General features: G+C 42.1%; 1 protein-coding gene across 6 annotated transcripts; it reads left to right on the top strand.

The window, feature by feature from the left end:
• Positions 1-5,060: 5,060 nt before the first annotated feature.
• On the top strand, positions 5,061-112,107 carry ZNRF3 (zinc and ring finger 3). 6 transcript variants are annotated; one of them, XM_030025997.2, is made up of 10 exons: positions 5,427-5,478; positions 41,020-41,138; positions 67,741-67,866; positions 97,356-97,430; positions 100,884-101,015; positions 101,963-102,073; positions 103,304-103,471; positions 105,493-105,595; positions 106,391-108,136; positions 109,223-112,107. In XM_030025997.2, the coding sequence occupies exons 3-10, from the start codon at positions 67,741-67,743 to the stop codon at positions 109,264-109,266; spliced, it is 2,505 nt and encodes an 834-aa protein (XP_029881857.1). In that variant the 5' UTR covers positions 5,427-5,478; positions 41,020-41,138; the 3' UTR covers positions 109,267-112,107. The 6 variants fall into 6 exon arrangements, with proteins under 6 accessions (XP_029881854.1, XP_029881855.1, XP_029881857.1 ...); XM_030025994.2 differs by lacking the exon at positions 41,020-41,138 and having other exon boundaries at positions 5,061-5,478; XM_030025998.2 differs by lacking the exons at positions 5,427-5,478; positions 41,020-41,138 and adding an exon at positions 41,755-41,776.
• The last annotated feature ends 2,756 nt before the right edge of the window (positions 112,108-114,863 follow it).

Raw genomic sequence — 114,863 nt, 5'->3', positions numbered from 1 at the left:
GTGTAACAGCTGAACTCCACCAACCTCTGCCCCCCACCTACTGAGGGACACTATTCTGTACCAAACATTTACATGCACACACATTTACTTTATGTCCTTTCCTAGCAGTAACCCCTTAAAATGCAAATATAGTTACAAAAGCTTCATGTTAATTAAATGGGATACAATTACAATGGATTTTTTAATTAAAAAAAAATGTAATATCAACAACAGACTGTTCTTTGGACAGTAGAACTGAAAAAGCTCAGTTTCTCAGGTGTTTTCCTAGTGCTCCAGATGTCCCTATGTCCTTTTTGGATACTGCTGCAGTATCCAGAGTCCAGAGCCTCTGATTTTCACAAAATTTGCAAGAATGTACTCTCTTAAGATCGCTGTTCTGCCCTTAAGCTTGGTTAAAATTAGCTAATAGGTTCAGAAGAGTGACAAGGCTGACAGGCAGATAGCATATGTTTCATTTCATTATGAAATGAGGCTAAAAGAGGCTCTAGAGAGGATTCTCCAGTGTGCTGTATTTGCGGTTGACTGCACAGATGTGACAGAAAGCAGCTTTCAGACATCTTCAGCCAAATGTATTTTCAAGTGTATTTACAGGGACGACAGGACCAGGGCAACTGGGTTCCTGCCTCATTTAGTGGTGAGAATGGCTGATGGACATGTTGCAAGTGGCTAGTCAATGTTGTTTTCTTCTTGCCTGATGTGCAGAGCTATACTTCCTGCGCAGTATTCCAGCTCTGCTCTCAGCACAAAATAATTAATTTTGTTTTGGGCTTTTTCTATAACATTCATCACAGTACTTCACTAACATTGTTTTCTCTTGAGAGCAGCATGGGGAGGAGGGTTCTGTAATACCGATTTCTTTGCAAGGGAAATGAGATGTAGCAAGTTTTGTCTGAAAAGCATCCTCTAGTGTGGATTGCCCTCTTCTGAGATAGATAGAATCGTAGAATCATTCAGGTTGGAAAAGACCTTTAAGATCATCGAGTCCAACCATTAACCAGCACTGCCAAGTCCACCACTAAGCCATGTCCCTAAATGCCACATCTACGTCTTTTAAATACCTCCAGGGATGGTGACTCCACCACTTCCCTGGGCAGCCTGTTCCAATGCTTCACAACCCTTTCACTGAAAAATTTTTTCCTAAGATCCAATCTAAACCTGCTCTGGTGCAACTTGAGGCCATTTCCTCTTGTCCTATCACTTGTTACTTGGGAGAAGAGACGGAGTGCCTAGGGCATGCTTTCTCAGATCATTTGGCATTATACATCATTTCATTATGTTCAAATCACAGCTCTTACTGTCCTCAGTTGCAGTTAGAAATGCTTGAGACTTCTGTTTCAGACCCTGGGCCTCAGTTTGTTATGCAGGGAAAAAAAAAGAAAACATATCTGAAGTATTATGGCATAACTGAATTGTGAACTGTATGCTCCCAGCTAGGAAGGAAGCCAATTAGAAATACTTGATTGCTTTAATGATAGACAGTCCATTCTCTTCCTGCAACCTCCTGCTTGGATTTCTGCCCAAGCAGAGGGAACTTGGTGACCTGGGACCTAGTGCCTTGTGTCACTCGACTGTGAGGCTACTGCAAAGGCAATTTTGCTGTAGTCCAATGATATGGATAGTTTAGTGGGGTGGATCAGATCTTCAGCAACTTTCATTTTAGGGGTAGGCTGCTGTCCACTGGTTACACAGAGCCCCATTCCCATATGTTTCTCTAGTTAGTTTCCAGACCTATTCTGCCTGCCATTTCTGCATTCCTAACTCTCAGCCTAACCTGGAGAGGCCCTACTTCTAGGCCACTTCCTAGGGAATATCCAAAAAGTACTGGTGATTCCATTTAATTAACAATAGAGGCAGGGATCTTATCTATAGCATTTTTTCACTATACTTCATTGATTTTTACCTACAGTGGAATTCTCCTGTGAAGCAAGACCCTGTGGGAAAAACATACTCACGTAACAAGAATTTCACAGTACTTGTGGACAGGGGACAAGATTACTTTTGAATTGTCTTATCTGGATAATCCCTACTTTCTTGATATTTAAATTTCAAATCTAATAATATCTCAAGGTATGATGTTTATGTAATTTTTAAAGATTAACTAGAAAAAAAGAGGAAAAATTAAATATGTAGTCTTCATGGATGCCTCGTGAGGGGCATTTAAGTTTGATGCAATGAATCTTAGACAGTTGCCTAACATCTGAGCCCCTACACTGCTGAAGTAAATTGACATCCACTTTGTTGATGAGCAGGGAAGGACACAGCATTTTTGACTTTTCAGTTTCACAGCTAAGAATCAGGAATCTCAGGTTCTTCCCAGTTTTTGTAGGACTAAAACTGTGTGTTCCATATACACTGAGCTCTTGTCATGGTCTCTTAGAACTCCTAGATTTCCAATTCCTATATCCACTCCTAAAGCTACTCTTCCCAATGCCGTTTTAGCTTGCAGATACAGTTTAAAAATAACCTTCTCCACTCCATCCCTGCTCACCCTGCCCCCGCCCCAGGCTGCCTTTAGCCCTGGTCTCTTCCCTGATCCAGTTTGCCACACAGCTCCACAGAAGTTACCTTGGCATGATTATGGAGAAATCATAGAAATGAAACAAGTGGCAAAGGAAAAGCTGTTTAACATAAATACTTCTCCCAAAAGAGGCAAACTTCTGCCAAATATGGTGAGTCATACTCAGCAAAAAAACTCATCAGTTGGCACATCCAGTGGTATGGCTGTCCTCGGGCTCCGACTGTGCCTGAGACAGAGGTGGACAAATACCACAATGCTGGGCAGTTCCTCCAAGCTGTGCAACGGTGTCCTACTGGAAGACATTCTGTAAGGGGGACCATTCATTCATTGCCTTTCAAGTGACAACCTGCGCACACTTCACTGTCCTCTAACACTGAAATTCCAACTCTTCTTACTGCTGCTAACCTGATGACATACCCAATGGGTGTAGGGCAGTTGGGAGGCCTTGAACTTACAACAACTTATGACATAAGCTGTTTACCTTTACTAATACAACATCAAAAAAACTTGATTACAGTGGCTTAAGGACCTTTGCAAGAAGAAAAATACTCAGTGAAAAAAGACATCCTGAATCAGACATGCAGGCATAAAAACCTGCCAATGACTGGAAATGACTTGCTGTTGTCTCTTCTGGAAGGGATGAGAAGACAGCAGGTTAAAAAGTCTGGATATCATTTGCCTAAACCACTGAAGTTAGTGAAGAAAGAGAATTAGCTGAATGTCAAGAGACTTTCTCATGACCCATGCACAGTCCAGGTTAACAGCAACCCCTGCATACATCTCTGCTTTTGCTGTGGACTGTGAAATGATTTAGCTGACTCAGCAGGGACAAAACCTCCTAGAGTTCTCAACATTTAACCTGTTCCTATGTTGATTATGAGGTAGGAAACCCTGTGTTGTCTAAGCATCAGCCATTTGCCTCACAGGCGAAAGAAAATCTAGAGGTAGTTTGCACTAAGGGATTAAAATGCTTCTATTTAGTACACTAGATGCTACGCATTTCTGAAATCCTACTGAAACATACCTATAATCTAAAATTTGCACGTGTTGACCACATCTAAGTTTGCATAGTGCATTCTCTGTTGTTACCAGGCTAGAGCACCACAGCAATGCCCCTTCCAGCTCTTTCTATGCATGCCATAGTTTTGCAGCCTTTGATCTGTTGTACTCAAGTCTCAGGTTTGAGGGGGTATTTTGTGTCTTGCAGTAGGAGCCCAGAGTGTACGTTCCTGTGATCCCTTCTTGACACTTCTTTGCTGAAGAAATCTTCAATGATTTGTTAAGCTAATGTTGCTCCCTGTGTCACGCTAAGGATGCCACTATCTTGTCTTCAGTGGTAACAAAGTATGTTCAGGGAAAGAGCTGGCAATTTGTAGACGGTGGCGTTATTCCTTCTGCCAGCGGGTTAGGGACTCACCCCAGAGCTGGAGTTTGCTTCCAAACATTGTGCTTCATAACCAACAAGGGACCTCGCATCTGTTTGTCTCATTCCCCTTGTAACTGATTTATACTTTTAGGCCCCGTAACATCTTGTGTTAATGAGTTCCACAACTCGGTTGCATATACTTTTAAAGGAAAACCGCATCATTGGTTGCCATCCAGTTCTTGTAGTGCGAGACTGAAATAAAAATCATTACCCACACACCTTTTCCATGTCATTCATGGAGGTTTCATAGACTTGGATTAACAGACAAGCCAAAGCGCCCAGGTTACCTAGTCTCCTCTAACAGTGGGTTGTGAGTACCGAGTTCAAGGGGCCAGATCAGCCATTCCTGCCCCACACACAGGTGAGGAGCCTGTTGGACGCTGGCAGTCTGCTGGAAGCGGCAAGCGTTAGGAGAGAGCGCCCTACAGATGCCACAGCAGAGCAGCGTATCTCCAGAGAGGATCAGTGACTTTGGTACCTTCGGTTACCGAGGCACTGGTCCTGCCCGCTCGGGGCACGTCCCGCCGGGGTCGGGTACCGCCGGCGGGGCTGCAGCCGTCACGCCCGGAGCTTCGTGCCTAACGCACTCGGGCATTCCCCGGCGCCGACGAGGGGCGGCCGGCGGCTGCGAGCCGCGGGAGCGCCGGGAGGAGGGAGCGCCGGGAGGCGGCCACGGCCGGCCCTCTCCAGGCCCCCCCGCCCCCGCCGCCGCCGCCGCCGCTCCGAGCCGGCTGCCAGGCCGCAGGCCGGGCAGGCCGAGAGCCCCCGGCCTGCCGGCGGGAACGGCCCCGGCGGCCGCGGGCCCGGGCGTGCTGCGCAGGCCGCCGGGGCCGCCTCTCGCGTTCCGGGCAGGCCCGGCCGCGTGGGAGGCCGGCTCCCGGCGGGGCCTTCCCGAGCGCCGCGCGGGTCTCGCTCGCTCGCCCGCCCGCCCGCTCTCGGGGCTCCGGCCGCGCTCGGTCCCCGCGCACCAGCCGCCGCGCCGCTGGGCTCAGCTGGGCCCGGCGCGGGCTGCGGGCCGTGTGTGTGCCGAGGGAGGGACGGAGCGGGTCAGAGCCGCGCGGAGGGCGGGGATAACCCCGTGGTGGCCGTCACGTGGAGCAGATGAAAGGGAAGCGGCTTGGCAGGGCGGAGAGGAGCCGGGGCGAGGGACGGCGAGCGCGGGGCAGGCAGTGGCGAGGAGCGGGGCGCAGCGCGGCGGGAGGACTGCTGCCATGGGGCGCTGACCCGCCCGGGAGCCCGGCCCCGGAGCTGGAGCCGCTCGGGAGCGATGCGCGGCGGCGGGGCGCCGCTCCCCCCCCGCCGCGCGATGAGGGGCTGCGGGGCCGGCGCGGGGCCGGCCGTGCCGCCGCCGCTGCTGCTCGGGCTGCTGCTGGCCGCGGCGCCGGGCGCGGCGCTGGGCAAGGAGACGGCGTTCGTGGAGGTGGTGCTCTTCGAGTCCAGCCCCAGCGGCGACTACACCACCTACACCACCGGGCTGCAGGGCCGCTTCTCCCGCGCGGGGGCCACGCTGAGCGCCGAAGGCGAGATCGTGCAGGTGAGCGCCGGCCGGGGGGCGCCGCCTGCCCCAAGATGGCTCCGCGGGCCCGGCCGCCCGTCACCTGGCGGCACAAAGCCTGCGCCGGGCCGGGCCGGGCCCGCCGCCCCACGTGCGCCGCGCGGCCTGGGGGCGCCGCGGCCGCGGTGACAGATGCGCGCCCGCGCACAAAGGCCGGGGGGCGCCCCGCGCCGGCGGCGCGGCCGCCGAGCCCCGGCCTCACCTTGCCGGGCCGGGGCTCGGCGGCCGGCGCCGGCTCGGAGCCCCGTTTGACAGCCGGGCGCGCGGCGCGGCCGCCCTCGCGGCGGGAGCGGGCGGAGCCGCCTATCCGCGCGCGGCGAGGCCCCGGCGGGCTCGGCTCCGCACGTGCCCGCGCCCTCGCACCTCCGTCGGGCGCGGCGCGGTGCCTGCGCGGCGGGGGCGGGGACTCTGCCCGCCGGGCGCTCCGCGGGGCTGCGCGGGGGCGGACTCCCGTCCCGGCGCTGGTGCGGGCGCTGCCAGGTGCGCCTGGGGGCTCCCCGCGACAGCCGTCCGCGCGGCGCGCTCCCGCGGGGGGGCCCAGGGTAGGAATCCCACGGAAGTAACGCGCTGCGAGACGCGCTTGGGCTGCCGCCGCCGCGCGTTCTCGCTCTCCGTCCGTGCCGCCTCCTGGCCGTGGGGTTTTGCGTGGACCGGTCGCCGCGTTCCGCGTACCTGTTACTCCTGCTCTCGGAGCTGGTTTTAAGGGATTCTTTCAGAACATGAAATTTCTTGCAGAGCTGCGCTCGACTTTCTTACCAGGGAATTAATTTTTGTATTTATCTGAACGCAGCTATTCTTTACTCTGTTTGAAACTCTTGAAGTACTTATCTAATTCCTTTGTAGTCCCTTGCAATTGTTGACGTTATTTTTTTTCCCCTTTGGCTAAGTAAAGAAAAATTACTTAAATGGTGTTTTAGTAAGTTTGACTGTGAAGCAATTGCTGATAGCAATTCTTGTATCTCATTAACAGCTGTGGAATTTGTTTGCTTGAGTTCGCTATGTGTACACATACATACACACGTAAATACATATATGAAAGTTTAAAAAATCTGACCAGTGGCAAGTAAGCTCTAAAAATGGCTGGTAAAGCTCTACAAGCACAAATACGTTACTATCAAAATAACCTTTTTTTTTTCCTTCTTTTAAAGTAAAGAATACTGCTTTTGACTGCTTGTTATTTGAAAACAGTTTCAGCTGGAAGGGTTTCTTACAAAAGTTCTCTTGCAGGCAGAAAAGTTATGAGGACAAGCTGCTGATATAAGGGGTTTTATTTATTCTTTCAGAGAAAAGAGGGATGGACCAATTTGTTTATATTTATGAGATTTTTTAAAAAGGTGGTGCTAGTAGGACACAGACACTGACGTTTTCTAGCTTTTTGGTGCATTATCAAACAATACGTGTAAGACAACACTGTGTCTTTGGGGATAGGAGGAGACTCTAAAGTTTCTTTTTGTGTCAGGTGTTAAGAACAGAGTAGAAGCCATTTGCTGAGGTCATACTTTCCTTGAGATTGTAAGTGAAAGTGGAGAAAAAACTTACTGTTTTGTTAAGACTCAGATTTGTGTAACTTGAAACAAATGTATTAACTGGACTTTAGTAGGCCTTATTATGTATAACATCAGCTGTCTGCTTCCTCTTGACACCTGAAAAGGCAGCCCGCCCGAATAGGAATAGGAAGACTACAGTGAAAGCCAAATTATATGGCAAACCTTTTACAGTCATTTATCACTCAAACACTGTTTGGCTTATTCATCATCTACTAGATAACATCACATACATGATGAACAGGCTATTTTTTTTTTCCTGAGCCACTGTGTGTGCTATTTTTTTTTTCAGAGAAGAGAATATGGCAGACATTGTTCCAGAGCAGCTAGACTGCATGCTGTCAGTCATATTTTCACTCCTGAGATTTTAGATTATACATGGCATCTCTTGTCAGTGTCATGCTTCCTTCATTTGCTCCTGAAAGTGAGTTTTTCAGAGCCAAAATTTATAAAGATTTTCACAGCATTGGCTTGCCTCCCTTTTTCAGCTAGGCTGTATATTTGTGGAACTATATGAGTCTGCTGTTCTGGATCATCATTTAAAGGTCACTGTGAGATTTAGGAAAGAATCATGAAGCTAATGCCACTAAGAACCTATTCAACCGTAGCTGGTAGTACATCAGTCAGTGAAGCAAGCTCTTCTTGGCCCCAACCACTTTGTCAGTGTGTACATCTCTTTCAAGATTAAGATGCATTTTTCTTTAAAATGAAATATTAGAAATTCTTGAAAATCAGGAACACATTAAAGAATGGATCAAAGGAATTGTGGTTTTGGGACTACACAAAGACTTACTTTTGTTTATGTTAATAGCATCAATTACTCATTGGTCTTGAAAGTCTGAACAAAAAAAAAAAAACAAACCTTAAGAAACAATGCAGTTTCAGCTTTTGATAGGTCATACATTCACTCCTAAACTGGTTGTTGGTCAGATTCCTATCCAGCAGTGGTACGCTATTATATTGTTTCTCATGTTATTGTGAACAAGTCTTATTAGGGTCAAGTGTCTACCAGAATAACTCTTCAGAGAGATGAAATGTTCGTATGTCTTCTTTCATGTGGCCACAGTTTGTATTCAGGAAACTCATCCTTAGGTTGCTGTGTCAGCTGGTCCTTAAACTGCTTGAAGGTCTAACCGTCTCGGTGGTATCTGGCTTACTGGAATATTATGTGTTTCTTGGGACAATATCCTGGCCATTAGTATGGTTGAGATTGGAAATTGAAAATGTCTGATTAGAGAGTGACTGTGAAAACAAGACTGTTGAAACCTCTAAAATGATATTTTGCTTTAAAACAAATTAAGACTGGTGAACTCCTTATGGTTGAAACTTCTTGTAGCATTCAGACCAAAAGCTGAGATGTAGTACTGTGTCAAACTAGATTCTACATGGCCACAGACTTACACTGCTAATAAGCATCACTGATTTGATTTGACTAGCAGTGACTTTTTTGCTCAGAGTGGGATTATGTATCTTAATTCTGCTTGCAATTGGCAAGTTTCTGGTCCAGTTGCTTATTCTGCTTCATAGCTAAGATGTGGAGCATCAAATGCTGTGTTAATTATGAAGTGGTGGTGAGGTGCTGGGAAAAGAGGATCAAATTTAATGTTTGTTTTATATTGCATTAAAACCTCTGACGTGAAAAACTCTAAATGATACACAGTCATCATTGTTGATTCTCACTCTTAGTCTTTCCTATTTGCTACTCCTGCATTAGATACACTGCTAAATACAGTAATATAGGTGGATTACCAAGACACACAATTTTGAAGAGAAGCAGCATGGAGGAGAAATTTAGGAATATTCTGGCAGGTTTTTCTTGTGCGATAAAAGGTTGGGTTTGGGTTGGTTTGTTGCTGCTTGTAAACCTCAGCAGGGGAATAATTAAATTTATATAGCCTTGAACTGGGGTGATGTGTAGATTACATAATAATTCCAGTTGCATGTATTTTTTGTGCTCAAAAGGTTTGGGGAGAACAAGCATAACTCAGTGCTTTCAGCTCCAGGAACAAAACAGAAGTGGGACACTTCCCAACTTGCACGGCAGTTCCTTGTTGCAGTGCTATTGCCCATCTTCTTTCTGTTGCAGAAGATGGAGAGGCTTAGAACTGGAGTGCAAGACCGTGTGCCTGTGTGTTCCTTCTTTCTGTCTCCCTCCCGCCCCTTATTTACTTGAATAGCTTTGAACCTTTCCTCTGTTTTCTCAAAATGCAAAAGTTGCTAAAGACTGTAAACTTCTGTCAGGTAGGCTTCGCACTCTGAAGGATTGGCAGAGCTTTTAATGATGACTTGAAATAACTGTGCAGGTATATAGATGTCTGGCAATGATCAGAGGAGGCTGAGTCAAGGAAATATTTGTGTCCTTTGAGAATGGAAAACAAAAATGTGTATTTTCTTTTTTTATTGTTGTTTTTTAAACAGGCAGGTTAAGTTTCTTCTTGCTTGAGTTGAGTGCCTGAAGGCCATTCAAATTGAGGAAGTGGAATTATTTGTGGCTTTGAGTCACTGTCTTGTTGGATGTTTTCTTTGCTCATTATCCTCTTAGAATATGAAGACAACTGTGATTGGGTTTGTGTTAGTTTCCATACCTTAACCGTAAAGCTGTGACTTACAGTAATGATCCTGAGGACATCAGGGATAGTAAATTTCTCTGGTAAAACCAAGTTCCTAGTTCTAGTTTTTGGGGCTTCAGGTTTGCTTCATCATCATGTCCTTGGAGTGAAGTATCTTGGAGTTGAGCTGTCATTGGAATGTGGCACTTTCATTCTGACGGAAAACAAAGAGCTGACACCCTGTGGATGCTGAGAATGGGATGAGAAGACGGGCTGTTCACCATTTACTATGTTTCTCTGTTTTGGTACAAGGATAGGAGACCTGGAATGTATCTGTTGTGTTGTGTATGAGAAGTGGGGTGAGGTTATAGGTTTTGTCCTCTCTGATCTTCAGTCTTTAATGGTATGAACAGATGCTCACAATTGGCAAATGTTGTGAGGCAAGTAAGAATAGTCATCTCTGAGATGTCCATCTTCAGCTGTTGAATCTAAGCACAGTCCTGCTTGAGCTTCTCATCTGAACTTGTGTCAGACAGAACCTTGAGTCCCATCACCATTCTGAAGGCCCACTGAAAGTTAAGGAGTTTGTGTTAAATAGATAACAAGGCTTAGTCATGAATGGAAGAGAATTAATTGCTGCTGTCTTTAAAAAAAAAGAAATCTGACTTTCACAGTGCTTATTTCCAGTTTAAATTAAAAAAAAAATTATTTATTTTAATAACAGCAAGTCACTGACGGCTCCTTTTTGGTTTTAACAGCATCAGGTGTGTGTCTGTAGTTATGTAGTCAGAGCAGTGAGTAATTTCTGTACTTGTTCCTTTGCTGCTTTGTGGATCAGAAACCTCATCTAATCTAAGTTTTGTGTTCTGGTTATCATTGTATTAAGACTTGACTGTCCGGCTGGTAGGAACAAGAATCTTCTGTACTACAGCCTCGATATATGCATGGAATAGCAAAATATTTTACAAGTTTTGGTTGTGCATTTTCCAATATCTCATTCTTTAAAGCCTATGTGCAGGTTTTGAAGCCTGAACTGAAGGTTTCAGTTTGTTTTGTGAGTTGACAGGGCTCGTCAATCCTCTCTGTTACGGGAGAGAGTTGATAGCTTAAAAAAAGATGAAAAACGCAAGTTTAGTCCTGTGGACAGCAGGCTACTCTTCTGTAGTTTCTGTGGTGTGCTATGCCTCATCTGAGCTTGTTTGGTGCTTATTCTTCAGTAGTTTCTGACAGAAGAATGAAGGTTGCCCATGCCCAGAGTTGCCTGGCTTCTTTCAGGGATGGGGTCCCCGACTCTGCTGTGGCCAGTTGACTTTTTTGTGCTGTGAAAGGAAGGTGTTTTTCATGGGAGTGCAACAGGTGACTACAGATCTGGGTCCTGTGCAGGAGAAGGCCAAGATGATAAAGGAAGCGTAATTTACTTTTAAAATAAGAGATGGTTGAGGTAAAGACTTGCTCAGTTATTGTACCTGGACAGCCTTTGTAGAGCGTGTAAGCCACAAGCAGCTTGCTTGCTGCAGAGGCATTGTCTTGGGTTTGATCTCAGATTAGATTAATCTAGCTGTTTCCCAGTTTCCATCCCTCCCTCTGTTCCTCCCCTCCTTTTTTTTAAGTTTCAGTCATGCTTTAGTCCATCACGTACTGTGGTGTGGGGTAGTACATGGGGAGGGTTGAAGACAGGCCATCAAAGTGTTTTGCATAGGTCGTTCTTGTACTGTTCTGTCTTGACACTGGGCACTGTCTTCACACTGTGAACTCCAGCCCAGTCACATCATTGCTGCTTTAGTTCACGAGAAGTTGCCTGTTCTCATTGGCTTCTGAATGCAGTATTGTAAATAAGGATCCTTATTTTTTATTAATTCTTCAGTATTGCAATATCCAAGAATCTCTTAGAATGGTGGTGAAAGGACGTGGTAACTCCTTCTGTGACAGCTACTGGCTGTTGTGTGATGTCTACTTGCAGCTGTAGTGCTCTGCTTTGAGAATCCTGCACTTGTGCCATCCTGTTAAGGTGCACTGCAACGCTGTAAGAGAACTGAAGAGCATGGGATCAAAGATTGTGGTGAGAAGGGGCACTTGGCTGCTTAAACCTTCTGTGAGAGCATCCATCTCTTTCCTTCGGTTGGACAGTTTCATGTCTTCTTTCATATCTTCTGGAAAAAGAAATGCCTTATGAAAACAGTTAATATAAACCCAAAATTATGATGGAATTTTAAGGACTGGTAAATCATATTTACCTAGTTAAAAACTTTGGACTTTGAAGCTTTAGACTACTACAATACATTATAATGTATTAATGGAGAGTTAAGGGCACCCGTGCAAACTAAATGAGTCTAAGGCAATAATAAATAAATGTTTCTAGGCATTACTACTACAGGGGAGGGGGCTGTTCAAAAGATAAGGTACCAAATTCAGTGATGAGTTTCTGTTTTTGGAGGAAGCTCCAATGCCTGTGGTATTTGCACAGAGTTGCAGCAATACCAGAATCCATCTACCAGACCCTCATCAGCACACAAGACTGAGACAGTCCCTTGAGGAGAAGGTGGGAGGCACAGTGTAAGAAAATGAGGTAAAAGATATCTCAGTATGGAGAAGAAGGTACAATGGAAAGAGCAAAAAAATGCTAATGTGACCTATTTAGAGGAATAAGAATAAAGTAGGTTAAGAAGGTAAATAGAAGCAGAAAGCTTACAGCACTGGGTCTTGTACTCAGGGCAACCAGTGCAATTTCTGTTCACTTCCAAATAAAGGTGGGGAATTGAGTGGGGAAAAAATAGTTTGTGGGAGTTCAGGTAACTTTTCTGCATAGTCCGTAAGTTTCGTTAAACCTCTGCACAGACATTTAAGATCTGTACTGTTGAAAATCCTCGTTGGCAGGGTGCTGACCACTTCCTTTTCCATGTACTCCTATTGCTTGTACTGGAGGTGGAACTAGGAAAAAATGCCGGAGAGGAGTGGCCCTCGAAAATTGTTAAACATGGAGCCATTTGGAGAACTTTTTTTCATTTATATATATATTTATGTTGAGACTGGATCTATATGACTATAATGGTTTAGATATAATAACAGCCTGCTTCATAGTGTTACCAGGGCTTGTGGCCAGCTGTGCCCCACGGATAGAATTGGCACTTGCTCTCCCAGAGCACTCCACTGGTGGATGTGATTATGGGACAGGGTAACTTTGTTTTAATTGCTTTGCCTAGTGAAGGACTTTTGAAATGACTCCAGGTGAAGCATGTAGAGGTCATGATTTGGTGTGGCATAACTTGGTGAGAAAGAAATGCAGGTAGCTTTGCTGCAAGCAGATCTTATAGGAAACTCTCGAGTAGTTGTATAAAACCATTGATTAGCATACATAGTAATTTTCTTCCAGTTTATACCATCTTGTGGTGGAGCGTGTATTTAAAAATGCTCCCTTTTTTTTATTACAGTCTTTTAGTCCTTGTTTTGGAATTTCAAAGTGAGGCCGTTCTGGACCAAAATAACTTTCATAAACATAGTTTTTCAAAGTGTGAATGCTTTTAAGAGGCCAGCATCTTACTGGTTAAGGAAAGGTAAGATCTGGAGGCAGTAATCTGCCGTATGTTCTACCCAGTTATGTAAGTGGTACATGTATTTGCATTAATACACTTAGTACATCAGAAGCGCTCAATTTACGAAGTGTTAAATATTAACTTGTACATACTATCTCTTCTTTTGGGCATCTGCGCTTCAGTATTCAAATGTGGTCAGAACAGAGCTTGTGGTGCCTCCATATGAAAACAGAATGAATGCAAGTTGAATGCTTGGCCTTATTTCTCATGTTTCCTGGCTTGAAGGGAGAGCCTTTCACATTAAAGGAGATTGGCAAAGGAAAAAGAGATTGTTTTTAAACAAAGACATGTTTTGAAATTGTTACAACAGCAACAGAAGATTCATGTAAAAAAAAATAATTTTTTTTCCCGCATTTTTCTTGACTGCTTGACAGTTGAACCAGAGGTGACCAGGGGAATGTGATCTTGTGGATACGCAGTAGAGACTGCCAAAAACTGCAGTTTACTGCACTTATCCCATTGGTGGAGCTGTGCTTATGTTAGGATTGAGTAGCAGTGCTCAGGAAAATAGGGTTCTGGTGGCTTAGGGTGTCCTCTTCACAGTGATGAATTACTTTCAATCTTTTTTTTTTAATTTCCTTTTCATGCTGCTTTAAATGACTTTTGTTGTTGTACTTGGCTTTAAGATGAAAAACCAGTTTACAAAGGTTGATTAGGTGTGTGTTATGTGCCAGACACAAGTACACCTTTAAATATGTAGCTTAATATATGCAGACTCTCTAGGCTTCCCAGACCCATGTTACTCTGTGCATTAATGTAAGGATTTTAGTTGTTTTCTAAAGCTGCTGGCCAGCTTAAGCTTTCTGTTGGTTTTCTTGAGCTTAAGCTGTTTTATTATTTTGCATCATTTTCAGTAGTAAAGCAAACTGAAGAATCAGTGAGGAGGTGACTGGCCTGACAAAGAGCTAAGGAGCATATTTTAGAGTCTGCAGTCATGGTTTGAGTACAACTGTTTAATTAGCTGTACAGGCATGCATGTTGCAAGTACGTGCCTCCTACTGTGAATTTATTGCATGTGCTTGGTAAGCAACTTTCAAATGCTTCTGATTGTAGTGTTGGAAAAATTGCTTTTAATTCAGGAAAGACCCTAGTTTGTGCCAAGATCTGTTTTCTTACTTTGAGGCTTTTGATGCTTGCCTGCTTTAAAAAAAAAAAAAAACCACCAACAATAAAAAGTGTATTAAGTGTGGGTGGGAAAAATCCTTCCCCTCTATTTCTCTCTTTATCCATTCTGCCCACCCCTCCCAGTCCCCCACTCCCCGCCCCAAGCAGAAGAGACTCTGACCAAACCTTCCATTGAGTTCACCTTTGGAACTGAAAGTTTCCAGCCTTAAACAGTCTACTTTGATGACAGATTAAGAAAAGTGGATTTGGAGGACTGACTTGGAATTGTAGAAGTTATTCTGTTTGGTTTTATACACTGATGGGTCAGTTCTGAAACTCTGTAGTTCGTGGAGAAGAACCTCTTTTAAAACCTGTGATTGATTGATTGATTGATTTTCCCTGCAGAGACTGCCCTTGAAGATTTATGGACTTCCTGTCTGGGCCTGGCTAAATGGTGGCATTCGCAACTGAGCCTTGATAGGTTTTACCTTAATAACAACAATAATAATATCTGTATGTCATAGACAAAACATTGATATTACATATATAGCATGGCAGTTGTGCACACTAGTGCTGTCTCTTCTTGCTGCACTGAAGTTTTACCTGTCCTTGCTGGCTTTGGAGATGAGGATAGAAGTTAGGATATGCAGTGTAGCAGTTGCTGCTCTTTTCTTACACTGATTGGGACTTCTCGTAAGGCAGTCTCCGAAGGGTGTGTATACTATAACAGGAAAATGTATTGGTTCCCACTGCAGTGTTGTATTTTACAAGGGTCCAGCATACTTTCTCGTACCTGTTTTGCATTTATTTAGAAGCCCTTTAGAGCAGATACTGTCTTGCATGCTGTGAGGATACAGGGGAGATGAACACTTTATGGTCTGGATGCCAAGCTGGCAGATGTCCTGAATGATGTGTAGCAAGGCTGGGAGCAAGAAATAAACGCATGAAACAGAGCCAGGAGATGCTACTGAGTTCAGTATTTAATAGGAGCCAAGGGCTGGAGACCTCTCTTTGCTCAGAGGCAAGGTATCCCCGATCTGCTAGCTGGCAGTGTTTTGCCTGTTTAAAAGATTCTATCTTTTGCATCCCAAAACTGTGTCTTGAGGAAAAGACGTTGCAGAGCAGTTAATGCAAAAGAACTCCCAAGGTGTGATCTTATTTGGGTTTTTCACTATTTACTTGAGAAAGCTGTGCTGCCAGAGTTCATCCTCCCCCACCACTTTCAGTAATAATCTTTGTAGGTTTTGATACTGGGAATTTATGGAGATTTTTCGGTAGTGAAATACCAGGGTTGTAGTTGCAGATAGGGATAAATTTCTCAACCATGCATATTTTGTTTATATTCAGTTGCCACCAGGAGCTGAATCTCCTCAAATAACAGAAGTCAAACAAAGTGATCTGGTCTCCTTTTGTCTACCCCTCTTGTTATCTTCAGGCAACTGTGGGAAGATGAAGGAGATTTGAAATCTCTCGGGACAGCTTTATTATTAAACATAGATCCCTGATGTGGAATATGGAATAGTCAGCCAAAATGTATGCACATGTGTGTATGTGTGATGTATGCAATATGATTAAATGAAAGTTACACCAAGATGAAACCAATAAAATCTTCACTGTTTCTGGACTGTGTAAGTGTTTGTTTCGGGGGCTTGGATAGGAAGCCTGGAGACATCCCAGCTGTGGAAGTAGTATGGGAAGAAACTACCGTCCTTGTCAGTAAAAGGGCTGAAGTGTCCTGAAAGAGTTAAGCTCTAATTAGCTCACTCGTAAGGTATTTAATACCCTTATTAAACTCAACTGCTGGTTTGCTTTTTTTTCTTTCTTATGGTGAATAAAATTTCTTGAAGAGCTGTGCCTTTGCCTCTCAGATCAGAGGCTCACATGTTGAAGCTGGCAGTGCTAGAGGCTAGTTCCTATCTGTGTGACAGCATTTTTAATTTAACAGGACCGGCTTTGATGTTCTCGAATATTTATAGGCAGCTTCAGATCACTCCGGTATGTATGCTTTTTAACTGCAGCAGAAGTTCCTCCTCACACAACAAAATTTCTTTCCCTCTGTTTACTCTTGGGTCCCTTTTGGATTTGCAGTCATCAGAGTGGTTTTATGTTACAAAAATACTGCTTAAATACTTACTTGCGGGAGGAACCACTTGATTTCCTTTCTAGTTTCTGCAGCGTGGGGGTAGTCTGGTTACTGCATCTTACCTCCTTGTTTGAGCCTCACTACAGACATTTACGTTGTAGAAGAGTCAGATGCAGTGAAATAGAATTTGAGCAACTGCCGTTACCGTGAAGCCTTCTCCCGCTGTCTCAGGGAGCTCAGGTGTGCCTCCAGTGGATCAGACCAGAGGTCCGCTTGGGTCGGAGCTGTCATGGGGCCCCCCCCCTCAGGAAGACACAGAAGTGTCTCTCAGACACCCTAGAGAAAGAGCAGGTTATAGTCATGGTTTGTAGTTTAAAGAAGAACTGAAAACTTGAGGTTAGGCTCTTAGTGGGAGCTGATCAGAAATTACGGAAAAAAGTTTTAGCTGGAATTTGCCAGTGTATTAAAATGAATTGTTCCAGTTGGATGGTTTGACTTGCATGAAACTCTGACCAAACTCGGGCAGGAATCTTAAAAAAGATACCTGATGGGTCAGCTATCAGCTAATTTTTTAACCTCCTCTCAGCTTTCATTGCCTCAGCAGCTCACCAGACACAGCATCTCTGACTCCTGCAGCCCAGGAGGTGGGCTGTCTCGGAGCTGGCACTGTGTGTCCTTTCAAAAACAAAGATGGGGGGGTTGCCACTTTAAATTCACTGGTTTTGGTGTCTTAGAAAGGTGTCGTTGTGGTTTGAATCTTTGCCTCGATTGTGCCACAGGAGGAAGTGTGTATGTCGTATGAAAGTGTTTCCTCAGACTAGCTTTTGCCATAGACATCCCTTTTCCTCCTTTCTCTGCCATGTTTCTCTTCTGCGTTATCCTCTCAGCCCTCTGTTGTGGATCTCGCATGGGCTGCCTTATCACTGATGTTCCATCCCAGAGAAACTTTGTCATGGCCAAGTGGGACAGCAAAGCTATGGGGTTTTTTTCCTAGAACTTTTCCATGTGGATGCCGATAGTTCAGGCAGATTTCTGTGTCCTGCGCTGCTGTGCTTAGTTTTTGTCGTGAAGTTCTGTACGCTTCACGTTACATGATGATCTCCTAACTAGAATTCTCTTCTTGTAGGCTTATTTGGAACTCCGTTATCAAAGTAGCAGATTTTTTGTGTAATAATTTGAGTGGTTTCACTTTGTAAAAAATTCCGTCTTTCAGTGATGGTAATTTGTTTTAATGCATGGCCTACAGTGGAAAAGGTTTGTGGGTTTAGACATTCCTGCTGTAGACGCACTTCTTTGTTGGTACAGCCTTTTCTAGTTCAGCAAGTGAAATCAATTATGTCACTGCCTACATAGCCAAATAGTGCCAGGAAGCAACCACAGGAGGAAAGTGCTTGATTGTGTGTTTGATGTAAATAGTTTGCTCAAAGAGTAAGACTTCTTTTGCTATGGAAGTTCAGCAGGGAAATAAGAGGCCTGTAACTTACTAATGTAGCAGTGAGACTTTCTAAAATATGCCAGTAAAGAGAACTTTACTGACTTAAAAAAAGTAGGGAAAGATCTTGATACTGCTTCTTCCAGGTGAAAAAAAAAAGTCTGCCTGTGGCATCTAAACATCACCCTTTCACAGTTAATTTTAAGGGAAGACCTATTTAGAACATGAAGGAGCTGTGTGGTATCTTCAGGAATTTGGTGTTCGTAGGCATTCTGCTTAATGCTGATGTGAAGTCGTCTGAACTATGTGGCTCCTGGAGTGCAATTTCAGTGTTTGCATCTAGGGATGGGTGGATGTGATTGTGACTTCATTTTTCTTTAGTTGCCTCCTCCAAATCATTGTTAACAAAGGTACTTTTCCTTCTCCCTGCATACCCTGCAACATCCTTGTGAGAAAGGAAAATTTATGAAGTATGGAAATACTTAATGCTTCTGTCTCTGGGAAGGACTTATCCAACAATCACAGTTTAGTTTTTGTTTGGTTTTGGTAGAGCTGTAGTAGAAACCTAGTCCTAGTGATCTAAGGTGGTGCTTTAATAAATTTCCCTCTGTCCCAGCTGTGATGTGGTACTATTGCTCGTCCAAAAGAGTTACAGAAACCGAAAGAAACGAAATACAAGCAGTGTGTGGTACAGGAGTGAGATTTTTTTAACGAGCTCTTCAATTTTTTCAGGGGTGGCGAGGGGGAAATTCCCCCAAGTGTTTGGGTTTTTTTCAGGCTTTACCGTTCATGTAGAATTCACATCTTACTTTGCGTTTAGGTTCAGTAACTTCTGGAAACATTATGGGATGTTTGCACAACCTAGATGGAAAGTATATCAGCAAAACTGCTTATTAAGATTAAAGAACCAGCTCTAAACTTGTCACTTAGGAGTGAGCAGTAAGTAGTACCAAGGTTGTGGCTCAAACAAGAAGGTCATCACAATCTGAAGTTTAACATTCAAATATCTTGGTCAACAGAAAGTGTGTTGTAATTTGAAAACTGGTATACTTCTTCAAGGCTGTGAGTACAGCTTCCGTTGAAATAAGGTCCTCCAGAATTTTTGAAGTATGCCCCTTCCCATTCCAAATTACCCAGTATTGAAAACTTCAGTTAAAAGCATAATAGACAGAAAGGAGGGAGTCATTTTGCTCCTTATCACTGCTTAGCATGGAAGTTAATAACAGTCGGTATCCAATACTAAGATGAAACTGCAAGTCAAATAAAAAAACCCCAACAAAACTTCCTGATTTTTTGGCTTTGCATAGCAAGGTTTTTAATTTCTATAATATCTTTACAGTTGCTGGTTTCTAAGATCAGTTTTACAGGCCTGGTGGCTGCTGTTGACATGTCCCTGCACTTAACAGCTGCTTCTACTTTGCAGGCTTTCCCGTGGATAAACTGTTGCATTATGACCACTTAAATGAAAGAGTGTGAGCTACTGTGTGCTGAGTTGCCATCCATGAACTGGGAAGTTAGCATGTCACATGTTCACTCTTCCCGTTCCCCAGCTGCAAAGAAAAATGTCATCTTGAAGCCACCGCATTTTTTTTTTTCCCTAGTATTTACTTGGTTACTTGAGCTCACATCTCTGGAAAGGGCTTTGGGATTGTAAAATGTCGTTTTGTGGCAGTAACTCTGATTGCACTGACACCTCTCTTGCAAACGACTGAGCCCTTCTCATAGAGGTTGCTTTCTCTGTGTGTGGTCAGGTGTCACAGCAGCATCATTGTTAATGCTCTGTAACTGAGACAGATGTCTCCTCATCCTTTTTAAGGTGCGTGCTGGTCCCTCCTTGCTGCTGAGGAATCTTGCCTGGAGTCATCAAAACCAAATTGCTGAATGGACCCAAATACTCTTTAGGGCTTCTGGTAGGTGATAGCTCACAATACAAAGGAGGGGAGAAGGAATGGGTTTCTGTGTGTAGAAAATCTTGTTTTTCCTTGCTCCTTTCCTGCCCTTTTTGAAAGTCGTTTGAAATAGTATCAAGAGTTCAAGGGTTGGATGGTCTTAAATGAATTCATGCACTAACAGGATGTTCTGTAGAGGAGTGTTGTGATTGTGCCCATATTGTCTCAAAGTGCAGCTTTCACGGTCCAGAGTTGTGCTGGGGAAGAATAATTTTTGTGCTAGTAGCAGACACTTTGGTCCTGTCAGCATCCATATTTAGTTACTGGCACAAATAAGAACTTTGTGTTCTTGCCCTTTAATTGTTCTTACAGCTTCCAAATCTGTTTCTCTAGTGAGTATGTTTTTCAGTGACATTTAATGGTCTGAAGTCATTGATAAACACATATGCAAGGAGTAGCTGGAGCCACTGTGGTTGAACCTACAGCTTTGTAGTCTTCCTCCTCTCAGGTTACTTACGTGGTTGTACCCTTTAAGTGAACTAAACAGCATGCGCTGTGCTTGGCGAATGTTGTTCTGCCTTATGTTTAGAGAAAGAATGGACTTTGCAAAATTCTTCTACTTTGGAAGGGGTTGCTTCCATCTGATGAAGGCTATGGAGCATCTTCTATGATTAGAGAAAAGTTAGTTTGGAAAGCATAATGTTTACATATGTAAAGGATGTTTTTTGAGATTTTTTGTTTTGCTGGGCTTTAAACTTACTAAACTTTAAACTGTTTTAAAGTATGATTGTATGGGCCTTTTGACTTAGGGGATAGAACTGTGTGTTTTCTGATGCAATGCATTTGGTCAGCTCTGCTTAGACTATTCTCTTCATATTTAGTGTGATTTTATTTTCACGTAATTATCTCCTTCCATCTTTTCCCCTGCTGTGTCATTGTCATGCATAGGTCAAAAGGCTATCAAACACTTGCTGCCTTGGTGTTTTCTAACTTGCTACCTTAGATTAGAGGCTTAAAACTTTTTTTTTAATTTAAAATTTACAGATTCCCTAACACTTTTTCCACTGAGGGTATGGGCTCCAGTGTGTCAATCTTAAGCTTAGTGACAAGAGGCCTCCTTTTATTAATTAATTTTTATGTATCCTTTTTAAGTAATCCACAAGCAGCAGGTTCATGCCTTCCCTTGAGGATGTTCTGTGCCACCTGTGTGAGGGGGGACAACACTGATACCTATTTCTGGGTCTGGCTAGGATTTTAGAAATGCTTATGCCAACACTGACGTGTGCTGTTGTGGCCCTGGGAGGACCCAAAACTAGAACATTTTGAGATGTTGTGGGTCTGGACTGATGGTGTAGATCCTAGTATTCTCAAACAATTTTAAGTAGGCTCTGCAAACGCGATTTCCATCTCTCATTGTGCTTTTGTGTTAGGAGGAAGTAGCAGACAGTAGCATACATCTAATTCAGTCCTATTGCAAAGATAATTTTTGCAAATCAAATACAAATTATTTTCAATCCTTAACTTGCAGCTGATTTCTTTGAATTGGAATTGGTGAAGCTGGGAAAGTATTTGCTCCCTGTGTAAGCAACACAACATACTGTTGCTGATAAGGATATTGCTAGCAAATAACCTCCTAGATAAAGGTCTTTGTCAGACTAGGTAGCACTGCCTAGGAAGCTGAATTATATTTTTTAGCAGTTGTACTGTCCAGGTACTGCTGAATCTTGAAATCTTGTCTTTATAAACGTATTCCAGACAAAATGGACATTGCAGTCTTCAAAACAGAATACACAAATGGGTGCAGTCTGTTCTGGAGATTAATGCCAAACATATTCTTAAGGCAGCAGGATTCTGACCTAGGTTAGGACTAGTTCAGTTAGGAAAGGCTGAGAAGAGTAGTAGGAGTCCTGAATATCTATCAAGGGAAGGTTGTGGGGCAAGGAACTTAACTTTTATTATAGCATTCTTGCCAGAAAGAAAATAATAAAAGATGCTCAGAAGAAGAGAGAGGAGTTGAACAAGCCTTAGAAGAGAGCCATTCTAAAGCAGTTGCTGGGTGTATAACAAACTGGAAAAACTGAACAGCTGGAGAATACCCTTTAGCATTTTTTCTGCCTTCAGAGGCGTGGTAGTTATGGCTACCCTGCTTTATGGAATGGTTCACAAACTGTATGATAGAGGAATTTAATCTTTGTATCAGTACAATAATGTGGCATATCCATGCCCAAATGTAGTGCTCTGTTTCTTGGTGCAGAATAGCATTTCTTAGTCTGAAAGAGAATCTGCAAGTGAATTCACAGGTTTTTGCTGTTCATGTTATATGGAATTCACACCACAAACTGTGCCTCTGGGAGGAGGAGTTGGTTTTATTTACCTTTTCAAACTGCGACTGCTGCTAGAAGAATGCAGTGATTTCTTTTTTAAAAGAAGAGCTCTTTAGAAATAAAGTAACTTATATTTCCATTAAAAATACAGTTATTTTTCAGAACAATTGCAGGCATTTTCATTGCTTCTCCTTAAGCTTCTGACTTCTTAAGAATACAGAATACCTTGATAAGCGTATAGTCATTTTGAAAGCAATTAAGAATGTGCCATTTGACTGGGATTTTGTGAGTACCTGTGTTTTGGGGTTTTTTTGGTTTTGGTTTGGTTTTTTTACTGTCCATTTAGAAACCTGTCAGTGAAATGTCCTTGCAGATGCTGAGGGATGACTTAGCTGTGAACGAGGTGAATTATTGGAAGGATGAACAAAACAGGTTAGAACAAAACGTATGCTCTGCTTTGCTACAGGTGAGCATATGCTGCCTATCTGAAGTGCTAGAAAGGATAGCTTTTAAATCATACATGTTTTAGGAAAATATTTATAATATGTCTTCTGATGTTGGCCTGTTCTGTCTCTTGTTAGCTGGTAGGGAATTGCATCTCTGATGTTAGGACTCTACGATCATATTTCTATTACTGAGGCAGGTAGTGGGTCAATAAACTTCATTCATGCTGTTTAAAACTTGGCGGCTAATCCTAGCAAAGCAGCAGTGCTCCCCTGCTGTCCTCCAGAGATCCAGATTGCTTTTCCAAGCCCACGTTCCTGCTCTCTGGGGTGGAAGGGGCGTCACTGCTGAGGGAGGAGGAGGGGGGAGCAGCTTTCCGAAGAGGGGCTCATTGCTGGTTTTAGGCTGGGTTGTGTTGTTTCTGGGGCTGGCAGCATGGTTACAAGAGCTCTAATGGATAAGGAGTGAGTGGTGTTAAATGTGGATGGGTGGACAAGGGATAAAAAAGTCTAGGCTTGACCTCTGATTTCTTTCCTGGTGTCTTTTTCTTGCCTTTGATTTCTCACTTTCTGATTCCTTCTCATTCCTGTGTGAATTCTCAGTGCATTACTGTGGACACATGCTACTGTCTTTGAACTCTGGGGTGAAACTGATTTGCAAGGTAGAAAATTAATTAAAAGTTCATGATCCTAACATTTCGACCCCGCACTTCTATAATGCAGATTGCTATTCTGCCTTTGCACTAGTCTCAGTTAGTTGAATAACTAACTAATCGAAGATATTAAGAGCCAAGACTGCCCTTATAAGGAATGTGGTAAAGGGGAGAGGGAGGATAAGCAACGGTGTGCAGGATGAGCTCTGCCATAGCATGACTCCTAGAGTTTTTCATCCTGTGTCTGATTTGGACATTGATGAAGAACTAGGAACAGATAACAAAAGCTCTTCAGCCATGTAAGTTGAGGAGTGGAAATTGGCACCACTGTGCAGTGAAAACGGGCTGAGAGAAGGATGAGGATTGTTTCTTGCTGTCCAGAAAGGATGGTGATACTGAATGTGGAACAATGGAGAATGGCTGAGGAACAAAGAAGGAGGTATGAGTTTCTGTATCTGAGGTGAAAGTATTAAGACCAAAGTTTTCTCTTCACTTACATGTTGGAAAGGGACACAAGACTGACTCTGACATGGCAACTGCTGGGTGTCAGTAGACCACTGGGTATGAGGAAGAGTGTTACCTTAGCTGAAGATGTGGGGTAAGTACAAGAATTGTGCCCTGAGTTACCTTCTTTCAGCCACGGTTCTTGTTACATGCGTGATGTAGATATACTGGAAAGGATGGGCCTTAAGGTGATAACGTGATGTAATGGGTCCTTGGGCTGTGTTCTGTGAACTATATGTGCATGATTAGCAGCTTGAAGGGAATCGGGGAAAAATACAGAATACTGGGAAACTGAAGGATGATGAAAACCTATCTTAACTTTTCCCCTTTTCAAGGCGTTGTTAGACTGTGTCTAAGTGACAGCACGCTTGGTATGACAGCAGTATGCAGAACTAAATCCTGTCATATGAGTGAAGAACATAACTTCCTAAATAAAGCTTTCTGCTCATATGTACGTGGTGCGTGATTTGTTTAGATTGTGGGAGTACTCTAACCTTAGGCTTCTTGTGATTGTGAGGTGGTGTGAAAATAAAGCTTATATTAATAAATCAAAACAAAGCCCTTCCAAATGATTTGTCTTAACATTTGCACTGGTGTGGAAAGCTGGAGAAGATGAAAACCTGGAGTTTTCAAGCAATCTGCTTCTCAAAATACACTTTAAAATGGACTATACGAAGGAGAAAGTCCATGTCAGAGGTCGGTCTTGAACAGGTCTGTGGTGGAGGTCTTTGCCCTAATTTAAAGAGGACTCTATGGTTTCAGTATCTGTCATGCAGTAATGATTATGGATTAGTAGGTGCTATGGTATGTAGGGGAATGCTCTGAAGGAATGGTCCAGTGCCCAGCTTTCCAGGCGGTGAATAAGTACCAGGTCTTTTGTCTTCCCTTGGAGCCGTAGCACTGAAATAGTACATCAAATTTTTGTAGATCTGAGATAAGATGAATTTCTGATCTAAGATGACAGGTTTTATATGCTTCACATGTGAGAGAGTAAGCAGGCAGCATAAATGTCTTATTTCTTCAGTGTTGACAATCTTCCGTATACATGTGGATATTTTTATATAGAAGGTTCTGTTTACTTGAAAGAATCAAAGCTGTAAATCACTTAAATTCTTGATACAAAGATGTATTAGAGCAGGCAATAGTCTAGAGCAAGGAAGAGTATCAAGGAGTCAGGTACCTTATACTCTTCATTTAAATTTGTGGTTCTGTAGAACAATATTTGCAAGTGTTTCCCTTGAACAGTGGAGTAGAAGACAGGAAAAAATGATAATAACCTCTAACTAATTCAGAGTTAATCTTCATGTAGTTGAATTTCTCTTCCCCTTTGTTTTTGAGGGTAGAGAAGGAAGCTTTGGTTTGTTTTGAAATGTGATGCTTTTAATCCTATGTAGCTGGGGGTATCTGATGAAAGCTAGTTGCCTTTGTTATATCTAGGCACAGATGTGCAGTGAAAGAGAATTAAGAAGAGAGAGAATTTCTTATATGTGATGCTCGTTAAGTGGCATTTTAGTACAGCATCTTATCTCTGGTCCTTTGACATGGACCAGGTCCCAAAGGACATTGAAGGGAAATGCCCGGGTGGTGTAGAATCTTGGCATTCTCAGCCCAGCCTTGCGGGGCCTGTTAGAATAATCACTGGTGCCTAAGTCATGGTTATCCTTCATAATGATTTTATAGGTTGGACTATTTCTGTCATGTTTTGATATTTCATGATGAAGTTACTTCCAGATGGGTTGCAGGCAGAGAAACTAGGGTTAGTATTTCTCATATCAAGAGACCTTACCTTTCTTGATTAAAGCTAATTAGTAGTGCTTTGGAAATCAGTTCTGTGCCCTTCATGAAGTCAAAATTAGGGATTTGACAGAGAGAATTTGACAGAAAGAATTAAAGTTCAAATAAAGCAGATCCGAAAATTAGCTACTCGGGCATGCATGTCTCAAAGTTACAGCAGGATTTATGGTTTTTGCTCTAGTATTGCACAAAGGAGGAGTCTTTACGCATAAATAGCTGCATCAGTGTGCTAGTCTGTTAGGTTAATATACTACTTTTGTAGTCCGTATCATAGAATCCTGTGCTGAAATTCTGTCGTCAACTTTAATTTTATTGCAAATTTTGTAATATGAAGGGTTTGCCTGCTCCCTTTCCCCAGCCTATTTGCCCAAACCAAGTTTCTGAAATTGTAGTATGAGATTTTAAGCTGCTCCTTGGATTGAAGGCATTTGTAGAATGAAATTGACAAAGCCAGAGCTTCATTTTCCCCACAATTAAATATTAAAACAATCTTTTAACTTTCAAAATATGACTTAATGGCTCTTTTGGGCCTGACTCATCCCCTTGCTTCAGTCATCCATGCAAAACTGTTATTCTGTGTTACTTTTTTTTTTTTCCCCACCCATAATAATTATTCTGTTCATAAAGACAGTAAGTGTAAGCTTAATACTGCTTCCAGGTAATCACAGAATCATAGAATGGTTTGGGTTGAAAGGGACCTTAAAGATCATCTAGTTGCAACCCCCCTGCTACGGGCCGGGACACCTTCCACTAGACCAGGTTGCTCAAAGCCCCATCCAACCTGGCCTTGAACACTTCCAGGGATGGGGCATCCACAACTTCTCTGGGCAACCTGTTCCAGTGAAGAACTTCTTCCTTACAGCTAATCTAAATCCACCCTCTTTCAGTTTAAAGCCATTACAGCCCTTGTCCTATCACTACATGTCCTTGTAAAAAGTCCCTCTCCAGCTTTCCTGTAGGCCCCCTTTAAGTACTGGAAGGCTGCTCTAAGGTCTCCCCAGAGCCTTCTCTTCTCCAGGCTGAACAACCCCAACTCTCTCAGCCTGTCTTCATAGGAGAGGTGCTCCAGTCCCCTGAGCATCTTTGTGGCCCTCTTCTGGACCAGCTTGCTCAGGTCCACGCCCTTCTTATGCTGGGGGCCCCAGAGCTGGATGCAGTACTGCAGGTGGGGTCTCACGAGAGAGGAGGAGAATCGCCTCCCTTGACACGCTTCTCTTGATGCAGCCCATGATGCGGTTGGCTTTCTGGTGATTGCCTGTTATCAAATAGTTTGGATTCTGTCCTGTCTGCCAATTCAGCACTGGTAAGGCTTGGAGCATGAGAGTCCATCTTCAGCACCATGTTGGACATTCAGCCACAGGCGTTACTGCGTGACATCCAAATTCCCTGTGACTTACTTTCTCCTGTATCTCTCAGTCCTAGCACCAAAGTTTTGCAAACAGCCACAACTGTGTTTTCACGTTACAGCTCAAGTGAGTTCTCTCTGGTTTATCGGTACAGGAAACCTGCTGTAGTGATTTGCCCAAAGCTGTTCCAGTAGTCTTTGGAAGAAAGAAGTAAAATTTTAGGGTCTCCTAACTGTCGAGTTTGTGCTGGCTCTTCAGACTCTGCCAGTGAGTGAGTGGTGCAGCTGTTGCAAATTTTAGCCAGTAGTTGTGAAGTAATCCAGCACCTGGAACACTGAATGTTTTGAGTTGAGATTCAAAAACCTGAATAATGTAGAAGTGGCTGTTATCTCTGTAAGTTCTGGTGTGAGTTGCTTACCCACATTTTGTACAGAAGATCGATGAAGGAGCTTTTTAGACACACATGTGATTCAGGTATATTAGGGATACTTTAGCCAATTTCAGGTTTGCATAGAATTGACACAATTGTTCCAACTTGCAGTCAAGTAAGAAGGAGTTGTTATAGGCATACACCTCTAAATTTGTAACCCTTATTTCTTTGTCTATCCATCTTGTGTACTGAGATAGGTCTTGTAGAAAAATATGGTAATGAAATTAATGTCTTTGTCACATTAAACGTTTGCAGAGAGTCAGAATTTTACAGGTTATCTTAAGTTCTGACTGTTCTTAACTTTGAAACCATTATTTTTTTTCCTTACAGTAAAATCCATTTTGATATGGATCTAGCAACTATCCTGTCGTGAAATCTTTTGCATCTCAGTAGACTGTGTGCTAAATCTATGTGCAACTAGCAGAAAAAAGCAAGCAAGCAACCAACCAAAAAACCTGTTACTACTGATTGTGATTCCTGAACAAGCTTCTTACAATGCTTAGTCAATCTGTTTAGTTGTAAATGACTGAGTTCAAGAGCTCTCTGTGCTCAACATCTGCTTTTGAAGCAGGTGAGATGGGGATGTTGCTCAGAGTTCAGTGCTCCAAATATTGCTACTTGTACCTCTGGAGTGTGGGAAGAAGAGTGATAACCCACAGGGAGGGGAGTCTAAAGACATCCTCTGAACTTGCAAGACACAAGGACCCCCACAGAGAACAGTGCAGAACATCGGTCTCCCTACAGCAATTGCCTGAACTAGCTACTGAAGTGTTACCGGCGTCTAACTCCGTACCCAGGGAAATCGGAACAGTCAGCTCGTGGACTGAGTGTTAAAAGATTCTAATAGTTCAGGAGCAGGACTCCAGATCGTGCCTCCATTCAGCAAATTCAGGTCTGGGGCAAAAGCACTTGGCTATATGTCATTGCTTAGCACACCCAAAGTATGTGTATTTAACATGCACACACCCCTTGGTGTTTTATTGCTTGTGCTTTCCACACGTGCACCCCTGACTTCCCTCATGATTGTTCTGTCCTGCTGTTAGAGCTTTGGAACTATATTCCAAGTAGGTGAGGCTGCTGAAAAGGAGGGGGAGAAAAGGAGAAATTTTAATGCCACCAGACAGAAGGCAATGGGGAAGCTAAATGGCATGCAGTTATTTACCGTGGCAAATTCTGAATCCTTATTATTAAAATAACTGTTCATAATATATTCGGAATAAATTACATTCAGTCTGGAGGATGATGAGAAATGAACGTTATGCTCTAATCACTTAGCCGTCCCTTCCCTGGCAATGGTGCAGCCACGGCAATGCACCACCAGGGCTAGTGCTGCAGCATGCGGTGTTCATCTCATCCTTTGGAGGAAGGGACTTACCTGCTTTATGTACCTGCAGCACCCTCCAAATGAACTGCGTTGCCATGCTGCAGGTATGGGAGAACAACTGAGAAAGCAGGGAGGAGTTAAATGTATCCAAGCTCAAATTCTATGTGTTGTTAACAGAGATGCAGTTATTTGAAGTATCAGCTAGGTACATGAGAGAAAAAACTGATTTCAGAAGTGAAACATCCACACTAAAACTGCACAGATACCCTACCCTGTCATGTAATCTGGATGAAGGCTTTGGCAGCGTATCTGCCCCGGTTTTGAGTATTTTGAGTACAGATGTGCCTTAGTAAAGACAACACTGCTTTAGTTTAAGAGTAACATTGTACAAACGCAAAAGTCAAGCAAGCTCCAGTGCAAAAAATAAAGTGTAGAATAAAAGCGTAACTGGAAAAATGGCATGGACAGCCTCACTGTAAGCAAGAGTTTTGTGTGTAGTAATAGACAACCTCTGTTTAATAACCAAGCAAAAAGAAGCTTGGATCCAGTAAATCCTAATGGGTTTTGCAGATTCTGTAATTGAAATACCTGAGTGTATATGCTGATGTCAAACAAAAATAATTGGCTTGTTTGAGATCAAAGTTTACCCATCACCAGTTAACACAAAGATGAGTGCCTTTCCCTGGGTCTTTGTGTGTTGATGGAAGGGTAGTTATAAGAGTTTGTATACATTTGGCTGTGAACCATCTTGGCCTGAAACAAAATTGAGAACCAAGGGAACACAAGAATTGGTGGGCAGTGGTCCACTTGTGCGCTCCAAGTGGTGGGGAAATAACTGCAGAGCATAGAAATTCAAACTTCAGGAGGAACCCCAGAACAAAAGATGTTTTATTGATCCCATTTTCCAGTAAGAAGAGTATCATTTAGTGTCTTCCTCTACATTTCCAGTTGTTTCCCGGCATAAAGACATCCAGGCCATTTTAGTATTTTCTGCAAAGAGTTACTTGAGGTTTCATTTGTGAGGAAGCCTGTCCTCCAGCTTGTCACTACTGTGAGAAGTGACTGGGAGGCCAAGGGGGGCAGTTAATTTACTGGAGTTTGCAGCAAAGTGCTGAATTTGTGGGATCCTTTGGTCCAGCATGAGGAGGTATTTAGATATTTATAGCTGACTCTACATTATTGAGAGAAATGGGGCCTTCTAGCCATTGAAGCAAAATGCTCATGTGTTACGGAAAGTATTTTTGTGACTCTCAAATTTGTTTGAGAACTTCTAGTTTCTCTACCCTTTTCCTCCCCTCCAGAAAAACAGGAAGGGGAAATGGGAAGGTGACTATTGATATGTCACTTTTCAGTTAAGTCATTAACACAACAAACTTAATTTTTAGGCTCCTAGTGAATTTTTTTTTTTTTTCTTTACACACACATCCCCTGCTGAGGGCATCTCATATTCGGTACTTAAGGGTTAAATCATCTTGCTTTGGAAGCAGCTGGGCAGTTTACACTCCTTGCTGGGCTGTACAAAAATACTTTTCCTTTGAAGTACTGGGAGGAGCGGCTAAGGGTAAAACCTGGAATGGGGTTGCAGCTAACAGTTTGTAGTGGGCTTAGCTTGCAACAGGCAGCTGCCTGCAACAGCAGTATGAGATGGCAGAGAAGGTCAGCGTTTCTTTCACTCTCTCTTTTACTATCTCAGTGTGAAGGCTTTCTTTTTGAAGTTCTTCAAATGCTATTTAGTTCTTGGAATATTCTTGGATTGGGACAGGTTGCAAGAAATATAGATTAAAAATATCCTTGCTCATAAAGGCAGGCCAAATATAGGGGTCCTATCGGAAGTTCCTTGTCTGCTTCTGATTTGATCTGGTAGTGAAGTACACACTGCTGCTGTCTGGGATGAGAAGGATTCACCTCCACTGAGTGGTGGGAAGGAGGTCAAACTCTTTTGAATAATGCATGTTCTGGAAAGAGCTTTCAGAAGTCCTTTTGTTCCCAGTTTGCTAGAACCTGCGAAATCTCAGACCTGATGCCATACTTTAGGCATGTTGAACTCTCAGTTTAGCAATAAAACAGCTGATGGCAGTGCTGGCACTTCCCTCAGATGGCTGAAACCAAATTGGAAGACATCATGTTTGTAAGAAAAGCCACTAGGTTTATAGTGCTGTACAGCAGGAAGCCACCTTCTCTATTGTATACAGCATGCTACATAACTATGAATGACATTGTTTGATATGGCTTCTTAAAAGCAAATATTTTCATAAATGAAACCTGATGCAAGCTGGGCTCCAACGCACTTGCTGTTTCCTGCCACTGCCAGCAGTGGAACTAGACTAAGTGAAGTTGCTCTCTGGTTTTCTAGGGTAATACTTTGCCTCTTGGTAATAATTTCTTGACAATATTTGTATGCATTTTTTGGGAAGGTCTGAATCTGAGAGATGCTGTTGATGCCATTATATGAAACTGAGGAAAATAAATTTCCTTTTGGCAATCAGTGCCACTGAAGGGACAATGAAAGGCAGTTAACCCACCGGCTAATGAAGGGTAACATTAAAATGCCTGGCTCTATCTGTTGAATAGATGATGATAGTGCTGTATCTCAGATCTCCAAATTTCAAGTAAAATTTATCCTAACTGCCCTTAATAATCCTGTCCTTTCAAGTTTACTCATTTAAGGATCCGACACTTACCTGTCGGTAAGATCTCCAGGTTTATTTCCCTGCTGCTCTGCCACTCTTCAGCTTTCTACCTCTGCCTTTTCTCTGAACACAAAAAGTATCAAGAATTTAGTTGCTCAAATAAGCAGGATTTTTCTCTAGGGTTTCTGCTGGTGTATGAGTTATATAGAGGGTTCTGTCCTTGAAATGCTTGCTTATTAATACCTGAGGTACCTTGCTATCACATTTAACAATTCAAGTGCCAGGGAAAATAGTAATATAGGCCTAAGAATCTCAGAAAAAGATCATTGCTTTCATCCGAGAGCTGCCTCTGAAAATCTTTGCTTATAATCTACACCCAACACATCCATTTTCTAGAAAATTAGCGTTAGTGCCATGGCAGAAACGAAAATAAAAGGCCCCAGAATAGGATTTTGGGGATATTGTATTTTGTTTTAGTTTATTTTTTCAAGAAGCTGCTACCTGTGTTAGATCCCTGGTTGCAAAGGGGAGTTGCGTGGCTCCTTACGTGTTGGCTGTGCAGGTCTTTTTGCATGGCTTTGGAAGTGCAGGAGTTAAAGAAAACCTCCAGTCCGTTTGCCATGTTGGATCATTTGTGGTAACTGACACACTTCAGTTTGATGAAGAGGATGGAGTCTAGAGAAAGAAGAACACAGAACTCCTGAGTGTCTAGGCTGTGTGGCTAGCATACAGTGACTTTGCTTTGCATAGCTGAAAGACTAACAAGTTGTCACACTCAACTGCTTTTTAACAGGAGGAAAAATGTAGTCTGTCCAAATGTTGTTATAGTGGCGTATGTGCATTGACTGCGTGTTTTTATGTGTCTGCCTCTCTGGGGTCACAGGGGCACACATGCCGTTTCAGTGTGTTAACAAAGCTGCTCTTGGACAGGAATGGGTGCTACTGCCTTTCCCAAAACCGTGCAGGCAGAGCAGATATTATCAGCGCTGGCCCTGGGGCATAAAATGGAAAGATCAAAGCACATGGCAGCAGCACACAGACGCCCTTCAAAGCCTGAGTAAGGCAGGATTGATAGAGAAAAGGAGAATGCTCTTGCTGATGTAATCACAGCCTGTGAGACAGGTTGGGTTTTTTTTCTTTTTCTTAATTTAAACAAAGACACAAAGACAGTCCTTGTTTGTTTAGAGAGGTGAAGCGTGTGCCAGAGAGATAGAGCAGGGATACCTGAGTATATAGAAGGTTTTGATGGATAGCATGGAGCTCAAGCATTTTGAAGTAACGGCAAACTTGCAGTTTTCCTTATTTTACTTTGCACAACTTCTGCATGTGGTATTCTCTCACTTGTGGTGTCCATGTGGGATGAAGTAGGAAAATGGCAAAGGAAGGAATGCTTGTTTTCAGGCTGCCTTCCTTATTAAAATGGAAACTATTTTGTTTTCTCTTGAGAACTCCAGTTAAAAATTTCTGGGATTTGTATGAAAAGAAGTTGAGCACAGGCAAGGTGGAGTTAGAGGGGAAGTGATAAGCCTTATCCATTGTCAGGAAGCGCAGGCTTGTTTAGGCACAAACTGTGAATGGGAAAGAAACAGTTGTTCTCCCCCTTTGGAAAGGAGGAAGGAGAGGTGTGACTTTTCTGGAACAGATGTGCAAGGATGGAAGAAGTTTCCAATCTTCTCCTTTACGAATCTCACTTCTCTTTATATGCTGCAGCTGTAGAAGTGTGTTTCTGAACCTCCATTTTGATTATAAAGGTAAGGGATAGAAAACAGCTTTTTCAAAGGGAATATTTTGAAATTGTGAGCTAGAGCACAGTAGTGCAGCTTTTCCACCCAAAGGTGTATCTACACAGTGTATGGCAAATGACCTGAGCTAGTACAGTCTGATATCCAAAACCGATGTGACCTTGTGGACATGACGCAAAGCCTGGGTGAGTATTACCAGAGAGGCAACATAGAGTAGTTAATGTAGTTGCACTGATTTTGCACATGTTTGGAGCTCAGGCAGAACAAGCTTTTCTGCTTGGATGGTGAGCAAAGTCTGCATGCATGTGCTCTTGGTATTAGACGTAGGGTATGTCTGTGTGACAGAGGGCGGCCCTGCAGGAGGCAGAGCTGTGGCGGTTAGTCTCTGGGAAGCTGTTAACTCCCAAACTGAAAAACGATTTCACCATTCTGCATTGTTTCACTTACTGATTGTTTTAGAAGAAAGATCTAATGGGATTATCTCAGTCCCCAAATGTGTTCTAGGATGCCAGAAACCACAGTGGTTATTTCCGTCTGGCAAAATCTCTAGCTTTCCTTCCCCCGTAGCCATGAGACTATTTGCAGTGCAGTTCAGATTAGTACCCCAAATTGTGGCACTTTGAAGTCTGAAAATCTATCATGAGGGAAAGGTGACTGCATATATTGTTAACTTTCATGCTTCATTCTGGGGTCGAAGCTACATTTATAGTCTGCTAAATCAGTTTATTACCTTAAGAGGTCCCTGCTCAAAAGGGGATGCATCGTCTTTATTGTGGAGTATGTGGGACAGTACTGGCATTCCTATGCTGTCTCATGTGGAAATCTCTCCATTTTGCTGGTCAGCATCAAAACTTCTCTCCACCCCCCTGAATCTCTCTTCTGCCACGCTCCTTCCACAGATGTGTCTGATTTGATACTTGACACTAGTAGAAAGAGCTTCAGTACACTTGAAATACTCCAAATTTGGTTTCTAGTTACGAAACCTTCAGGCACCAGGAAATTTGCACATCTTACAGAACTCTTTGATGGGCTCTGACATGTATTTTTGTTACTGCTGCAGGCACTTTCCCCTCACGATATGGAGAGGCTAGAGAAAAATTCTGGGGTAGGAATCCTAGCAGTTACTATGACTTTCTGGGAACTTACACATCTGCTTTAAAATATTTCCTTTTTGGGAATCCCACCCAGATACGTGGGGGACAGGCTGTTCCAGTCTATTGTAGTAGACAGCAGTTATTAAAGCATAGGTTTCTCTACCCATAGAAAAAGATGAATTGGAGGGTTCTGCCATCGGCATGGCATCCCCATGCTTTTACTTCTGGTGAGCAAGAGAATGAAAAAAAGAGGTTTTAACTGATTTCCTGTATGCTCTGCTGGGTTTGTGCGGCCACTTCTGTCAGCAGTATCCATGGCCTTTTGATTCATGCAACCAAGTGAATTAACACAACTGCCATGCCAAGTTAACCAAAAAAATTCCTCTGCTCCAGTGACTCTCTGGCAGAAGCCGGTAGCAGATACTTGTGAAGGAATGTAAGATTAGAGCAAGCACATGGTGAGAATTCTGCACTACGTGCTTCCAGGCTCTACCAGCTTGTGGTTTAGAAGTACCTGTAGCATCAACTAATACATGAGAGTCCTTGACGGCTTTTTCTTCCACATTTTTTTCCAGTCCATTACTTCGCCTGTAGCTTTTTTTGTCTGAATTTGAGAGAGCACAGGGAAGATTTGTTTTGATTTTGAGTGCCTTGTGAGTGTTGCTGCATGCTGTGACATTGTACTTATTTTTGGAGAGCAAAGGAGTCGGATTTGGTGCGTGTAGTGCAGGAGGTCTAGAACAACAGTTTTGTTGGCATGTCTGGTAGGTACCTAAGTTAAATTGCTCACTAACAGGAATGGAGGGAAGACGACTAAATCTCCAGAATTTTTCTCATTCTCTTACTGTTCAGCATAAGTTCTGTAGAGGGTTTTTTTTGAGCTGCAGGGGAAAAAACGTTGCCAGGAAGTAATTGTTCTTTCTGTCTCTTTCTAATTCTGTGCAGCAGCTGCCTCGTCTTTAGCTGCTATTAATGTTCAGAGCTCTTTGAACAAAGGAGCGTTAGGCTGATGTAACTTCTTCCTCTGTCAGACATTCCCTCTGAAGCCATCTTTTGTCTCGATGGACCTATTGTAACCATTCATATATTGATGAATGAACAGGAAGCTGATGATGATAGTGAGCAGATGAGTTTGATCTTGAACAGGTTTTACTCAGACTCCAGCTTGAGGGAGTTTATATAGGAACTGAGCTGTACTGCTGTCAGCTACAATGTCTGATTTGTTCATTCAAATTTTCTTTAAGTGAACTGGAAAAGATTATTCATCTAGGAGAAAATGCGTTAACTTTTTTATTGAACAACAATATTGCAAATACAAATCCAGGAATTCTGTCTGTCACCTCTTCATGCAAAGAGAAGTTTACTTGAATGGCTGTATTTTTATTTTTGGGATTGTGAGTTCTGTCATGTTTGATTAGGGGTGATGGTCTCTCATTTGTTGTCCTGTTTGTGACAAACCAAATTCAAATGCATCCTAAAGATGCTGGGGAAGATAAATTACAGTGCCTTGGGTGACAGTGATTGGTAGGGAGGAAGAAAGGGAGAACTTCCCCCAGCTCTTCCTCCGCATGCATGTTTTAAAGCATACTACTTTAGGCTGATAACAAAATGCGTCCTTACAGCCTAACGTAAACGGCATTAGATGTGGTGGAGGTCTTGGCCTTTTCCTTCTGGACTGGGAGAGGGTAGCAAGAGGAGCTTATCAGCTGAAGTACCAGCAAACACGTGTCCACAGTGCACAGTATTAATTTCCAGCATAGCAAACTAGTTTATAAAGTTAGTTACTGAAAGGTGATGTGATCTTGCACAGAAAACTTTTGTTAACCTGGGTGAATGTATTAAGCAGGGAGTTGAATGCTAGTACTGGGCTGACGTCCCTCCAGGAAGGATGCCACGTGGGTATAAGGGGCTGACTCTTAATGTCAGGAAAACTTTACTCACTTGAGGCTCCTGGGCCTGAAATTACTCCCTGTTCTGGCAGTAAGAGGCAGATTTGAAGTCAATAATACATTATTTTAGTACTGTAGTAGCTATGATGGTTTGAGGCACTCTGAAAAAAAGAGGCAATGCTATCTTGTGATATTAGGTACTAGAAGGAAGCCAAAATATGGTAGAGGATGTTTGAGCCAGATTGTCTGTCTGAAGGCTGATGATAAATACTTTTGTCTACTATTAGCTACCTCACAGAGGCCCTACATGGTATGACAGTCACCAAAGCATCCTAACCACAGCTCTTCTAACACAGCTGTTTTTTCATGTGCCCTTTGGTGCTCGCAATATATATTAGCTTTCTATAGATATATAACTAATCTATTTTCAAAATGCCTGATGAAATGAAGGGACTCTTACATGTATTTTTAAAAGTGGGCACCAATAGTTATTTAAATATCGTGGACAAAATCAGCAGTTCTCTAGCAGAGGAGTACAGAGATGTGCTTGTGAGTGTGGTTGTTCTTTTCACAATGCCTAGCCTTTTCTGTTTATTTTTATGATTGGGCATAGGTTCCATTGACCTTGTTTTTATTTTTGCATATGTCACATTTTCTGCAGACCCTGCTCTGTGTTTATCTCTGGCTGAATATGCCATGTAAGGACCTTGGTTAAAGGGATTCTCCCCAACAAGTCACAGCTGTATATACAGCGGGTTATGTATCAGTGCTGATCTTTGGAAGGATCTTGGTTAACTGTAATGCAAGCTGGAGGCATGTACCAGGAGGAACAAAGAGGGATCGTAAAAGGTTTCTCAAAGCTCTGGCTAAGATTTCTTTTCCTTCTTAAGAATAAAGTGTATTCTGAAAACCTTACACTGGTAGAAGTAACACTGAAAATTTCATGAGACTGTTGCAATTACTAGGAAAGGACCAGAGAGCAAAGCAGTAGACCTTATGGGCACCATTGGGCTCCAAGAGCTTGAATGTTGTGTGCAGTTCAAGTCAGTGCATCATAAAACTGGAAAGGGAGACTAGAAAAAGGAACAGGTAGATCACAAGCTGTGGATCAGCCTCATCCTGTCGTGGAGTGATGCTTACTGAAAAAGGCTGAATTTTATCAGCTTGGAAAAGAGGCAACAGACAAGAAACTTTGAGTAAAGCCTGTAGAGGCAGTGACTAAGGAACAATTATTGGCTATTCCTTGCAATACAAGGACTATCAGAGCGTACCCAGTAAAATTCACATAATAGCTTTAAAGTTAGCAAAAGAACATATATTTTTAAAACAGTAAGTTACGTTACTTGCTGTAGGATGGTGTAAAAGCCAGAAGTATGGGTGTCATCTAAAAGGGATTAGGCAAAATCATGGAATGTAGGTGCATCGCATACTACTAAACACAATGTTCAGGGTGAAGTCTCAGCTTTAGAAGTCTTTTAATTACTTATAGCCTTAATTAAGAGGCTTTATCAAAAGAAGAATCATTCTATTCTGTATCTATTGTGCTTTTCCTATTCTCCAAAATTCTGCAGCTGGCCACTGTTGGAGATAGGATACTGTGCTGGTTGGATTTTTGGTCACACCCTGTATCGCTGTTTTTATGACTTGCCCAACATTGCATAGGAACTCTGTGGCAGAGGAGGCAATCCAGTCTCTTGGGAAGCATTCAGCTGCTTTAACCACAATGCTATATTTTCTTTTCTCATAGTATCTTACCTCATTCACTGCACTGTCCAATTTTTCTAACATGTGAGGGAAATGTCCTGCAGACAGCACTCATTTGGCCCACACTGCTGAATTCTTGGAGTACAGTTTACACCATTAATTTCCCAATCAGTGAGGCATACCTCAGTGGTGAGGTGTGCCAACAGTAGATACACAGCACTAAACCCAAGCCAATAAGCTTTGCTGGACTTACTAGCATGGGCTGTATGCCAGTGCTACGGGACTTGTTTCAAAAAAAGAAAAAAAAAAAAGGAAAAAAGAGGGGTGGGGTGGAAGAGCAGAAGTGAAGGGGTAGTCTGGAAAAGAAGAGAGATGAGGCAACAGATTAGTGATGGTAGGAAGGAGGAATCTGGAAGAAGGAGGGAAAACTGTTGTTGTATCCTGAAATACAGCTCAAGTATCTAAAATTAAGGCTGAATTAGGCTACCTTAAATCTCGCACTCAAAGTATGAAACACAATTTAGATGAAAATGAACATGTAGAACAGCAATGTCAGGGAAAATTATTTGGATAAAAACGCTTAGCTAAATTTTAAATTTTCGAAACTTTAGAAGCTTTAGAACTTGTTTTTTCCCCCCACATATATAGGGTGCTGTAGTGCGATAAGTGTGGACATTAATATGGTGTCAGAGAAGAAGCTGAGGAAAGCTGTTTTGGTTTACAGTTCTGTAAAACAGTTCAGTTTTGCAGTTCTGTATTCAAAGTGAAGTTGAGTTTTGCTCTTAGATCAGGGAATTAACCTCTTTGTAATGAAAGGGGAGTGCCTTAGGCTTCCAGAATTTCAGAAACTTTCATTGTTGTTAGTTTGACTTTAAATAATATAAAATGAATCCTTCAGGCACCAAGTGCCAAGTTTCTACAAATGCCTTTGAAAGATGGAAAAGAACGAAGGACTGATAATTTCTTGAGTGCAGAATAGCGTTCTGGTTTAAGATGTCAAAGCATAGACTGTGAGCAGTGAGTGAAACTACATCAGTAAGCCTTGTATGCTGACAAAGTGTTTTGAATAGTGCGCTGGACTGAGTTGTGGAGACCAGTTTACATCTAAGTTGGTTATTTGCTGTGCAAAGTAAAACAAATGGAGGCTGACAGAGGGAAGAAGAATTTCACGGTGTGTTAAATGGGAATATTTGCAGTGACTATTTCAGCAATGTGCTACGTTAAAATTAAGAATAGATTTTTATTTTGAAGTAATTCGCCCTACTACAGAACATTCTTCAGTGGTGACTCAATGTAGAGCTAATCTCACTCGAAATGGTTGCCATTTGCCACTTGGAACAATAGGACTGAAGCCACAGGCTGCCATCAGGTGGCTGTTTTTAAGAAGGGCATTTTTTCCCCAGAGGATTTGAGTGTTTCTTCCCATCTGATAACATAGAAGGTTTCAATATTCACTAAATTCTTGTAATAAACGACTTTGAAAACAGTGCAGTTACTCATTACTTTATCTGAAATGGAGAACCCATTGCACCAGATAATTTATTTTATGGAAAAAAATAAAATTAAACCTTAATCTGTTTTCAGGAACAACTCTTTGCACATGATTTATATGTCATAATACTGGCCAGTGCTTTTTTCTTGAAGTACTCAACTCCCCTCTGGGCAGGGGCATCTTTTCCCTATAGTGTGAATGAGGAAGTTAAGCAGAGGGAGAAAGGAATGATTTCCATACCGTCATAAAGGGAAGTGATTTCGCTGGAACAGAAATCCAGCCATCTGTATCTTCTGTTAGGGTGAGATCCAGCAAGCAGGCTGGTCCGCTCTCTTCACAGCGCCATAATGCAGCAGTGTAGCACAAGTCTGCCTGTGTGCTCCTGGGTGCACCTGGGCTCAGGAGCCATCAAATGAGTAGACTGGACGTAATAGAGTATGGCTGGTGTCTCCCCAAGAGCTGTGTTGCTTATACCAGGTCTCAGAAGTGGAGTGAGTGGCCTTGATAGAATCCCGGACCTGAGGGGCTGGGGGGGATGTCAGACAAAACGGGGCAATGCATCTAATTCCTGCTGTCAGATAAGCTGAAGTACGATGAGAAAGTTGCCTCGCCTTTCAATAAAGGAGGTCATGTTCCTTTGCATACAGCCTATTCTAGAGCCTTGTCTCCTGTCGTTGCAGGCTTTGGCTTCACCTGTATTTCCATTTTAAATAGGTTAGAGAGACTGTGCTGGTATCTGTTATGGCATTGGACCTGACAAAAGAAGTGTATGTAAAACTAGATCTGATGTTTGGATTTTGCCCAGTGAATGAGAGTGCAAAGCAGGGGCAGAGCGTGAAGGAGGCTGGGGAGGTAATTTCTTGAGAACTTGATGTTGAAGTAAGAGGAGACAGTCTAGAAACAAATGGGAGGCTGTACCTGTTTGGAGACCTATGCTTTCAGAATCAGTTGGCTCCTTTCCCTCTAGAATGTCCCTAACACCTTAAAATGTTTTCACATGGGCAGAAGTCATATATTGGAAACAAATCCGTTGAAGTATACTAGGTGTCAAATTGAAAAGGGGGTCAAGTGATAGGTCTTGGAGAGGAGAGTTAAGGAAAATTGAAGCACAAAGTAGGGAAACTGGGATATGAGAAGGCATGTGGCAGCTGGAGTTTGAAACAGAACTTCTGTAAACTTTACTGGTTTGTATATTGCTCCAGGATGGCTTATATTATATAAATAGAAATCTGACCAAAAGGTAAACTTTGAAAACGATTTAAGATGGAACTCTCTATCTTCAGGTTGTAAAAAACGTCACAGGTACTTTCTTGAGTATTTTTTGCTTGCTGCAATGTAAGCTAAAGTTAAATGTAGAGAGCAGGGGAGTGCTTTGTAATTTATGGTAAAATTCAATACAAGAATATGATGGTTATCTTCAAGTCACCTATTTATGAATCTAGAAAACGTAAAGGTTAAGCTTCAGAGAAATGCATGCAAAGGTAAGAAGTAAGGGGAGGTGTCCAAAATAGTCTAACTCTGTAGCAGCACAACGAAGGAAAATTTGTAGTTAAGACCCATAATACCCATAGCTGATTTTAGTATTTTTCTTCCTCTTATGTCGTAAGAGAGGTGTGTGAAGGGATTTGCAGTAGACTGGGTCTGAACACGGGGCTAGGGAGTGATTTGTGGCAGAGTGAGGAAAGACTGGACAGAGTATGCAGCTGCAGGTAGTTTCATATCAAGACAGAGGAAAAAATAAGATTCCTTAGAAATAATGCCACATAGGGAGAGCAACTGAGAGTGGAGGGGAAGATTGGGTGCTGGAAAGTCTAGTCTGGGTGATGAGAGGAGCAGATGCAAGAATCTGACCTCCGTTGGGCCTGTGCTTCAGGGACATGCTACTCATTACTCCCTCCACCGAGCTGAGAGCATACCTCCAAAGCACAATCTCAAAGAGATGGTGATTTTTTTTTTCCAGAGAGTAAGCCATGCTAGGAGTGCTCACAGAAGGAAACAAAGCTGGTATACAGTGCTTCAGTTCTCAAGGAAGTTCTTCTCTGGGGTACTCAGTATGTTGAAGATGTGACAAATATCCAGGTAAGCATCACAACTCCACGTTTGGTCATCGCATTTTGTGGGATAGGTGGAGGTCAGTTCTGCCATGTGTGCACACGCAAACTCCTTACTCTCTGCTCTGCTCTCAGAGATATATAACTCTGAATAAATGGCCAGTATGTAGGATTTTCAACATGTCCTTGGTTTCAGTCTCTTAAAACCCTCTGGTGGTGATGCAGATACTTTTGTACTGAATTTAAGTCTGCCGACAACAGGCTTTCTGGTTTTTAATCTGCTTTAGCACATCACTTTGAAAGACACAGAGTCAGTATTCTGGTTTAGGCTGTTTAGTGTGCCTTGCCGTAGTGGAGGGCATCAGTATTTTCGTCATATTCAAAAACTTTTGAGAGCACCTTCTGAGGCACAGGCTGAAGGAACTTCCGTTATCCAGAGGTTGTATGGTTTAAAGAATCTTGAAAGAGTCTTTATGTAAATATTGAAAGATTAGTTCACATGCTGACCTAAGAAATAGGGTACATCTTGAGAGTATGAACTATTGTTTATGTTTCAGCCTTGAAAAACTTTTTTCATCCTGACCAACAGGAATGCAGGTCTAATACTGTATCACTGATGTGTCTTTCGCTTCCTTGGTGGTGCTTCCAGACTGACTTTCAGTCAAGGTGGTAATCAAGAACTTTCTAAATATTAAAACCTTCCTTACTGTCGACCTTTCTATTGCAACCCAGAGGATTTGTTCAGACCGTATAACTGTGCCACTTGAATTTTCACTCAAGCTACCATTGTCTCCTGACATCAAGTGAAACTTCATGCTCCAAAATGCATGCTAAAGAAGTGTCTCTTTTCATCCTTAGCAAGTGCCAGCTGCTTCCCTTCTTTGTGTGTTTTGGGGAAGATTCTAGGCATGAGGTGGGAGGGAAATATAAAATTATTTCTATCCTACTGTTACCTGACAATTCAACAGCTGTATTTTGAAGTTCTGTCGGCTAATTAAGCCACTTATCAGGGGAGGTTGACAGTCATTTTTCTAAAACAGGGTAGCCCCTAGCTTCTGGGAACTACAAAAGTCAGAATTTTAATTTTTAATTTTTTGTTCATAATAGAGAAATTTTGATTTGTCTTTGCTTTCTGATTTCACTTAATCTGTTAGATTTCACTGCTTGCATTTGCAGCTTCTTTTCCTGTATTTGAGGACTAGGAGTTTAATTTTTGCATGCAATCATCATGTGTTCATTTAATACAAAGAGCTGAAGTTCTGAGAATTCTGAGAACCGGAATCTGTGGTTGTCTGTACATTGGCTTCTCATTTTTTTATGCAAATGTTGCAGGTAGCTAGGAGTCTCTGTTATTATCTTGTACTTTCTCTGAGAAAAAAGGTACATACTTTGTTGGGTAATATTTGCAGACAGTTTTTATTGTGGGACAGTGTCCCAGGCTCCAACTGTGAAGATCTATTTGTATTTTGTGTGGGAAATAAAGAAACTACAGCTGGTTGTGCATTATCTGCTGTACCTTTTCCATCTCTGTTCTGTGTGTAGTCACTGAGCCAAAGTTTTAATTTTGAACTGAGCAGAAAGTTGATCCTTGGTGCTGCCTTCTGCGTACTGCTACAGAGATTCTGCAGGATGTATCTTGATGAGTTTAAACAGCAGTTCAAGTATCTGAAGTGCAAAAATGGGTGGAGAGAAGGATTAAAGTATCATAACCCTTCTCTCTTGTGCTTTCCCTGTTACAAAGTGCAAAGCTACCCATTTTATATTGCTGGCTAGAGCAGCTCCAGCACTACTCTCCATCTCTGAATTTCATTGCAGCCCCAGGGGAAGCTGCACCTCTGTGGCTCTGTCACAGCTGCTGGACTTTGATGGGGACATGCCTGTGCTCTTTCCAGTGGCCTCCCTTGGCAACCAGCCCTTTGAAGATGACCTCTTGCTGTTTGCCTGTTGTCTCTCTTGTGTTGGATTATAGATGAGAGGCTGGCATGAGGGGAGGGGGATGGGATGGAGTGTCATGCGTTTTAAGCCTCATTTCTTTCTGCGTTCTCAACTTTTTTTTTACTCTGTGGTTTTTACCTCTCTATATGGATAAAATGTTGTCTTGCATATGGAAAATGGTTTCTGGCAGAAATGCACAGTTTCTGCTTGGCATTTGTATATAGGACAAAGGAAGTTTGATTAGTTTTGTGGTGAGGACATTGCATTCTTCCTGTAACAATCTACTTGCATTAGTTCCCTTCCCCCATCCCTCTTTTTAAGGACAATATTGTTCTTAGTTATAGGGCAGCCTTTCTCTGTGTGCATGTTCTGTGTTCCTCTTCCCTCCCTCTGGCCCCAGTGAACGCACCCTCTTGGAGACAGCACAAAATATATCATCTTGTTAACAACGGCTATGGTGTGAAATGGAAAGGGACACACTAGAGGCCTGTGGCTGGGTTGCATTTTGTGCGGACACTGACTACTTTTGGAAATCCAAATGCAACCAGGCTTTGCTAAATACTGACAAAATCCTTCATGAGAGTCTTATGGTGAAACAGTAGCTGCAGGGTAAGAAGTAAGGTATTATCAAGGATCAAATAAAGCATAGGAATAAATGTCCAATTTTCACTACAGTGAAAGGTGAACAGTTGAGGTGTTTTAGTACAGAGCATTGTAAATAACAGTGTTTACACACTGTTACAAATTTTGCCATCTCCTTTCTCACTTTTTTTCTCAATGATGAAATCACATTAATCGACCTGTGTCAGCACTCAATCTGTCTGAGGTTTCTTCAGGCTTTATTAAAGTCTGGGTGTGGAGACGAGAATAGCAGTTGACATTGCTGTTGAATATTGATGAATAAAGTTAGGAGTTACACATGTTACCAGGTATTTTACAGCAGACATGAAGAAAATAACTTGGATGTGCCTGTGTATGCAGCTGGAACGCCTCAGTGCAGCATAGCATGCAAAATTAGAAGAATAGGGTGTGGGAGGTATCTGTGATCTCTGCATGTAACTAGTTCATCCTTAGCTGGAATATTGCTTTTTAATTGGATCTCCTAGTATTATCTTCTCTTTGGAAAACAACCAGGAAACCCAGCCTCTCTCCTTTCACCCCAGCTAGAAACAGTAAACAAAGACGTAAGCTAGTAATAGATTATTCCCTTGGAAATAAGAGGCTTCATGGAACAGGAGCAGGGATAAATTTGTGTTCCCTCTGCTACTTCAATAAAGGAAATCCAATATTGATATGTCTTTTCAGTACCTACTTTCTTCATGTAATTTCTTTATTGTTATGCAACCTGAGCAAAAGTAGGCCATGCAGATTATAACTCTGTGCCTTGTATTCTAGGAGCTACTAATGTGGGTGGTGTAATCTGATCCATTTTGGCAATTGCTGTATACCTAAGTTTTCCTCTGAAGTAAAAGTATGATATTTACTGGATTTCATTTTGTAGTCTTCCTTCAGCCTGTGCAAGACCATTTCCCTACTCCTCGTTGTGTGGGCAAGCTTACTATAGCTACATCTGTTGCATCAGGACTGATAATTTGTCTTCCTGTCAGGACAGATGCACTTGGACTTTGGGTAGCAGATAGTGTAACTTGGGTCTTGGATGTGAAGTCTGTAGTAAGGGAGATTGTGGTGCTTTTCCAAGTGTTTTGACCAGGATATAGATTGATATGCAGAAGGATTTTGCTTCTGGGCAGGCAGTTAGAATGTGCAGATGAATAACTAAATAATGTTGGAGTTTAACTAATGGGTTTTTTGACTGAAGCAAAATGAAACTAACCAGCAGGCTTGCTGTGGAAAAGCCAGGACTGCCTGAACAAACATGTTTAGCTTTAGCCTCTCGCCACATGGACAGACTGGAAAAGGAGAGAGAAGGAAAGAAGCGATTGTGCAGACTGAAATGTTTATTGAGGTGCTTTGCAGCGTAAGCAATCCCCTACATTCTGTTTTAGAGGAAAATTATTGCTGTGTTCTGGCTTTGTAGACAGTACCATAATCAAAATGGAATTTATGTAACAACCTTTGCGCTAGTGCATTTTCACTACATACACATGGAATATTCCCCTGGAGCAGTCTCTTCACTGCTAAAATGCAGACTTTGAAGCAGGTCTCCTTGTATGAATGACACTTAAACTGCTGCTGTAACTATAACGAACTATTAACAACTAGTGAAACTGCACACCCTTTTGTTCCAGTTACCTTTCTAGTCCATAGATGAGCTGAAAGCCTCTCTGGAACCAAAACAACTGTGGCTTCTAAAGAAATTCTTAGCACCTTTAGATCAAATCATCATGTATATATTCCACAAGTTCTTTGCCTTTGTGGCAATTCACCTGCCTTATTCTGCATGTCTGGAGAAGATGCAATTCTTGGAGTAGACTTCAGTGTTTACCTCTGTCGGCACATATCACCAGAAACAGAAGTCATGGAAGATAGGCTTGCTGGATTAACGCAAGATTTCACCACCAAACAGTGCAGATCACAAATGGATAAGAAAATACAAAACATTTTTCCTTTTAGGTTTTACCCCACCAAACTGCCCATTTGATCTTTCCCTATTCCCCAGAAGTCTGGTTGGCAAAAGTGGTAGACTGAAATTTCACACAAATGGTTTACCTTCATTTCCTAGTATAACTTGTCTCTTTTAAGCGAACTGATTTTTGTCTAGGCATAGAATGGTTTGGTTTGGAAGGGACCTTAAAGATCATCTAGTTGCAACCCCCCTGCTACGGGCCGGGACACCTTCCACTAGACCAGGTTGCTCAAAGCCCCATCCAACCTGGCCTTGAACACTTCCAGGGATGGGGCATCCACAACTTCTCTGGGCAACCTGTTCCAGTGAAGAACTTCTTCCTTACAGCTAATCTAAATCTACCCTCTTTCAGTTTAAAGCCATTACAGCCCTTGTCCTATCACTACATGTCCTTGTAAAAAGTCCCTCTCCAGCTTTCCTGTAGGCCCCCTTTAAGTACTGGAAGGCTGCTCTAAGGTCTGCCTGGAGCTTTCTCTTCTCCAGGCTGAACAACCCCAACTCTCTCAGCCTGTCTTCATAGGAGAGGTGCTCCAGTCCCCTGAGCATCTTTGTGGCCCTCTTCTGGACCAGCTTGCTCAGGTCCACGCCCTTCTTATGCTGGGGGCCCCAGAGCTGGATGCAGTACTGCAGGTGGGGTCTCACGAGAGAGGAGGAGAATCGCCTCCCTTGACACGCTTCTCTTGATGCAGCCCAGGATGGGATTGGCTTTCTGGGCTGCAAACACACATTGCCAGGTCATAGTCTGTTTTTCATCCACCAGTACCCCCAAGTCTTCTCTGCAGGGCTGCTCTCAATCCACTCATCACCCAGTCTGTATCCATGTTTGGGATTGCTTTGACCCATGTGCAGGACCTTGCATTTGGCCTTGTTGAACTTCATGAGGTTTGCACGGGCCCACCTTTCTAGCCTGTCCAGGTCCCTCTGGATGGCATCCCTTCCCTCCAGTGTACTGACCGCACCACACAGCTTGGTGTCATCGGCAGACTTGCTGAGGGTGCACTCAATCCCATTGTCCATGTCGCCAACAAAGATGTTAAACAGCGCTGTTCCCAGTACTGACCCTTGAGGAACACCACTCATTACTGGTCTCCAATCGGACATCGAGCTGTTGACAACTCTTTGAGTGCGACCATCCAGCCAATTCCTTATCCACTGAGTGGTCTACCTGTGAAATCCATGTCTCTCCATTTTGGAGAGAAGGATGTTGTGCCAGACAATATCAAATGCTTTGTACAAGTCCAGGTAGATGACCTCAGTCACATATAGTAGTTCTGCAAATTCTGTTGTATGCATGTTGTTTTGATGGATGGTGTTTATTGAGGTTTCTTTGTTTCTTTCTTTAAAACTTAAAGCATGCCTCGGAAATAATTTGTGTTATTTTTAACTCGTCTTTCTTTCTCTTCTTCTTCCCTACCCTTCTCCATTCATCTAACTCAGTTCCCCACAACTCAGTGCAAGCAAACCAACTATGCTTATTAGCAGTTTACTGCAAAATACACAGAAAAATATCTTCTCTTGCCAGGGTCCTAGAGGTAGTCAGCTCTTAAACTCCATGTAGCATCAAGAACTTCCTGGAAAACCAGGGTCTAGACCGGATTATGTGTCAGAAAAATGAACTGTACTGAGTTTGGAAATCGGTCACAAATCAGTCTTTGCATATAAAGAACAGTTACTGTTGGTCTGGAGACTTACAGTACTGTGAAATTTTGGGTCAGCATGAGATCTGTCAATTTGCTTGCTAAGGTTCCTGCTAAAATACAGTCTGCAAATGAGTAGCTCAGAGATTTTTCACAGAGCTGTGTGCTTCTGTAAAATAAAATACTACATTCTCTGCTGCGCACATATGTATGTGTTGTCTTTTAATTCCCTCCTAACACTCTTGGAATTTTCAGCCCAGCCAAATTAATTCATTTTCTAAGTGCACATCGTGTGTGCTTTTGGCAAGGGAATGGAAATGGAATTTCTTTTAGGGTTCCTTATATTCCTTATATGAACAGTTTCAATCAACTGTGGGTTTTTTGGCTGTTGAATAGTTAACACACATTCTTTCTGGGGCCCAAACGTACCCTGGGGTTGAACAAATAGACCCCATTATGTTGTACAATGTTTGTCAGGGTCTCGTCATGCTTCCTACTCCATATGAGGCCTTTAACATATGCCAAGGAGATTATATGGCACTGACCTGATACTTGCAATTTCAAGTCCCCACTTGAGTGCTGTGGGACAAATGTAGTTGTTCATGAGATGTAGGGGAGTCCTGTTTTTCCCAGCCAGTTATGATTATGTCTAAAGTTCTGGCCATTAGTGCGTTTTTGGGGCCTGTCTTGTTCTATATAGGGCCAGAACTCTTTTGTTTTACTATATAGCTACTGGCATCCTTCTTCTGCCAAAGTAATCTACGAAGGTATCACTTTACTCCTAATTTTCCCTCCAGTTTCCCCCATCCTTAGTGGCATTGTGCCTGCATCTTTTGCCAGCATCTTTCCACCCATTTAAAGAGGAAGAAAACACAACTATAAACATGACTTTGTTCCCCTTTGCTCTGTCAATACTGTGGTAGGAGAATTCAGTGTAATCAAAGCATTTAAATTCTTGAGAGAAGAAATCTGCCCTCAAATTATCTCGGGTATGCACATCTTTTCATGGAGTTTTGCTTTTGAGACCCTTTGAAGGAAGGAGAGGCCAGCTTTCTGTTTGAATGGGCTGGAAGCTTCCCTTGCAAAGTGTTTGCAATAATTAGTGTCCAGCTTCTTTGTTGAAGTAGATCGCTCAGCTGCATAACGTGGGCAGTACACTTGATCTCTGCCTGTGCAGTAAATCTGATGCAGATGTGCTGAATTTACAGTTTTGTACACATCTGTTACTGTGCATGTGCTGTGGGTATCTGTAGGATCTCTCTGACTTGGGGCAATCCTAGCAGGAGGATGTCTGAGAGCAGGCTGCTACTGCCAGGTATGTCTTTCAGCTGGCAGTTTTCTTCCTCTCCTGAGGGATTTGAAGCTGGGCCATGGCACAGTTGAACTGCTCACAAGCACTTCACATAACCCTGTGAGTCACAGGTTGGGTATCCCTGTGTCAAATGATGCTGCTTCTTGCTTCAGGTGATAAGTGTGCTGATCAACCAGATCAGCACCAAGGTCTGGTTCCCTAGTTAACAAAACCTACTCTGGCTGCTCTTCAAAGTTTACTGCTCCTTTTCACAGGATCTGGTGGACTGTTTGTAGTACTGGCCTGTCTGCATTGTAGAATATTACTGCCCTTTTCTGCATGGTGGATGTGTTCAACTGCGTATCTGTTTTTACATTTAATTACAGCATAGACTGGATTTCTCATCATCCCTTTTGGCATACTTCCTGGAGTATAGAGGACTGTGAGAGGATTTCAGGAGTGCTTGATGCTCTTGCTATAGAGAAAGTTCGGTGGAAGCCACTTGTGGGTTCAATGCCAACCGCTGAGTCAAACCACACAGTCACAACTGATAGCCAAGAAAAGCACACTGCTGAAATGCTCAGGTCCTATAATGTTACATTTTGTGGTGATTTGGTTTTTGGCAGGATGTTCTTCTTCAAAACAGAAAAAAAAGCCTGAAAGCGAAAAGAAACTGTGTTTTAATGGAGTTTTGTACTTGTGCCGGAGGCCGAATGTTCTTCTCTGCACAGTAAAGCTGCATGGTCTAGGGGAGCACAGGGTGATGAGGAAATGCTTCTGGCTTTCACCTATTTTAGAAAGGCTGCTGTGTTCCAGCTGCAGCCAGCATAATAACCTCATGTTTTATCAGGCTGCAGAGACAATAACAACTCCTAACTTTTTTTAAAAAATACTACTCTTTAGTTCTTGAAAGTTTCCTCCGCCCCCCCCCCCCCCATTTGTATGGTTTTGGATTGCTCATCTGTAATGGTACATTCTACTGATGCCTTTTCCAAAAAGTACTGATCCAGAGAAGCTACAGCCTGAGCCTCTTCTTTCTGGTGGAGTCTTAGTAATGCTGGGTTGGAATATTGCAGTCAAGAACCTTAAATCACTTTTTTGGCAACAGCTTGCTTTGCCAATTCAGAAGAGTAAACGGAGATGGAAGAGTTAAGTTCTTCATTCCACAGTATTTGTAAGTAGTAGGAACAAATACAGTCTTGTGGTGATGCAGTTGTATTAGTAGCTGCATTATGTTGAAGATCAAAATCACAGCAGTGGCAACAATCAGTGGGAAATCTCTGTCAGCTGGGATGACTCAAAGCTATCCTGGAGAATGAGTGCAAAGTAATTTTTGTAGTCCTTAAGAAACAGTTTCTCTTTTAATAGGTAAGAAGGTAAAATTTCAGAGGAAATGCAAAAAATGAGTGTTGCTAACACTAACTTGACTGTTTTGCAACCTTCTGGGTCTCATATTAATTATTTGAATATATAAGCTCTACTGGAATACTTTATACAATTAGTCCAGTCACTGTTCTCTAGTACTAGAGAGTGTTAGCCAGGTATCTTGCCTTTGCTCTAAACAGGCTTATTTTGTGCCCTGGTGGAAACCTCTCTAAATTACTACTTTTTTCCTCTCTACCCGGTGCCACTTTTTGGCCCTGTGCTCTGTTCCTTGTCACAGCTGAACTTCTTCTCACATGAATAAAGTGGAGACTTTTTTTTTTTTTTTTTTAATAAAGTAATGGCAGTATGTAACAAAGGCTCAGTTAGGTTTGATCTTGTCACTGAAGTAGATTGAAGGCAGAAGCAGTTCTTCTAGTGAGCTCTAGATTTTCTTCCTTTAGGTGCTCATCTTATGTGATTTGGGCTCCACTGGGTAAATTCCAAATTCCTACATTCTTTCTGCGTTCTGATGCTGATGGAAAATAGGCTTGAGAGACAACAGACAAGTTAGGTGTTTTTCACTGGAGTTAATGAATGCATGGGTAAATCATTCCATGTCATAGAGCTATCAAATCTGTAGTTCCTGCTGTGACAAAGCACAGACTTTATTGCACAGAATTGGGCCAGTTTCTAGGCTGTCTTGGTGCAAGGCAATGTATGTGATGAGCTGAGCTCTCATCATTGCTCTGACAGAAATTTTCCATGTTTCTCACCGAATATGAGCTAGTACTCTGTGGTTGGGTGTTGGGTTTTTTTTCTCCTTTGGTTAGTTGTCACTTCTGAGTGGAAGAATCAATAGCTTTGTTCTGACCTGTACCGCTATAGTGAAAACACATCTCCCATAACAGCCTTCATTTGTTTTCTAATGTTTGTTTGAGTGGGAAGCTGGTAACTTGCTACAAGCTGCTACCTCATTTCTACTTCAAGCATCACTACATGCATGATATCCCACAGACTCTTCATCTGAGGGCACTGAAAGATTCAGATTAGAGCCAAGGGCTAAACAAAAAATGTTACATAAAACCAGGTAATTTGGAGCAATCTGATTTGGAAGAAAGGTCTTCTTCAGAAGAGGTCTAGTTCTGTAGGAATAGGAACAAGGACAAAGTGAATGCATTGTCATAACTTTGCTCAGGCAATTTTTTTTCATACAGTTTCATAACATCTGCGTTTTTGGCAAGCCAGTATTCCAGAGTGTGTATATATTTGCCTTTACTGATGTGTCTGGTTCTGTTAGGGTTAGTCCTTGCTTTTGGGCTATCAGAAACATTTTTGATGCAGATGAATAATTGCTGGCAATCTTAAACACACATCTTGTACATCCAAGACTATAGATGAGGAAAATTAGAGCAGAGATTAGCTGTTCTGTTAGGTGTAGAGAGAAGCTGTCTTAGCAGTATTACACCCAATACAGTAATTTGCTGTTGATGCTAAGAAATGATTATCACTCCAGCAAAAGGTAAAATCTAGAGCAGAATCTTCCAAGGAAACTTGAAATCCATCACTTTCATTCCAGAGTTCTTGTATGTGTCCTGTGGAAGTAAGCTTTGCAGATAACTTTCCAAATCTGAGTGTATGTTATTTCAGTTCATTGTGACAGCTGTCTCAATAGCGTGAATGAACCAACCCTATTGTTCTCCCACCCCCCACCTGCAATGCATGTGAACAGCTGTGCAGAGTTGGACAATTGGTTTGCAGTCCAGTATGTGGTCTGAAATTGGCTAACACCAGCCAGCTTGGAGGAAGGTGCAGACACCAGATAGTGGCAATTCTGTTCTCCAAGATTTTCTTTTCCCTGCCTTTACGATTTGGTTGTTGTTGAAGCTGAATTTAATATTTAAAACTTTCTTACTCAGTCTCACTTCTGCCCCTGTCACTTATATGATTCTTTATATACTCCTTCCCATTGACAGTGAATGAGGATTGAAGCTCTGCAGGGAATTGGAAATTTTAACCCTACTGAGTTTTCCTTCTATATGCTGTTTAGTCTGGTAGTCCAACAAGTCCAACTTTAATACAAATAAAATTTTATTTAATGGGATGCTTATTCATAAAACAGTTGCATGTCTGACAGGCTATGTATATTGAACCATTTTAGGTGCCCAGCAATAGCTTGCTGAAGTTGCAGCATGGCACATCTGTAGCTTTTGCAAATTATTTTTACCTTGATTTGGAGGATGGAACTTAGCATCAAAAAATGATAGAAAAGTCTAGGCTGAAAGGGATTTCTGGAGGTCATCTGATCCAGCTTTGCATTGAAAGCATCCTTGTTATCCAGGGCCCTGTCAAACCGAATCTTGAATATTTCCAATGGGGGATGTTCCACCACTTCTCGAGGCAACCTGTTCCACTGTGTAATTGTTCTTACAGTGAAGAATTGTTTCCATGTATCCAAACAGAATTTTCCCTAAAGTATCCTTGTGCCTGTTGCCTCTTGTCTGGTCATCATGCACCCTCATGAAAAGACTCTGTCTTCTCTATAGCTACCTGTAAGACTGATTAGACATCCCCCAGCCTTCACTTCTTTAGGCTGAATGAATGGAATTCTTTCAACCTTTTTCATATGTCAAGTTCTCCAACCCTTTTATCATCTTGGTGGCCTTTTGCTGGACCTTCTCCAACCAAAACCGGACACTTTATCCCAGGTGTGGTCTAACAAGTGCCAAGTACAGTGGAATAATCACATTCCTTGATCTGCTGGCTATACCTGTACTCCAGGTGCAGCCTTAGCTGTTGACTCACATTCAGTTTGCTGTCCATCAGAAGCCCCATGTCTTTTTCAGCACAGCTATACTGCAGCCAGTCAGGCCATATGCAATCTGTACTGCTGCTCAGTATTACTCTATCCCACATGTAGGACTTAAAATTTATTTTCATTAAACTTAATGCAATTTTTGGTGGCCCAGTCTTCCAGCCTGCCACAGTGACTTGTGTCTTGTGGCCCTTCCTCCTGGCATAACTATCACCCCTCCCAGTTTCTTATCATCTGCAAACTTCACTGAGAATGCATTTGGTCCTCTCATCTGGGTTGTTATAATGATATGTCATGGTTTACCCCCAGCCAGTAACTAAGCACCACGCAGCTGCTCGCTCACTGCCCCCACCCTGCCACCCCCCCACAGTGGGATGGGGGAGAGAATCAAGAAAAAAAAAGTAAAACTCACGGGTTGAGATAAGAACAGTTTAATAGAACAGGAAGGAAGAAACTAATAATTATAATAATAATAAAATGACAATAATAATAGAAGGATTGGAATATACAAAACAAGCGATGCACAATGCAATTGTTCACCACTTGCTGACCAGTGCCCAGTTAGTTCCTGAGCAGCGATCCCCCCAGGCCAACTCCCCCCAGTTTATATAGTGGACATGATGTCACATGGTATGGAATATCCCTTTGGCCAGTTTGGGTCACTGTCCTGGCTGTGTCGCCTCCCAACTTCTTGTGCTCCTCCAGCCTTCTTGCTGGCTGGGCATGAGAAGCTGAAAAATCCTTGACTTGGTGTAAACACTACTTAGCAACAACAAAAAACATCAGTGTGTTATCAACATTCGTCTCATACTAAATCCAAAACACAGCACTATACCAGCTACTAGGAAGACAATTAACTCTATCCCAGCTGAAACCAGGACATGATATTAAATAGTATCAGACCTAGTATCGACTCCAGAGGAACTCCACTTGTGACCAGCTGCCACTTCAACTTTGAGCCATTAACCACCACTCTTTGTGACAACTGCAAAGGCTTTGAGCCAGTTTAGCCAGTTTTCTACCATCTTGTGGTCCAGCTGTCTAGTCCATATCTTAGCAGCTTGTCAGCAAGGATGTTGAAGGAGACGGATGTCAAATGCCTTGCTAAAGTCAAGATAGATGACATCCACAGCTCTCCTCTCATCCCATTCACAGAGCAAGTTGCTTCATCAGAAAAGGTATTGAGATTGATCAAGGATGATTTATCCTTGGTAAATCCAAACTGGCTTTTTCAGTCACCATCTTGTCCTTCATGTACCTGGAAATAGTTTCCATAAGGATCCGTTCCATAATTTTCTCAGGTACTGAAGTAAGACTGACTGCTCTGGGGTTTCTCTGATCTGTCTTTTTGCATTTTTGCAGATGAGGGTAATATTTGCCCTTTTTCAGTCATCAGGGGCCTTCCCCGGATCTTCATGACCTTTGAAAGATAACAGAGAATGGCTCTGCAGTTATGAGCCAACTCTCATAGGACACTTAGATGCATCCTCTCAGATCCCATAGACACCTATATGTCTGGTTTGCATTGGTAATCCCTAACTTGACCGTCCTTTACTATCAGCTGTTTGTTGCTTACTTTGTTATTGCTTTGTGCCAACCCCATTCTGTAGCAGACATATATTGCTTATAATTCTTCTTGCTGTTAATATACTTACTAGTCTTGACATCTGTTGCCAGTTTGAGCTCCAGCTGAAGTTAATGCTTTCTTAACTGAATCTCTGCATTTCCGAGCAATATTTCTATATTCGTCTTTGAGATTGTGCCCCTTTTTCCATCTCTCCTTTCCATCCAACTTCTGGAGATTCTAGCAACAAAATACTGGGTTGTCTCTGAATCAGACACTCTGCGTCCTCTATTACTTTAATGGTGAATGAAGTTGTTGTTTGTTCAAAATCTGTTTGGTGACTTATTTTTATTGCATTTGGAAGAAAACATGTACACTCAGTCCACTTTTTGTGTTTAGTAAGACTGGTTTGACAGGGGAGATATTTAATATAGAAGTCGCAGCAGAAGTGTACTAATGTTTTTTCTCCTCCCTGTAAAACACTTAGGTTGTTTGGTTGCCTTATTTCACTCGAGCCATGATATACCCCAGACTTTGGATCGGTCGCTTAGAAGAAGCTTCCATGGGGCATGGAGTTGGAGGAAGGAAATGAGACCTAGAGCTTAGAAGTGGTGGCTGGACACCGAGGGACTGGGTAACTAAAAGTATCTGAAGTTTGCACTGAGTTAACTGGCTCTGCTTGCATACACCTGGGGGAAGCTAGGAAGGGAGCTTACTTGCCTTCAGTTACCAGATGCTGCTTCCACATACACCTAGTTTGGAAGAAAGCTTTGAGAAGAAACTACATTTCCCTGATGATAGACTTCCCATTTGGGTTGGTTTGGGTTTTGGGTTTTTTTAAACACTGCAAATGCTCATAAATTTTATTTCAAAAGCCTGTCTGGTGAAGGAATGTGAATTTGTCTGGAGGGAGATGAATCCATGCCAAGTGCATTCCAGGTGAGAAAGCTATATGGTGTATCTGTTGTTTCAGGCCCTAGAGCAATAAGGAATTCAAGTCTTCACAAAAAGACTCGGTAGTTCTGCTCCATTTTAGAGGCTTGTGCAGTGTAGTGTTTAGAATTTGCTTTTTACTGCAACTAGTTGAAACTACTGATAATTTTCCCCCTCATAGAAAATAATTGGCTTTATTGTCGCCTTTGTAGTTTGTCCATGATATCTTTTGTTTAATGTATCTAAAGTGAAATATGTCTGTGATCCAGAAACACCGTGGATCCTCCCTGGGCCTGAATTTTTGTCTAGATATTTTCATTCAGCCTTACCCTTTTGTGTCCTGTGGTCTGCTTAGGCTTTAAAGTGGAAAGAGGCCTTAACCTGTGCCACATCCTGGCTCCCATGCCCCAGACCCTTGGCTTTCTCTTCTAAAGGGCAAGATGTCTGCAGCTGAGGTGCTTCAGCAGAGACATGTCTGGGGCTCAACATGAAGTAGGATGGAGAGGTGCTTACCCAGATTTTTTGAAATCTGGTAAGTCAGTGTACCTTCACTTTGTTTGTCTTCCAAAAGAGAAAATGAATTCAGTGCCTTTTCTTTCAACTTTGTCCTGATTTGTGAAGTGGTGCCTCCAGCATGTATCTGCTGCAGGAGATCAGAGAAGGAGCTGTCCTTTTTCTCTGTAGCAGATTGCTCCCTTGATGAGAAAGATTGTGTTGCCTGTGTTGCCTTGCTGTCCCTATCTGTCACACCATAGCCACTGTGCTGGTTTGGGCTGGGATAGAGTTAATTTTCTTCATAGTAGCTAGTATGGGGCTATGTTTTGGATTTGTGCTGAAAACAGTGTTGATAACACAGGGATGTCTTAGTTATTGCGGAGTAGTGCTTACATAGAGTCAAGGGCTGTTCTGCTTCCCACCCCACCCCACCAGCGAGGTGGCTGGGGGGGGCACAAGGAGTTGGGAGAGGACACACCCAGGACAGCTGACCAAAGGGATATCCCATATGCTCAGCGTATAAAGCTGGGGGAAGAAGGAGGAAGGGGGTGACGTTTGGAGTGATGGTGTTTTATCTTCCCAAGTCACCGTTATGCATGATGGAGCCCTGCTTTGCTGGAGATGGCTGAATACCTGCCTGCCAATGGGGAGCGGTAAATGAATTCCTTATTTTGCTTTGCTTGTGCACGTGGTTTTTGCTTTACCTATTAAACTGTCTTCATCTCAACCCACCAGTTTTCTCACTTTTACTCTTTTGAGTCTTTCCTCCATCCCACTGTGGGGGGGAGTGAGCAAGCAGCTGTGTGGTGTGCAGTTGCCAGCTGGGGTTAAACCATGACAGCCACCTATGGACAGTGCAGGGGAGAGGATTCTCTGACCTCTTGTATGTGAGGGGACAGGGAAGCATTTAAACTGGAAGGGATAGATTTTTAATAATTTCTTACAGCAAGATTGACACTTGGAACTGGCACTAAAGTTGGTATTTGCAGAGCTCAACTTCCCAACTGGAGCTCAGCTTTACTAGTGAGCTTGGTAGAGCTTGACTTTTCAAGTGAGCTAACCAAGGAAATAGGCTATTGGCAAGATAGGAGTGAGGGGTCCTTATAACCTTTTTAAGTTTCCTGGGATATGGAAAGGCCCCCTGGGAAACGAGTCTCTTCTCTACTCAGCTCCTTCCCAATCTTTTATTAAAGTAATATATTGATCTCCATAGAAATTCTTTGGCTTTAAAACAGAATAAACAAACAAATGGTTTGCGTGTGTAGGTTGGTAAGGATGAAAGTGAGCTTTGATAGTTGAGTGATGTTGGCAGAGGAGGGGTCAGAGCTGCTGTTTTGTATTTGAAAATTGTAACTTTTGACTTGTAAGTTTGGTACATATTTCAGGGAGTGCTTAAGTATAGCCCAATACAGACCCTTGAGCAAGGTCTCATTTTCCTCTTTTCCTAGCACACTAATGCACTGCTTGTGTCTTCTGCCTACTGGAGAACTGCTACAGAATTGTGTCCAATGTTTAAGGTGCGGTTAAGAGCTAGAGCTGTGGGGTTCTTTTGCATGTTATGCATGATCCTATTGGTGTTTATTGTGCAAACATCTCCCCAAGACAGAGAGTATGAAAACTGCTGCTTCGTCTGAGAATCAGGGTTAATTCACTTGTAAACCAGAGATGAGAATGTGGCAGGCACTTGCACTGCATTAGTCCTGTTGTAAGCACCATCTGCCCCAGTGTGTGGTGTTTTGCCACATCTAAGCACCTCATCAGTAGAAGTAACACCAGTGTTCTAAGCTGGAATTCTTAAATTCCTTAGCTCATGTTGCCCTTTTAGTTGATATTCCTGTTTTGGAAACTTGCAATATATTCTGTCTGCCGTAATCTGCTGAGACTACTACAATGTAAGCCTGTGGAGTCCGAGCCGAATCCACTGACTATCTCTGGCTTGATGTGGTGGAGTGTTTTTGTGGACAGAAAGTTTTTTGTCAATGCAGCCAATGTCTTACTGGCCTTGGTGTTGACTCTCTGCATTTTTCTGTATCTTAAATACATGTTTTTCAGAATTGTGTTACTGGGTTGACACTTCTGACATGCACCTTAAACATAACATTATTTTATTTAAGAATGCAGACAAAAACATGCCATGCCTGCCTTCTCATCATCTCTTTTATGGTCTTTAGGATAGGGGTAGGTCCCCGCAGCCCTTCTGTGTTATTTTGTGGTCCTAGGTGGTCTAGAATTTGTACTAACTTTACCACTACAAAAGTATATTTCACTCTTCTCTGCTCCCGGCATGGATCTGTGAGCCATTTTTAAATGTCTCTTTTGTTGCTTTTGCTCTTTCTTCTCCTGCCTGGTAAATTTTCACTTCTGTGAGTAAATTGGTTCTGTGTGCTTGGAGGGATGGTAGTTGCCCAGAGGATGGGATGTGGGTGCTCAGGGTCATGTCAGTCCCTCAGCCAATCCCTGCCCCTGCAGCAGTGTCATTTCTGGTTACTGTTGCAAAATCATGAGATTTTGTTATACCTGGGTTATCCAAATCTTTCTGTCAAATACATAGCTAAACAAAGGGGAAAATACTTCAATTTTGTATTTCAAAATGGGGTGGTACTTCAGAGGCAAGAGAGAACCTTAAAAGAACAGAGATGCTTACCAAGGTGGGATGTAACTTTAGTTTGGACAGGCAATATCAAGTCTCCTTCTGCTAGCACATACTTCAGAATTTTGTAGCACGTACTCCTTCCTTCATGGCCATGAGGAAGTCATAATTCAGTTTTTTGGAAAAGGATGCCTTGGTATCCTGGCCTTTGTTCCATGTACTGGGAACTATATGTAATATTTCTCTGCCCATTGATCCTCTGCCACAGAAAGTATGAAAGTCCTTATGGTAGTGTTACCAGCTGAAGTTCCAGATTGATGCAGAGTTACTTAGGGCCCTCTGACATATATGTAAATCTTTACCTGGCTTCACAGAGGTACGTTTATTTATTGTATGCTGAATTACCAATAAAAATCAGCCACAGATTCTGTTGGTGCACATTGTGTGTGAGTAGGTAGGACCACCTTTTGTGATACGCTCAATGGAACAATGAGAATAAGCAAAAGGTAAATAGGTATCCAGGAGACTTATTAAATCTGAGAGATGCTTTGTTTTTAAAAAAAAATAAAATCAGGTCAACTTCAAATATGGGGTCAAAACCCAAAAATGAATGAAAAATGTCTACACCTTGTATCTCTTCCCCTATTATCTGTCAGGAGATAAAACACCTGATTAATTTATAGGGGATTAAGAGGGAGACTTAATTAAGAAAAGAATGGGAAGAATAAATAGGTAATTTTAGTGAAAAGGTTGTTGTTTAATTTGCCTGTTACTGATCTCGTGTTGCTGTGACCAGAGCACACATTCTAAATGTTGTGTGTGCCTTGCTATGTTTCCATACTACCATATCACAGGAAGCCTTTCAAGAGGGGAGCAGAGCTCATGTCACTAAAGCTACACAGCTGCTCAGCGAAGGCATGCATGTAACATGGGTAATCTTTCAGCTGTTTTTTTGCCCAAAGTGTGGAAGAGAAAGAACGATGTTTTGTGGCGTGTGGGATTTAAAATGAATTTATAATGAAGAATTCAACCAGAAGAAAGTTTGGGAAGGTAATGCTGAGTCTCAAAAGGCATGTTATTGAAGTTTTAAAGGCTGTCCAGGTCTTGTTACCCAGACCTGGCTTGTATTTATTAGAACTGATGTCTTGCCAGGAAAGGAGAAGAGGTGGGATCTGTTACGGTCATGTTGTTTTGTTTTCAGTGGAACTGAAATTAGGGAATCTGTTTACAGTGTTGACATGCTCTGTGTCTCTGCAAACTACTGGAACTATGTAAGACACAGAAATGCCAGCCTGGTTTTATCCAAGCTAGCACAGGCCCCAAAGCAATGTAATGGGATCACCCTGATGTGTGTGGACATGACTGTCCTGCTTCCACACCCAAGCCAATAAATATTTGGTGGCATGATATACAATGTGGATTTAATGGCTTGGAGGTTGAAGCTCACTTGTGATCTTCACATGATGTGAATGTACCCTTTGTCTTTTTGTTGTTGTTTAGGCCCTTTGGGATCCTTAATTGTAGTGTGAATTGAAAAAAAAACCACCAACCCAACCCTATGAATGAACCACTGAATTTGGCTTTCCTGTTAGCCATTGGAGTCTCAATATGAAGTGTGAATGTAATACTGTTGGCTGGGATGTGAAGCCAGAGAGAAGTTTACGCAGAAAAGAGATTTCTGGGTGGAAATAGCATGCTCAGAGTGATGCACCACAAACATGATTCTAACAATGCTGGTCAGAAAGGTTACTATAGGGCTTGGTGTCTTTAGGGAGAAGGAGGTTGCAGTAGGTGTGATGGAAATTGGTGGGTTGATGTATAAAGAAGAGGTGTGCATTCCCTGCAGAAACAAACACAATAAGGGATTTTTGGAAGTGTTGTAAAAATGTTATGCAAAAACCCAAATGTTTTTTTGAGGTGGGGGAAATGAGTGTCTTCTCTTGGCAGGTGGGGTAGGGACAGAATTTTGAGGAAGGTGATCAGATTGCCATTTGTAATTTATCCATGAGGCATGAGATCAGGATGAGGTTGATGGAGAAGCTTGTCTGAGTGGAGGTTTAAATGATCTGCATTAAAAACCTGAAATCTGAACAATGTGAACAGATGAGAGCACCCAGAGAGAAGATGAGAAGTGTGCTGTCACAGAAGTCTGTGAGGAGCTCAGAGGAAGAGGTACTGGAGGGTGGGGACAGAGGTCATGCTCCCAAGTTCTGGTCATGATAAGATTAGTAAATTGGTAGATTGTGCAACCTGTCATTGACTTCATAATGCCATTTTATTAAAAGAGCTGACACTAGGTGCTTGAATATGAGTCCCCTCGATGTGTTGTTACACAGAGCTGATGACTAATGTGTCTGACTTAAACCTTAGCTGAGTATTTGTGTTGGTCCTGTAGATCTTCAGATTCACTGGAACAAATAGTCTAGGAACAGTTTGGCTTTGCAATGCACATGTTTTCAATTGAACGGTGCAATGTTTTTGTCAATTGTCCCTTCCTGAAACATACAGACTTTGAGGGAGCACTGCTGGCATAATATAATTTGTTTTGTTAATTACTCTGGTGAGATTCCAGTGTGATGCAACAAAATCCTCTGGAGTTTGTAGCCTGCAGATGTACCTACTAAGTTCTCTACATTTGCCAGCACAGAGCCTGCGGCACCCTATTAGTTCTGCTTACTGCTTACACTGGGTTTTGCATTTGGGTTTGAGGTTTCTCATGTGCAAGATCATTTTGCCATTGTGTGGTGGTTTAATAAATTTCAGTCTTCTCCCTGCTTCAGTCTTCTATGCACTGGTAGGAAATGTAAGGTAGACATTCTGTGCCTGGGTCGTTGGACTACAAAATGGAATCCGCTTGCTGTGGTCACATTTGTCCTTGCACAGCAATGATAGTAGCCAGCATGGCCATGTTGGAGGAGAACTCTTCTGTGACAGTTGTTTGGTTTTGTTTGCTAGCCAGAGCACAGCTTTCTTCTAGTACCTAGCTCATAGTACAAACTTGCTATAGTCTGTGAGTAAAAGTGTGTGTTCTAAATAGGTTCAATTCATGGGTTTGGACAAGAATTTGAAAATTTCTTTCCCTCAGGGTGAATACAGCTGTGTGAATGGCATGAGTCCTGCACTGAGGAGATGAGTTCCAGCTTAATTTTTTCCCTTTATTGACAAACTTGCCAAGGATTCCTTTTTTAGGTTCTTGCATTAGGATAGAGTTCAGAAACTTCCTAGGAAATGCTGTTCTTTGGACTAGGTTCAAGAAGCAGGGGCTGTTGGTATTTGGAAAAGGAGTTTCCGAATGCCATATAGTGGTCAGTAAATGCTGAGCAAAAGTCACCTCTTGCCAGAAGAATAATTGATATTTCTCAGATCTCATACAGTTCTTCATTCTTACTTGTTCTCCAATTCAGCTTATCTTCCGAACATTCATATTCCACATTTGATTTGAAGTCTTGTACAGCTTTTCAAAGAGACAGCTCATTTAGTTACACATATTGGTCTTGGGTTTAGTGTGTGTTCCAAAATTCAGTCTCTGGATTTCAGACCTTGTGCCTGGTACCTACCACGTGGCACACATACCTCAGATGATACTAGCTAACATTGTCACGCGTATTTTGCCCGAGGCATCTGTAAGCACATGACACTCTCTGACTCCTACTTAATGCATGCAGTTTCTTTAGAGTCTTATTTCTTGGCTGATCTGGTAAAGTGAGATGAGAGGGTTTTCCCCTTAAGATTTTCCTCTAGTCTTTGGACAACGTATACCTCTGCTGGATGGGAGAACGTACTGGATATGCTGTTTGCTGTCTGTTCCTACCTTCTGATTGGAAGGTAGGAGCTCTGCAAAGTACACTACAGGAGTGGCCATCCTTTATGATCTTGGAAGCTGCATATAAATTTTTTCATACAACAGGACACAGAGTCCTGCATTTCTATCATGGAGAACCATAGAGACAATGAATGTGGTTAGCAGTTTGTCAGAAAGAGATGAGTGCCTTTTTAGGGGTCTCATTATTTCATTTGGGCTGAAGCTAGAGTCAAAAGGATCTGGTAATTTCAGCTTCAGTAGCTTCTGCTAGCTTATGGTCTGCTGGAGGCAGGAATCAAATGATGTGGCAGTCTCCATTTCAGAAAAATTCTGCTGTTGGTGTATGATATGAACCTGGAATGAGACTTAAAGGAGCCGTAGGCTGGTTGGTACCTTATGTGTCCCGGATTGCTCTGTATTTTTGCTGCCATTCATAGAATCACAGAATCATTGGATGGTTTGGGTTGGAAGGGACCTTAAAGATCATCTAGTTCCATCACCCCTGCCGTGGGCCGGGATACCTTCCACTGGACTATGTTGCTCAAACCCCCATCCAACCTGGCCTTGAACACTTCCGGGGATGGGGCGTCCACAACTTCTCTGGGCAACCTGTTCCAGTGTCTCACCACCCTCACAGTGAAGAACATCTTCCTTACATCTAATCTAAATCTACCCTCTTTCAGTTTAAAGCCATTACAGCCCTTGTCCTATCACTACATGCCCTTATAAAAAGTCCCTCTCCAGCTTTCCTGTAGGCCCCCTTTAAGTACTGGAAGGCTGCTCTAAGGTCTGCCTGGAGCCTTCTCTTCTCCAGGCTGAACAACCCCAACTCTCTCAGCCTGTCTTCATAGGAGAGGTGCTCCAGTCCCCTGAGCATCTTTGTGGCCCTCTTCTGGACCAGCTTGCTCAGGTCCACGCCCTTCTTATGCTGGGGGCCCCAGAGCTGGATGCAGTACTGCAGGTGGGGTCTCACGAGAGAGGAGGAGAATCGCCTGCCTTGACACGCTTCTCTTGATGCAGCCCAGGATGGGATTGGCTTTCTGGGCTGCAAACACACATTGCCAGGTCATAGTCTGTTTTTCATCCACCAGTACCCCCTGAAGTGCGGAAACAGACTCCACAATCAGTGAGATTGTAAAGTAGGTATGTTTATTCAGCGCTGGGCAGCACGGGGGTAGTCCCACCAAAGTCGTGCGCACCTGACTCGGCAGTTCACTTCAAATTTATACAGTCAAGTGTTACATATACATGGAGTTTCGCAATATGCCTATACATAGGCATGATCTATCCCCGCTTCATATTAAAATTAGTTCCAAAAGTTGCAAGGCCGGTCTTGGCTGGTTCTTGGGGTCGACTGCTGCTTCTTATCAGGGACTATCTCCTGTCCCAGCCAGCCTCAACAATGCAAACGTTAAGCATCACTTCTCATCCTCTTGGGCCATGTCTACCTCTATTGAAATTTCTTTAACTTCATTATAAGCTAGATAATTATTAAACAGTTCTTATCTACATCCATATATCTACTATATCTACTAAGGTTCCTTTGGCTCCCTGTTTCACCCCCAAGTCTTCTCCGCAGGGCTGCTCTCAATCCACTCATCACCCAGTCTGTATCCATGTTTGGGATTGCTTTGACCCATGTGCAGGACTTTGCGTTTGGCCTTGTTGAACTTCATGAGGTTTGCACGGGCCCACCTTTCTAGCCTGTCCAGGTCCCTCTGGATGGCATCCCTTCCCTCCAGTGTACTGACCGCACCACACAGCTTGGTGTCATCGGCAGACTTGCTGAGGGTGCACTCAATCCCATTGTCCATGTCGCCGACAAAGATGTTAAACAGCGCTGTTCCCAGTACCGACCCCTGAGGAACACCACTCATTACTGGTCTCCACTCGGACATCGAGCTGTTGACAACAACTCTTTGAGTGCGACCATCCAGCCAATTCCTTATCCACTGAGTGGTCTACCTGTGAAATCCATGTCTCTCCAATTTAGAGACAAGGATGTCATGTGGGACAGTGTCAAATGCTTTGCTCAAGTCCAGGTGGATGACGTCAGTTGCTCTTTCCTTATCCACCAATGCTGTAACCCCATTGTAGAAGGCCACCAAATTTGTCAGGCATGATTTGCCCTTAGTGAAGCCGTGTTGGCTGTCACCAATCATCTCCTTATTTTCCATGTGTCTTATCCTAGTTTTGAGGAGGATCTGCTCCATGATCTTGCTGGGCACAGAGGTGAGACTGACTGGCCTGTAGTTCCCCGTGTCTTCCTTTTTTCCCCTTTTTAAAAATGGGGGTTATGTTTCCCCCATGTTATGTTTTCCCATCTTCCTCTCAGACTAGTTCTCATGTTTGTTTCTTCTGGTCATGCCTCTTACTACAGGAAAGAGAATTTATTCTGGACAGTTTCACTCTTTCCATGAGCGTTTAACCATGAAGCTCACCTGAGCCCTATAAACATTAGTTTCCTGATAACTACTTTGGAGTGCTAAATCCTGTGCCTTGCCCTTACCCTCCCCAAAAGCATCAAGTTAATATTCCTATCATGCATGAAAAGTTGTTTTGGTTTTTTTTTTTCCTCTATTTAGCAAAGTCTAAATTCATAAGGAATTGTTACCTGTGGCACCCCAAAGGCCTAGCAAGGTTTTGTTTAAGTGATTTGTCAGTTCTTGGTAGATGTATGGAGGTTATTTGAGTTTTGAGGGCTCTGCTGCTTCCAGGCCTATGATTTTTGTCTACTAAACTGTACATAGATCATTTTCCAGGCCACCTAGCTTTGTGAAGAAGACAGGAGTGTTCAGAAATGCAACTTTGATTTTGCTAAACGCCTGGGTGCTCTGTACCACATAGAATACATGCCCTGTGTGTGAAGGTGAGATGCTTGAGCTAGGGTATGCCGAGTGCTTGACTGTTGCAAATTCCTTACTGTCTTGAAAACACTTTTCAGGGGCCTTTAATATTCTACACTGCAAATATTTAACTATCTTTGGAATTGTGTGTAATTTGCAGCTTTTTTGCCTCTAAATAGGAAGGCTGTCTTCTCAGGTGTTTGGGGCATTGTTGCTGGAGACAGGGTGTCAGCCAGTATTGTCATTGAGAAGGGGACAAAATCACCAGTTTCTTTTTAAAGGTAAGGAAACACAGGCTTTGTAAAAGGAAGAGAAGAGTCTCTTTTAAGTTTGGGCTTATCCAGATTTCCAGGGACATAACTGCAGAATGTGCTTGGTGACTATGATCTAAAGGGCTATTCACACTTGCAAGCTGTTACAGAATAACAGTATTCTGGAGGAAAGTGGCTGCAGAAAGAATTTTCTATTCCTCTTGGCCTTCTTCCAAGATGTTTTCTGGACAGAAGTGGGTCCAAGACTTGCCATCTCATGACAGTGTATAGAAAGATCCTGAGCTGTTCATGTGCTGGTTTGTAACACTATAATGCCTTATCCTGGCAGACAGAAAAAAAAGGACAAAAGCGTGGAAGTTTTCTTTTAATCATCAGGACTTTTTTGAGGTGATAGAGTTACGGAGTAAAATGTTCCTCCTCTGTTGGTTTACTGTTTGTCTGCTCTGTAACACTAACCCACTTAAAATTTGTGCGGCTCTTTTTGAAGTTATTTTAAACCCTCAGCAATGTGTACAGATTTTGTAACCTTGGATGAAAGCACCTGAGTTGTGGTTTCAGTTTTGCCCTTTCAGGCATGTGGAAGGTGCCCCAGCGCATTTCAAGTATTTTGAGCTAGAAACTTCTTAGATATGGGTTATGCTTTCAAAGCTCAATTGATACAGAGTACGTCAAGGGAATTACATCAAGGGAATAGTTATCTGTTTCTTTAGATATTTAATATAGATTAAAGCTTTGAGTTTACTTAAAGGATCCCATGGACTCCTTTTGGGGTTAATTATGTTGGAATATATGGCCTGGCAATTTTGGAGAGAGCACTCTCTGGCTGACTCCCTTCTCTGTTTTTATGTCTGTGCTGAATAGTTTATCCATCAGATGCTGAGTTTAAGGAGTGGTTCATCTTCCAGTGATAGTACCTGTCCCAAGCTTTTAAACAGAGTAAGCCGAACTGCTCATCCATGTGAGTCTGTAGACAGCTCAGTCGTGTGTAATAGTTACTCAACAAAAAAAAAGAGGAAGGGTGAATGAGGAGTTGGGCAGAGGATTCTACTCTTGTCTGCCTAGTATTGTGGTGGTTTGGTTTTTTTCTTAAAATACAGGTGGATTGGTGATGAATCTTGTAAAATAATGAGTAGGAAAACTTCTGTATTGTGTCAGATCACCATCATGTTTCCCATATTTCGCAGTAATCACTGAAGTTACTCAGAAAGTCAGGGCACCACAAGTTAATATAAATAGCTCTCCTTGTATTGAATCACTTGCAAAATGAGAGTCAAGGTACAAGACATGGGAGAAAGGACAAAATGACAAGCTGGTGATGCAGAAGAGATGGCAGGATTAGTGACCATTACATGGTGCTACTTTGCATGGATTAGTGAGAAGAATATATATGTAAATTATTGAGTAGTATAATCTCCTCCCATTATAATCAGACACCAGGAAAACAAAATTGTCACAGTGTTGATACCAGTTTGTTGTTTTCTTCAGCTTGTTTGGCAAAGGTGAGGTTTAAGGAAAGGCATGAAGCTGAATAAAGTACAGACTTTTTTTGCAAAGAAGTTTTTCTGCATATATATTAAAGCCTGGGCAACTCTTAGGCAAGGGTCTGTGGAAAAATCTGAGATTTTAGTTGAGGGAAAAAGAGAACAAGGAGAACATAGTAAATAGTGTAATAAGTTAAATGTTTCACACCCTAGTTTATACACAAAGATATTATCCTAATGAAGGACAACAAACTTGGAAAAGACAAAGAAAGTTAAAAAAATGGATGCATAGGAAGCTCCTTGCCATAGTAAAATTAGAGTAACTACATAGTGTTGGAAGGTGGAGGAAGAGATTAAATATCTGAAATTAAAGCAAATATGTATTGTTGACTTGTGTAAGAAACATAAATATCTAAAAGGAGACTGAAGTTTCTCACTCCATGGTATCTCCCCCTCATTTGGGTTCAGAAAAAACTAGGGACTGTTCCACAATAGTTAGGAAGTTTCTTGTACCTTACTTTGAACTACATGATAGGCATGTTCCAAAGGATGACAGACAGTTAATATTGTGCAAATATTTAAAAAAAAAAGTGGTAATGCCTCTCAAACATTGGTTCTGGATCTTATGACGTGTAAAGCTTTTATGAGTGACTCTGCAAAATAGTTTCTATGATTTTTGTTGGTTTGCAAGGAAAGGTGGCTTGTAAAACAAAGGGGAGCTTCGTATTGAATTATTTTATATCTGAGAAAAGGACTTATAATTGCATTTAATTGTGAGCCTTAAATGATTTTTCATGAGCAAGATGACAGTGAGCTCACATAACATTCCAAGATTTTGTACTCATAGCATGCTTCAGAAACGTACTGAATTCTTCATATATGCAGCCTTATGTTTCAGTTTTTCTGGTGTACCTTAGTAAATAAAAGTGTATTTGTTATAAATTAAGGTATTCAAAAGCAATCTGTATGTTTTCTGAATTCTACTGATTGGCTAAAGGTTTCTTTCTGATTCTATTTCAGATGCATCCACTCGGACTGTGTAATAGCAATGATGAGGAGGACCTATATGAATATGGCTGGGTAGGAGTGGTAAAACTGGAACAGCCAGAGTTGGAGCCTAAGCCATGCCTTACTGTCTTAGGAAAGGTAAGGGGGTAGATTGGGGTAAATGTTACATGTAACTGTTTCTCAAAAGGGTTAGTTCCTTTTTGAGAAAAATCAGCAAGAAATAAAACAAGAGAAAACTCACTTTACTCCACGAAATATTCCTGTTTTGCCTATTTTCACACTAGATGCTTCAGGGAAAGATAACATCATAACTCAGTTGATAGAGGTGGTGATGGGGAGCTGAGTGCACACATTCCCTTTTTGAACTCTGTAGGAACCTAACAAAGACTTCTGCAAAAATGGCTGTTTAGCAGAAGCAGTATTGGAGTAGAAATAGGGTGAACTGCAAGTGTGATGCTAACTCGATCAAAGGAAGCTTCTTATCAAAAGCAGTCAAAATTAAAGCATTTTATTGGTTTTCCTTAGGTACAGTTTTTTCAGAAGACATACATTAATTTCCTTTTTGGGGGTAAGAGGAATCTTCAACCCTAGAAGATATTTCTTTGCTTTAATTGCAGGATAGATATCTCTAATAAGAAGTGAATCTTACCGGTCAAAGAAATAAAAATTTTCATCTTGCTGGAATCTCTCTGTGGAATACAGCCTCTGGAATCTAAATTCCTTGCAAAACATCTCCCTTTGTTTTATGGGGTGAAATCAGTAAGATACCATTACTGCTGCTGGATATATTAAAAAGGAAAGCATAAACCTGTCATTTTTTTGTTCTCAGCCTAGAATGTTTGAGGATTGAAGTTATTATATGTTGACATTTGAAGTTTAGAGTAGTTGGAAGTGTGTGAAAGAGTGCAGGCCACAAGTTCTTCCAGTAACTGAGTGGTTGAAAACGCAAAAAATATCTGGGGTTCATCCTAAAATCCAGCTGGCTCAAGTTCCTGAGTCTTCGGTAGTATAGTGTTGGTGACTTCAGGTGAGCAGTGAAAATGTAGTATATCAAGCAGAAAATAAAATCCTAGGTTGACGTTTCATAGGTAAAACTTGTCTCTGTATATTTATAAACAAAACTTCTAAGCCCCCCACATTTCAAAGGAAATGGGAAACGATCTGCTTGTCTAAAATTTGCTGCAGGTTTAGCTTGTGTACGTGATGAGAAACATCTCTTTAAGAAGTGACTGCCCTTTCTATTGAATTTCAGCATAATACAACTTTTTTTCCTAACTTGGAATAGTGTTTCTGTATCACAGAAATTCCAGCTGATGCTTCTTTGCTCTTAGGAGGATAAAATCTGAGGATAAGGTCTCGTGAGGATGGAAATTAGAGAAGACTGGGTACTGAAAGATGCATAGTAGTCCATAATTAAACGCCAGGAGTAAGCTGAGTCTTGGGGAAAACCATTTAAGGAAGGAATCTGTTCATTCCCTCCTGTCAGGCTCTTGAAAGGCATGTGAGGAAGTAGGTGGGCAAAATGGATGAAGAAAGTGGAAACCATAGATATCCTGTAGAAACAATGCTATAAATATTTTCTGACATAGTGGCATTGCTTGCCTGACCCACTGCTATGTACCCAAATCCTGCCATGTCCTTTATGTTCCCCATGTCCCCAAAGCCATACCGATCTCTAGAATGAGGACACCTCAGTATCTGCTGATCCTAGCTTCCTGAAGCTTGGCCTGCTGAACAGCAGACCCTGGCCTTGCTTCAGGAGCTCTGTAGCATCTACTTTGATGCATAATGATAGTGATGTGAGTCCTGCATCCTGCACAGGGTGCATCTAGAGAGTTTGGGCACAATGTTTCCTGTGTTTCCAGTTTAAGTGCGGTAATCTTAACAGGTGAAAAAAGAGTGGCCAAGGTTCTAGGCAATACTTGCTTCTCAGTAACTGTAATGCAGCTCCTTGTTCTGTATTTTCATGTTGTCATTTATCCTTCTCTTGCTGAAATATTTGTTCCCTATTTCATGCTTGCTGCTGTAGTTTCTCCTCTCCATCTTTTCTCTGCAACCCTTCTGCTCAGTCCTCCCTATGCTCAAGTTATGTCCTGAGTTAGAAGGACTTCTCAGAATTCTTTATTGTTGAGTGCAGATAGCAGCAGGAGCATCAGCCATGAGCTTCTTGCAGGTCTGTCAATTAAGTCAACCTGGTTATCTTACCAGTGGGAACAAATCGCATTGTGATTGGGTCTCTGAAAAGTTCAGTTTCCATGCAATTTGGTGCATATGGCTACATGAGAATTCAGTTTGGCCTCTAAACTGTTTTGCCTGAGTAAGTATCAAACCTGCTGCATGTGTCTAGGTATCCTTTTCTGGTTGTTTTTAGGATTTGGCAGTTGACTTAAAAGAAAACATAAAAGGGAAAGGCAAGGGAAGGGAGAGGGGGAGAGGGAGAGGAGGACAAGGGAGGGGAAAGGGAAGAGGAGAGGAGAGAGGGCAAGGGAGGGGAGAGGAAAAATGGAATGAAAAGGAAAAAGGAAAGGCAAGGCAAGGAAAGGAGAAAGTCAAGGAGAGGGGAAAGGAAAAGAAAAAGGAAAAGAAAATAAAATGGGGGAGGGGTGGCCTTGAACAGAAAAGGGGAGTGGAACTTCTTCCATTTAGAAAAGGAGGAAGAAATCAAGGAGTGCAAGCCTACTGTTTGTTCCTCATTTAGTTTGATTTATCCTGCCCCCAAGGTGGCTTGTCCTGCACTGTTTGACTTTCCAGACAAATACTGTGTTTGCCTTTCAGTAGAGTTGTGGTAAGCTCTTGCTTTTCCAAAATTCTATGAAGTAGGCCTGCCCAACTGCAACATCTATTGCGAAGATAACGTGGATGTTACAAGATGCAGGGCTGATGCAACATTTCAGAAATGTACTGGATTCTTGGATATATGAAGTGTTGCATTTCAGCTTCTCTGGTGTTGCTGATATCCAGATATTAAGCAAGTGAGATAAATGGCAAAGCAATCCCTTGTTACACACACATCTTTATGAATTACTCAGGTGGGTAACAGTAAGACTTCACTGAATGTGAATATTCTTACCTCCTTAAGAGATGTAGTAGAGTGCATAAAATTGAGTATATAAGGCATTTGAACTTCTAGACCACAGGAATTCTGCTTTGTCTAGTGAAGTCTGACTGTGTGATCAATTATACTGCCTGCTGGAAGCAGATATATCTCCCCTTTTCAGTTCCTGTTTATTTCCTAATGCTGGAATTGTCATTGGGATCTTCTAGTACCTATTCTTAGATCTTAATTCCATTAGAAGCCATTCTGTGAAATGAAAGCCAAATCTTGTATGTTGGGAAAGTGATGTGGTTGGATCAATTTGACCTATTGATTTGATAGTAGGAATAAAGTTGGTGCCAGGAAGGTGAGAGAAGTTAAGGACTTGCTTTCTTTTAAAACTGTCATGGGCATAATTGAAAATCTGCCTCAACAATTTAGGGCAAAATAAAACTGCCAGGGCAGTTGTCTACACTTCCCTTTCCAGCTTGTGGCACATGTGTGCAATTCTCTTTCATTTGGACACTCTTCACTAAGAAAGCTAGTTTGGATATCCTCATCTTTGCTATGAACTAAGAGGATGCGTATGGAGAGTTATCCTGGCTCAGCTGACAATTACTTTGCCTATCTTACATACATAAGGAAGGGATAACCTTGTCAGTTTAAGCCTATCATAAATGAATGTGTTTAAAAGCTCAGACTAACTCAAATGGTAAAAGAATTTGCAAGTCCTGTGTTAAGGGAGCCAATTTAAACTCATTTCACTAAAACTGGTAAACACTTGTGTTGAGCAATATAGTAGTAGAAGCAAAAAGGTTAATGCTTGTGTCTGTATGGTGGAATGCATGCATATATGAAGGAATAAATTATGAGGTTTTGTTTCATTTAATAGTAAAGGAAAAGAAAAAAAATAGAGATGATATTGTGGAAAGTTTGGAATATTGTGAAGTAGAATGTAGAGACTACTTAAAAGCAGTTTGTAGAGCTAAATTCCATGACACAGAAATCTGGTACAAAGTTGTATGATTTTATTCTTATTGTTAGTTTTGGTTGTTGTGGTCTTTTTTGATTTGGGGTGTTTTGGGTTTGGATTTTTTTTTTTTGTTTTGGTTTGGGTATTTTTGTTTTGTTTTTTGTAAAACCCTGGTCTGTGTTTTCGGAAGTTTCACTCCACTTGTTTATCCATGTGCTAAATGGGATTGGTAGCTGTACAGAATTTAATGTGTCCATTTCCATATAGATTTTTTTAATTGCTCATCCTTCTTAGTCAGATTTATATGGTGTAATGGAAATGAAAGATTTTTTTAAAAATTTATCTCCTGTTAGAGCGTCTGTGAAAACTGGACCCTGATTGGGAAAGGGGTGTGTGTGGCAGCTGTGATTTAACATTGCCTTTGATCACAGTGCAGCCCTGTTTGAGGCAATGCTGCATGCAGGCAAAGCAAAGGCCTGGGTTTTACTGATCTCATGAGCTCCTGAATAGGGCTAGAAGGGGAATGACAGAGGAAGAAGAAAGCTTTGGAAATGAAAAGGAAACCCTGTGAACCCGACCAGCATTATTGGCTGGATTTGCCTACCAGGGAGCCGCTCAGTTTCTGCCAGGCTAATTCTGCTCCAACTTCTCTCCCCCACACCCCCGACCCCACCTCCCCCTCTCTCTTTCCTTCTTTCAGACTTTTTTTGTTTTTGAGGCATGGCTGCAGTAACTTGGTTCTCAGGCTGGGAACCCACTGAGCTGTTGCCATGGTCACTGGGAAGCTCTTCGCACCATGTGCTTCAAAGGGAACCTTTCCCCTTCTGGAATTCCTGCCTTCTCTGCCTACAGCACAATCAGACTCCTTCTCCTTTGCCTGCCAGCGCACGTGCTCCAGCAGGGTAGCTTTGCTCTGAAGGAAGGGAAAAGCAGTGTTGCCTACAATACCTGTTGCGTGCCTGCATCCACTGTATTGTGATGGCAGTACCTGCATGTGTCCTGCACATTCCAATATGTGGCCCTGCTGTTCTTCCCCCGCCCCAGTCATTTTTGAAGCAAATGACATCTGTCAAGACAGTGAAATACAACCCAGCAACGATTTTTTTTTTTATTTCAGTACCGGATAGCTAGTGAGAAAATACTGAAGGTTTGCTTAGAAGTCATACTTCTTCCCTTTCTGCAGGCTTGAAAGTCCATGGGGAAGGATTTTGTTCTGTTTCTCTTCCAGGGACTGCTGAAGGGACTCTTATTCTGTATTAATAGGATGTGTATATTTGAGGATGTGCATCTGAGTAGAACCTAACAAAGAGAGGATGTCTCTGCTACTACTGCTTCCTGTTTTCTTCAGATCAAAGGCATCTGTAATATAAGGAAATTCCTAACAGTTCTTCCAGTATCCATTCACTTCTTTTCTCTCTTTTAAGAGTTTATTTACAGAAACATTTACACAAATACTAACTAGAAGAATCTCTTGTTTTGCCACATCATCATTATGATTATACTACTTAAGTTGGGGCCAAAATCGTAATAACTTGAGTTTGCATTAAATAGTCTAACTGTGATTCCTAATCTTTTATCTAACAATTTAGTTTAAATATAAAGATTCTTATAAGGTAGTCAAACAAAAAATCATGGGGCTATGTTGGTAGTTTAGTTCCTGAATAAAGAGTGATCTGTTCTAAGACTTGAGGAACAAGAGGGCCGGTGGGGAGTCAATTTTAATCCTTTTATTTTTGCAGTTACTGAAAGTAATAAAAAAAGAAAGGCAAATGAAACAAATTGATTTACACCTTAATGTTAATAGCCTAAATTAAGCATACAGTTATATGTGCAAATTAGAATTGCAGTGACTATATAAGCATACCTTTTGTTTCTTAATAACATTAATAGGTTTATATGCGGTTTGGATAATTTCCTGTAGAAATTGATTCCGTGCAGTTGTAGAAATGCACATGGAATTTAGGCAAACGCTCTTCCATGCTAAACTTATTCAGAAATTAGGACTGAACTATGCAGTAGATTAAGATCTAAAATTAATGAGAGACATGTCTAAAACCATTGGTCAATGTTTCCAAAACTTTTCTTGTTCAGATACTTTCAACTGGTAGTGACAGCTGCAGTAACCCACCCTATGGCGGGTCCTGTGCCACATGCAGTAGAAGATACTGTCACTTCAGGAAAACTTCTTACATCCATTGAAGTAGTTGACATTCCACTTGTGGTATCTATTCCACAGCTGGGGACCTTTGCTGCCTTCCGTTTGTCAGCCCATGTTTCTTTGTAAACAGCATCTAAAAAGCATTTGGAATTCATTTTGAGGCAGTAGTCTCAAAATTTATGGCAAAATTTAATTGGTATGGCTGAAAAGTAATAGTATGGGTGACTTTTAAGCTGGTTGGTTTGTTTGTTGGTTGGTTTCTTTGTTTGTTTCACTGTGTGGCTACATGAAGGTTTGTGTTGGCAGTGTAATGTCCGGTGGAGGTAGGAGCAAGTAAGAGGATGAGGGTAAAGGGACTGCTCTTTCTGATGGCAGTGCTAGCCTAAATGCATGTCAAACTACAGATTGAGAAAAGTTGTTCAGCAGTAGAAACTTAATACTGGTTGTTTTGAACTCTCAGGCATTCTGTGTTAAGAAGGAAGTTGTTATGAAGCAGAAGAGAAGTTTCTTGAATCAGACTAGACTCTTCGCTGTGAACTAGTTGATAGATCTACATTGCATATGCCAAACATGCCCAAACTCTGATTAAAACACAAACTACATTGTTTCTCAATTCCATTGTTTTGTAATGAAAAAAAGAGTATGCATTTTGAGGGGGGAAAATAGCATCCTGGCTAGTGTTAAAGACTCTGACCTTCCGAATCAGTCATGTTCTTTAATAGTCTCCGTTAACTTTGCAGTTAAATTTTTCATTTCCATGGTCTGTTGTCCTAGCACTGCCTAAAATTAGAGTTAACTGTGAAAAGAAGTAGTAGAAATAATTGTAACCCCTGCCATGCATGGTTTTTTCTTACTGTATTTGTTCTAAAGAATGTATGGAGAAACAGAGAAAACTACCATTTTCCTGAAACGCCAGAGAAAAACATAAGTGCTGTAATATCATACTGTTCTTGTTATTCCCCGCTTCATTATCATTTATAATGCTCAGGACACCTGAAATATTATCATCCATTTTAAACAACCATAAAACATCTTTAAGAAATGATACTTGAAGTGATACTGCTACTTGTGCAAATATTTCTGGTGTCATTTATCTTTTGACATTCTTGTTTCTTACTTCCCCCGTGCTAGCAGTGTGGTCAGACCTCTACAGCATATAGACATAATGATTTCTGGAGTTCTAAAAAAATTACATAGATGAGGTCAGAAGAGGGGAATAATAATGGTTTTTCAGGAAGAAGCTGGACTTTCATAATGACAGACAGAAATAGTCAGTCCTCATAATCTTCCTGATAGGGACAACTGTGTATTTTTGAATACCACCACTAAAAAAAAATCACATAAAGAAAAATGCTTTTGCCAAAAGCTCAGTGTATTTCTGCTTCCCATCTTCTTGCCTCTTCTTCCGTCCCCCATAGACCATATTCTAACAACAAGCCTATTTTAACAAATTAAAAAAGGGATTTGTGTTGTGTATGGATCATACAGTGAAAGATGTAAAAGGAAAGAAAAGAGCTGGGTCAAAGCCAAAGAGTGGAGTGCTCAAAGGAATGGACAAACAAAGGCTAATCAGGTTATGCAGTTCAGAAGTAGATCTATGAGGTTTTAATTTATGGGTGGTGGTGGGCCCTTTCCATTGGTAACTAGTGCCAGCAACCTGTTATTGTATTATTTTATTAACTTGCTTTTTGTGTTCACTGTCCAGTTATGAAAAGCAACAGCTATTCATGAAGAAAGGCCATCTCTTATGTTTCTCCCCCTGACACTCATTAGATTTGCTATTGTTGGATTGATTACTTTAAATAAATGTCCACTTTTAGAGTTGAGTCCTTAGCAGTCCCCACCGCCATCTTCACTCCTTTCCAACCAACTGTGGAACACAGCTGCTTCTCCCTTAAGCTAAAGGAGCAGCTGTTGTTGCACAACATGTGTTACTGGAGTCTTTGCTCAGTCAGAACTCCCAGTGAAATTTATGGAAGTCCAGGCTGAGTAAAGACTAAGGAACAACTTTTTAAGATATGCTGCACATACAAATAATAATAATAATATGTAAATGTTTTATGTCTCCTAAGTTTTTGGACCCTCATGATTCTATGTGCCTTGTGAGCCTCTCAAACATTGAGAGATATTTTTATTTTACATGAAGAATCTACCTATTTCTCTAACAGGAGAAATGCACAATGGCAGACATGTTAGAAGAACTATGGAAATGGAGTTTGAAGCAGAAAAGTGAGTGGGCAAGTAAGTGCAGCTATGTTGGAGTACAGAAATGAGCATAAAAGAAGGCTGGCAAGCAGAATCAGATAAATGGATCAGAACGTGAAGAAAATAAGGAGCAGATATGGAGGCAGGGAATGGAATTATTTAGGACTTCACAGATGAGTGACACGCCTAATTTTGGTGCCCTAAGAGACAGAAGGCTTTGAAAGAAATTGGAGAACTGGGGAATGTAACCAGAGCTGCATCAGAGGGACTCCAATATTCAGAGTAAAAGATGGGCAGATACAATCGGCAGTGGTGGAAAATAGTGGATCATAAGAAATTGCAGACATAAAGTAAGAATGTTTTGCAATGATTTTCACAGGATTGAAAGGGAGAAAAGAGAAAATATAACACAAATTGTGCTTCATATCCTACTCCTTTGAGATAATTTGCCAGAAGTTGTTTTTCTGCTCTAAACATTTTGTCTTCGTGATGGGCAGGTGGATATTATCTAGAGGTGCCTGTTTGGATGACATGATGATTTAATGTTTGTACTACGTTCAACGAATCAACTCCAAATGAAGCAAGTGATCATACTGTGAACTCAAAATAAGTATGAAGTGGGCTTTTTGGTCAATGTAGGGAGCACTAACCGAGCCATTTGCAATTCTAGCAGGTTATTTCGTGAAGATTAGAGCTGGACATATTTGTGGTATGAATTCTCTAGACAGATTAGGTATATATTATCAACATTTGCGTAGCTGTTGCCTTAGAATTGCTCAATATGGATACGAAACTCTCACCAAAACTATTAAAAATACCAAAAGCATGTATGTATTCTAGTGCATTAGTGTCTCAGTTGTTGGCCCATTGGTGTTTTGTTCAATTGGTAAGCCAAGAGAATACATGACAGAAGTTTAATTTTTCAAAATGCTCAAAGAACTTAGCTTTGGGTAGGAAAAAAGATGGGCCTTAGCCCCGAGGATCCCAAATAGTGAGCTTTTAAGAGGTGGAGGGGGAAGGCATTTACGAAGAGCACAGAATGCATAGACTCTTAAGTCCATGAACAGTGTTGAAACTCCCAGAGGGTCCCTTCAGCTGACTGTAAGGGACTAATGAGCCAGCCTGGCTGTTTATGGGCTGTGGTTAACCTCTTGCAAGTTAGGATTTCCTGTCGCCAGCAATGAGCTGTGACCGCCAGCACCACAGTGTTAATGATGAGGTAGGGGCTGATGAATGGCTGGACTCCAGACAGGAGCCTTCGCTGGCAAAGAATCAAGTGGCTAGAGGGGGAAAAACATTGATGTCTACAAGAGAAATAATGCAAACTCCAGAACCTATAATTCCCATGTTTAAAAAAAGAAAGGGAGAAAGAAACTGGGGACAAATTCAAACCAAGTGAAGCTTTTATCTCTGCATTCTGAATAGAAAGATTGTTCTTCAGCAAAACTGGCTGCAAAAAGCCAGGCCAGTTAAAACAATATGCAGGCTGCTTGCCTCCAAGTAACCAGAAATTGTTGGCTCAGAGTAGCCTGCTCTGAGGAGCCAACCTGCTGGGAGACGTTATCCAAGCAACAGCCTGAATGTAATTCCTCCCGCTGTGGAATGGCTCTTTGGCAAATGAAGACCCTAATTAGAGATGGAAGGGTTTCTATTTTGTTTTTCTTTAATCCTTACCCTGAGGCCTCTGCAATACAGCCATGTCTCTGCTTGTGTGGAGAGAAGTTTCCAGTTTCCCTTTGTAACAAAAATCCTCCACCTTTTTTATTCTTTTTTCCCCCTTGTTTTTTTTTTTTTTTTTTTTTTTTTTTTTTTTTTTTTTTTTTTAAATCAACAAACTAACAACAAGGGCCCACCACAGTTTGGGACCTTGAAACTAATCTAATCCAAAACCAAGAATCGCTGTCACTGTTTGAAAGAAAGTCCCTGTCTTCTTATATTAGCCAGCCCATGGAAAGTTGCTAGATAAACTGGAATACAGGCCCACCATGCATCTTTTTACTACTGAACCTATTACCCAAGACGATTCTTCTAGTGGAGAGGGAGAGGGAGCCTCTCACTGAATCAGTAGTGTTCTACTGGATACCATGGCAATTTTACATGCCTTTGCTGAGATTGAAGTCCCTAACTGGGAGATACATGCACATTCTGTAGTCTTGGATGCAGATGCTCATCCCTGACTTTTGAGGACAGAACCTCCAGGGGAATGCGCTACAGCATTTTAACCTTAATATGTGTAGAAGTGAAAATACATTTGCTGCTTGACAACTCACCTTGGTATATATGATGTCTGTCTGAACATACTCTCACAGACTGCATGCAGGCATTTAATAACACTGCAAAGAGCACTGCATTTTCTGTCACTATTGAGCCTTGGATCTACTGTTTCATCACCTCAGATGATGATTGTGTTTCTCTAAAATCTCCTTGTTACGGTAGATATCAACCTATGGATGAAGGCCAGCTACTTGAGGATGAGACTAAGCAAGACAGATGATACTAAGCAGAAGACACTGTGAATTCCTATCAGTTTCTTACATTTGAAAATAGATATATACCCAAAATTGGCCCGAATCACTCCTAATTTTTCATGCTTAGTTATGCTTGCTTTCATTTCTTCTCAGCACTTTTGGTGGGCTGTGGTCATATTCATATCTTGTCTTACCATCCAGATAGAGGATAGCAGTACGATATTAATGAGCTGAAGCTCTTCAGTCTTTTGAATCATTTTTGGTTAATTTAGATGTGTCAGTATATCTTGGATAGTCTACTGTAAATGCCTCAGACCTGTTCTATACTCTTTACATAATTTCACATGGGCTGAATCTGTTTGAAATTTCTCCTCTTTTCTAAAATATTTAAATATTTACCTAAAGCATTGGCTTGGGTACCATGGCCCAAAACTGTTGTTTTGTTGAAAAGAACTTTCTGCAATAAGGTGAGGCTTATTTCTCGGGAGGATTGAACTTCCCCATTGAATTGACTAAGATTGGATGGAATTCCTGCAGGACTTAAATTTTTTGAAAGTTTTGCCATCCTCTGTTCTACATGCAAGACATAATTCTTATAATTGTTTTTCCTTTTAATGTATATACATACCAATTTATAATTTTAAGGCAGTATTCTATTAGAGCACATGCCTTGTATCTGAGATAGGTGGAACTTTGGTACATTCTGACTATTTACACAGCTTGGGTACTATAGGGATAGCTTCTTACAGTGGTCTAGGTTAATAGTTCCTTTAATTTACAACTTCCCCAACTCTTTCCCATATCTCCTTTTTTTAATTGACTTCTCTCAGCACCACAGCATCCTTTTACGTATGTTTACATAATTATCTTAGGTCTAGTTTGCTGTTTCTAGTTCATCTACTTTCAGTACACCGTCAATGCAAAGATCAAGTTAAGAATTATCTGGGTTGGCTGTAGTGGTATTTTATAGTATATGATCCTTTTGTACATAATTTCCAAAATATACTCATCTTGTGACAGTTATATTTTGGAGGTAACTGTATATAGGAATTCTGTTGCCCTGAAAAAGTTTGAAGGGTTATAAAATTTACGGTTGGACTCGATGATCTTAAAGGTCTTTTCCAACTTAAACAATTCTATGATTCTAAAATGTAGCAGCATTTCTGTGTAACACCATCGATTGTCATAAATGTATCCTCCCACTTCTTGCTGAGTGTGCTAGGTTCTCTGTGAGTATGTTATCTAGTTCAAGACCTCAGTCCCCTCCTTTGCTCTCTTCCAGTGCTAACCCTTCTCACGCTGACTGTGTCTTCTCATAGCAGCAAGACTGCTGGCCCACAGAATGGTCTGTGATAGCAGAGGGCAGGTTTTGGGGAATGGAGCCCTATGACTCCGAAATGTACCCCAAGAGACTTGTAACCAGCAGCCTTTGCTGTGTTCAGGATTAAATAAATGTCTTTTTCATGTTGTTTTTACTTAGTCTAGACTCAGAACTGATCACAAAATTTCTCTGTAACGCCAGAAAAAAGAGATACTTTTAGTTTTTTCTTCCTTATTTTAACTATCTGAGAGCATCTCAGTACTGAGTGGTATGGATCCCATTGGTATATATTGTTGATGTGATTATGTACTGCATGAGGTGATATTTTTCTTAAACTAGAAGTACATAGTTTTTAAAATTTTTTACAGAGAAGTACATTGGTTTTTAATTGTGATTATATTTTTAAATTTAAAAATACTGCTTTGCACTTTCTATTTCTGTATTTCTTAATTGATAAAGCAACTATCGTAATGCCGTATAATGCAGTATCTATAGGGCACATGTATAAAACATATCCCAAAGTGCCAGAGAAGTTGAGTTGAGTGTTCCAGCCAGGAAGGGGTTTTATGCTTGTGTGATACTCAGGGATTTGACTATCTTGTTGTGATAGTCTGCCTTTGCTGTCAGACAGAAATCTGAAAGTTCCTTTTTCATTATCTCAGAAAAGGTTTGAAATGGCATCCTGCTTATGCTTGGCTTAACTTAGTTTCTGGAATTACTGGGGAATTGTACATTAACAGGGCTGAAGCATCAGTTGGTTAATTTGTAATTTCTGCTGTTTGCAAAGTAAATTATGTCCTTTTCTCCTTCCTCCTCTGCCCTGCAGAATCGGCCTGTGGCCTGGCTTTCTAGCTCCAGTGGTGGTTCAAGGGGCAAGGTATTTTTGGTGACTGACAGAGCTGATGGCAGTGTAGGAGAGAGACAGGGGATGCCTGTATTGTTCAGATATTGTTGTCTGTATTCTCTGTAGCTCTGAGAGAAAAAAGAGGTTTCACAGTTTGACAATTGTAATTGTAATGAAAGGGTGTATTTGACATAATGCTGTGGGGTTTGTGTGGGATTCTCAATGGTAAACAGAGTGCAGCAGACTGTTTCACTGGAGTGTCTTTGCCTGTGGCTGATGTTCCATCCTTTTGCAAGTACAATTGTGAGTCTGTGCTAGAAATGGATTTTATTCTGCTAATGAGATAACATTATTTTTTTCTTTTGCCCAACAGTAGCTGCTGCTAACTGAATATATTATGGACAGTCAGATGTCAATAGGAAACACACATCCTCGCTTACTTTAGGAGATAGTGTTCCAGATGTATTTTCAAAATCATCTGAATAGTAATATCCACTGTAGCTGACGTTTTAGCAGCCAATATAGTGGTGTTCTTAAACATACTGACAGATTTTGCTGAGCTGTTTTGGTTTTTTTTTTTCCTCCTCTTCAATGGGATGTCTCTTTTGTGCCCAATTATGGGGAGGAGCATCTAAAGTATTCCAGTGAACAGTACTTTCCTTTTTACGGTAGTAAATATAGTGCTGTAAAGCCTGCTGTGCTGTCATAAGGAATCAAGGTGGAAAGAACTTTCTGAAATCCATGTGTCTTGGTCCTGATAGGAGATTACACTTGGCTTGAAGAGAGAACCTTTATCCCAAGCAGAAGTCACAATCATATCAAAAAACAGGTTTGGATTTTATTGCCTAGCTTATACGATGCCATTTCTGTCATATTGAAAATCTAATGCTGCCATCCATAGAATGGGGGTGCAGTTCATACCCACTGGCTCAGTTTAACAGGGTCCTTTAAGGTAAGGTGTCATTCTTTCTTCTTCAGAAGTTAAGAGGTTTGAGAGCATCAAGGTCAGAAAGCCATTCAGCTGACTGAAATGGCGAACTGGCGGTGGCATCATCTGCTTGTCCAGATCTGCAGATTCATCATGCATTTTATGTAAGAACCAGCGGTCTCTTTCTCATTGTCATGATTTAAACCGAGACAGCAACTAAGCACCATGTGGGCGCTCGCTCACTCCTCCCCCTGCGGTGGGATGGGGAGGAGAATTGGAAGAAAAAGGTAGAACCTTGTGGGTTGAGATAAGGACAGTTTAATAGGACAACACAAGGAGAGAAGAAGTAATAATAACAATAATACTAATATAAGAATGTATAAAGTGAGTGATGCACAATGCAGTTGCTCACCACCTGGAACCCGATGCTCAGCCTGTTCCCGAGCTGCGATCCCTTCTCCCCCCAGTCAGCTCCCCTAGTTATATATTGAGCATGACATCATATGGCTAGCTCTTGGCTAGCTCGGGTCATCTGTCCTGGCTGTGCCTCCTCCCAGCTTCTTGTGAAAATTAACTCTATGCCAGCCGAAACCAGGACACTATCCACCCCTTATTCTATACCATCTACATTATGCCCAGGTCTTACACTTTCCAATTAATCACCACCACTTTCCCTGTCTTTGAGATATATTTTTTTATATTTTTTTATATATATATATATATATATATATATATATATACACACACAGACACACACACACACACACAGATATCATTCCCTTAGTCTATTGGCGATCCCTCTACTGTGTCCATCGAGTTCATTTAATCCATGACTTCGGGGCTCCATCTGTTGTAACAGTCCGTCAGGGCAGGAGAGATGGTGTGTGATGGTGGATTGTTGCATGCTGCATCTGGAGGTCACGGCTGGTATATTTGAAGTGGCCCACATCCACGGTCTGCAGATTGAAGATGTTAATCTTGAGGAAGTTGCTGGGCACCAGTTGCTAAAGCCAGTTCAAGTTCTATCACCGCTGCACTTTGCTTAGTTTCATCAAAGTCCATCCTTCAGTGATTTGGGTGATTCTTACTGTAATACCATTGATAGGGCATATAGCAACTGTAGTAGTGATGACATACAGTGGAAGGGTTATTTAGCAATTAACATCATACAATTTAATTCACTGGCTATTCTCACCCAAAATCAAATCTGTTTGAAGTACGCATCAAAATTCCCCATCCTTACGCATCACCCACCAAGTGCACCCAAGTCCTTGAGCAAAAGCAATCCTGTGGATAGGTTTGCCTTTGCCCGAGGCAGGAGTAAGCCAGACTGTCTTCCCTAACATGTTCTTCATGTGCACTATGGGGACTTCATCCCTTTCTACAGTATGTGGAAGTTTTTATTTGGGCAGGGCCAGCTCAGCTGGTAGATCCTCTAGTGTTAACTAATCAGGTGGCTTTTGCTAAACATAGAATCATAGAATCATTTAGATTGGAAAAGACCTTCAAGATCATCGAGTCCAACCATCAACCATGCCCACTAAATACATGTATCCCAGTATTTGAAGGTCCCACCCCGCATTGCTCTCAGTGTAGTTTTTAGCAGTCCATTGTATCGTTCGATTTTCCCAGAGGCTGGTACGTGATAGGGGATGTGACACACCCACTCAATGCTGTGCACTTTGGCCCAGGTGTCTATGAGGTTGTTTCGGAAATGAGTCCCGTTGTCTGACTCAATTCTTTCTGGGGTGCCGTGTCACCACAAGACTTGCTTTTCAAGGCCCAGGATAGTGTTCCGGGCAGTGGCATGGAGATTAGGATGTGTTTCCAGCCACCTGGTGGTTGCTTCCACCATTGTAAGCACATGGCACTTGCCTTGGTGGGTTTGTGGGAGTGTGATATAGTCGATCTGCCAGGCCTCCCCATCTTTATAGTTCAGCCATCATCCTCCATACCACAGGGGCTTTAACTGCTTGGCATGCTTGGTGGCAGCATACATTTCACATTCACGGATAACCTGTGCAATAACGTCCATGGTGAAGTCCAACCCTCGATCTTGAGCCCATCTATATGTTGCATCTCTTCCCTGATGGCTTGAGGTGTCATGGACCCACTGAGCTATAAATAATTCACCCTTATGTTGCCAGTCCAAATCCACCTGAGCCACTTCAGTCTTGGTTGGTTGTTTTGGTGTTCTTCAGTGGCCTGACCCTTGGATACATGAGCATCCACATGATGTACTTTTACAACCAGATTCTCTAGCCAGGACGCAGTATCTTGCCACAGTGCGGCAGCCCAGATGGGTTTACCTCTGCGCTGCCAGTTGCTCTGCTTCCATTGCTGTAACCACCCTCATAGGATATTTGCCACCTTCCTTGAGTCAGTATAAAGATAAAGTATTGGCCATTTTTCTCATTCAGCAATGTCCAAAGCCAGCTGGATGACTTTCACCTCTGCAAACTGACTCGATTCATCTTCTCCTTCAGCAGTTTCTGTGACTTGTCGTATAGGACTCCATACAGCAGTCTTCCACCTCCAATGTTCTCCCACAATGCAACAGGACCCACCAGAGAACAGGGCATATTGCCTCTCATTTTCTGACAGTTTATTATACAGTGGGGCCTCTTCAGCATGCGTCACCTCCTCCTCTGGTGACGTTCCAAAATCTTTGCCTTCTGGACAGTCTGTGATCACTTCTAAAATTCCTGGGTGACTGGGATTTCCTATACGAGCTCGTTGTGTGATCAGTGTGACCCACTTACTCCACGTGGCATCAGCTGCATGATGTGTAGAGGAGACCCTCCCTTTGAACATCCAGCCCAGCACCAGCAGTCGGGGTGTAAGAGGAGCTGTGTTTCAGTACCAACCACTTCTGAGGCGGCTTGAACTCCTTCATATACTGCCAATATCTCTTTTTCAGTTGGAGTATAGCGGGCCTTGGATTCTCTGTATCCCGAATTCCAAAACCCCAGGGGTCTGCCTCAGGTCTCCCTAGGTGCTTTCTGCCAGAGGCTCTAGGTAGGGCCATTCTCCCCAGCTGCGGTATAGAGCACATTTTGAACATCTTGTCCTGCCCGGACTGGCCCAAGGGCTAATGTGTGAACAATCTCCCGTTTAATTTGTTAAAAGGCTTGCTGTTGCTCAGGGCCCCATTTAAAATCCTTCTTCCTGGTCACTTGATGGAGAGGGCTTATGATCAGACTGTGATTTGGAACATACATTCTTCAAAAACTCACAACATCTAAGAAAGCCTGTGTTTCCTTTATACTAGTTGGTGGAGACAGCTGCTATTTTGTTGATCACATCTGTTAGGATCTGATGATGCCCGTCTTGCCATTTTATTCCTAAAAACTGGATCTTCTGCGCAGGTCCCTTGACTTTACTTTGTTTTACAGCAAAACCGGCCTTCGGAAGGATTTGAACTATTTTCTTCCCTTTCTCAAAAATTTCTTCTGCTGTGTCGCCCCATATGATGGATGTCATCAATGTACTGTGGGCGTTCCGGAGCTTCACCCTTCTCCAGTGCAGTCTGGGTTAGTCCATGGCAAATGGTGGGGCTGTGTTTCCACCCCTGGGACAGTCGATTCCAAGTGTACTGGATGCCCCTCCAAGTGAAAGCAAACTGTGGCCGGCACTCTGCTGCCAGAGGGATTGAGAAAAACACATTAGCGATGTCAGTTGTGGCATACCACTTAGCTGCCTTTGACTCCAGTTTGTATTGAAGTTCTAGCACGTCCAGCACAGCAGCACTCAGCGGCGGTGTGACTTCATTCAGGCTACGATAGTCAACTGTTAGTCCCCGTTCTCCATTAGGTTTTTGTACTGGCCATATGGGACTATTAAAGGGTGAGCGAGTTTTGCTGATCACCACTTGGCTCTCCAGTCGACAAATCAGCATATGGATGGGAATCAGGGAGTCTCGGTTGGTGCGATATTGCCACCAGTGCACTGCTGTGATAGTGATTGGCACCTGTTGTTCTTCAACCCTCAGCAACCCCACAACAGAAGGGTCCTCTGAGAGACCAGGCAGGGTAGACGGCTGTTCAGTTTCCTCTGTCTCCAAGGCAGCTGTACCAAAAGCCCACCAGTACCCTTTTGGGTCCTTGAAATACCCTCTCCCGAGGTAGTCTATGCCAAAGATGCACGGAGCCTTCGAGCCAGTCACAATGGGGTGTTTATGCCACTCATTCCCAGTTAGACTCATTTGAGCTTCCAATACAGTTAGCTGTTGGGATCCCCCTGTCACTCCAGAAACACAGACAGGTTCTGCCCCTCTATAGCTTGATGGCCCTAGGGTACATTGTGCACCAGTGTCCGCTACAGCCTTATGCTCCTTGTGGGTCTGACATGCCAGGCCATCGAATCCACGCTGTCCAGTAGACCCAGTTGTCCCTTTCCTCCCCGTGGCTGGAGGCAGGGCCCCTCTAGTCCTGGTGAGAGTATTCATTACTTACTTTTTGTAAACATGAATCAGAAGTCCCTTCAAGAGGATCAGAAGTGATATCAGCCCTTCTGCTCTGCCTGGGCAACTGCCTGTTGGAAACTGGAGCGGCATTTTTCCAGGAAGAATCCCCTTTTGTGATTGTTTTTCCTTGCAGCTCACATACCTGTGCCTCTAGGGTTGAGGTAGGTTTTCCATCCCAATTCCTCATGTCCTCTCCATAGTCACGCAGGTAAAACCACAGGGTACCCAGTGGTATGTACCTTCTATATCCTCTCTCCTGAGCAGAGGAACATTTACTCCTAATAGCTGAGATACAGGCCTGTACGGGTGGGGAGTAGGACTTACCCTCTTTGAATTGCTGGAACTCCAGGGACAGTTTCTTCACAGCTAAGATGCAGGCCCTTAGGGAGGAAGAGAGACTTCCTTCATATTGCTGGAGTTGGCCAGCCACTTCATTCACCATTTGTCTCTCACCTTCTTTCCAGGACATCACTGCCAATGAATTGTTATATGACGGTGGTGCACTTCACAGAAATTTCCGCCACGTGGGTTGTGTGCATTGGACTTCATCTGGATCTGTGGGTAACTGCTTGTTATCCGGATCATTACAAATCACCTCCAGCACGGCTAGTTTCCTCAGGTACTGGATACCTCTCTCCATGGTGGTCCACTTGCCTGAGCGACAAGTAACATCTTCATTGAAGGGGTTACTTTCCTTCATGCCTGACAGAAGTCTTCTCCAGAGGCTGAGGGCTCTTGTCTTTTTTCCAGTTGCCTTGTCAATGCCCCCTTCCCTAGACAAGGATCCCAGCTGCTTGCCTTCCCTACCCTCTAATTCCAAACTACTGGCCCTGTTATCCTGGCATCGGAGCAGTCAGGTAACAATGTGCTCACCTGGACGACGGCTGAAATCCTTTCGCATATCTTGCAGCTCTCTCAGGGATAGGGATCAGGTGATTATCTCTGGTTCTGCCTCTTCCTCCTGTTCTCATGATGACCCTGGTTCATCTTCATCCCTCACTAAGGGAACTCATTTTTTGTGTGTATTTCTTCTTCTGTATAGGGGCAACTGATACTGGCATACGTTGGTTCTCTGGTTCAGCTGCAGTGCCTGTCACCAGGGTTGTGGTAGTTGCAGTGCTTGTCACAAGGGTTGGAATAGCCGCAGTGCCTGCTGGTTTGTTTTCCCTCCCTTCCCCCTCAGGGTGCTACATAATATCAAGCAGTGTTTGGTAGATACTGGCCAGGGCCCAGCACAGTGTGGTAAGTTGTGCCTCTTTGGAATAGGCACCACATTTTCCTTTCAAATATTCTATTGCTTCATCAGGGTCCTGTAGTTGTTCGGGAGTGAAGTTACAAACCATCGGAGGTGAGAAGTTCTCTAGATACCTGCCCATATTCTCCCACATGCCATGTTACCCATGACTATCCAGCCTTGGGGCAGATCTCTGGGTGGTATTCTTAAAAAAATTTTGGGTAACCCTGAACAAGACCTGAGACACATTCAGGAGACATAGCAATACGAGCATACTGGCTTGAACATCCCAAGGATATTCAAAATTCTCAAAAGCTGTTGTAATTAGCCTTGGAGGAGAACAGGGAGGTGAAAGAGTGGGAGTCTTCCCCATAGATTGGGTGCGATTACTAATAAATTCCAAGAGAGGGCACCCAAGGAATGGGCATGACAACAATGCCACATACAAATACCTGCTTAACCTCATGACCAGTGATGTAATGATATTGTAAGTTGACATTACCCAGTACAGCAAAATGATAGCCCTGATCCCTCTCCCAGAGGTGATAAACACCACCGCAGGGAATACATAGTGCATATAAGAACTTACATAATATCACCATGTGAACAAATGAACCAACATTATGACTAGCGACTATTTAACTAATCTAAGAAATGCATATAACGAATTTGTTTTAACAGGCTTTGATCAGATCCATCATTATCTCAACCCTTCATGCCCCATGCTGGGCACCAAAAAGGACTGTCATGGTTTAAGCCCAGCTGGCAACTGAGCACCATGTGGCCACTTGCTCAGTCCTCCCCTCTGCGGTAAAACCTCGTGGGTTGAGCTAAGGACAGTTTAATAGGACAAGGAGAGAAGAAGTAATAATAACAATAATACTAATATAAGAATGTATAAAGCGAGTGACGCACAATGCAATTGCTCACCACCTGGAACCCAATGCTCAGCCCGTTCCCAAGCAGCAATCCCTCCTCCTCTCCCCGGCCAGCTCCCCCAGTTATATATTGAGCATGACATAACGTGTTATCAAATATCCTCTTGGCTAGCTTGGGTCAGCTGTCCTGGCTGTGCCTCCTCCCAGCTTCTTGTGAAAATTAACTCTATCCCAGCCAAACCCAGAACACTCGTCTATAGAACTTCCTGGGTTTGTCCATACTTAACTGAAGACTCCTTAGAACTCAAGAGTCTGCAGAAGTTAAGCCCTGATAATGTAGGCTCCTGATGCTTATTTCAGCACCAAAGTTGTCCTCTGCTAATAGAACAAAATCAAATGAGGACAAGTCTGCAAAAGGTAACTGGAAAAGCCGATATTCTAGAACCTGGTACTGCATTTTCTGTGTCATAGCTCTGTTAATATTGTCTACATCTTTGTGGTCTCACTTGATCTTGGTATGGAGAAAACAGGTGCACATCAGTTTGTTTGTGAGCGCTGAAAATTACTGGAACAGATTTTGCTACTTTTGAGTGGGCTCAAGAGAAGACCATGACCACTGAATTGCTATATTCATCATTTATTTTGGTGAAATATTGCAGATGAAAACATCATCCCTTCTGCTGTATACCCTAGCAGTCAAGATTGTTGAAATCCTTGACCTGCCTTTCCAGAGCAATAAAGCAAGACACTGGACCTTTTCATTGATAATCATGTTCCTTGGAGCCACAGAGTACCCAAGTTGCTTGCTACTGAGTGTTGCTTACATGTTACCAGTATGCTATGTGAGAGGCTCACCACTTATTTCAGAGGACCAAAGACAGCTGATGAAAGAATTAGCTATAAAAAACATTCCACTTCACACTGCTTGCATAATCCCACTCTTTTGGCAGATTAATGACCACTAACTCCGCAATGTAGAGAGTTCTGACATGGAATATTGGATCTGATGGGCTGGGTTAAACAGAAAATATGCCTCAAGTTCAATGATTTTTAGTGCATACAGAAATTGAGGTGGAAAACCTCAAAAACTGACAGAGGGAATGCAAGTTTGGTCAGGCTGGCTCAGTTCTCAGCTAAATAAGAATGTATAAACCAACTTTCTTGAGTACTCTGTTCAACAACTTCTGCACAGAGTTAGAGCAACCCAATTATCATATTTTCTGCCCCCAAAAGCGTGAGATGTATTGAAAAAAGGAAAAGGAAAGAGAAGAGGAAAAAGCCATGGTTATACCTGTTGGAGCTGTGCTGTTTCCCTCAGTTCTGACTGAAAGCAATGTTTTGCTTTTGCGATCCATAGGACTGTCTTCTGCATACTATAGCCTTACTCTTCTGCTTCCTGTCTTGTTCATTTTGGAGGACCAGCTAATAGTACATGCTGGCACCTGATGCAATAGAGTTGGGATAGTTTGCTAAAAGCAGTTTGCTAGCATCTGTACTGGTTACCACCTAAACCATTGCCCAATCTCACCCTCCCCATCTTTATCATTTTCTTAACCCAGAGAATAAATCAACTCCTTCATGTATCACATACCATAGTTATAATTAATATTTCTTGTTTACAGTACACTAAATTCCAAGAAGAGAATTCCTAGAGTTGGATGAAGGATCCAACTAATCCAGGAGGCTAATCCAGGAAGACAGATCCGTAGTTCTTAATGTAAGAGCATTTGTGAGAATATAGTGTTAGAACAGCAGGATATATCTGTGGACTTACACAGGCAGCCAATACTTTTAAAGCATCTTTTTCTCCCTTTAGTCCATCAGTTTTATCTAGGATGTTACCTTAAAAAAAAAAAAAAGTGTATTTATAAATAGTAGTCTGGCTTCAGTAATAGCCATTTTTAATAGAAGGCATTGAGTTACTATCTTAATGAATGTGTAATGCATTACTATATTGATGTAAATGGCAGAGCTAAAAGTGATCAATGAACTTTGATTTCCCCACCTATGGTTCCAAGCCTCAGTCCTTCTCCCATCTGTAATTTATTCACTCTCTGCAACCCATTAGATTAGAATGTCACGTCCTCATATGTAAATACAGCTGTATATTGTGAGGGAATTCTAACTCTAGCAAAGTAGTAAATGTAATGAATAAAGCCTAATGTTGTTGGTGATTTTTCTCTTAAACGGGGACCTTGTTAAGCAGCTTTTCTTCTCGCGTTGGTTTCTCCACTGTTGCATAATAACTGACATATTAATTGGAATGAGGCCATACTAGAAAGCAGAGGAGGAGATGCATGCAATGTTCATTTCTGCAAGCACGTAAGGTCCTTCTAGATGTCAGCAAGTGGTTGACCTTCTTACTGTTTCGATTGTTGCTGTCCTACCTGATTTGAATGAATGAGAGGAAGCAGTGCACCTGTTTAATGATTATCTAGTCCCTTGGGTTGAAAGTTTGTCTCATCAAGGAAGTTGTTGCTTCCTTATTGTATTAGTCTGGCCCACAGGAAGGGAGTGCAGAGCTCTTCAAATCTTTCTGGTGTTCTTTGAGGTAATAACTAAAATTTCCTCAGACCTGGAGATGTGAAAAGATAGTTTCCTCACATTTCTGTCACATGTGTTTCCGCTCATCCTCTCTAGATTACAGGGTCTAGTAAATTCTTCCACATTTTAATCTGAGACATTATTTAATGCGCATCTTATTGGTCATGGTTATCAACAGTGAGTTCATAACAAGTAGGTGTCTAAAATACACTCTAAAATAACTTTTCATCAGCCTTCTCCATGAGCTATGACAATCTCTGTGCAAATTAAAACACTACAGAAATATAGATGAAGCCAATATTATATATTTGCAATAAAGATCCTTTTAAAACATGTAATAAACACACCGTATCCTTCTGTTTACATTTTTCTTTGAGTATAAAGTAGCCAAATTTATTCTTCAGCAGAGGGCTTCTGATAAAGTCCTAGGCTGGTGATGTTTAAGGAATTGAGGAAGGGCAAATTCAAAGGTGGGTTTTGTATCCTTGATCATTTTAGTTACTTTGGAGGTGCCTACGTCCAACATTCAACCAGAGGAGATAGTCAAATGTCTACCAGGTGTTTGAATGAAGTCTAGCAAATGGCAGATCTCTTTTTAATGCTCATTTACAAAGAAAAACTTAAGGTGTCATTTGAAAAGATTCCTAAAGTAGCTGAAACTCTCAACAATAGTTACAGTCAAAGTGCATATTCTCTACATTTTATGATATAGACAAGTACAAATGTTTGGTGGTTATTTCAACAGTATTCTTCATGAGCTTGATTGCCTTCATCTGCTGTTGTCATCTCCTCTACTGAACGGATGACTTAATCCAAGTGATAATCTTAAATAATAAAGTTTACTGTGAAGGGTTAGCAAAATAATCCAAGAGAAACAGACCTTTTTTCATTTTCTCTGCAGTCCCTTAGTCATGACTGGTGACAGTAAGCACTACTAGACAGCCCCCAGGCCCAAGCTGCATGTACCTAGGAAGTTGGGGGTATGTTTCAGGGTACATATTCCTTTCTCTTTGCACCAGGGATACCTTTTGTCTATCCTTTGATGATCCTATTTCATCCTAAGAGATGCCCTGGACTTGGTGCATTTAGGGCAGAATCATTCATTGCTTTCTTGCATTTTGTTCTGGTCTACTTGTTTTGATCAAATCTGTAGATTGAACAAGGACTGTGAGATTGATAAGGCAATGATTTTTATTATTCTGGACATGCTGCAATATGAGGTCTAATAGGTTTAAATAGAACCCCTAGACACTTGTCTTTCTTGTCCTTTTCATTTTCAGCCTATTCACACTAACTATTATGTTTAGTTTTGTAGTATCATTAATGCACAAGAGAGTAGATTTTTGGAGCGTGGGGGTTTTTTGGCTTTCTAAGGGGAAACACTACTAACTTGCTTGATTGTTCCATGCCTGGCTTATGATTAACTGAAATGTCTTTGAACAACTTTTAAGCTGTTGTATACTATGTCAGAGACAAAGAAGAAAAAATCCAATAGAAACTACTGTGAAGACTTGAAAATACTAATTTTAAATGGCACTAATACTAAAAAAAAATCTGGTAGTTAATTTTAATTCTGTTACCAACAAGAATAGGGATTTATATGCAGTTCTGAGCTAAGCTGATTTTGCAGGTACTTTCAGGGGGTAAAATATCACAGAACTTGAAACAAACACACAAAACCCATTAGTTCAAATGGAGTCTGAATCTGTATACAAGTAAAATCAGTACACAAGAAGAGGTTGGAATGGATACTGCAATACCGCTTGTAGCATTTGCTGCTGTGATAGTTGCAATACATTGCTGCAAAATGTTCAGTGCAGTTATGGACTGAAATTCTCTACACTTCATTTACTGCTTTTGTTACTGCAGATTGCTAGGATAAATTTTAAATACAAATATTATTCCTCATCAGGTGGTTTGCTCTGCCCGTATCACCACTCCATGATGTTATCATGCTGTAAATGGACCTCTTCCTGTTTCTTTGCCCTTTCAGCAATTCTAAAGATTTATTCTCCTCCAGTTGTGGAGTATAGGCTACTTCTGCATGGCCAGTCTGTTATCTACATCTACTGAAAAAGCTTGTTGTTGCTCTGTCTTCTCTTTGGCCCCTGTGCTTCTGACAGTACTGTAGCTGCATTTATTGGGGCACTCTGAAATCGGTCTGTGAAAGGAATTTGCAAGAGTTACCACTGCTCAGAAGATCTGAAAACCAGAACTGGAGATGCTTTTTACCTCCTTCTGTAACTGTCCAGACCTGTGAGGGCCTTCCCACTGCATTGTAATTGGTATTGGTGGGGCCTAAAGGTGGGTGTAATACATGGAAAAGGAAACTTAACTTAATCAGAGCTATCTCTGAGTTCATGCAATGAGCAATATGAGATTCAGGCTGTGATTGTCTTACAGTTTCCCCATCTGGGGAGCACACAGCCAGGGAGCTGGTTAGAGTTCATACAGGAAAAGGTGGCTGCTGTGTGAACAACATGAACCTTCTTATTGCAGGGATTACCGCATATGATCATGACAAGAGATGCATACAGGAGGACTCTTTGGTTTTGTAACAAATTTCCACATTTGGAACTTCATTCCTAACAATGGAAGAATAAACTGAGGAATTTCTCTTTTTTTCAGCTGTATACTTCCAGATTTTTGTTAGGTCTCCCTTGCTGACCAGCTGTATTCTACCAGAAATAGTTTGAGAGGGTTTTTTTTTTTTAAAGTAAGGCAGTTTCCAACCACTGCACTTAGACATAGTAGCATAGGTTGCAAGTGCAAACCATCGTTATTTTTACACCACCATTACATATAACACAAGGGGGAAGTGCCAATAACAGTCAGTTGCCCCCTGTAAAATAATGTAAAAAAATCTCCCTTCCACAAAAACTACAATAATTTTAGACAGTGAGTTAAGGTTGTGCTTATCAAATAAGATGCCAGGTAACTTGTCTGTATCCTATGAAGACCTACTTACATCTAACCTATATTTTGTGTTTTATTATGTTTGTACTTAAGGACAAAAGAATTTTTGAATTGCCAATACAGGGCTTGCTGAAGATTGTTGTCATTTCCAGTCCTGCTTCTAGGACCAAGACATGCTTAGTACTCTCTATATCAGTGTGTTTGCACAATTGAGCCCTGTGTTTCTACATGTCAGGCAGTTAGTTAGCTGCTGATCTACACAGAACATGTGTAACTTCCTGGAGCTCCAGTCGGGATGTGGGAGCACTTAACAGAAAAAGTTATGACGGTGGTGCTTGAATATAGTGGCCATGTAGAAGGAACAGGTCAGAGTCCATTGCTCTGTAGTAGTGTAAGCTTTCTGACTCTGAAGACAAAGAAAGCCTGAGAGGTTGTTGTCACTATGAACAGAGAGCAATCATTTGAATTACTAGAAGTGCAGTTACCGATTTTTTTTGTTTGTTTTTTATTACTCTTTACAAAAAAGGAAGAATACTGCTATGTAGTGATAGTAATTTTGTTTTAAACCACAGAAGACAAATAATCTCCGAAAGGGATATGCCTGGCACCTTTACTGCCTTCTGTCAGTTGCATGGGAATTGAATTGAGGAAATGCCTGTTTTGTTTGCCATGGGTATTGTGAAGGTAAAGCGTGTACCAGTACAATTTTTTTTCTTCCCCCTCATCCCACGTGTGTCTTTATTTTTGATCTAGGTTTTGGCCACTTTACTTAGAAAAATGATTTAGGGGCAGTCTTTACATGCTGAATAGGCCAAAATGAAAAAGTCACATGCCTATTATAGACTGGCGTTATTTTAAGTGGGACTTACATTGCTGTGTTATTTTGAGCTGTCCTGATTACTGAGTAGTGGACAGGGTATTCTCAAAGATGTTTTGGCTTTAATTATCCTACTGTTTTTTGGTGGGTGAGGAAGAAGGGGTGTAGTGGCAGCCAGGCTTTCCAGGGTGCCTCCCCAGAGCTGACCGGCTTTCTGAGGCAGGCAGTGGGGCTGCCAGCCCCAGGTGCACTCCGGCCCCCGCCGGCTGCCATCTTGAACTGAAGGGAAGGAGGTGAATACCAGACAAAAAAGAAGTGTCTGCGCTCAGGCCCCAGCTTGCTTGCGCTCGTTTGCTTCTCAACAAAGCACAGTGGTTTTAAAAACGAGCTTGAGGAGGGGAGGAGGAGGAAGGGGGGAGCGGCGAGGAGGAGTGGCAGGCTGTGGTGTGTTTGCGGCTGCTCTCTGATCTCTCGCCAGCGAAACCTGGAAGGTCAGGCAGGCTGCCGCCAAGCCGCGGAGCCAGAGGCCCGGGAGTGCTGGAGCAGGCGCCGTGGAGCCAGAGGCCCAGGAGTGCTGGAGCAGGCGCCGTGGAGCATGCTGCTGTGGCACCCAGCTTCCCCACCGTGCCGCCACAGGCGGCCTGGTCATTCCTGCCCAGGGTGCTTGGGAGCTGGAGGGTCGCCTCATGACCGGCCTGTGCTGCTGAGGTCCCGTTGTGCGAACAAGTCTCTTTAGCACAGTGTCAGGCTCCCTAGCGACGCAAGTGAGACACTGACGTATGCTTTCCAAGAGCGAGCACATAATCTCTTTCTTTGGGATCAGGATTTAAACCTAGCAAGGACAAAAAAATCTGTTTCCCAGTTCTCCCAATGGCTGCCGAGCACCCCTCGTGCCCCTGGGCAGGACGTCACTTCCGGGGACGGGGCAGGCAGGACCCATCGCGCCACTGGGGCTCTTTGCGCTTGGCCGAGCTTCAGCTCCCGCCTCAAGGCTGAGCTGAGTTGAGCTGGTGTGAGGCTGGAGAGCCTTGTGCTGGGGTGGCCAGTAGCATGGGAAGGGGAATGGTGAGGGTGCAGAACGGCCACGAGTGACAAGTGAGAACTACTGGTGAAAGATGGCTGGAGCCTTCCTTTGCTTGGGGCCTGGCACAAACTGCTGGTTGCAGTTGGCTGGAGCTAAACTAGCGCAGCAAGTTTGCAGAAGGGGGGAGGTGGCAGACGGTTCACGCCGCTTGCTGTTATCTTCTGCAGCGCGATTTTTTAACTCAGTTGGTACTTTTCATCTCTTATCATCTCATTTTGCAATACAAAGTAAGGAATACAGATTACATCTTGGTGGTGGAAACTTAATGAATTGCTGCGCTGTATACTGCACATTCAGTGCGTTCAGAAACTTAAGGGTTTTTTTCTGAACCAGCCTGCAAAGTCTCTTTAAAAATATCTTCAGAGATCAAAGTGCCTTGCTTGTTGACTGACCATCCTGAAAGAACAAACTAAATGGCCTGAACAGTTCTACAAGCGCTGCATGTCTGTAAAGGGTGCCTTCTACAGAAACCTGGATGAGCTTTCACCTCAGGGCCACTGCCTCAGAGAATGTGTAGTAGATTCCTTTTAACTTTTCCTCCCCAACAGCTATTAGTGATTAGCCAGGTGTGCTGACTTACTTCAAAGGGGACAAATACCTGGTGGGCTGAGAAAGAGACCCCATTTGGGAGTTGGTTTCCCTCATGCACTGTCTGATGAGGTCAGCTGGTTTAAAATAAAAACAAAATACAAAAGTAGAGCAAAGAAAGTGACCTGTAGGTGTTCAAACTAACATCTCTGTACTGGCCAACATTCTTCTTGGAAAACACTGAGTAATACTTCATAATTTATCTCTTCTATCATGTGTTTCTTCTATATCTCAATTTAAGTTCAGGTTCTGCTAGTCTCTATGAAGAGCCAGTGTCGTCCTGTTTAGTACTGTGATGGTGATAGCTGTCATAGCTTGGAGAAATAGTTACTTGCATTCTGCATCCAACAAAGGTAGTAACAGCTTTGAAAAGTTACTGGGAACGCTTGCTCTGTGGAGCCATTGAGCAACATTTGAACAGAACGTACAGTGGTACAGTGGCAGAAACTGGTAAAAATACCCTGTCTTAGCCTCGGTGGTTAAAATACTGTTTCCTCTATCCCAGAGGATTTTAATATGTTCTAATATCTCCTCTGTGCTGTTGGTAATTCCAGGTTTGGACTGCATATTTGATGAAAAGCCATGCACTTAAATAGGTCTGATCTTACCTGCATAAGAAGTGTTGTATGCAACAGTTCTGACCTCTAATGGTCAGAAACAGCAGTATTTTCTGAGGCACTTTTTGCAAGGATTGTGATGTGCTAGAGTTTGTCATGACTGTGAGAATGACACTGAACAGGTCTAAAGAACCTGGTCCACCTTTATTTTCTACATTAGTGAGCTTGTCTCTGTACCTCAAATGACAGGGAAGATTGTTTTTAATGGTGCTTCCAAGTGACGTGGAGAAAAAGAACATAATTTAATTTTTAAAAATTCTTATATTTAAAGCCTTTAGAGGGTCTACATCACATTTGAATTCCTTTAAAAGCTTGTTGAAGGAGGAGTTTGAGAAGGAAGGGGCAGGGAGATTGTAGAAGCTATAGTGAAGTTTAACTACATTCCATGCTGGTTCAGGAGCTCCTCTGTTTGTAATTACTCTGTCATTTGTTTTAACTACACAGAAACACAAAATGTTAAATTTGCTATCTGGAGATGAGGAGAGGGAGTAATTTTTGAGGTAAGAAGTCATCTTTTGGGGTGGGACTGAGGATGCTGTCTTTCTTATTGCAGGCAAAACGAGCAGTACAGCGAGGAGCCACAGCGGTCATCTTTGATGTTTCTGAAAACCCAGATGCCATTGATCAGGTATGAAGAAGGGAGCCTAGTTTTATTACAGCCTCTGTTGGGTTCTTTTAGTGTTGCTGAGTCAAGACTTGAGAGCATACAGGTCTCGGAGCACACCTGCTTCAATACACGCAGCTACTGACCCTGGGTAACATGGTGCTGTGGTTTTCCTGCTCATCTTCTGGCAGGCAAGAAGCAATGGAGGTGTTGAGAATGTGGTAGAAAGAGAAAAGTTTGGGGAGTTATATTTTCCTTCTAGCCTTTACTAGAATCCAGGTCTGGGATTGAGGTTTTGAGAAAGGATGGAGGCAAATTTTTTGTGGCCCATTATCTAGTCAAGGAGGTTTTCTTTGCCCAGCTCTGTGTATAAAACACAGGGTGTTTGGCCCTACCCAGCTTGTGATTGATAGTTTTTTTGAGCAGCTGATATTTCTGAGGTTGCAAAATGGCTTTCAAACCTGGTTCTAAACAAGATTCTTACAAAACTTGCAAACATTTTCTTGTTCACAGCTGATGATTTCTGGCCTACATATTTCATGGGCAAGCAGGGCTTTTCTTTTTTTGGGATCTTGGTACAACTTCCATCTTTTCATTTGAAGTGGGTGAGGTAATAGTTCTGTGAAATGCTTTGACAAGATCCTTCCAGCCAATTCTGAGTTATCTGAGTGGAGAGAAGAAACTAACAAGCACAAAAATAGTCTGCATTTGGTTTTGTTTTGTCTTGGAACAAAACTGCTGTTTCTGCTACAGCAGGAACAAGTGAAGCTGAATGTTTTTAAGTGCAGCCTGAATTTCTTGGGGGAAAGAGAGACCATCAGTGTTTACATTAAAAAAGCTGGCTTTAATTCTGAAATGAGTATCTGTTGGAGAAAGGAATGCAGACCCTGTGCAATGGATGCTTTGAGAACTGTGCTCTGCATGTGCATCAAGGCTACAGCCTTGATCTTGCAAACGTTCTCAGGGATGTTTTTTCCCCTTCTATACACAGAAAAATTATCTGCACAAAGATGTAATCTGACTTTTTCCAATTTTTTCTGTGTATTACAGCTTCCAGTTAACTTTCAGCCACCCTGCTCTGAACTTGAGAAGCTGAGTTACTGCCTCTTGCTCTCTTCCTTCTACCAGCAACAGCTGTCCTTCCTTGATTCTTGATAATAAACTGGGTGCAACTGTCTCCAATAGCTGGGAAACTAGTCCAGTGGAATTGAATATTTTGGGTATACCAATAAAATGGAAGGAGGTTAGTGGCTTAGTGCAGTAGCTGCCAAAGTAGACTCTATTAGAGGACACAGCAGCAGCCTATGCAAACACTCACCAACAGGGAAGGAAAGACTAGACCTAGCTTTCATACTCTAGATGTAAGAGTTACTTGATTGGCTCCCTTCTCATGCTGCTCTGGACACTTGTGTTTCATGCATTTTGATTGTCAGCCAAAGTCTTCAGAACCCTTGGCATCAGGCGATACTAATTAATTTGTCTTTAAAACAAATACCATTTTGGCACTCGCAATGGAATTGTGGAAAACAATGACAGACAGATAACAGTGGAGGAAAAACTGGCATGAGTTAATCTGGAGTATCTTTGATTCAAATGGAAGTATCCTAAGACACTGAGGGGAGCTGTTTAGGAAGATTTCCCAGGTATGCTTGTTACCAAGCAATAGAACAACTAAGGGAGAGTGCTTTGAAAGGGAGGAGTGGAGTATTATGAAAGTCAATCCTTCCTGCCAGTCAGTGGACTAAGAAGCAGGCCTGAGCAGGAGAAGAATTGTCCTCGGACAATTTGGTAGCAGAATTAGCTACCAAGTGAGAGGGCTTTACATACAGATTTTGTGGGTTTTATTCCCATTGCTATGAGTGTCTTCTGCTGTAGACTAAGAATGAAACTTTTATTTTTAGAAATGCTCTGTGAAGTTTGATTTGTTTCTTAGTTTTACTTTTGCATAGTTTGAAGAGGAGTAAAAGCACCCAGAGCATCATATTTAGCAAGAGTCTGGCAGTGTGCAAAAGCTACTGAGGAATCAGGTGAATTCTTTTTTAGACAAGAAAGCTTGAGGGAGAATATATGTCTGGGAATGTATGGACAGTGATTGGATTTGGCCTTAGGCTAGCAAGCCTTCTAGACACATAGGATCCCTGGGTTGGATTCAAGTACTTCAGCTAGTTTTTAGCTCTTCAGAAGACATCTGTCTTAAAAATAGTTTGATCAGTGTTCTCAGAAGCCCAGTCAAATACTAGGAAGAATCTGTTTTAAAGTCTCGATGAAATCTGTTACCATCATCTGGACAGATTAAGTAGAGTACTTTGTAAGCAGGATGATAGACCAGTCATTTGGTAATTTCTACATGTTTTAGCCAGAAATAACAGGTAGATATCAACAATGTAGATATGGTATCTCTACCATACGCTACTCTTGTTCAATTTGCTCACACTCCTGTCATCTCATTCCTTTCCCCTGTACCATTTCCATCTGCTTGTCAGTGCCTTGCTTGTTTTGTATCAACCAGCCTCTATACTAGGATTTTTCTTGTGGCTCAGAATAAGCTATTTGAGTTTATCATGTTGGTGCCATTTTGTAACAGAACAATTCTCTTGTCTTGTTATTCCCCTCTCTGGTATGTAATTTAGCAGATTGTTTTTCTGGATTTGTTGGCCAGAGAAGTTACGCAGTCTCCACACTTGAAGGTTTTCAGCATCTGACTTGATAAAGCCCTGAGCAGCGTGGTCTGATGTCATAGTTGACCCTGCCTTGACCAGGAGGTTGGACTCATGGGGTGCCTTCCCACCCACATTATATTCTGATGCTATGATTTGGCCTTTCAAAAAAACTTAGCTGCACCTGGAAGGAAGTTTCAGGGTGAATTAAGCTATCTACTCATATGCTTTAGTCTTTGAGGCCCCCATCCTGCAATCAATAGCTCTAGTGGTTGCTAGAACCCAAATAACTCTTTGAATGAGTTTGCTGAGTTAAACAGCAGAAATTACAGTCTTCAGTAAATTGGTTAGGTACAAAGAGCCTGAAAGACAGGACTCTGACATGAGATTGTTCAGAAAGCTGGAAAAATTTGTATGCGAATAATATAACTACAAAGTTGAAATAACAAAAGGTTCAGAAAATGTAGCAAGGTCATTTTTTTTTGAATGTGCAGATTTTTATCCTTCATTATGAGGTTTAATTTATTACAGTATAATATATGCACCAGCACATAATACGGTTAAGTTAAAGCTGCTGTTCAGAAATAACATTTCTTATCCTTAATCTTAGTTTTGGTCAGTAAAAAAAAAGCAGCTTAAGTCAAAAGTTTAATTCAGGTTTAACTCTGTGGAATACTTAAGTGAAGGTCTGTGCTAGAAGAGAACAATTGGTGCTTCAATCAATTCCACATTCATATTCCTTTCCTCTTCTCTCCATTGTCCAAAAGAGAGGTAGTTTTCCTGCAATGTGCCTTTTAAGTAGATTATTTTTTTGTTCTAGCTGAACCAGGGCTCAGAGGACCCTCTGAAGAGACCAGTGGTGTATGTGAAGGGTGCTGATGCTGTCAAGCTAATGAACATAGTTAACAAGCAGAAAGTGGCACGAGCAAGGATTCAGCATCGCCCCCCACGGGTGAGACTTTAAGAAACTTTATCTAGGTATTACACTGCTGTTACTTCATGCAGTGCTTGCTAACTGCACTGCACGTGAAGATGTTCTGATGCTCCCCATGAGCATTAATACATGTGAAATTCTGTTGACCTAAATAAATTGAGCAACTGCACTGTGGACAAGCAGCTACACTTGGTAGAAGTGTAGAATACACAATGTGACATCCGCTGTCTTTCATAAGGATTCTTTTGAATATATAAATGGATAAAAATTTTATATACTAGAAGTTTTCCTTTTTCTTAATTAAATAACTTAATTATTGCACACTCATGGTAATTCAGGTTTGTAAGGTAGTCTGCCCTGTGTTAACTAGTAATTCTGTGTGGTATTTTAAACATGGGTTAATTATTTGGTATCTGATATTTGTAATTGTAATATAAAATAGTTTTTCTAGGGTTTTTTTTTAATACTCCTTACATGCAGTTTACAGAAGAGCAAAGCTAGAGGTCATCCATGTCCGAGTTACCATTTTTGTTTTGTTGTATTTTTATGGAATTCATCTTTCATACAGAAATGTATTTGAGAAGTGGGCAATTCGCTGAAAATTCAAATGTTGATTTTCACTCACTTAAGTATACAAGCAAACCAATAAATCATGAAAAATTGTGTTAGTGTGATTCACTCAGTTAAAAGACCTGAGTTTTGTGGGATTGGTTCAGAGACACAGTAAATCTGACATCTTGTGACTGGCATTCTATGTATTTCGTTCACTTGCAGTGACATACAAAACCCAGGTTTTGTCTTACAGAATCCTAGTTAATGAACAGAACAGTGTGTACTTTGACTTTTGCCGCTGTGACTGTGTACATTTGACAGTGACCACTGAGAAACTAGAGAAGAGAAAGGAACAATAGATTTGAGTATGATCTAAAGAAAGGAAAAATAATATTTTTTTTTTAATTTTTAAGCAACCCACCGAGTACTTTGATATGGGAATTTTCCTGGCCTTCTTTGTGGTTGTGTCTCTTGTTTGCCTCATTCTACTTGTCAAGATCAAACTGAAACAGCGACGTAGTCAGGTAAGAACAATAATGGGATAGTCACTGAATGGTGAAAGTTAGTTTCTCTTTGTCCTAGAACTTGCTTGCTACTTTTGGAAATGCCGGACACTGACTTACAATAGCCATCTTTGTGGAAAGGGTTTTATCCATGGATGTTGGCCTTTGGAAAAAATTGGAATTGTCTTTAAAGAAGATCTGCATTGACCTGTGATGTTCATTCAGTTAAATCCTGAAATGAAAAGAGTTCAGAAGCAGTCCATTTAGCCATTGGGAAGGAATAATATTTCTGGTTGTTCAGAGGTTGATTATCAGTAGCACTGGTGTACTTCTAAAGAAGTCCAAGCTCTTGTTGCTGTATTGTGGAGAGAATATCAAGATTGAAAATAAATGCAAGTCTTTTTGATAGAATAACATCTATTAATTGTTAGTGGGAGAGATTTGCAAGGTAAAAAGTTTGGTTAGGAAAGATTCGAGGTGAGATATTTTGAGTTTTTCCTGTCAAATGTGAGAATGGAAGCTAATGGACTCTGAAGTCTGTAGTTGTAAACTGCCCAGTATATACATGTAAAAGGAATGCAGAGCACTGTACATGCTTAGGACTCTTGCTTTGGACATATTGAGTAGGAATCCAAAGATGTTATGGGCCACCAGCAGTGTTGAAAAACAGTGTTAAAAAGGGGGATGACAAATTCTACAGTAAAATGAAAACAACCCACTGCCTTCCTAAACTTCTACAATTGATTAAATTCAGGGGGAGGGGGAAATGATACAGCTAATTTAATAGTATTTCATTTTAATCCCTCTCTCAAGTATTGCTTCTGGTAATGTGGTGGTAAGAGCATAGTGGGTCATTACAGTCACTATTGACAGTTCAGAAAAAGTTCCCGGCCAAGTCTTATATGTTGCCTTGAATAGTTGCTGCCTATCAATTGAGCAGTTGCAGTGTATCCCAATTGTCAGCACCTTCATCCTGTTTCAGTTCAAAGTAGCTTGTCATTCTCACTACTGCATGTGGCATATGTTCTTTTCATGAGGTTTCTGATCTAAATTCTAACTAGCCACCTTCTGCTTTATTTATGAAATTGTACATTAGCCTGGGCCTGACATGATTTGGTAAGATACATTAATTTGATATGGTGGTGTTTCTCTGCTACTGTACTATAGTACCTTATGCAGAAGCATTGCCTTTTTTTTTTTTTCCCTCCCCTTCTTTCTTTTTTTTTTTTTTTTTTCTTTCTTCTGTTGTAGAATTCCATGAACAGGCTTGCAGTGCAAGCACTGGAAAAAATGGAGACCAGGAAATTTAAGTCCAAAAGTAAGGGACACCGGGAAGGTAGCTGTGGAGCACTGGACACACTCAGTAGCAGCTCCACCTCTGACTGTGCCATCTGCTTGGAGAAGTACATTGATGGGGAGGTAAAGGATAAATGATTTCTTCAACATGGGCTGAGATTGTAGCAGGTTTATTGTAGCACTGTGGTACATGGCTGGCTGTTGGGTACATTGTGTATTGAGGTTGTGCCGCTTGCCAGACTGATTGCATTGAGTAGCCAACTTGGCCTCAACTGCATTCTGCAGCTCCCAAAGAAATCTCAAGGGCTTTTCCCCATACTACATAGTGAGAGGTGAGGGATCTCATTCTGCAAGTTGCCACCTCCATCAAGTTGCTTTTCTGAGGAAGAACTGGTAAAGAAGTCAGGGTTACTTCAGCATTTAGTTCTCTGGGTACTTCTAACAAATTTTGTGCTAAGGTGATTGTGCATGCAAGCTCTGTTGGACATAAGGGATGCATTTCCTGTTTTGCTTCTCAAGTTTTGATGGCACCTTGTTTTCAAAATGTCAGGTACACAGCACTGCTGGGAAACCACAGGAGGAGAAGGAAGAGATGCCAAAAGGTTCAGGAAATGTTTTCTGACTCCTCAGTTACCATTTCTGCATTGATGGCAGTGCTTGCCTTCTATGACACAGTTCTACCCAGAGGAAGCAATGAAAGGATGAAGTAATAAATAGAGGCAGTCAATAATCACAGCTTTAAACTTCCATATAAAAAATTATTTGAGGACATTTTGTTTTGAAACGATTCATAAAAGATTCATTATTTTCAGGGGAATAGAAAATACCAGCTGCAGTATTTGAGTGCTACAGGCTACAAACAGAAAGTTAATGAAGTTAGCTCATGGGAGTAGCAAGGGATGAAGGCAGACAAGAACTTCAGAAGGATGGTACAAAACTGACTGGACAGGAAACTCATGCATGAACCTCAGCATGAAGTGATATACATAGGGAAGAGTATGTTCACGTGTATTAGTGATGGGTTGTGAGGTGAGCATTACTGTTCAGGAGCAAAATCTCGAAGCTGTTTTAGATAGCTTTGTGAAAGCAGATTAGATTAGTGCTTTGTGGTAGTCAAAAAGGCAAATCAGATATAAGAAATGAGATGGGGAAGTCTAAAGAACTGAACAGAAATCATAATTGCACCACTGTGTAAGTTCAGTCATGCTCTTACATTGAGTACTGTGTGCATTTTTTATCTCATTTCACAAAAGGTATGTTGGAAATGAAGGTGCTTCAGAAAAGAGCAGACACAAAGTGATAAAAGATTTGGAATGGTTTCCGTACAAAAAAAAAAATGACTGAGAGGGCTAGGACTGTTTAGTCCTAGATTACTTGGGGATGGAGGGAGTACAAAATAGCAAATGGAGAGCATGAACAGTAATCGGAAGTTAATTTTTTTCCAGTACAAGATTGGGTGCAATTAAACGAAACTGCTAGGACCCAATCTGAATCTACATATGGTGTTTCTCCACCAGCAGGTAGTAGCCCTGTGGAACTTCTTGCCAAAGCATGTTACAAATACAAAACCTGAGCTTATGAGGAGACTTGAGCAGTGCTTGGAAGAAAGATCTGTTGGGCGTTTCTGAACTGGTAGATATCCAGCAGGCTCAGGAAGTACCATGAACAGATAATAGCTGAAGGATGAGAGTGCTGGGCAAGGGAAAAATATCATACACGTTATGTTGTTTTTGCTTTTCCCTCAGTGTTTTCCATTGCTAATAGTTGTAGGCAAGATGCATCATTAAATGGACTCTTGATTTTTTTTTTAAAGTTTATTTAATATATTAAGGAAAACTTTAATGATGAGCTCCTTCAAGGTGTTAGGTCATAGGGACACAGAGCAAAAAGTGTCCTAAAGAAATGTAGTGTATCTGCATGGAGTTCTAATGTGCCTGCAGACTATTCTTTTAGTGACAGCTGATCACTAGCTCTTGTGCTTTTGGCTGTGTTGGAACAGATGGCATCTTTTTTCCTTCTTATCACTTTGAGACTAGGAATTGAACCGTTTAGTAGCTAGGTTGAAAAAAAACTAGGAATAAGCTGTGAAAAATTCCCTCATTAGGAAGGAGTACTTTTTCATGTTCCTTTATCTGTTCCTGTAGGAACTGCGTGTCATTCCCTGCACTCACCGATTTCACAAGAAATGTGTGGATCCTTGGCTACTGCAGCATCATACCTGCCCTCACTGCCGCCATAACATCATAGGTAAGTGCTGCAGTATGGACGCTCTGTTGTGTTGTCCATTTTGGCCTTTAACAGCTTACAACATGAAAGAGAAATTGTGCCTGTTTGTAAATCTTCACAGAGTTCATAGTCTTTATTGTAACGCAACCCTAGAAATAGTTAGGACTAAATTCTTTGAAAATGACTGTGTGCCCTGGAATAACAGGTCACATTTCTGGTTTTCCCTCGTTCTGGGTGCGGTTCCCAGCAGAGGGCACTGCTGGTCAGCCTCTGAGTGCAAAGAGGGCAAATAGGTAAAATAGATGGGTATGGTTTCTCTTGGTAATTATAAAGAAAAGACAATGTATTGGTTTTTATTTTTCCGTGGTGTTGTAACTTGGAATGTGGTTTCCCTTACTTGCTCTCTCCCCCTTCCATTTTCTCTGTCTGGAAAAAGTTTTCTATTAATACAGATTTATGTAAAATAATGTGTAAAGTGAAAACTCGAGCAATGACTGCTAGCCTTGCTCTTAACCTGCAAGATCAGGAATACTGTGTAAGCATAAGGTTTGGCATATAAGAGAACAGTATCTGAAATCACTTCACTTTTTCCCCTTTTTAAGCAAATACAACTGAGTGTTTCAAAGGCTTCCAGGCAGATGCTTTTGACTTATTTTGATTGTTACTTTGTTTTTCCTTCTGTGTAAAAAGTTGGTGCTTTTTTTTTAGAACTCTGTTGTGTGTGTAATGTAACAGAATTTAGAACAAAACATCCTTCTTTCTTGCATTTTTATTCCCTCCTACTTCTACTTGTCCACTCTTATTTCTCTCATTCAGAACAGAAGAAGGGAAATGCAGGTCCAGTCTGTCTGGAATCCGTCAACCCAGCACGCAGCCGGCAGCAGAGGGTGATTCTGCCTGTCCATTACCCAGGCCGAGTGCACAGAGCAAACCAGATAACAGCATATCCCACTCGGACAAGCATGGACCCTCACGGAAACCCTATCACAGTACTTACAGTTGAGCGACATCGTGAACAGAGCCTCTACCAAGCCCCATCCTCAGCCTGTATCCGAAGTTACCAGCCTATTCATTTGGACCATGCTTTAAACACGCATCACTGTAGCCTGGAACATAGGGCTTACTCTCCAGCTCACAACTTCCGAAGACCCAAGTTTGGTGGACGCAACTTTTCCAAAGCAGCATGTTTTTCCCAATATGAGACCATGTATCAGCACTACTACTTCCAAGGCCTTAGTTACCCTGAGCAAGATGGACAGCTTCCAGCTGGCATTTCCTCAAAGGGTCCTTCCCGTGCCTTTCAGCCTGGTAGCAGTATGCTTTTCCCTTCTGTGGTACATGTAGTGCCCTCATCTCGTTTGGAGAGTGGCAGTACCTCCAGCTTTAGCTGCTATCATGGTCATCGTTCAGTGTGCAGTGGATATTTGGCTGACTGCCCTGGCAGTGACAGCAGCAGCAGCAGTTCTGGTCAGTGCCACTGCTCCTCTAGTGATTCCATGGTTGACTGCACTGAGGTCAGCAACCAAGGGGTTTATGGGAGCTGCTCCACCTTTCGCAGCTCTTTGAGCAGTGACTATGACCCATACATTTACCGCAGTAAGAGCCCTTGCCGAGTGGGTGAGGTTGGTGGTGCAAACAGGGGTGCAATTGTTCTCTTGGAGGGCCCCCATGAGGATGAGCTTCCAGCTCATGGTCTCAGTCTGGTGGGTGCTGACTGCCGGCCTGTGCCAGCTTCTTCCTCAGGGGACCAACTGTCTAATTGCAGCATGGATATGAACTATAGCAGTAATTCCTCACTAGAGCACAGGGATCCAAATGGCACTACCTCAGAGGGAGGACATGAGGCCACTACTGGTGCTGCCTTGGATGTTAAAAGGAACTGGAAGAATCCAGAGGTAGCAGGGCCACTTATGGAGCAAGCATGCGCTTGCTGCTTTGAACTCCAGCACTCTGCCCTGGAACCTAGCAATGGGACAGCTGACTGTAGTGCACTCTTCCTTAGCTCTCCGCTGTGGGGGACTTGTGGCCCAGGAATAGAACCACAGTCAGGGAACACCCCGGGCTTGTACAGTATTAACTCAGACCACTTGCATAGGACAGATGGGGTAAAATATGAGGGGTTGCCCTGCTGCTTCTATGAAGAGAAGCAGGTGGCATGTAGTAGCAACAGTGGCAGTGGAGGTGGTGGCTGCTATACAGAAGACTATGCAGTGAATGTGCAGTACACGCTTCCTGATGACACCTTGCCAAGCTGCTGTAAGGGTGTATGTGATCTGGGTCAACGCATTCCCATAATTCCTGAAGACAGAGACTGTGAGCTGATCCTACCTACAGAGTGCCAAGGGACCCACACAGGAGGCTGTAGTTCCTGGGATGGATCACCTGAGCTAGATACTTATCTGCACTGCCAAGGTATAGGAGAGGTACAGGACGAGAGGGAGGTGTGCTATGAGGCAACATCATTCCTGCGGCAGAACTGCTCTCAGGAGGAGGAAGCCGGAATGCTCTTTCCCAGTCCCACTCTGAACTCCCAGAAGCTGATGACAACCACAAAGGCCACAGGTAATATGTGTGCTTTTTTTGATTACTCGCTACCTTTCTGTCCCAGCGTATAAAATGCTGCCAGCTTCCTAGGTACCTGCAGCCACAAAGGTTACTGCCATCCTTTGCATAACAGCAGGTTATTGACTAATCCTTCAACCAAAAGTGTTACTCTCTTGTTACCTGAGCTCATTTGGTCATAGCTAGAGGAGTAGAAGATGACAGTTTACTATCTAACCCTATAAGAGCTTTCATACTCATCCTTTGTGGGGAGCAGAAAAAATGACTGCTAGTACAAGGCCCCCATTAGAGCTCCCACAGGCAGGGATGCTGGGCCAGTCATGGCAGCATTGGCAAGCTGCCTAAGCAGGCAAGGCCACAGTGCTGGGAGGGGACAGACAAGCTGAAGGATAAAAAAAATGAGTGAAAAACTTGGAATTGCTGTAGAAGAATATGTGGGAAAGTCTCTGCTGTGGTCATACACAAGGGAAAAAAAGAACCCCTCGCAGAATGAGGGAGGGTATTCCTTACCTGCCTTGCCAGGGCTGTTTTTAAGGGTGTTCATAGCGTCGTAGGGTACCCTAGATTGGAAGGGACTTCAGGCTGTCATCTAGTCCAGCCTCCTGCTCAAAGCAGGGCCAGCTCTGAGGTCAGACCAAGTTACTCAGTTTGTCAGATTAGACCAAGTTTATCCAGTCAGGCCATGACAGCCTCCAGGGACACAGAGTGTGCTCCTTCTCTGGGCCCTTGTTCCTGTGCTTGACTGCCAGCATGGTGAAAAGATTTTCCTTACATCCAGTCTGAACATCTCATGTTTCAACTTAAGCTCCTTACCTCTTGTCCAAAATGCATCACTGTGAAGACCCTGGCTCCATCATTGTGACAGCCTCCATGTCGGTGTTGCAAAGCTGCTAGGGAGTACCCCTGAGGCCTTCTGCAGGCTGAACAAGCCCAAATCCCTCAGCCTCTTCTCAGAGGCTGCATCTCCTCTGAGCATCTTGGCTCTCTGCCAAACTCGCTCCAGTCAGTCAATGTCTTGTTCTGGCGGCCCCAAAACTGGACGCAATATTCTAGATGCAATGTTCCTTAGTTTTCTTTATCCTTCAGGTGCTGGATCTCATCCCTTGGAGAGAAGCCAAATCGGTGACTAGACCTGTCCAGATGATCCCGGATGGAGAAGTGGAGCTTATCAGAGACTCCAAATTCTCATGGACTTAATTTTTTTTAAGCTTTGACAAACACACAAAAGTGGTAATGTGGAGAATTCCCTCCCCCACTTCCTCTTCCTCTGTGTCCACATCAGCTTGATTGTCTCCTTTGTCCCTCTTGCCTGAAGCCTTCAGGCCTCCATTTGTGTGCAAAGCCCATGTGGGACATGGTGTGGAGCATTTCTGAGCTCTAGTGCCATTTCTATATTAATGACAAAGTGTTATTTATATTTTCTTTTTAGAAGTGACCGTGTCAGCTCTTGCTGAGAGGTAACACGGTGTGTTAAATAAGCCAGGCTATGTGTAGATGCTGTTATCTCCTACTTCAAGGAGTCCAGCCTTCAATAAGCTCAGGGCTACACCTGCCTTAGAAACCAGATAGCACCTTGAAATATAGTAGTCCAGAGGGATACAGCTGCTGAGTGGATGCTCAGATAACGACTATTCCTTGTAGCAAATCCTAGTAGCCAGCAAGTCATATGAGCAATTCTGAGGGAGGTGAAGCATTGGGCTGTCTCCTTTCTCCTCTCCCCTCCTCCCCCTTTCATGCTGCTCCGATGATTTGGCTGGGAAGTGTCTCCGGAAGGGTCTCCTGCCATTATGATTAGTTTTAACAGAGTGGGGGTAGGGAAACTGGTAGCTCGGAATGTTCTTGTTCTCACTTCCTGCTAAACTGTGGACCTCATTGTATCTTCTGACTGGTGAAGAATGCTGGGGACCCCTCCCTCAAACAGATGCTAGAAGAAAGTGCTTAGAAAGGGTAATACCTTTGTAGGTAATGAACCTTGCCTTCCATAGGAAGTTTTTCAGGCACCTGTAGCCCCTGTTATGGCTGTGAGGAATGCTGGCATATGCAGGAAGACAGAGCTTGCAGGGTGCTTGCAGCTTGGCTGGCTCATTTTGGAAACAGGTCAGAAGGTGTCTTCTTTCCTTATAGACTGCAAGCATGCCTGAGGGAAGCAGTGCTTGTCACCTTTTGTGCATGTGGGAACGTGAGGGACTTGGTTTAGTCGTCATTTTCTTCTTTGCTTCCATAGATCAATCTGTTTTAAAGGTTTCTTGGGCCCAGCCAGTTGTGCTTCATTTTTATCCTGTGTACAGAGTGCTCTCTGTACCCCATTAGCCTGGGCACATACTTTTGTTATTGTTCTTGTACTAGTGGGGATATTTGTTATCATGAGATAATGTATGTCGTCACTTGTGATAACAATTGTTTCCTGTGGAAACAGCGGCTTCTGAGTAAGAGGCTACCATAGCATGGTTTAAATTGCCTGTCATGCTGCAGGTGCCTGAGGACACAGTGTCATCCTGTCTGGTGTATTCACAGCAGGAATTCTCCTAAAGGGAAACTAATTATTTAATGCCCACAGTGCCAGTCTTCTGAAAAGATTTGTCCGAAGTTCAGTACACTTTGGAGATACTTAAAAGACACAAAAAAGAGATCTACACTTCGTCTTACGTTTTCTGCCAAAGTAATGTCCTTGACGGCACTGGGCTAACTGTGACAAGCAGCAAAGTTAACTTGTTTGCTTTATAGTCCCAAATGAAATATTTTAAAAGAAGCAAACATCTAAGAAATAACAAATACATTCATCCATTTGCTTTTACTTTCTGTACTCAGTAAGTTAGGAAAAAATAATTCTATTTGAAGGAATTCATATTAAATCTTTTTAAATGAACAAACACCAAAATCCAGCTGTTCAGAGAATTAATACAAGGCAATAAGATTAAAGAAAATAAGATTAAAAGAAAAATTCCAATAAACACATTTTCTGTGTATAAAACTTATTGAAAACTCACTCATTCTCTGAATGACTGAAGTGGTATGTGTTGGGAGAATAAAGGTTTGAGTTTTTTGTTTGGTTGGTTTTTCAAGTCTTACCTTTCTCCTTCCTCCACTCAAAAGAAATGCATTGTAGAAGCTATGCTATACTACTCTGGTCATTCTGCTTGATGTTTTGTGAGGCACTGTCTAAGGCCACCTAAGATGCGTTGTACTCTATAACTACACAGCATGTTGTGGTAAAATGTGGTTATAAAAAAAAAAAAATTGTATATCCTGGCTCATGGTGTTCCTGGATGTACTGGTCTCATTCACATGTTGTGGAAATCTCTGCCAGTACAACAGTCTCTGCAGGCCTTACTACAGAGGTATCCTACATCTGGTTTCTGTGCTTAGTTTTATATTCAACATTTAGTTAATTCCCTGCTACCTGTATGTCCATACAGACTTACAGGCTACCTGGCTGTGATACACGTTTTTTATAACAAAATGCCTTTCTATGTTCAATATGAACAGTTGTCATTGTGTTTGGCTCATGAGGCACTATTTAAAATGTTTTTAATTAAAGTTATAGCACTTAAAATTGTTTTGTATAAAATTTGCTGTAAAGATTTGTAATATGGTCAAAGGGCTCTTTCTCCTTCATTACCATTTTTTAAAATGTTTTAAAAGCTAGAAAACATCTTGTATATATTCTGTATATGTATAGCAGCACATTTCATTTATGGAAATATGTTCTCAGAATATTTATTTACTAATATATTTATCTTAAGCCATGTCTTATGTTGAGAGTGTGTGACATTATTGTAATAATCAATGAAAATCACTAACATGAGGCCCTGTAAATACATGATAATTGCACACAAAGATTTTACAGTACTTGCCGACCAAAAATGATTTAAGAAAAGTTGTAGTTACCTGCAGTTTTGTAAGAAAGTGTACAAATGTCTGTATTAAAAAAAAAGGCAAAACCACACAAAAATACAGTTTTATTGCATATACATGTGGAAATTGTCCTTCTTGTTTTTGGGGAAAGGACATGGATAGCTGCGCTCCTCAAAGTATAGTCCTAGATATACTGAGATGAACTGTGATAAACAATGTTTTTTCCTTTTTTTAAATAATAGAGAGGTGGATATGTATATACATACACACATGTAGAGATCTTAGCAAAAATTATCATGATAAAACGTTCAGAAGTGTGTTTTTCTGGAGGCAACCTGTAATGTTCTGTCTCAAGACCATTCAACTCTCAGCAAGTGCCACAGTTGAATATCCACCAGAAATTAGCTTTCTTTACCTGGTATTGTGCATGGTGTAAGTCCAGTACTGCACAGTTTTAGCTGCCTTCCTAATACTGTTCCCAGGAGGTCTCACCCAGGGTCTGTGTTATATGAGGGCTGCCTGTTGCTTCAGTGTCCCTGGTCACACCTGGCTGATGTTGCTGTTAAGGGGGGAAGCTAGATATATTAATTGCAGGAAAACAAAGATTATGTAGGAAGGAAGGCAAAGAAGGAAAAGTGAAGCGTTACAAAAGTAGAGCTCCAGAGTATGCTGTGGAAGAGATGGGGTGAAGAGGTCTCCCAGGGGAAACAGGGAAGGAAATGCATTGAAGCTCAGGCTGCAGTGTGGCAGTCCATAGCCAACAGGACAGCACTTGGGCTTTTATATCGTATGCAGATTATTTGAGGCAGGGTAGGGGGGTGTCTTAGAAGCCGCTGAAACTTCCAGGCACATGAGGAGTGACACATCAGCTGGAAGGCATCCTTATTTATATTTGGAACCTGCCTGTTCCTTGTAGCAGGGGAACTTAATTCTGGTTTGATTTTGGGTAAAAACAATTTATTATCCTGAAACAAAGCTCTTTCGAGACCTGAGCCAGCATGATGTGGGTGGACGCAGCTGGGTAAATCATAGCTTGAGTAGTCACACTAGATCCAAGTCCTTACCCTGGATCATGAAATCACTGGTCCCACTGAAGTGAAAATCAGTGCTGTACTACTCTCTTTTTGTCATCAGAGGGCATAACTTGACCAAAGATCTTTATGCAGACAGCAAAAGAGAGGGGCTTGGAGGTATGTGGATACCAACCTGCGTGCGCGCGCATGTGTGTGTACATATGTATTTATGTAATATATGTTTATATGTTAGTGTGTAAACAGTTTGCCTCCGTACATGATTTATTTCCCATCCAGTGATACATACACACAAAAAATGCTTTCCAGTCTCCTCCAGTTTCTTCCTTCTCCCAAAGATTTTCCCCTGGTAATCCCCTGGACCTTCCCCTCCTCTCATCCATGTTCATGTGCACTGTAATTCAGTCACCTCAGAATTCAGCCAAGAAATGAGCCTTACTTCTCTCCAACCCTGTTTCGTATGTGAAAACTCCGTGTTTGGGATGACAGACTGTTGAACTGAAGAGTATCTTTTTGCATGGGACTCCTTCTAGAATGAGGACAAGTTATTATCCTCATCTCAGCTACTGTGGGAAAGCCCAGTCTGTATGAGAAGACAGGCACAATAATGGAAGAGCAACAGGCAGGAGCGAGTTAAGCAGCACCAGCAAGTGCTTCCCAATCAAAGTACATGCCCTTTTTCTGCTTGGTGAACAGAATCTTGGCAATTCCCAATGACTATAGATATGCATTTTAGTTGCAAATTAGTTCACTGAACGATTGTTCTTAAAAATAGCATAAAACTTGGCGTTATGTATTTGGCTGATATGCCTGTGGTCATGAGTCACATCTGAGTCTCCTTCCTCCTCCCTCCCTCCACCCCCACTGTTTGCTGTTGCTGACTAGTGTTTTGTTTTCTCATTTCTTGTTCTGAAGAAAACCGTGAGGTGACTGTGCTTTTAAGAACAGGACATACCTTTACCCTTGCTGTCCCACAAAATAATCAGTGAGCCCATAGTCTGTCTCTTTGAGAAAGACAGTTGTTGGCTAAACTTGAATGTGGTGCTTAGTTTTGTGTGTGTGTGGTATTCTGTCTCTTCTTTGTTGTGGCTTTTTTTTTAATGATTAAATGTAAACATTTTCTATCAAAAAGGAATATTTTGATATTTGGCAGGGGGAGGTTCTTTTCACTGTTGAGGTTCAATACTAAAGGAACAAATTCGTGGCAAAGCAAGAGTCCTGTGGACAACATAAACCTGCATGGAACCTGCATATGGTAAAACAAGAAAAGCAGGATCAGACTATTCTTAATGAGATTGTGCGTTACAGTAACACTTGGTGTTTCTGTAACACTATCTCATTTTTGCTGTAGCAATATTTGGTGCATCTGTCAAATCCTGTGACAGCTGTTAGTTGGCACTGGTTGTTACTTGGGTAGTGTGAAGAGAAAAGTGTCCTTAAAAGGATAGTCATGTTCATACTGTGTGAAGCCAGCCTGGCCTAAGTCTTTGAGTCTTTGGCCAGGGAGAAGACAGCATACCTGAAACCAGATATTTTATCTTGCAATGGAAGCGCCGTGCTCCTGTGACTTAAACGCTTCATAGCAAAGTGTCTCTTTCAGAATAAAGAATACATTTGCCTCATGGGGAATGAAACTGTTGCTTAGGAAACAACAAAAAAAGCGCAACAGTTCCCAGAATAAACAGAAGTGTAAGAGAAGTCTCATGACCTGAATGGCAAGAAAGGAGCGCACAGTAACCTCCCCTGTGTAAGGGGGAGGCCAATCCCCTGTGACAGTAGTGTGTCTAAAAGAAAATGAGTTTGAGTCCTGACATGAAAAGCTGGAGACAGTTTTGTATATG

This window comes from Aquila chrysaetos, chromosome 9 (genome assembly GCF_900496995.4).
Source record: "Aquila chrysaetos chrysaetos chromosome 9, bAquChr1.4, whole genome shotgun sequence".
Taxonomy (NCBI): domain Eukaryota; kingdom Metazoa; phylum Chordata; class Aves; order Accipitriformes; family Accipitridae; genus Aquila; species Aquila chrysaetos.
Note: the sequence above shows the minus strand (reverse complement) of the source record. Positions and strands in the feature narration are given on the sequence as shown.

Coding starts and splice junctions, on each gene's coding strand:
- ZNRF3 (XM_030025994.2), top strand. CDS start 5,212: ATGCGCGGCGGCGGGGCGCCGCTCCCCCCCCGCCGCGCGATGAGGGGC. Junction 102,074..103,303: donor TGAAACAGCGACGTAGTCAG/GTAAGAACAATA, acceptor CTTCTGTTGTAG/AATTCCATGAACAGGCTTGC. Junction 105,596..106,390: donor CTGCCGCCATAACATCATAG/GTAAGTGCTGCA, acceptor TCTCTCATTCAG/AACAGAAGAAGGGAAATGCA.